The sequence below is a fragment of the Ovis canadensis genome, chromosome 9 (assembly GCF_042477335.2).
Source record: "Ovis canadensis isolate MfBH-ARS-UI-01 breed Bighorn chromosome 9, ARS-UI_OviCan_v2, whole genome shotgun sequence".
NCBI classification, from domain to species: domain Eukaryota; kingdom Metazoa; phylum Chordata; class Mammalia; order Artiodactyla; family Bovidae; genus Ovis; species Ovis canadensis.
This window is the reverse complement of record NC_091253.1, coordinates 59,598,964-59,743,142: the sequence shown is the minus strand read 5'-3', so window position 1 is coordinate 59,743,142 and position 144,179 is coordinate 59,598,964. Positions and strand designations below refer to the sequence as shown.

The 144,179-nt window shown below is 42.7% G+C and overlaps 3 protein-coding genes across 4 annotated transcripts; 2 read left to right on the top strand and 1 right to left on the bottom strand.

The window, feature by feature from the left end:
- Positions 1-34,795: 34,795 nt before the first annotated feature.
- On the bottom strand, positions 34,796-66,400 carry RDH10 (retinol dehydrogenase 10). The gene is made up of 6 exons (XM_069601037.1): positions 64,859-66,400; positions 63,009-63,244; positions 39,606-39,704; positions 38,241-38,386; positions 36,311-36,442; positions 34,796-36,203 (listed from the first exon to the last, which is right to left on the bottom strand). Exons 1-6 carry the CDS (start codon positions 65,145-65,147, stop codon positions 36,080-36,082), a joined length of 1,026 nt encoding a protein of 341 aa, XP_069457138.1. The 5' UTR covers positions 65,148-66,400; the 3' UTR covers positions 34,796-36,079.
- RPL7 (ribosomal protein L7) lies at positions 65,394-71,745 on the top strand. Its single transcript, XM_069601038.1, has 7 exons — positions 65,394-66,825; positions 67,504-67,612; positions 67,880-68,046; positions 68,524-68,661; positions 68,762-68,871; positions 69,195-69,404; positions 69,679-71,745. Exons 1-6 carry the CDS (start codon positions 66,812-66,814, stop codon positions 69,401-69,403), a joined length of 747 nt encoding a protein of 248 aa, XP_069457139.1. The 5' UTR covers positions 65,394-66,811; the 3' UTR covers position 69,404; positions 69,679-71,745.
- Positions 71,746-75,156: 3,411 nt separating this feature from the next.
- C9H8orf89 (chromosome 9 C8orf89 homolog) lies at positions 75,157-104,258 on the top strand. 2 transcript variants are annotated; one of them, XM_069601041.1, is made up of 7 exons: positions 75,157-75,407; positions 86,748-86,911; positions 89,349-89,502; positions 91,653-91,749; positions 93,995-94,049; positions 101,742-101,780; positions 103,962-104,258. In XM_069601041.1, exons 2-7 carry the CDS (start codon positions 86,785-86,787, stop codon positions 104,108-104,110), a joined length of 621 nt encoding a protein of 206 aa, XP_069457142.1. In that variant the 5' UTR covers positions 75,157-75,407; positions 86,748-86,784; the 3' UTR covers positions 104,111-104,258. The 2 variants fall into 2 exon arrangements, with proteins under 2 accessions (XP_069457142.1, XP_069457141.1); XM_069601040.1 differs by lacking the exon at positions 75,157-75,407 and having other exon boundaries at positions 86,704-86,911; positions 89,412-89,502.
- The last annotated feature ends 39,921 nt before the right edge of the window (positions 104,259-144,179 follow it).

Sequence of the window (144,179 nt, the reverse complement as noted above, 5' to 3'; positions counted from 1 at the left end):
TCCCACACTCTCCCTGGGTGTGCTCACAGTTGTTGCAGGGCACAGGCGCTAGGGCAATGGTTTTGGAAGTTGTGGCACGTGGGCTCAGTAGCTGTGGCTCCCAGGCTCTGGAGCACAAGCTCAGTAGTTGTGGTGCATGGGCTTCGTTGCCTTGCAGCATGTGGGATCTTCCTGGGTGAGGGATCCAACCTGTGTCTCCTGCATAGGCAGGCAGATTCTTTACAACTAAGCCACCAGGGAAGCCCTTAGATGTGCTCACGGAATGCAATGGCAGGTGGAATTGCTGGCCTGATGTCACTGCTATTTTTATCATTCTCAGTGTTACTGAGAATTGCTGAACAAACGTAGTTAAAATTATGTAAGTCTACTAAGTTTTCTCATTTGTTTACTTGTTCATATATGGTCTGGTGTCCATCTACTAGAATGGATATTCAATGAGTTTGAAAGTGCGTCTGCCCTGTTCACTATAGACTCTCCTAGCTTCATTTAGTGAGACTTCAGTAAGTACATGTTGAAGGAGTGATCTTATTGCTCCAGACACCTTGCTTGGTACTGAAGGGGTGGGTGTGGAGTGGGTGGAGGGATAGAAAGACCAGTGAAACTGGCCTTTCCCTTGGGGGCATGGTCAATCTAATAAAGTTCATCTGAACTACGAAGTGCCTGAAAAGACATAAAAAGACAATAGTACCGAGCAGGAAGTGTTCACTATCAGTGAATAATAGAAGGAAAAGTTCTGGTGGACTCTTACAGGAAGTAGGACCTATTCTAAGGACTGTCTTCCTGCCTTTCTACTCAACTCCATCCTGTTTGCTTCTCCATTCATCCAGAGAGGTGTCAGCTTTGCATCCTGGAGCAAGTTCAAGCCCAAGGATTTACTTCAAACATACGCTGGTGCTTGGAGCCTGCTCAGGCAGGGAGGAATTTTCACACTGGCTGGTGATCTGTTAATATCAAATATCAGATTTCTCTTATCTGAGTTGACAAAACCTGTCATTGCAAGGACTAGTTGTGATAATGAGGTCTTAACTTGGTGACTTCCTGGGGTAAGGGGGTCTTACCTTCCTCCCCCACCATGGCACATCCCTACTTTGTGAGGAAGAACCTCGGGCTGTCCGACTGCCCGTGTGAGTTTACCACCCCTAATTCCGGAGGAGAGCTTCTGGGAACAGCCCCACCTCTGTCCTCACAAACCTGCCCATCTGCTCACAGATCCTCTTCTGCTTTCAGAGGCAAGACTGCGTGACCCGCTCTGATCTGGGAAGAGGTTCTGTGCTCGTGGCTTTAGACTCATGTCCTGATGGGGACCAAGTAACTGGGATCCTGGGTGAGTACAAGGGTGGCCAGGTGTTCACTCTCTAGAAGGAGGAGTTACTTGCTTTACTCAAGGGCCAGGTCACTTACAGCCCATGTGGAACACAAAATTTATTTTATGTAATTGCAGAAAAATTAGAAAGTATGCATATGTAACCACTGTACACAGGGGCATTTTTTAATTCTTTTAATCTCTGTATATAAATATACAAATACAAAAAATAAGATACTGTCATTCTGTAACCTGCTCTGTTTTTACTTTTACCATATCACAGAATCCTTTGATGTGGAGAAATACAGATTTGCCATGTTATTTTTAACAGTTACATAATATTGTGCCATCATTTAATAGCATCCTATCATTGGGTATTTCACTGTTTGGCACTTGGGGGCTATTATTAATAGGCAGTGCTGTAATAAATCGTTTTGTCCAGGCTATGACATTCTTATTTGATAATTTCCTTAAAAGAAGTTCCTAGAAATAAGATTGTAGAAATAAAGGGTAGGCACATTGTAATGTTGGATCAATTTATATCCTGCCGGGATAGATTACAGGGCCACCAGTGAGGCATACACGTTGTTTCTGTCTTCACTACTCTGAGCTCTTTTGTCTTTTACACATATGTATAGATATGATATATGTATATAATATATAGTATATATTATTGTGTATTATTAATACATATATTGTATGTATGTATTATATAGTATAAAACAAATATTATATATGATTATATATATTTTTGACTGTGCTAGATCTTAGTTGCTGCCAAGGGCTTTCTCTAGTTGCTGCAAGCAGGGGATGCTCTCTAGCTGTGTGTGGGCTTCTCACCGGGGTGGCTTCTCTTGTGTGGAGCGCAGGTTCCAGGGCACGTGGGCTCAGTAGTTGCCGCTCACAGGCTCTCAAGCACAGGCTAGATAGTTGCGGTACGTGGGCTTTGCGGCTCCGTGGCACCCGGGATCTTCCCGTATCAGGGATCGGCCCCGTGTTTCCTGCGCCGGCAGATGGGTTCTTTACCACTGAGCCATCAGGGAAGCGCAGCTCTTGTGTCTTGCATCACTTTTTACTTCTCGTGAGTTTGGCCATTTTTTCATACAATGAATGTTTCTTTAACTCTTCTTTTGGGGATTGCCCATTTGTGGGAGAATTTTTTAATTAATTTGATTTATATCTTTTGTCTTTGTTGCTATGCCCCAGCTTTCTCTGGCCGTGGTGCGTGGAGGCTACTCTCTAGTTGCAGTGCGGGAGTTTCTCATGGCGATGGCTTCTATTGTTGTGGAGCGTGGGTTCAAGGGCATGCGAGCTCAGTAGTGGTGGTGCAAGGGCTTAGCTGCCTCATGGCATGTGGAATTTTCCAGGAATAGGGATCGAACCCGTGTCCCCTGTCCCCTGCATTGGCAAGGTGGATTCTTAACCACTGGACCACCAGGAAGTCCCTGTGAAAGATTTTTAAATGCGAAGCAAAGTGACTCCAATTTATATGGTCAAACAATTTGAAGTATGTTGTTTTACTAATGTCCACCTTTTCCTTTCTGTATTTTTCACCTCTTCTGTCTGATCCTTGTTGTTCCCATCCCCATCCCCCATCACTGCACATTCAGCATTGGGTTCCCATCCCCTGGCCTATGCCTGCTGTGGCCCACGGCCAGAATGACACACCACCCCCGTCTCCATCCCCAAATTGCTTCAGGCATCCCTCAGGACAAGACTTGGTCCATATTTCAGTCTTATTAACGCTGATTAAGCCTGGACTGAGCTGAGCATGAAGGGGCTAAAAATGAATGAAACAGGGACTTCTCTGGCAGTCCCGTGGTTAAGACTCCGTGCTTCCAGTTCTAGAGCTGTGGATTCGATCCCTGGTCAGAAAGCTAAGATCCTACATGCTCCAGGCCAAGAAACCAAAATATAAAAACATTAAAAATATTGTAACAAATTCGATAAAGACTTTACAAAAAAGTGAATGAAACACAATTGTTTTTCTCAGGAGCTGAGCATCTATTAGGAGAGTCAGACAAACCACACATGACTGATACAGGGCAGACTCTGAGAGGTCCACTGATAGCAATGAAACAGATCTGAAAGAGGAGACTGTAATTTCCACTCTCGGATCTCAGATGATTTCTTAAAGAAATTGAGGTTTGAGGGTAAAGGTATTTTCGCAGTACAGTCTAATAACAAGAGCAACCACTTACTAAATAACTGCCATGTGTCAGGTTGGGACATATGTTATCATTAATTCTTTTAACAGCTACACACAGTAAGCATTATTCTATTTTACAGCTGAGAAAGAAGGGCTCAGTGAGATTTAACAACCCACCCAAGGCTGCTGGGTTGTGTTAGAGTGGGGATTTGAACCCAGGTCTGTCAACATTGTTTTGTCCTCTTCCAGTTACTCTTTGAGCAAAAGTTGTAGGATTGAGAGTATGTAGACAGGATTCTTGGGGGATGTTGAGCTGGGCCCTGTCTCTTGTCCCTACTGCCATCAAGGCTCAATTCAGATATCACCTCCTCCAGGAAGCCTTCCCTGATTTCCTCAAGTTACCTAGATGTCACCCATATGCCTCCCCTTCAACACACACATTTGTAGGTGTGACCATGTGTCTTCTTTTCTCATGGATTTACTCGCCAAACATGAATTGCCTACTCATTGGTTTCTGCCCATCGGATGGTAAGCTCCTTGAGGGTGGGGCTGCATCTGGTTGTCTTCACATTTCCAGTTTGTAAGAGAATGACAGAGTCACGGGGCACTGCATGCGGAGAAGAGGGAATGAGTAGGCTTGAGGCATCTTGGCAGGATTTGGCAACAGGTCATGGGTGGGAGATGAGAGCTTCCCTGGTGGCTCAGTGGTAAAGAATCTGCCTGCAATGTAGGAGCCACAGGAAATGCGGGTTCAATCCCTGGGTTGGGAAGATCGCTTGGAGGAGGGCATGGCAACCCCCTCCAGTATTCTTGCCTGGAGAACCCCATGGACAGAGGAGCCTGGCAAGCTACAGTCCATAGGGTCGCAAAGAGTCGGACACGACTGAAGCGACTTGGCGTGCATGCATGCGTGCGTGCACACAGGGATGGAAGAAAGCTCTGAGTTGCAGGGTAATGCTGAAGAGGGATGTGGAAGGAGGAGCGGGATGCCTGCATGGTCCCCAACCCTCCCACAGGGGTAAGGAGTCCAGGATCAGGGAGGTGAAGCCATTGGTTTTATTTGTGTGTGTGTCGCTGCTTGGGGTTTTCTCTAGCTGCAGCGAGTGTGGGCTTCTCTCTAGTTGCCGTGGCTTTTCTTATTGTGGAGCACGGGTTCTAGAGTGCGCGGGCTTCAGTAGTTGCAGCTCCTGGGCTCTCGAGTGTGGGCTCAGTAGTTGCAGCACACCAGCTTACTTGCTCCAAGGCATGTGGGATCTTCCCAGACGAGGGATCGAACTGCGTTTGGCAGGCGGATTCTTTACCACTGAACCACCAGGGAAGATCCTGTTTTGGTTTTATAATTATTTTTTAAATTAAAAAAAAAATTTTGGTAGTGCCCCGAGGCTTGTGGGATCTTAGTTCCCCCACCAGGAATTGAACCTGTGTCCCCTGCAGTGGAAGTCCAGAGTCCTAACCACCAGACCGCTGGGGAAATCAAAGGTGAGGCCATCTGAAGTTCATGAGTCTAATGGCATCGGGGACCCATGATAAAAGTAATGTGGGTCTGTGGGTGAACTCCTTGCCTCTGGTCTGAAACTCTCTGGGTCCAAGTTCCAGCTCCACCACCTGACCCACTTCGTACCCCTGGCAATGTGGAGACCTCTCTGTGTCTCAGTTTTCCTCATTTCTAAACAAGGCTTTAATCCTACTCCGAGGCTGGGGGAAGATGGAGCAGAGGCCGTGTGGGACCAGGGCTCACACCATCGTCCTCCCAGCACCTTGACTTCTGCCTCAGGTGCAGAGTGTAAGCAGAGTGTGCGCTTCTACGGGGCTTGAACCGGCTCAGCTTGAGTCTGTGCTTGTGTTGCTAAAAGGTCTGTAGCCGAGGTATGTGTTTGTTTGTTTAAGGTTTTGGGCTCTGGAATCACAAGTCCTGGGTCACATCTCTGTTCCAAACTTACTCCTGTGGAATCTTGAGTTTGTTAGCTAACCACTCTGAGCTTCAGATTTTTTTTTCCATATGAAACAGGGATGAGAGGTGGGGTGGGAGGTGGGAGGGGAGGTTCAGGATTGGGAACTTATGTACACCCATGGCTGATTCATGTCAATGTATGGCAAAACCAATACAGTATTGTAAAGCAAAATAAAGTAAAAAAAAAAAGAAAGGGAGGATTAAAATTACATGATATAACTATAAATCTCATAAACCCTTAAAAAATAAAGTGTTGAATGAAAGGCAAAAAAAAAAAAAATTAAAACAGGGATGATAATAACAATAGTATGTGCCTCATAAAGCAGGTCTATCCTTGGTGACTCAGATGGTTAAGAATCTGCCTGCAATGTGGGAGATTCAGGTTCAATCCCTGGGTTGGAACGATCCACTGGAGGAGGGCATAGCTACCCACTCCAGTATTCTTGCCTGGAGAATCCCATGGACAGAGGAGCCTGGTGAGCTACAGTCCGTGGGATCGCAAAGAGTCGGACATGAGTGAGAGACTTGCACATTCACATAGTGTTGCTTGTGAGAGTTCGTTGAGATATTAGTAGTATATGACTTCTCATTAAACGTGCACATTTCTCTGTGAGTCCCCTTGTGCTCTGACTTCTGTGCAGGAAACTGATGACTGCTCCCCTCCCCACTGCCCACCCCTCATCCCATGGACACAGATCTCCCTGCTGCTCCTCAAGTTGACTTTCATCTTGGGGCCTGTGCATCTACTGGTCCCTTGCCTGAGTTTTTCTCCCCTGAGGTCTTTGCCAATTTTTTTTTTTTTAATTATCTATTTAGCTGTACTGGGTCTTAGTTGTGGCTCACACTCTTAGTTGTGGCATGTGGGATCTAGTTTCCAAACCAAGGATCAAACCCAGGCCCCTTGCATTTGGGAGCTAGGAGTCTTAGCCACTGGACCGCCAAGGAAGTCCCAGTGTTTGCCAGTCTTTCTCCCTCACTTCATCAAGTCTGCTCAGAGTCATCCCCTTCTCGGAGCAGTTTCCCCGGATCTCCCCACCACACTTGTTTCCCTCCAGCCTACCCTGTCACCCCCTCTCCTTTACTATTTTTCTTTCTTGACTAGCCCTTACTTCATGCAATATTCACATTTATTACTATGTTGTCTCCCTCTCTCCTGGAATGTAAGCTTCACGAGCATAGGGACCTGGTCTGTCTCCTAGAAAAGCAATCGGCACAGAGTAGGTGCTTAATAAATGCTTGTGGAATGGACATGTGAAAAAACAAATTTCTTAGCACCCACTAAGAGTATAACCGATTAAATGTTGGTTATTGTGCCTCTCAACATTGTCGCTACTCCTACAGAAAAGCAGAGTTATTTGGGTTAGGGCAAGAACTCTAGAGGATGGTGCGTGGTTTCAGATCCCAGCTCTGCCTTTTTCTACCCATAGAGCTGACCCTGTGTTCCCTGGCCGTCACCTTCATGGTGTTGTGAGGAGCAGATAGGTCAATGGTGTGAGGCCCTAGGGCAGCTTGTGGGCAGAGAAGGCACGTCAGTCATTGTTATCATGGTGTCCATGGTTCACACTCAGCCACACTCACCCGAACACTCAGGTTTTCAGAAAAACAGATGCCAAACTACGTTTCTCCTCTTTTCTACACTGTACATTTTGGTTTTACTCTTTTTTTTTCAATGGAGGTAGATTCAAATAACATTTGGACATGAATACTTCAGTGGTATTTGGTACATTCATCACATTGTGCAACCATCGACTCGACAGAGTTTCAAAAGGTTTGAGTCATTTCAGGCCTCTCTCCCTCCAGATCCTGGAGGCCACGGATCTATTTTCTGTTTCTATGTGCTTACCTCTTCCGCATAAGATATCATGTAAAAGGAATCATAGACTAGATGACATTTTGTATCTGGCTTCTTTCACTTAGCATAATGTTTCCAAGGTTCACCCACATTGTAGCAGGTACTGATACTTTGTTCCTTTTGATAGCTGAATAATATTCCAGTGAAAGGATATACGACATTTTGTTTCTGCCGTTCTTTCACTGATGGACATTTGGGTTGTTTCTGCTTTTTGGCTATCTATGGACATGTGTACACAATAATCTGTTTGAATCCCTGTTTTCAGTTCTTTGGGGGACTTTATCTAGGAGTGGAATTGCTGGATCATATAGTAACTCTGTATTTAACTTTTTGAGAGCCTGTCAGACCATTTTCCAATGAAGCTGCACCATTTCACATTCCCACCATCAATGGATGAGGGTTCCAGTTTCTCTACCAACACACATCTCACCAACACTCCCCTTCTGACTTTTTGATGATAGCCATCCTAAGGGGTATGGAGTTGTATCTCTCTGTGGCTTTGATTTGTATCTTCCTATTGATGAAAGACACTGAGCATTTTTCCTTCACTTTGTGTTGTTGAACCAGAGGTAGGACTTGACTCAGTTGTCTGGTCTGAGGTTGTGCTTCATTGGAAAATGCACTGGAGACTGTGATTCCCCGCCTTCGTTTCCCCTTCATCATCAGGGTATGAGACTGGTTTTCTGGGTCCTGTTTCACCTTCATGTGTGGCAGAGGAATCGGAGCCCAACCTCCTCTGCTAAACTGGGCCATTAGCCCCTGACTCAAAGTGTGGGCAAGTGAGAAGGAGGAGTAGCTGGGTGCAGACTCTGAAAACAGATTATGGGTGCTCTAAGTCTGGAATATATGGGGAAAGAGGCTGTTGTTAAGTCAGCTTTATCTTATATCCTTTTGAGGATATTGCTAGAGCCTTATTGAGAAGTAAATTAAATTCCACTCTGATACAAGCTGTTTTCCCATTGCCTAATATATCAATAAGGAAATTTCTGGAATTGTGTATGGGTATTCATATTCCTATGGGAAAATCAAGGATCTCAGTACCCCTGATTGTTTATGGAAATGTTTTAAGTTATTTTAATTTTATTACAAGTATTATTGGAATAGTGGTTCTGCTCTAAGATTTCATAAGTGCTTTTAAAAATCATACATGTTTCCACCTCCAAATATATTGTTATTTTGGTGGAGAAAAAATATTATATTCTACATGAGAATTATTAAAGATATTAATTGAGAGAAATGTTCTACTTTACTATCTTAACTTTCAGAGATAATTTTTTGAAAATATATTTAATCATTGAGGAATATTTACAGTATATTATAGAAATCTTCATAGACTCTAAATGGATGTAAGGAAGCTCTATTGATTGATCTTCCTAAGCTTAATGAGACTTCCCTGGTGGCTCAGATGATAAAGTGTCTTTCTACAATGCGGGAGACCGGGGTTTGAGCCCTGGGTTGGAAAGATCCCCTGGAGAATGAAATGGCAACCCACTCCAGTACTATTGCCTGGAAAATCCCATGGACAGAGGAGCCCGGTAGGCTACAGTCTATGGGGTCGCAAAGAGTCGGACACGACTGAGGCTTAATGAGAAATGAGAAAAGCCTGGCTCTACATCATCTCTATGACTTTGGGCTGAATGAGTCACTGCCTGTCTCTGTGCCTTTGTTTTTGCCTGTAACTGGGCTTAATAATAGTAACTGACTCACGGGGTTGTTGTGAAGATTAGATGAGTTACTATATGAAAGCCAGCACTCGGTCAGGGTGTGCAATTATTGTCCCCGGCATTCTGAATTTCAGCTTCAGCTAGCCACGGCCCATCAAGCTCAGGTTTGTCCTGCTCAGCTCCCCAGCCTCCTTCAAGTTCTTTAAGGCCATCTTCCATTGAACTACATAGGGACTCTCTTATCTGTTGTTTGGCTGTCTTCAAAGCAAAAAAAAGAGTGTGGTCTCAGTTCATAGCTCCTACTGTGTCAAAGCAAAACTTTGATGAAACTCTTTGAACAATGTGCAGCTCTGATCATCAGACATGGGGCCAGGAACATGGAATGGGAGAGGTAGAGTGTGAAAGGCCAGTGTAGTCCCCTGGACCACAGCTGCCTGGGCACGATATGCAGAAAGGAAAATCCACTTCACCCTCTATCTCACACCCCCCACACCGTCTCTGAATCCTCCCCTGCCTCTCACTGGACCTCAGTCCCCTTGGCATGAGGGTTGGCCAACCTCACCTCTACCCTCCAGAGATGCTTCTGGGACTCTACCTGGAGCCTGTCCTAACAATGGCTCCCTATGCCGCCCCAAGCTTCCTTCAGCTCCCCTGATTCTCTCACACCCTCCCCTCAAGCCTTAGAAATCCTAGGCAGGAAATCTCTTTGGGGAAGAGAAGAAAGTCCCTTTGAACTTCTGCGTTTGTCATCCATTTCACAGCCTGCTTTGCAGCCCCAGTGAGCAGAAACTGTTTTAGCTGCCGGAGAACATTCTAGCCAGGAGAGGAAGCTGGGCAATGGATGGAGAGTGAAGATGAGGGTGGGGATGCAAACCACAGCAGCATCACCAGTTCTGGTCTCAAGGGCACATCTGGGGTGCTTGGCTAGAGCCATCCATGCTCTGGGTGGGACAGGTCAACCACTTCTGGATAATTCTTTCATCCAGCAGCAGGAGCTCTAAGACTCTGGTCCAAATGCTTGCACCCTTGTAGCCACGTCCTCATCTGAGGAGCAGGTGAATGAATGTATTCTGTGATCAGCACAGTGTCCCGCTGGCTCTGATTAGCTTCATGAGCTCTTCAAGCTCAGACTTTTCCAATGACCCACCCACGAGAGTGCAACCCAGTCTCTTAATTCAGGGGATACCCGTGGAGATCCGGCCTGGAGAACCCCAGCCCAAGGCAGGCAGGAAGATCCATGGCCTTCCCAGGGCAGGCCTGAGACTCATACATGGTTCCTTACTCTATTCTCTGGGCCTCCAGAACTTCTCAGATGCTCAGCTGTGTCCACCCATCTCCACATTGGTAAATCAGGGATGTGGGTTGCAAAGACTGGAAACCTCAGTTTCCTACAGCTTCCAATTCAAGTTCCTCTACTAGACCTCACCTTGAACTATGTATAGATTTATCTATTTAAAAAAATATTTTATTTATTTATTTGGCTGCATCAGGTCTTAGGTATGGGACATGGATGTGCAAACTCTTAGTTGTGACATGTGTAATCTAGTTCCCTGACCAGGGATCAAACTCCAGCCCCCTACATTGAAAGCACAAATTCTTAGTCACTGGACCACCAGGCAGGTCCCCTGGCTGTTTCCTTTGCTTAGAACGCTCTCCCCCAAAATTTCTACATGGCTTATCCTCTCCCCCTCTTATAAGTCTTTGCTCAAAAATCACCTTCTCAGTGAGACCCACCCCATTCCCCTTTATTTTCCTCCAGATCATGTAATATCTTCTGTGAAAGTGTTAGTCACTCAATGGTGTCTGACTCTTTGTGACCCCCTCGACTGTGCCTCTGTCCATGGAATTTTCCAGACCGGAATACCAGAGGGGTAGCCATTTTCTTCTGTAGGAGATCTTCCCAACCCAAGGATTGAATCCAGGTCTCCTGTGTTACAGGCAGATTCTTAACTGTCTGAGCCACCAGGGAAGCCAACATATTCTATAATTTTACTTTTTGTTTGCGTTTACTGTCCATCTCACACCATGACAATGTAAGTTTCCTGTGGACTTGTTTTATCACTGAAGCATCCTATGGACCTGAGACCAGGCCCAAACGGCTCACAGTAAGCTTGCATTAATTATTTGTGAAATGAACTAGTAAATTATTGAATAACTTGTAAGGTACCTTTTAGTTCTGTGGGCTTCCCTTATAGCTCAGTTGGTAAAGAATCTGCCTACAATGCAGGAGACCCTGGTTTGATTCCTGGGTCGAGAAGATACACTGGAGAAGGGATAGGCTACTTACTCCAGTATTCTTGGGCTTCCCTGGTGGCTCAGCTAGTAAAGAATCCTCCTGCAATGTAGGAGACCTGGATTTGATCCCTGGGTTGGGAAGATTCCCTAGAGAAGCGAAAGGCTATCCACTCAGATTTGGACACAATTGAGCAATTTTCACTTTTAATTCTATGAAGATGGGAATTTGGCTAGTGAAGGGAAAGAAGTCTGTATTTGGAATCAGAGGGCCTAGGATTGAGTCCCAGCTTTGCCACTCACAAGGTAAGTTATCTGAAGAAAGTTAGCTGAAAATGTAGGAGTCTCAGTTTCCTCATCTGTAAAATGGGGTTAATAATAGACAACGTTTATTTTGTGTTTGCTGTGTTCCAACACTTAAAAAGCATATTGCCGTCCTTTTAAAAATTATTTATTTATTTTACTATGATTTTTTTCAGCCACACTGGGTCTTTGTTGTGGCATCCAGGCTTGTCTACTTTTGGTGAACTCTTGTGGCCCACGGGCTTATTTGCCTCACAGCCTGTGGGATCTCAGTTACCCAACCAGGGATCAAACTCAAGTCTCCTATGTCGGAAGTCAGATTCTTAACCACTGGACCAGCAGGGAAGTCCTGCACATTGTCATCTTCAGCAAGTTCTACTGGGATGATCCAATATTACGAATCTCCTGATGATATGATATAATATTTAGTACATTATCACCTAGGATGCATTCTTGCCAAAAATATTTAACCTGAACCTAAATGACTCTTTTGGCCTAACTTCAAGTTTACAGGAAAAACAGAGATAGGGGGACATTAAAATAGAGTCAGGCAAAAAAAGACAAATTCATAATTTGGGACATTCTTTAAGACAACTGAACCTGGAAGAACATCAGCTTCATGAAACTAATGATAAAGACGAAGAGTTGTTCCAGATTAAATAATATAAAGAGACATGCATGACTCTTGCTTAGAAAGTAGTTTAAGAAAGCACTGGACTTCTCTGATGGTACAGTGGATAAGAATATGCCTGTCAATGCAGGGAACAGGGGTTCAATCACCAGTCCAGGAGAATTCCACGTGCTGCTGAGCAGTAAGCCCATGCACCACAACTACTGAGCCTGCATGCTGTAACTACTGAAGCCTGTGGGCCCAGAGTCTATGGTCTGCAACAAGGCAAGCCACTGCAATGAGAAGCATGTGCACCTCAGCGAAGAGTAGCTCCCACTCATCGCTATTAAAGAAAGCCTGAGTGCAGCCACAAAGACCCACTGCGGCCAAAAATACTAACAAATTATTAATTAATTTTAAAAAAGAAAACACCATTTACTTAGGCAAAAACTAGAAAAATAATACTCACAACTGGTTGAATGGATATATAAACATATATATTTTATAATAGAATATGATATATCAGTGTAATACATTATACAGCACAATATTCTGGTGTGCAGCCTTAGTTGCTTCATTCGTGTCTGACTCTGCGATCCTATGGACTGTAGCCCACCAGGCTCCTCTGTCCATGACATTCTCCAGGCAAGAATGTTGAAGTGGGTTGCCATGCCTTCCTCCAGGGGATCTTCCTGACTCAGAGATCAAACTCGCATCCCCTGAGTCTCCTGCATCACGGGCAGATTCTTTACACACTGAGCCACCTGGGAAGCCCACACTTTTCTATTTAGGTATATATTAAACAATGTACTGATGCATCACACTACATATATGTATCTCAAAAGCATGTGAATTAAATAAATCAGACCCAAATGAAAAAAAAAATCAGTGGGACATACATTTGAAAACATTTGAATATGGACTAAGAATTTAAATGATTTTAGGAAATCCTTAGATTTTTTGTTTGTTTGCTTTTAATTTGGCTCTGCCTCACAGCTTAATCCCCTTCCAGGTATTGAACCTGCCTCTCGGCAGTGAAAGCACAGAGTCCTAACCACTGGGCCATCAGGGAATTTCAAGAAATCCTTGTTCACATTGTCAGGTGCAACATGGTGGTATGGTTCTATTAGAGAAAAACTTTACTTTTAGGAGATTTCTAGTGAAGCATTTTGAGATGAAGTGTTGTGATATCAGCAAATTGCTTTATGATGGTTCTGTTAGATAGATAAACAGGTGATAGATAGATGACAGAAGAGAAGTGTTAGTTGCTCAGCCATGTCTGACTCTTTGTGACCCCATGGACTGTAGCCCACCTGGTTCCTCTGTCCGTGGGATTTCCCCGACAAGCATACTGAAGTGGGTTGCCATTTCCTTCTCCAGGGGATCTTCTCAACCCAGGAATTGAACCCAAGTCTCCTGCATTGCAGGGAGATTCTTTCCTGTCTAGTCACCAGGGAAGCCCAGATAAATAGATGTAAATAAAACCAGTATGGCATGACGTTTGCAACTTTTGAATCTAGGAATAGGTGTATGGGTGTTTATTGTACTGTATATTTTTCAATTTTTTCTATGTTTGAAAATTTTCATAATTGAACACTGGAAAACGATTCCATGGAGCCTCTGTGTTTACGCAGCAGCAGGAATCGGGGGGAGAAGAACACTTGGCCCCAGACGGCAGCCCGTAGTGGTGCCCAGCTTGTCCTCCCTTCCCACCTGCAAAGCCCTGGGCAGCCCCTCTGCCACTTCTATAAAGTGCAATGATTAGTGACTTGTGTAATGTCCGAGAGGGGAGGTCAACGTGTAAAAGAGACACTACTTGTGTGTATATTAGTCACTCAGTCGTGTCCGACTCTTTGTGACCCCATGGACTGTAGCCCACCAGGCTTCTCTGTCCACGGAATTCTCCAGACAGGAATACTGGAATGGGTTGCCATTTCCTTCTCCAGAGGCTCTTCCTGACCCAAGCATCAAACCCAGGTCTCCTGCGTTGTAGGCCGATTCTTTACCATCTGAGCCACCAGGGAAGCCCAACAATGCTTGTGGTTACTTTTAAAAAATTCTACTCAACTTAATACTTTGAGGAAAACCCCCTAGTTTTCTTTAAGCTTTTAAATTCAACTGACAACTCATTATTTTATTTATAAATCTAGTAAATTTTAACAATCACTCTTAAAGGGGCTTTTCACATTTTATTAATCAAATCCCCTTATATATTTTAAATTGGATTTATAAATGTAACATATTTGGCTTTATTTATAAACACTTCAAATAGCTAACAATCAGAACATTCCTCAAGACTAAAACAATCCTAATAAGTATAATAAATTAAACTTAAAAATCCAATGCATCTCAAGTTCTCATAAACATTCCAATATTGTTTACAAACCTAGTAAAATCACAAATCTAAACAATTACTCAATTACACATTTTAAATTGGAATCATGAGGCTAATATATTAGATTCTTTAATGCCGACGCCTCTTAAACATTACAAACACTCAAAATGCCCAATATACACAAATCATTGCAAATCCTAATAGAGGAGTATTAATACTTAGGTTGAATCCCTTCCAAGGACAAAGACACTTACACATGGAGGAAACAGCAAAATTGAAACTAGCAAGTTGTGGTTCCCATCTCAGTGGACTGAGGAGATTTTACTGTGGACTTAGAGTCCAGTTTTCCTTGTGACTCACAGATGCGTTGACTAGAATTCTTGCTTTGTAGAGGGGTTTGGAATCTCCAGGATTCAAGGTATATGTCACCCGAGTCTCTGTGTGGTCTGAGTCTGAAACTCCCTGCACTAGGGTTGCTTCATCTTTTTTATTTGTTGCTTGATTCTGTTTAGAGGGGCTCCCCGGGTGGCACGAGTGGTAAAGACCCCATCTCCCAATGCAGGAGACGTAAGAGACTCGGGTTTGGTCCCTGAGTTGGGAAGGTCCCCTGGAGAAAGGCATGGCCATCCACTAGAGTATTCTTGCCTAGAGAATCCCATGGACAGAGGAGCCTGGCGGGCTATGGTCCATAGGGTTGCCAAGAGTCAGGCACGACTGTGTGACTTAGTACACACATACAGTCTGCTCAGAATCCCCCCACTCCCATATATTCTTCTTGTCTAGCAGGACCACAACTCTCATAGCTACTTAATGACACACATTTGGATTGTTTGCCATGTGGTTTTGCCTAACTCCAGACTTGAGATCATAAAAGTCAGGCTAGGGCTCTGAACCCACTTACCGCCTCTGTCCCATGCTAAGGCAGCAGCTTGCCCAGCAATGTCCCTGGGGCAGGGCATGGGTCTCTTCCAATGCAGATCCTCCCAGACTATCTTGGCTGCTGCCACCTCCCCATAGTTCTGCATGGGGGCGGGGCAGGAGGCTCTTTACCCTCAGACCCCAGAATCAATATCCTTTCTCGACTTCTTCTCCATCTTCCCGCTGTGAGATCCCCAGCTCTGGGAGTATTTCTGTGGAATAAGGGTGAGTGGGATCACTTTACTCTTCTTAAACCCTCTGATCCCGAATGCTTTGTGTACATTCTTGTTTCCTCTAAGGAATGTTTTAAATTCATACATTTTTAGAAGGCAAATGCAGGAAGATCTCTTTGCTTTTATATCTTCTGACTTTTAGAAAACTAGGAAGTACTCAAACATGCAAAAAAAGAATAAAAGTCAGTATAAAAATGTCAGCATACTCTGTTATTCTACCACCCAGTATATTAGAATTTAATGATTTTCCATTATTTCCTTCAGGTGTATGTGTAAATAGGATTTCCCTGGTGGCTTAGACAGTAAAGAATCTGCCTGCAATGCGGGAGACCTGGGTTCGATCCCTGGGTCGAGAAGACCCCCTGGAGGAGGAAATGGCAACCCACTCCAGTATTCTTGCCCGGAGAAGCCCATGGACAGAGAATCCTGGTGGACTACAGTTCATGGGGTTGCAAAGAATAGGAAACTACTGAAGTGACTTAGCGCAAATGCACATATACATATATATACTAGGAAAAAGACCAAAAACATTCCACAGTTGAAACCCCCGCACACTCAACCCTCATCTGATCCTATTCCTTTCTCTCTCCTGGGGCTAGTACTATCTTGTTTTGGTGCTTAGCATTTTGCGGATGCTTTCATAGTGATTCTTATATTTAATATATGCATCCAAGAATAAGCATAAAATAATTTTGCATATTTTTGAACTGTAAATAAATGACATACTGCATCTCTCTACAATGTCCTTATTGTATTCAATAATACGTTTTGAGACTTACACATGTTGATGCATATAGCCATGGTTCATTCCTTTTTTCAGTGCTTTATAATAATCCATTGAACGAGTATATCACAGTGTGTTTATTCTCCTCTTGATGGACCTTTTGATCATTTCCAGTCTGTTTATACAAGTATATTACAATGGTTGTTCTTGTTTGCATCCTCTTGTACACATATGTGAGGATTTCTCTAGGCTTTTTATCTAGGGTGGGGTTGTAGGGTAATGCTGTGTGTGCTGCTTGAATTTTTCTGGAGATGTCAAAGGTGGTATACTCTCTCCAGCAATTAGGAGAGCTCCTGTTGCTTCACACTCTGGACAAGGTATTGTTAGAGTTGTTTCACTGTTGCCAGTAGTGATAGGCATGAAATGGTATCTCTTTGAGGTTTTCTTTTGGTTTTTAATAAAAAAAAAATTTTTTTTTTAGTTGAAGCATGTGAATTCTTGGACTTCCCTGGTGGCTCAGATGGTAAAGAATCTGCCTGCAATGCAGGAGACCCATGTCAGGAAGATCCCCTGGAGAAGGGAATGGCTACCCACTCCAGTATTCTTGCCTGGAGAATCCCATGGACAGAGGAGCCTGGTGGGCTACAGTGCATGGGGTCACAAAGAGTTGGACATGACTGAGCGACGTTCACTTCCACATGTGAACTCTTAGTTGCGGCATGTGGGATCTAGTTTCCCAACCAAGGGTTGAATCCAGGCCTCCTGCTTTGGGAACTCAGAGTCTCAGCCACTGGACCACCAGGGAAGTCCCTCCTTGTGGTTTAAAATCCCATTTCCCTGATTATCAGTGAGATCTGCTTACAGAGCCTTTGCTGTGAGGTTTTCTTCTCCTGTGGCCAAGAGCAGGGGACAGCCCAGCTGTTTGAAGGTGGGGGGCAGACACAAGAGTTGGAGGGAACTGATAGCTTCAACAACCATACCAGGGATGAATTTTGTTTTGTTATCCTGTAAATATACAGTGGTTGCCTTGGCAGCAGGAGGATCCATTGCCACTCTGTTGCTTGTCGATCTTTTCCTTATCACCCCTGCACTTCCCTCTCCAGCAAAGCTTCACTTTCCTAGTCGTCTATAACTAACCCAGAGTATTAGATGAGGCTCACTTGCCAAGGGCTAGGATATCCTCGACTCTAAAGGTATGGTACCTGCATAGAAAGATCTTTATCTCCAACTAGTGAGCTTTGTTTGGGTATCAGTTCCAGGTTGGAGCCAATTTTGTGGGATAAGCTGGACATTCCGCCTCTAGACTTTTTTAACGGTGTGTAGAATCTCAGTTTCCCTGAACAAGGACTGAATCTGCACCCTCTGCATTTGAAGCACAGAGTCTTAACCACTGGACCACCAGAAGAGTTCCTTAAAAGCTAGGATTCTAAATATACTAGACTCATTGGAAAAGACCCTGATGCTGGGAAAGACAGAAGGCAGAAGGAAAAGGGGACGACAGAGGATGAGATGGTTGGATGGCATCACTGACTCAATGGACATGAGTCAGAGTAAACTCTGGGAGACGGTGAAGGATGAAGAAGCCTGGCATGCTGTAGTCCATGGAGTCACAAAGAGCTGGACACGACTCAGTGACTAACCAACAGCAACAACAGGTAGTCAATATTTCCTGGGGAGATGTGAAGACTTTCATGGAATTCTAACTCTTGGACAGTGTCACTTTCTTATACCTATGGATTTTTAAAATTATTTATTTATTTATTTTAACTGGAGGATAATTGCTTGACAATATTGTGATCATTTTTGCCATACATCGACATGAATCAGCTATAGGCATACATATGTGTCCCCTCCCTCCTGAACCACCCCCTCCTCTTCTCTCCCCACCCCATCCCTCTAGGTTGTCACAGAGTGCTGGCTTGGGGTTCCCTGCTTCATACATCAAACTCTCAGCGGCTATTTTACATATGGTAATGTATATGTTTCAATGCTAGTCTCTCAAATCATCCCACTCTCTCCTTCTCCCACTCTGTCCAAAAGTCAGTTCTTTATGTGTGTCGCCTTTGCTGCCCTGCACGTGGGCTATACCTATTGATTTTATGACTCCCTTCCCTACTGACTGGGGCCATTTCTTTTTCACAGAGAAATAAAACGGTATTAAAATTTCTATCACTTCTTCTCTATCTTAATGTACAAAAGCCATTAATGCCTTGTGAGTATAAAGGAATCCAGCTGGCATCTGGTCTTCTCACTTGGCCCAAGAACTACCTTAAGTATGCCAGTTTCTTGACTTGTGGAATTCAAATTGGGCCCCAGCAAATTTTAAATGATGGCATGTCTTCTTCAGTACGCTGCATGAATATTCAAAAACACGAATGTGAAAACTTGAATGGTAAAAGTTTATTAAGCACATTCATTTATTCTTTTTTTTAAAGAGAACTTCACTGAAATAAAATTTATGTACCATACAAATCACTCATTTAAAGTAGGTAATTCAGGAAATTCCCTGGTAATCTAATGGTTAGAACTTGGTGCTTTCACTGCCAAGGGCTGGGTTCAATCCCTGATTTGGGGACCTAAGATCCCACAAGCTGCACAGTGTGGCCAAAATTCATAAATAAATAAAGTGTACAATTCAGTGATTTTTAGTCCTTACACAGAGTTGTGCAACCAAGATCAAAGTCCATTTTAGAGCATTTTTATCACCCCAAAGAAAAACTCCATGCACTTTGGCCATCACACCCCAGCCTCCATCGCTATTCCTAGTTGTAAGCAACTATTGATCTAATTTCTGTACCTACAGCTTTGCCTGTTCTGGACATTTCATACAAAGGAATGACATGGCAATGTGTCATCTTTTGCACCTGGCTCCTTAGAGTAATGTTTTCAAGGCTCATTCAAGTTGAAGCCTGTAGAGCACGTTCATCTGTTGCTGGAAACCCATATTGTTTCCGCCTTTTGACTATTGTGAATGGTGCTACAATGAACATTCATGTACAAGTTTTCATTTAAATACCTGCTTCTGAGTCTTTGGGGTATACGCCTAGATGTGGAATTGCTAGGTCATGTGGCAGTTCTTGGGCTTCCCAGGTGGCACTAGTGGCAAAGAACCCACCTGTCAATGCAGAAGACACCGGAGACTTGAGCTCGATCTCTGGGCTGGGAAGATCCCTGGAGGAGGGCATGGCAATCCACTCCAGTATTCTTGCCTGGAGAATCCAATGGACAGAGGAGCCTGGCAAGCTACAGTCCATAGGGTCGCAAAGAGTCGGACATGACTGAAGTGACTAAGCACACACACACACACACACACACACACACACACACACACACACAGAGTAATTCTTGGTTTAATTTTTTTAGGAACTACCAAATTGTTTTCTACAGCAGCTGAACCATTTTACATCCCCACCAGCAATGTGCAAGTGTATCAATTCTCCCACATCCTTGCCAACATTTGTTTTCTGTTTTTATTGTTATTTTTATTATGATAGCCACTCTAGTGGATGTGAAGTGCTGTCTTATTACGATCTTGATTGGTGTTTCTCTAATGACTCATGACATTGAACATCTCATGTGCTCATTAGCTGTTTGCAGATCTTTGGAGAAATGTCTATTCAAGTTCTTTGCTCGTGTTTTAACTGGGCTGTTCGGTTTTATACAGTTGAGTTGCATGTATTCTTTCTGTAAACATTTTCTAAGCCTAAATTTTGTGTGAGGCATGGGGGAATGACACGGGAGGAAAAATATAAAGATGGATAAAGTAAGATCCCTACCTTCTAACTGCTTGCAGCAGAGATGTGAACAGGGAGTGCCCCCAGCACAGACCTGGCACTCAGAGAGTTCAGTGGAGGGAAGGAGACTGCACTTCTGGTGGAGCAATTTGGGGGCTCCATGAGGGGAGTGAGCCTGGGACCCCACATTGAAAGTGGGAAAACAGTAGAAATGGCCTGGCGAAAGCTCAAAGATCCCCATGTGGCCCGCATGCTCAGTCATGTCCGACTCTCCCACACTATGGACTGTAGCCTGCCATGCTCCTCTGTCTTTGGGATTCTCCAGGCAAGAATACTGGAGCAAGTTGCCATTTCCTCCTCCAGGGGATTGATCTTCCAGGCCCAGGGATCGAACCTGCATCTCCTGCCCTGGAAGGTGGATTCTTTACCACTGAGCCACCTGGGAAGCCCAAAGACCCCCAGGGAGATAGTAAATCCAGGAGAATGTTGGGGACAGAGGTGGGGGGAAGCATGTAGGGGAGGAGGGATACATGACTGAGATGATGCACAATTAAAAATTGACAAGATGAGGAAAAGGAAATAGCAACTCACTCCAGTATTCTTTCCTGGAAAATTCCATGGACAGAGGAGCCCGGCAGGCTACAGTCCATGGGGTCACATGACTGAGCAGGTACGCATGAGGGAGGGGGGTGGAGGGAGCTGGATTGGTAGCAATAAACAGGTAGAAATAAAACAAGAAAAAAATGGGTAAGATGAAACTACAGAATGCAGAATAACAACAACAACTGGACGGAAGTTTCGTCTAAGGATTTTAAGTGCTCGGAAACTGAGTACCAACCTATCAGGAACTGTCCCCTGGATGCGGCAACAGAGCGGTTGTACCAGTTTGTGGTGGGGCTGCTATGACTCAGGTGTGTGAGTGTGGCTGAGAAAAGGCTGCCTGAAGACCTTGGAGCCCAGAGAAGTCCTGTTTCCTACTGGGGGACTTCTGTGTTAGCACCTGGACCACTCTGCAGAGCCAGGATGACTGGTGGCCTGCCGCCTGCCTCTGGGTCCCACTCTTTGTCTGAGCCCATGGCCTGCTCTGTGAGCTCTCGGGCCCGGCCGGGCCTCAGCTTAGTGGTTTCTGGTGATGCCTCAGGTCACTTCCAACCCAGATGAAGGGCCAGGACTCCTGGGAAAAACCACAGTGGCTGCATTACCTTCCACCCCAGACCAATGAGAGAGCTGGCTCCCAACTAGGAAAACTCTCCTCAGTTTGGGAAGGAAAACAGTGGTACAAAGCAATAGCTCATGTGCCCTGAAGGCCTTCTCGGTGCCAAGCCCTGGGAGGAAACCAAGACTCAACCCTGATTTGCAGAGAGCCCCGGTCAAGCCGGGATCAACCACACAGAGGTGTAAACAGCAGCTGAATTCCCAAGGTAGCTCAGAACCAGCTACCCCTCAGGACTGAGGGGTGTTCCTGATGCACTGGGAATGGTTTCTGGCCGTGAGCACTTTCCTAGGAGTAACTCTGGAGACTCGTGGGGAAAAGGTGCTGTATTTCACATGAGCATGCTTGATGTTGTGAGTGAGGTGCAGTCTGGGAGCTGAAGAAGTCACTGGAAACTGGAGCCGGCAGTGGTGGTGGCTTAGAAAGTACACCTGGCAACAGCCTTTGCAGTGCTCATACAGCAATCATTTCCTCTGAGTGTCCGGCCTTCAGTCCCCTAAGGATGTGTGTCCTGGTCACCTTTGCACCCTCACTGCTCAGCATGGGGCATCAGCTCGTAGTGCTTGCCCTGTGATTTCTTCCTCTCTTGTCACGGGCAAAGATAGCATCCCGTAAGGAGAAAATCTACTATGGTCACTTATGGGTGAAATGTCACCTTCTTCATAGTGGCCCCAAAGGCCGGGCCATCCAGGTGTTTTTTGTTTAAATTGTAGTAAGATACACAAGTGGGCTTCCCCAGTGGCTCAGTGGTAAATAATCCACCTGCAATGCAGGAGACTTGGGTTTGATCCCTGGTTCGGGAAGATCCCCTGGAGGAGAGCATGGAAACCCACTCCAGTAGTCTTGTCTGGAGACTCCCCATGGACACGGGAGCCTGGAGGGATACAGTCCTCAGGATCACAAAAACTCAGATATGACTGAGGTGACTAAGCATGCACACACACACACAGATACACAGTTCAGATCAGTTAAATCACTCACTCGGTTGTGTCTGACTCTTTGCGACCCCATGGACTGCAGCACACTAACTCCATGCAAACTCATGTCCATTGAGTTGGTGACACCATCCAACCATCTCATCCTCTGTCGTCCCCTTCTCCTCCCGCCTTCAATCTTTCTCAGCATCAGGGTCTTTTCAAATAAGTCAGCTCTTTGAATCCGGTAGCCAAAGAATTGGAGTTTCAGCTTTAGCATCAGTCTTTCCAATGAATATTCAGGACGGATTTCTTTTGTTGGCCAAGTAATGTCTCTGCTTTTTAATATGCTGTCTAGGTTGGTCATAGCTTTTCTTCCAAGGAGCAAGCCTCTTTTAATTTCCTGGCTGCACTCAACATCTGCAGTGATTTTGGAGCCCCCCAAAATAAAGTCTGTCACTATTTCCATTGTTTCCCCATCTATTTGCCATGAAGTGATGGGACTGGATGCCATGATCTTAGTTTTTTGAATGTTGATCTTTAAGCCAACTTTTTCACTCTCCTCTTTCACTTTCATCAAGAGATTCTTTCGTTCCTCTTCACTTTCTGCCGTAAGGATGGTATTATCTGCATATCTGAGGTTATTGATATTTCTCCTGGCAATCTTGAATCCAGCTTGTGCTTCATCCAGCCCTGCATTTCTCATGATGTACTCTGCATAGAAGTTAAATAAGAGTGACAATATACAGCCTTGACATACTCCTTTCCCAATTTGGAACCAGTCTGTTGTTCCATGCCTGGTTCTAACTGTTGCTTCCGGACTTGCATACAAATTTCCCAGGGGGCAGGTCAGGTGGTCTGGTATTCCTATCTCTTGAAGAATTTTCCAGTTTGTTGTGATCTACACAGTTAAAGACTTTGGCATAGTCAATAAAGCAGAAGTAGATGTTTTTCTGGAACTCTTTTGCTTTTTCGATGATCCAGTGGATGTTGGCAATTTGATCGCTGGTTCCTCTGCCCTTTCTAAAACCAGCTTGAACATCTGGAAGTTTGCAGTTCGTGTTCTGTTGAAGCCTGGCTTGGAGAATTTTGAGCATTACTTTGCTAGCGTGTGAGGTGAGTGCAATCGTGCGGTGGTTTGAGCATTCTTTGGCATTGCCTTTCTTTGGGATTGGAATGAAAACTGACCTTTTCCAGTCCTGTGGCCACTGCAAATTTTTCGAAATTTGCTAGCATATTGAGTGTAGCACTTTCACAGCATCATCTTTTAGGATACACGAGTATGGTACAATTTACCATCTTGACCATTTTTAAGTTTCAAGTTCAAAAATTTTTTTTTCTGACCGCACTACATGGATTTGTGGGATTTTAGTTTCCTTACTTCCATCTTGGATTGAAACTGGGCCCTGGCAATGGGAGCATGGAGTCCTAACCACTGGACCACCAGGGAATTCCCAAGTTTACAGTTTAATAGCATTACACATATTCACATCGTTGTGCAATCAGTCTCTAGACGTTTTTGTCTTGCAGAACTGAACCTTGTACCCTTTGAACAAATTCCCATTTCCTTTCCCCCCATCCTGGCCTCCTAACCGTCCCCTAACAACCAACATTCTACTTTCTGTTGCCATGAATTTGATTACTCTAGGTACCTCATATGAGTGGACTCATACAGTATTTGTCCTTTTGTGACTTGTCTATTTCACTGAGCATCATGTCGTCAAGGTTCATCCCTGTCGTGGTATGTCTCAGAATTTCTTGTCTTTGTAGGGTGGAATAATATTCCATTGTATATCTATACCGAATTTTGTTTATCCACTCATCTGTCAATGGACATGTGGGTTTCTTTCACTTTTTCAGTCAGTCAGTTCAGTCGCTCAGTCTCTTTGTGACCCCATGGACTGCAGCATGCCAGTCGTCCCTGTCCATCACCAACTCCCAGAGTTTACTCAAACTCATGTCCACTGAGTTGGTGATGCCATCCAACTATCTTATCCTCTGTCATCCCCTTCTCCTCCTGCCTTCAATCTTTCTCAGCATCAGGGTCTTTTCCAATGAGTCAGTTCTTCACATTCGGTGGCCAAAGTATTGGAGTTTCAGCTTCAGCATCAGTCCTTCCAATGAATATTCAGGACTGATTTCCTTTAGGATGGACTGGTTTGATCTCCTTGCTGTCAAAGGGATGCTCAAGAGTCTTCTCCAACACCATAGTTCAAAAGCATCAATTTTTCGGTGCTCAGCTTTCTTTATAGTCCAACTCTCACATCCATACATGACTACTGGGAAAACCATAGCTTTGACTAGACGGACCTTAGTTGGCAAAGTAATGTCTCTGGTTTTCAATATGCTGTCTAGGTTGGTTGTAGCTTTTCTTGTGAACAGTGCTATGAACATAGGTTACAAATACCTCTGAGGCGCTGCTTTATTTTTAAATTTGTATTTATTTTTTTTGTATTTAGTTGTGTTGGGTCTTCATTGTGGTGCTCGAACTTCTCACTGTGGTGACTTCTCTTGCTGCTGGTGGGCTTTAAAGTACGGGCTCAGTAATTGTGGCACAGGGGCTTAGTTGTCCCAAGCCATGTGGGATCTTCCCAGACCAGGGATTGAACCTGTGTCCCCTGCACGGGCAGGCGGATTCTTTACCACCACCAGACCACCAGAGAAGTCCTTGAGACCTGCTTTTCATTCTTTTGGATATATAGAGAAGTAGAATTGCTGGATCATATGAAAATTCTATTTTTAACTTTTTGAGGGACTGCTATACTTTTTCCATAGTGGCTGCAACATTTCACATTCCAGCATGCAGCTGTTTACAATAGCTCGCAGGTGTTCCAGTCTTTGAAATACCTGTTCTTCTAAGACTGAGGTATGCTCTTTAAATAACTTGTTTGAACTTAGAAATACAGAAACATTTTCTTTCTTTTCCTTTTTCATCTTCCCACCTCCCAGATTGTAGCTGGTGTGGTTGCAAATGAATCTGGTTTTTGGAGATCTTATACAATGAGAAAATACTAGAAATCCCAAGGCTGATTAAGGAATCTGCTTCAGGCTACAACACTCCACTGCCTGGGAGGGCCAAGTAGACTGGCCTGGGGAATCCTACAATTGCGTGTATGTTTCTGTAGTCCACCATCTCCTCCTCCCTTCCTCTTAAGCTGACAGTGAACTGATCTGTGAAGTTTTTTTCTCCCTTCCGTAAAGCACTACTTCGTCCCTTCTAAGAGAAATAATTTCAAATGGACAGTTCTTCATTGAGAACCCAGATTGTGCACCCTTTTTATCCTGTGGCTCTCGGAGCTAAAACCTAGAATTGCGAATGAAACTTGTTCCTGAAACCTCCATCCCAGAGAGGGGATCCTGCTGGCCCCTCTCTCCAGAATGCTCTGCGCTGCATCTGGAGCAGGTAAGGAGGGGTGGTTTCTGGCTTTCAGCTGGCCTCGGGAATGTCCTCGGGGACAGACTCCAGGCGGTGGTGGAGCAGGAAGTCTGAGCAGCTGGAGGAACTCTGGTTAGGGAATCTCCCCCGGGGCCACAGCTTTTGCTCCATCTAGTTCCTTCCATGACAGCCAGATTCATTTCTTCACTCCCTGGCCAGGTTCTCTGTTTCCCCGGCTCACGGCTCACAGTCCGGGGTGGGCGGAGGTAGGAGAGTGGGGGGATGGCTTGAGGGGGCAGGGCAGGGGTGGGGGGAATCTCCCTCTGCTGCTTCAGGAATGCTGAGGGCAGCAAGTTGGACTCCAAAGGCTGTCATGAGAAAAGCATCTTCGGTCCCCTCCTGGGAATGTGGCAAAGATCCTCTAGCATCCATCTTGCTGTAGCGCCCAGAAAAGTCTGACAATGCTGTTGCCAAAGTCAGAGCAAAGCCATAGAAAAGATTCTGGACAAGAGAAGCATCTATTTCTTCTTTCTCTTTTTCTTCTTCTCCTGAAAAAGATAAGCTTTCCACTGTCACTTCAAGACAGAAGAAAATGATGTGTTAGAGGTCCGATTCAACTTCTCTGTGTCTGCCTCAGTGCTCATTTTTTACAAAATGTGGTTAACTTTTGTTTTTCTTTCTTGACTTTCCAAGCCTGGTGAGATACTCAGAGGGGCTGGGAGGGCCAGCATTGGTGGAACAGCATCTATAGGTGCCTTACAAATTTTTCTGGTCTTTAGAACGTTATGTACTGGTGAGGTTGATTGGAGTAAAGTCTGCCAAGGGCATGTGAATACAAAATTCCTTTGCACTCATAATTCCTTTAGAAGCAATAGAGCAGGAAAACAACTCCTTTAATGCACACAAGATTTGGGAAAGTTCCTTTTTATTGCATGGATGAGATGGCCACCAGGTAATATGTGAAAAACACAAAGGTCATTCAGTCAACATTAATTGAGCATCTAACTGTGTGCTTGGCTCTATTTGATGTGCTAGGACTAGGACGGTTGAGATGAATAAACAGGATGGTTGACCTCAGATGTACAAATAATTGCAACATAGTAGATTCCATGGGGTTGCAGAGTCAGACAAGACTTTTGCGACTAAAACAAACTAAACAACAACAGATTTTTGTGTTATAATAAAATGACATATATATTTGTTCTTTGCCCCCAGTTCCTGGCATAGAACTCTTAAAACCTTTGGAATTTCAGGAGTGAAGTGTCTTTTGTTATTCATAACAAGCCCCTTTCAACTAAGCCTGAGTTTATGCTAATGAGGTGACTCGAAGTTGGCAGTTAGATGGTTTCAAGGAGGGGGTTGGCCTTGCCTAGAGGGTTGGAAGTTTCAACTGCCATTCATCCCCTCCCACCAGCAACCTCTTGGGTAGGAAGAGGTGATGCAAATTGAGTTCATCAGTGGCAAATGATTTAGTCAATCTTGCCTACATAATAAAACCACCATAAAAGTTCCTTTTCTTTTTGCCATACCATGTGGCTTGGGGGAATCTTAGTTCCTTGACCAGAGATCAAACCCCTCTGTACCGCGTCCTAACCATTGGACTGACAAGGAATAAAAATTCTTTTTTTTTTTTAACTTTTTATTTTGTATGATTTCCCAGGTGGCACTAGTGGTAAAGAACCTGACTGCCAACGCAGAAGACATGGGTTCAATCCCTGGATTGGGAAGATCCTCTGGAGAAGGAAATGGCAACCCACTCCAGTGTTCTTGCCTGGGAAATCCCATGGACAGAGGAGCCTGGTGGGCTACAATCCATGGGGTCGCAAAGAGTTGGACAGGACTGAGCGTCTGAGCAGGTTAGCCAATTAACAGTCTTGTGGGAGTTTCAGGAGAATAGCCAAGGGTGAAAATTTTGGAGCTATGAGATTTGGAGAGCCTTCAGGTGAGCGTATGCCTTGAATGCTGGGAGGGCGGTGTGCCTGGAGAGGTGTGTCCCCTCCGCATCCTTGATCTGTGCAAACTTTTCATCTGGCTGTTGATCTGTATCCTTTATAATAAACTGTTATCTTAAGTACAGTGTTTACCTGCGTTATGAGTTGTTCCAGCGAAGTAGCAAACCCAAGGGGGTGTTGTGGGAACCCGTGACTTTGGAGTCAGCTGGACAGATGTGTGAGTAACCTAGGGCTCCCATTTGCAGCTGGCATCTGAAGTAGGGGCAGTCTCGTGGGACTTAGCCTTTAACCTGTGGGTCTGTGCTCACCTTGAGAGGTGTCAGAATTGAAACTGAACTGTAGGACCCCCAGTTGGGGTCAGAGAGCTGAGAATTGCTATTGGAAAAACCAAACGGTTACAAACAAGGTCTCTGTTCTTAGCACCATGGCTATCATTACTGCTAGGCTGAACCCTATGAAATTGCCTTTTTTGTAAGTCAAAAATAATGGTCACAGCATTTTGATATAATTCAACCTAATGCCTTTTCTTTAGCATTTCTAATTGGTAGCAGGCACAGTACTGAGTGCTTTACATGCGTCTCCTTGAATATTCCTCACAATATTCTTGAGATCGGTACTACTGTTATTCCGTTTATACTTGAGGAGACTGAGACTTCCAGAAGCTAAGGAAAAGGCCGAGGATAAATGGCCAGTGAAGGGCAGACCTGGTTTTAGCACAGGCTGTATGTCAGCAGACTCTGATATGCTCCTTTCCTTGGGCTGCCTTAGCAGAGTGCCACAGACTGGATGCTTTTTTTTTATTTTTGTTTTTTATTTTATTTTTTTACTTCTAAGTGCAGAAGTTTTTATTTTTTTAATTTTTATTTATTTTTTTTCTTTTTACTTTATTTTACTTTTCAATACTGTATTGGTTTTGCCATACATTGACATGAATCCACCATGGGTGTATACAAGCTCCCAATCCTGAATCCCCCTCCCACTTCCCACCCCATATCATCTCTCTGGATCATCCCCATGCACCAGCCCCAAGCATCCTGTATCCTGTATCGAACATAGACTGGCACTTCGTTTCTTACATGATAGTATACATGTTTCAATGCCATTCTCCCAAATCATCCCACCCTCTCCTTCTCCCTCAGAGTCCAAAAGTCTGTTCTACACAAATATTAGGAATGAGAGTAAAGTTTAATAATAGTTCACATGTTAAAAAGAGTAAATCTATGATGAGTACATTTCTTTGTGTACCAAATGAAAAAACACACAGGGACTTCCCTGGTAGTCCAGTGGTAATCCAATCTGAAATGCAGGGGATCGAATGTCTGATCCCTGGTCTGGGAACTAAGATCCCACTTGCCACAGGACAGTTAAACCTGGGAGCATCCAGGAAAGATCCCACATGATGTAACAAAGATTCTGCATGCTGCAACTAAGACCTGACACAGCCAAATAAATAAATACAAATAAATATTAGAAAAAAGAAAACAAATACAATGAAGTGAAACTTAAATACATATACAAGGCAATTTTTTGTGCACTAAATATAACACATTATTTATAAATAAATGTACAGCATGTGGGATCTTAGTTCCCCAACCAGGGGTCAAACCCATGCCCTCTGCAGGGGAAGCACGGAATCTTAACCATTGCACCATCAGGGAAGTTCTTTTTATGTTTCTTTAAAAGCATATTTATTTATTTGGCTGCTCCAGGTCTTAGCTGTGGCATGTGAACTCTTGGTTTTGGCATGTGGGATCAAGTTCCCTGACCAGGAATCGCCCTCAGACCAGTTGGATTGGGAGTGTGGAGTCTTAGCCACCAGGGAAGTCCCCCTTTTATGCATTTTTGACAAAGAGGTTTATATTCTATATTAAATCATAAGATAAAAGAAGTTATAGATGGTTTTTGTTAAATGTATTCTCTCAGAGTTTCAGAGGCTAGCAATCTGAAGTCAGGGTGTTGACAGTGTTGACAGGCTTGATTCCTTTTTGCTGGGCTCTGGGGGGAAACCTGCTGCCCCTTTCTTCCTCGCTGTCCTTGCTGGCCGTCCTTGGCATTCCCTGGCTTGTAGCCGCGTCCCTCCCAGCTTTGCCTTTGTCATCACACAATCTTCTCCCCGTAGGTTTCCATCTTTCTCAGAAGAACTCCAAGTGACTGGACTGAGGGTGTCCCTTCTTGTAATACGAACTCATCATGATTACATTTGCAAAGCCCCTATTTCCAAATATGGTCACATTTACAGGAACTAGGGGGTTGGGGGAGAAGGAAATGACAACCCACTCCCGTATTCTTGCCTAGAGAATTCCATGGACAGAGAAGCCTGGTGGGCTGCTGTCCATGGGGTCTCACAGAGTCGGACATGACTGAAGCGACTTAGCATGCGTGAATGCATTGGAGAAGGAAATGGCAACCCACTCCAGTATTCCTGCCTAGAGAATCCCAGGGACAGGGAAACCTGGTGGGCTGCTGTCTATGGGATCGCACAGAGTTGGACACGACTGAAGTGACTTAGCAGCAGCAGCAGCAGCAGGGGGTTAGGAGTTCAGGACATTATTTTTTGGGGGGGTGGGGGGACACATTTTGATCCACACAACGTTGAGCTTCAGTGGGGAATCTATGGTTTCAGGATGCTGCATGCCTGTGTTGCTTCCAGGATTCCAACCTGCCCATTGGCCTCCTGAATCACGCACGCCCTTTACAGAACCAGGCTAGCTGGGGTGACAGTGTGGGTACAGGCAGAGGGCTGGAAAGGAGGAGCCAGGCTCCTCCTCTGTGGGGGAGGGGAGGCTGTCGAGGAATCCAGGTGGACCACCCAGGACGTGTGGGCAAGGCAAGGGGGCATTTTTCATGGCTGTTGTGAACACACATCTCTCCCTGCAGTATGGTTTAAATCACCTTGACAGGAAAACCTCAAACGGAGAATCTGAGCTGAAGATGCTTTGTTTTTCTTGCTAATCAGTTCTCTTGCTTTCAGTGAGTGGTTAGAAAGATTTCAACATTTGACAGCTGAAAAGCTTGTTGGAAGCTCTTGGAAGACATCTTGGGAATGCTTTACAGAAATGCAGAAAGTTAAATGAGAACGAGAGACCCAGTGAGTAGAATTCATAACTGCATATCCTCAATACTTGTCCAAAGAGACAGGGAAATGTGTTAAGCACTGTTGTATGGTAGAAACTGCAAGGCCCAGGAAGAGTCACGAGAGAGTACCTAGGCCTGTGGTCACAGACAGCTCTGGCCTTGACTCCTGGGAGAACTGGGGAGTCCCCGGATGTTCATCTTGACCTTGGGGACCTGCCTGGAGTAGATCTTGTGTAAGAGTTCAGTACTTGAGGGAACCAGAGAGGAGACTGTCTCATTGAGCAGACTGATAGAAGTTGGTTCTGTCCCATCTTTCTTGGCAAGTCACAAGGAGTTCACTTGAACTAACAAGTATCCATTTGGTGATACTTGGAAAGCACTTTGGTTTTCCCCCGGGTTCTCATGAAACATGGCCTCGCGCACTTAAGCAAGTCATGCTTCTGAGACCAAGCCAACAAAATGGTCAGACCACAGTCTCCAGCCTTCATGTAGAAATTCTCCTCTGGTCATTTCAGCAATGACTCAGTTACTAGGAGCCCAAGTACTCGGGTAGATAGCCACCATGTGCTATCTGTTAACACTGCCCTTCACCTTCTGGGCCTCTGCCCCAGGGCTGGCCACACAGACTCTTTTTCTTGGGCCAGACGGAGGTTTCTTAATGTGACTCAGACTGGAGATTAGGCCCAGGCAGAGGAGATAATTGTTTCTAGTCTGGTTTCTCCTTGGGAGGAGGAAGTTCCCGTCGGAACTTTGCTCAGACGTCACCCCTTATGACTCTCCCCTCAGTTGCTCTCTCACGTTCCCCGGGTTTTGAGCCCTGGACCTTCTCATTCTGTGCTCCCCCACTCCCAGTTTCCGTCCAGAGTCCCAGCACCCACTTCTCTCCTGGGAGCCAGCTCTAATGTCCCCCTTTCTGTTGGGGATGGATTGTCAGCTAGAATGCAGTTTTTCTGAGATTCCCTGCTGGTTCTGCTGTTCCCACTTAGAAAAGGCCTGGCTCTGTCTGACTTACTTCACTTAGTGTGATAATCTCTAGGTCTGATATTCAATGTCTTCTGAGCTTCCCAGGTGGAACAGTGGTAATGAATCCACCTGCCAATGCAGAGATGCTAAAGATGTGGGTTTGGTCCCTGGGTTGGGGAGATCTCCTGGAGTAGGAAATGGTCACCCACTCCAGCATTCTTGTCTGGAAACAGAGGAGCCTTATGGGCTACAGTCCATGGTGTCTCAAGGAGTGGGACATGACTGAACACAGCAGTGTATAATGGAAAATCATAGGAATAACTACATCTAGGCCAGCTAGAAGTCCAATGTGCTATCCATTGTGCCACACAGCCAGTTAAGGAAAAGCATATGAAAAAGAAGATATATAGGTGTGTATAACTGAATCACTGCTATACACCTGCAACTAATGCAACACTGTAAATCAACTAGGCTTCAATTTAAAAAAATTTGTAAGTTAAAAATAAAAACAGGGACTTCCCTGGAGATGCAGTGGTTAAGACTCCGTACTCCCAATGCACAGGGCATGGATTTGATCTCTGGTCAAGGAATTATTAATAGATCCCACATTGCCACACAGTATGGCCCAAAGATTTTTTTTTTTTTACGTAAATTAAAAAGTAAAAACAAAACTAAAAACAACCTGGCTTTTGACTCGAGAGGCTCCAGTCACTTGAGCCTAAGCCAGATCTTGTAGGCAATCAGCTGTTCGGCCTTACAGAGTTCTCCTACCTCCTAAACTCTCACTGTGTTATTTTCCAGTCTCACTGCCAGGCTGGCTCGCAGGCCCGTCACCGCTCAGCATCACAGCTTCCCTCCTGACCGCTCTCCTGGCTCCCAGCAGCTCAAAATTTTTACAACTTGATTGATGCTCTTAACTCCCCAACTCTGCTCCTGTCACTTCCCTGCAAAAAAACCTTCCTGGGCTTCCCTCTTCTCCATCAAATGAAGCATCCCTTCCTCCTCCCAGAATGAAGGCTTCTTTTCAAAATGGGCCTTTTGTCATGGGGTTGCGTGGCACTCCCTTCATATGTTCTGTTTCAGGCATGATGAATATTATATTTGCTTTTCAACCTCTGGGCCTTTCCTGATCATTTATCCCTTGCAGTGTCCACGCTCTCACCCTCATCTGTTGCATCACCAACCTGCAGGGCTTCTCTCAGGTGCCTCCCCACCTCACTAAGACCTTATCACACCTGAGGTTAATCTGTGGTACATGCCCAGAAAGGTACATGTACTTGAACTTGTGTGCAAACTGTATGCTACTTGAGTCCCTGGGCCTAGTAGATGCCTGGTTTATCTGTTAAACTGAGTGTGGACAAATGCTGGCTTGATGCTCCCCACCCCGTCCCAGCCACTTCTGGCCCATTACAGCCTCGCTTTCTCTACTCTTTTTAATCAGACACAGGCAATAAATTTGGCATGGAAAGAACTACCCCCCCACCCCCCGACCAGCCCCCACTGACTTTATATTTTGTTGGAGGCAAAAGCAAATTTCCAAGATTCAGGTCAACACCAATTTCAAATTCTTTCTGCCAGCTGGAAAAGAACACTTTGAAAAAGACATTTGACTTTTTTTCTTCAACTTGGGGAAAAATTTGAAAGCTGTTAGCCTTTCAAGGAAACAGGATACTTAAAAAACAACAACAAAAACCCACCCACCAGCCTGGCTTTATGTAATTCAATCCTGTCAAGCTCATCTAATCTTTTGTGACAGAACAACAGACCTGGTAGATCAAGGGGGGATACAATAGTTGGAATTTATCTTTGCTGCCTTTGAAACTTTTGATTCCTGGGTTCCACTCAATATGATTATCATTAAACTGCTTGAGAGGTTAGAGAGAACCAGTTCTAGCTAGGGGACAGAAGTGGCCTTCCTAGGGGGTCAGCCTTGAGCCCAGTTGCCCTAAACAGTGCCTAAAAGGGCCAGACAACAGAAAAAGGTAACATATTCCAAGTCAGCATTAATCTCAAAGTGGAATTGGGGGTGTCAATGAATAATCAGCCAGAAAAGCAGCCTTGGCAGTTACTTAAATGATCAACAGAAGTGGGCAGGGTTGACTAGAAGAGAGTTCACTTTTGGGGAGAAGAGCATCATTAATGTACCTAATAGCTTAAGAACAGGAGATGGGAGTCAAGCAGTGCAACAGGTAGGACTCCTGCAGCCCTGAGCTTGCACTGACTCAGTCCCCTTCCCAACTTCACAGCTAAAGATGGGAAAGAGAATTTGGATGATATTCAAGGAAGAGGCACAGAGGTAATTCAACTAAGGCTGGGACATGGGAATTGAAGACTTATACCAAAAAGTTAAGTGAATTTTGTTTATTGAATTTAGAGACGGACAGCCTTGTCAGGGCAACAACAAACAGGAATAGAAAAGGGTTTAAATGACAACATATGAGAATAAAATTAAATGTAGGGCAGACTTGCTTTAGTCTTAAGATTGATAAGTGGGTTTTAGAATATTGGAACAGATATCTGTTCCAATAGGATGGTTGGAGGGTGCTGGGAGTTAACTGACAGGCACACCTGGAGAACCACTGAAAATATGGCTCCACCTCATGTTGTTATATGAGGTTTACTTCAAAGCACAGTTGACTCTTGAATAATGTATGTTTGAACTGTGCCAATCTACTTATACACAAATATTTTTTCAGTAGTAAATTCTACAGTACTACACAATCCGTGGTTGGTGGAATCAGTAGATGGGGATTGGGGGAACAGAGGAACCATGGATACAGGGGGCTGATTATAAATTATACATGGATTTTTGACTACATGGAGGGCTGATCCTCTAACCCCCATGATGTTTGAGGGTCAACTATACTTAAAATCCGAAATGGAAAATAAGAGATAGCCAGTGCCTCAGTGGCTTCAAGTTTAGTTATCATTTATAAAAAGAAATTTAAACATGGAATAAAGCTATTGCTTAAGACCAGTGCTGGAACACTAGCGGTGAGGCAGTACTTTCCTATATGTGGATAATGGCAGAACTCATCTGTGGTGCAGCCGGACAACACACAGGCAGTGGGGTTCTTTCTATCTCCCCACCTTTAGTATCAACGAGCCCTTCATAAAGTATCTAATCTGAGAAGATGGTAACATAAGAAACGTGAGTGTAGGGCTCCCTAACCTACCAGTGTCCCTGAACACAAGCCTGTTCAAACGTTTTTCATTAATGAGTGATATGGCAAAGAAAAAAGGACACAGTGTCTGTCCCAACAACACTGCTGATAACTAATGATCACACAGTCATTTGTATGTAAGTTGTCTTTAAATTTAATCACTCCTTTATAAAATCTCCCAATTAATTAGTAAAAGATGGCTTATTTGAATAGCCTAAAACATTGGCCACTATTTAAACAAGACATTCTAAAAAAGAGAGCAATCACATAATAGTTTATAGTAATTTACAAGTGGATGGTATACATTTAGATACAGAGGTAGAAGTTCACTTTTACAATGTTTCACTAATACACATTTACCAAATTCAAGGCACAAAATAGTTTGCTTTACAAAAAAATACTGTAAAAATGTCATTTGCTGTTCTACAATGTGAATAAAACTTTCAAAAGAATCTTTACACCCTTCCATATGTATTCCATAGTGTAAGATTTTTGCCCCCCTGCTAATCATAGTTGGCACAGAAACGGGGACGTTTTTAGGTGCACAAGTTCACACTTTTAGAAACTGTTTCTTTGCAGAGCTGCTATGTATTCTAGATCAAAGTCCAACTGAAGAAATGAAACACAGCAACTTTCTTAGGAAAGGGCACTTTCTGTATGCAGCAAAATTCACAGGTAGAAAATCTATGATTTTTTTTTTTTTTTGATAAATAGGTCTCCAGAGGAATAGATCCTTAAGGAAAGACCTCAGAGATACATTTTAAAATTCGACCAACAATTTGGTCGTTGTGACTTTAACAAAGAGACCTGATCACATGACTTTACTGTAACAATCAGACATCCTCTACTTCCAATTGGTGGAGATTTCAAAATGCCTTTTTTAAAGGGCTGTATATACACACACCATGAAAGAGCCACACAGGCTTTACAGAGCTGAAATTTAGAAAACATGAGAAAATACAGCACTGTCAGTCCTTGAAGTTGCAAGGGTGTCAACTTGCTAGAGATTAATTACAAGAATTAATAAACTCTATGGGAATGAAGGAAAACAAACACATGAAACACACAGTCATTATCATCTTGAGACTTCCTGTTCATTCCAAAAATAATAATAATAATGGTGGCCTGGCGACATCACACAGCGGTTGTCTAAAAGACTGGACTGGTCTTAGGGTTCTGCCTGCAAAGGACCCCGTTGGCAACGACTTAAGCTCACTTTTGCTGATCACGTTTTCCAAGTACTCTAGTCAGTTAATTTACACTTTATTTATTTTTGTAAAAAGCTGATTTGAAAAACAAAAAAAAAAACACAGATGTAGAATCCAGAGAGTATCAGTCAAGCTGATGTGGGTCGGACTAAGATATCCTCCTGATCGTCTTCTGGTAGAAATGATATTTTGTACAAATAAGACCCTCAGATTCCATTTTTTGCTTCGTTGTTGTTTGTGGCTTGTTTCCTTTGAGCGATAAAGGGGTACATACACTTGTCTGCTCCTAGGAACCGATACATGCACACAACTGCTTCAAAAGGGAGGATGCTGGAAAAGGAAGAGTCACAGGTAGCAAACGTGAGATGTGGTGTGTTCGTTAAGTTACAGGGTGGGTGTGGGAAGGCCCGCCAAGGGGGTAGGCCCCTCACACTCACCTCTTCATGAAGGTCACGATGTACATGAGCCGGGGGGTGCAGATCATGGGCTGGTCGGTGAGGATGGCTTTCATGGCCTGCTTCACGCAGTAATCGGGCTTCAGAGGGGGCAGGAAAGGCTCGATTTCTTTCCTGGGAGTTACACATTCAAGATTAAATTAAGAATTCACACAAAATATGGAAGGCTAGAAATACACATCAAAACACGAAGGGTGATGTTATCTGAGCAACAGGATTTGCAATCTGTTTGTTCACTTCATTGTGCTTTCACTGTATTTTCCAAACTTTCCTACTATGAACATATTTTATTTGCATTGTCTGGAAAACAAGTTTTTTTTTTTTTTTTTAAAGAAAAGCAGAATTGGTCTGCTTTTCTGTAAAGTGAGAAAGTTGTGTTTTCAAAATGCCTTGGAATGTATTTCAAATTATTATTATTTTTTTCTTTCAATTGAAAAAAGAGAGGGTGTCTGACGTAACAGTAAACCCAAACAGGATGCCAAACTTAGCATTAAGCGTAGTTCAAATGATGGTGTGTAAACACCGACATAAACCTTCCTGAGTGAAAGAAAATTCAGCTGTGTGCCTCCCTGGATGCCTGGAGAGGAAAAGCCTGGGGCTTTTTTTGGGGGGTGGGGAGAGGAGTGAGGGGGGTGTCTCTGAAATGAAGTGCACATGAGACAGCCTACCTTCAGCCGAATTCATCCAGATACCCGTAGAAGTAACTTAACAGAATTTACCCCCTCACTTTTCATTGCCCACCCCCAAGAGCTTTGGACACCCGTCATGATGCTAAAGAGGAGACAGAGCTCCTCAGACCCTCTGCAACTGGTTCTTAAGTTTATAAGAGGCAAAAGCCAAACCAACACAAACACACACACACAGAAAAAGAGGTGGGGTCCAGTCCACTCCCAGTCTGGACCTGGACTCAGCCTGAGATTGAAATGACTCAAGCCACCTCCACTCACTTCATAGCCGGCCCAGGTTCAGGATGTGTCAAGATTGGCCCTGAGCCACCGGGAACTGGCTCACTTATCTCGCTTTGTCTTTCAAATTCATCTAAGCCAAGATCTTGCAGTGGGCATGTCTCTGCAAGTGTCCTCTTCGTGAGTCATGGCCTTGTTTATTCTGTGTAGCTCGAGTCAGATGTGACTTGACATGGCTATTCCCACGTGCCTCCTTTCAAAGTGTGGGGGTGTTTTATTTCATTTGTAGAAAATCTCAATGTTTCTTCTCATTCTGTCAGAGTAACTCTAGCTACAGACACTCTCTGCAAAAAGGAAGTCCCCAAATGTGGGAAGGGTCTTTTCGGAAGAAAGGCCACCCTCCTCAGTGGCAGTGACACTGTTCTGTATCCAAACCAAAGTCATATTTATGTGCAAACATGGATGTTAAGGGCTTCCCAGGTGATGCAGTGGTAAAGAACCCGCCTGCCAATGCAGGAGGTGCAAGAGATGCGGGTTTGATCCCTGGGTTGGGAAGATCCCCTGGAGGGCACAGTAACCTGCTCCAGTGTTCTTGCCTGGAGGATCCCATGGACAGAGGAGCCTGGCCGGCTACAGTCCACAGGGTTGCAAAGAGTTGGGCATGATTGAGGGACTGTGCACTAACTACACTGATGTTAAAGAAAGAAAATAACTTCCAAAGTAGCTTCTAAGTAAAATCCTAGGTATTTGCTCGGAACAGAGAGGTCATTTCCTACTGACGCTCCTTGCCTTCTGCAAATTAATACCAGCCCTTGCTTGTCAATCACACACGCATCAGCTTGACAAACCTTGACCAATGAAAACTACACGTGAGCTAAAATGTCAGCTGTTGAAGTGCCAGGCTGTTTATGGTTGGAGATTTGACTGATTTCACATAGTCTCCCAAGATGGAAAGATGATCTGTCAGAACTGCTAATCGTCAACATTCAGGCAGGTCCTTTACTGACCTGATTCGGCAGCCCCTGAACATGCCAGTGTCCACCAGGTAAGGGCAGACCAACGTTGTTTTAATTCCATCCTTCTCTGCAGCCTTTAACTCATGGCTCAGGGATTCATGAAAACCCACAACTCCAAATTTACTGGCGCAGTAGTCCTGGGAGCAAAGCAGAGAGGGCAGAGGTACTCAGTATAGTGCACATTCCAGACCAAGCCCCAGGTTGCCCCGTTACTCAGGTTACATGTCTGATACAAAAGGTTACAGGTGACTAAGCAAAAAAAAGGAGAGCATTCTAAAAGACAGGTATCTGATGTGGTTTGGTGCAGAAATAATATTTTCAAAGCAACAGCAGAAACAGATGAACACTTTTTGCCACATCAACGAAGTATCAGATTACTTTGGGGGAAGTTACCACAAAGGAGTCTATGAAAGCTAACAAGCTGGGGCTAAAAATGGAGAGAGGCTCACTTTGAAGTGTCTGGAAAATTTACAAATGGCCTCTTGTTCAGTAAAGGAGACTGAAAAACCAGTTTGTTTAAATTAATGCTAGGAGAACAAAGGAGACTAGAGCTGGAGTTATGAGCTGTTATGATCCAATCTTCTTTCTAAGGGCCAAGTGAAAATGGAAATGATAATTCCACCTTGTAAACTTCAACTAGAATTCAACCTAAGGACTCACGGTATAGAAAGGAAGTTCTTCTCCATTACCCAAATTTAAATTTAGGAATGGAAATGTACAATGTAGAAGCTGTCTCTTGCACATCCTTTCGCATATTTGCATGGGCTGATGTTTCCTATTTTCTGCTACAGGCACCCGTGGGACAAACAGCATGGAACAACAAACACATGCATGCTTTGTAACTTGAAGTTGGTGAAGAACAGCATCTGATTAGGCCCAGTTCCACAGACTTAAACATGCAGACACCTCATACCCACCCTTAACCATCTCATCTGATGAGCTAACACAAGATAGCTCACTTTTGACAAGTTGACCAAAACAGAGTGTCAACCTTTAGCCTCATTTATCTGTTCTCTGGGGCACTGCCAGTGCCCTCCAGTTTCATCCTGACCCTGTCGTCTTTACATCCTGACCCTTTACTTCCCACTGTCGTCAAGTAAAACTGCTAATGAGAATGGGGCCATACTGAAGCCTGGCCCACCTACTTCTGCTGCTGCTGTTGGTGTGTCAAACTAGTGTAAGTTTATGGCAGAATATATAGAGCTGATGGGTGCTGGGCTGCACTCTACAAACAGCACACAGGTAGCTTCCAGAGGCTTGCAGGAATATGAGGGCAGCATGCACGCTTCTAGAACTGTAGTCTATTTGTGACGAGATGAACTGATTGAAAGAAGGAAATGCTTTATAATGACAAACCTCAACTCCAGCAGTGCTGAACAATCCCAAGGAACTCGCAACTGTCACAATATGACCATGATTAATCTCCAGCATGGTAGGAAGAAAAGCCTTAGTGGTCTGAAAGAAAAGGAAGATGTAAGCTTCAGAACTGACCTATGGATTTCACCTAAAAAACAAAAAAACAATGAAACCAAACCAAAACCCCACCAACTCAAGATCATGAAGCAAAGTTTTATTGGTATAATGCTACATTCCCCAATTTGTTTTAAAATATTTCACATTCATCAAAAACAGAAGGTCCCTGAAGCGTCCTGGTTCACTTAGCACCGTGTCATCGGCATGGCAGGCCTATTACAAGCCGTGACCCACAAGACTGTAATACAAACGCTTTCGGGGACCATGTCCAGAGATGAAAAGAAAGCCATTAGGAGAAGGCTCTTTATCACCTTTCAAGTGAGTTATCTGCTAATCTAAACTACTCCTGGGTCAGAGATCTTTTCATGCTTGTGACAGTTGAGTGCAGCATCTCATGGTCTGGGAGGGACCTCCCGCTGCCCACAAATAGGAGGCTCCTGTAATGTTTGCCTCATGACTACGTCTACTCAGCAACAGACCTATGAAGGCTGAGATATTCCAGCAGCATCTTCAAACATCCAAGCTGTATTATCAGTCTACTCACAGGAGGTGAAGTATTTTAGGTGTAAAGAAAGAGGGTAAAAGTACAGAATAGTTTTAATGAAAACTGTGTCCTAATGCTAACTTTACATGACAACAGCTCACGGCATCTGACTGGCCAAGCTCTGCTGTGGGGTTTCTTGGGGAATGTCTTTCCCGTGGAGGCAGGTGACCACCCGCAGGGGGACAGAGCATGTGGCAGAAGCTCCAGGGCAGTGGACCCAGAGGTGGCATCCATTTCTCATTTCACTAAACTTCTCTTTTCCCTCTAGCTTTCATGCCTTCAAGACGCAAAGCTGTAATTTTTCTTTTTTTAAATTACTTCAAATTGCTTAAGATAATCTATTAACTACTCCACTAGGCTTCCAACAGTTTTATAACCTGCTTCCTAAAAGAAAGCAGCAAAGAGCAATCCATCTACTGCTGAGTTATATCCCACTGCCAACACAGCTTCCCATGATTTATGAAGTTAAGAAAAAAAGCCCAACACTACCCAGTGGACTTAAAGAAGTGCTGCATTCCCTCCTCAGAAGATTTCCTGGTTAAGACATCACTGAATTTTTGCAGGCGTATTTGATTTGCTCTGATAACTTTTGTGTGGACAAGATCAAACAGTCAGTCCATTAATTTTGAAGTTTTTTCCATGCTCCAATCCATGATGCATTCAGTTGTCAGATGAAATTTTGTGAAGCAGCCCAAGGTCTTCCCCAGTCTGACTTCTGATCATCATATAACCCCTCAGTCTCCACTTACATCCATTGTGGCTCTGCACTGTTGTTCCCTGAAAGTCGCTCAATCATGTCCAACTCTTTGCAACCCCATGGACTATACAGTCCATGGAATTCTCCAGGCCACAATACCGGAGTGGGTAGCCTTTTCCTTCTCCAGGGGATCTTCCCAACCCAGGAATCGAACCCAGGTCTCCCTCACTGCAGGCGGATTCTTTACCAGCTGAGCCACAAGGGAAGACCAAGAATACTGCGGTGGGTACCCTATTCCTTCTCCAGAGGATCTTCCCAACCCAGGAATCGAAGTGGGGTCTCCTGCATTGCAGGCAGATTCTTTATCAACTGAGCTACTAGGGAAGCCTGGGTCATGCTTATTCTCATCTGTACAGTTTTACCCATGAACTCAACTCTTCTCTGACAATCTGCCCCCAAAGTCTTCTTATAGAACTCAAAGTGTAATATCAATCACATATTTACATAGCCTCTCACACTTTTCAAAGTGCTTTATGTTAATTATGTCACCGGAGCCCCTTAAAAATTCTCTAACACAGGTAGTTAAGAGTGTTAATGTTATTCCATTCACCTTGACTTTGTCCATATAACCAGTATCATTCATTGTGACATATACGTTCTGTGGTAATCTGGGGTTTTTTTGATTGTTTCAGTTTACAGCACCTGCAAACTCTAGGCTTTATAACCTGTATATGAGCACTATATCACAGAATTACAATAACGTAACATCACAGGGAAACTTATCTACATCAATCTAAACTAAAAACATATCCTTCAGTACTCATGCCTATGAGTCTTCTTTTAAATATCTGATTATAATCAATTGTTTCTAGATTAGCTCAAAAGTATAAAATTTAGTCTTGACATTATCTAGAGATCACTTCTGAGTATTAATAGTTTCCCTCGTCTTGGAAGAGGATAGATTTAGCATGAAGGTCCAATTTTTAAGTTAAGAAAATAGAAGGACTTGAGAGTAAATCCTAAGCAATTTCATACAGTACAGAATACTAGCAGGAATTTGCTACGTGGTTACGACAATTCCAAGTTGCTGACCGTGGTCATCCCTAGCCTGCATCCATGCTAACTCTACCAGGTGGCCAGCCCTCCCCAGAAACCCAGATGCCCAGTGGGCTGGCTCTAATGACTCCTCCATGTTTGTGCTCCATGTTGGTGGCTGCAGGTGTTAAAGGACTAATCCATATCCCAGCACATATTAAGGCAGGTAACTGTTTTAAGTTCCTCATGGTTTTTAATTTCTTGCAAGGTTCTAAAATGGATTCATGTCCCCTCTAGCCCTGCTGGAATTAACTTATTCCTTCAACCAGTATTTCTTGAACACCTACTACACGCAGGACCTGATTACAGTCTGGCCAAGCAATGATGGGGAACATGTGAGCAGGTCTCATTCCTGTCTCTAAGCAGACTTTTATACTCAGGTGGTACCAGTAGTAAAGAAGCCGCCTGCCAATGCAAGAGACAGAGGAGATGTGGGTTCGATCCCTGGGTTGGAAAGATCCCCTGGAGAAGGGCATGGCAACTCACTCCACTATTCTTGCCTGGAGAATCCCATGGACAGAGGAGCCTGACGGGTTTCAGTCAATGGGGTTGCAAATAGTCGGACATGACTGAAGCAACTTGGCATACTCACCAGCACCAAACAGTGTTACGTCAGTACAACAAATAGAAAACAGTTCTGGTTTATCCTTCACAAAGACAGCGTGCTGCAGCTGCATATTCTAAAAAGTCTGATTTGAACCTGCTTCCCCTCCCACCCCACAAAGTAGTTTGGAGGGACATTTAAGCTCCTCAGTTTGTGCTTAAAGGAAATAAAGAACAAGAGAAACAAAAGGATCCAAATATAGCTATGTGACTAAAGTCTTTTCCAACTGTGTGTTGTAAACATATTTTTTAGGGAAACTGGCTTCATTTTAAGTAGCTAGTAAAGTGTGACACAGGTTTGTTTGTTTTAGTATGAAGCTTTCTTTAGAGGGAGGGGTTGATTTTTTTTTTTTAAAGGGGTGTGACAAGTCAAAGATTCTTGTAAAATATGTGACTTCTTTTCCCCATCCAGGGACAAATTTGGCCTTCTGTAGAAACAAAACCCAGTGTGTCATTATGCTTCCTACCTTCCAAGGCAAAGGCCTATGTTCATCTAGAAAGGCTCACTACTTACAGGTCTAACACTAGTTACTACAATTCCTAGCAAACCAGGGACAACACACCAGGCGCTGAGGAAACTGGGAGGGGAAGTGAGCCATTCAAGGGCCGGGTGGCCTTGGGACCCCAACTGATTGCTTTCCAAAGCTGGCGGCCACCACTCCGCTCCTTCTGGGTGCCGGGCGGAGGCAAGCCTGGGGGAAAAGCTTTCATACCGGGGCTGCTCAGGTTTCTTTTTAAACCTAAGTTTGCACGGCTCAGGCTGGAGCCTGATCCACGTGACTGAGCACTGAGGCTGTTAATCATTTCCTTTGCTGCCTGAATGGAGGCGAGCAATTACTGCCCAGGCGTTCTTTCCACAACCAAACCCCTGCCTTGTGTCTGGGACGCATTACCACATACGCTTTGATCAACACGAAGCCTGGGCCTTATGTTAGGAATAAAAAAAAAGACTGTAAATGGGTGGCGAGAAAGCATCGTGTTCTCGGGAACTTTCCAGAGTAACCCGACAAGTTTTCCTTTCTAATTACTCTTGCCCTCGACAGTCTGGTGGGTGACATCTGAGATAGCACATCATATTCTGTCCCTGACACGGTTTGACAGCACAAAGAAACCTGGCACTTTGTAATGAATTACTAATGTGCACAAATATCGTAGCACGCGTGAGAGGGGGACCAGCAAGAGGTGAAGTGCTAGTTGCCATGACACCAGTCAGTTCAAGCTCAGGTTCGTGATCTTCAACTTTGTCTCAGACTCGTTAGAAGAACATAAAGAGCAAATCTGCTCACACCGAAAAGGTTTGAGTGTAAATTCACCCACGGGCTGCCGACAGTGAATCTGAGAGGGGCAACTCAGAGAGCCTCCTAAACACCGCTGAAGGACGAATTATCAGGAGTTTATGACTAGTTTATTATGACTAGTTTACCAGCTAGTCAAGCGATCTCTAAAGGAAGTACATTTCATCAGTCACCAGAGTTAGCAGGTCCCAACGGTAGCTGGCCAGGTTAGCTTGAGGCTTAGCCTAAGTCTGACTGTGCTGATGGGGACTTTAGGTCCTATTTGGTGGTGGCGGTATAATCGCTGAGTCTCTTTGCGATCCTATGGACTGTAGCTGGCCAGGCTCTTCTGTCCAAGGGATTTCCCAGGCAAGAACATTGGAGTGGGTTCCTGTTTCTCTTCCCCATTCAGGGACTGAACCTGGGTCTCCTGCACTGCAGACAGATTCTTTACCAACTGAGCCACCAGGGAAGCCTGCACTCCAATATTTGTCCTCTTATTCAAATGTCTGAGACACAGGGGAGGACATCCAGTTTGTCATCAGGAAAACGTGGTTGACTCTTGATGGGGGCAGGGGTGGGGGGCTGAGTCAGCGACCAGTATATACCAATTTGTATGTTCAGTGAGACAATTTAGAGTTGGAAGGGACCCTGTGGGATTAGTTTATCTGCAAAAGAGAAAACTTTTAGTAATGGACTCTGGCTAAAAAGTGTGATAAGAGACTTTTGATGACCTGTGTTGAATTTTATCACAAGACTCCAAAATCATAACCTGCAACTGACTGACAGGGTTGCTATGTGACTAAAAAGAAAAGAAAGAAGAAGGATATTCAAATGGACACTGACATTGCTATGAAAACATGCTTCGCAAGTTTAATATCTCCATAGCTCCTCAGGGTTCCTCTTCAAAGCATTGGGACCTTTGAAAGATAACTGTAAAGGTCATATTTATAATATAAACAAGAACTTCTTAAACAGAAGTGTGACTGGACATAGACATGACATGTCATATCTTAAGAAATCTTTGAGTGTTAGGTTTACGCCAAATTAACTCCCAACAGTTCCAACCCTCCAGACCATTCTTGGTGCTCTTAATGACAGACTGCAATGCAGAGCCTGCAGCTGCACTGTCAGGACAAATTAACCTAAAGTTAAACAAAAGAGAATGTGAAGAAATGCGGTATCCGGCAAAGTCTGACTCGAGAAATTTCGAGATTGATGACATTTTAAAGGTATAGGTAAAACACTCAGAATATGTTTTCCATATTTGCAAGTTTTTCAAGGTTAATGGACACTAAGGAAGGAGCAAAGCTAATTTCTCACAATAGGAAAAGGCTACATCCTCTATTTTTGTGCATTTACCTGACTGTCATGCGGTTAATTCAAGAAAAGTCATCTTAAAAATCATTTTGAAGTATTTCTTTCTCACCCAAATGTCCAAAAATAACACAGAAAACTTTCACTTCTAAGTGAAGTCGCTCAGTCATGTCCTACTCTTTTAGACTTTATGGACTGTGGCTCTCCAGGATCCTCCGTCCACGGGATTTTCCAGGCAAGAGTACTGGAGTGGGTTGCCATTTCCTTCTCCAGAGGATTTTCCCAACCCAGGGACTGAACCCAGGTCTCCTGCATTATAGGCAGATGCTTTACCGTTTAAGCTACCAGGGAAGTTCAGGTCCCCTTCATTCCTAAAGGGGACCAAAAATCATATTATGATGGGAAAAGGCTTAATGCCATTAGCACATGTATTGGACAGTTTTCTGATGTATGTTTAAGGTTTTTCAGAATTTCCAAATAAGAGCAATATGTATGATTTGGAAAAAATGCAATAGAGATTCTATTAAACAAAGAACATTTAACTGACAGGCTTGTGGTATCCCTCCAAACAGCTCAATGACCCTCCTTGGTGTTTTGCTATTTCTGCCTGTGTCGCTATGAGAGTTACTTGTCTTTATCAGAATCACAAAGGGACATACTGTTTATTTACAAGGCTAAAATGACATCTGGTGGCACATTCCTCTGAAAACTCAGTCATTGCTCCTGGAAAGCTATGACTTGACACTACAAACTGCTGAAAATGTAGGGAACTGGGTTTAAAAAGATAGGATAAATCATTAGTGTGTTCAAAGATTAAAAAAGGGTGACATGCTCCCAAGCTAATTTGGGAAAGGAACACATGCCTAAATAAATAATCTTAATCCTTTCGATTTACAGGTATCTGTTTAATCCATGTACTGACCACCAATGTTGTAAACTTCATTTTGGCCACAGAAACTGTAACTTGAGAATTTTCATTACAAAATTATCTTCAATTAGGAAGTCAAACTCAAATCTGTATTTGCTAGCAACACACTGGCTTTCAATACTTCATTTGCAGTTCACAAGGTGCTTGCTGATGTTCAGTTGTGTCTGAATCTCTGAGACCCCATGGACTGCAGCCCATCAGGCTCCTCTGTCCTTGAAATTTTCCAGGCAAGAATACTGGAGTGGGTTGCCATTTCCTTCTCCAGGGAGTCTTTCTGACCCAGGGATCGAACCTGTGTCTCTAGTGTCTCTTGCACTGGTGGGTTCTGTACCACTGCGCCATCTAGGAATCCAACACAAATTCAGAAATTTATGTAATGCGACGACAGCCCTTTTCTCCCTTTCCTGTTCGGGTATGTTTGTAGTGACAAGAAAGATGTCCTGACAAATTGTGCAATAGAGTCTCAAACATACTGAAGGCTGGAATGAGTCTCAGACTTAAGATGTTCATCAAAGTCTCTATGTGCTTGATATAAAATACTCTCTCTTTAGCTGTAGAGAATATGTCATGATCATCAAATTCCTATCAATGTTACAGCTACTGTCCTTTTTCTAATTATTCTGAGCCCACAGGGATTGGTTTAACATTTAGAGGCATCAGCAGTTAATACTTAACACACATGCACGAGTCTACTCCTGCAGTTGCCCTGCAACCGAGAAGCTAATAAAAGAGCTGGGCTTTTCAAAGGAACACCTAGATGATGACACCATTAGTTATTCAGCAAAAATAAATGCTTCATTAACTTGCCTTCCCACTGTTAAAACATAGGATGGATCTAGCTTGAGGCAGGGATTCAGATATCAACATTCCCTGACACTTCAGAGTTCACTGTGCAGAAATGCCAGAAAGGAAAGGACTTAAAAACTCAATGTGTCTGGAAAGTACACTGGTCTTTACTGTACAGAGATCACGTAGTTCTGACTGTCAATCACTTAACCTTCCTTGTTAATTGACCTCTCTTGGCTTAACTCATTTGGGAGATAAAAAGGAGAGAGGCAAGATTTCTTAGCTCAAAAGTGTGACGGCGGCTTATATCCAATCATTCGTTCTTCGATTCCCACTGCGTGCTCAATACACAAGTCTTAACACTGAGGTATTACTTGCCTAAGACTCTCATAAATGACTCAGTAAGGTATCAACTCCATTAGCGCAGTTGCCAATCTGGTGAGCAATAAAAATATCTGTTCGTTAAACATTTATATGCTGTCATGACTGTGCCTTTTACAGTAAGATAATTTGAATCCATGCCTCTTACCTAGTAAAACAAAAATTACAATCATTTTTCTGTCTTTTACTTGAGTCCACAAAAGCCCAGTGTGTTAAAAGAAACGATGAAAAAAAAAAAAAGAGCGAGACAATGAATACTGCCCACTGGTTCCGAAATGCTACATTCCCTGACCCTCCCCCAGCTGAATCCTAGATGATCAAAGGAGTGTGCCATGAGCTCTAGCTCGGGCCCTTTCCCCGATTTAATAACTCTTTATAGAACAGTGAAAATCGCCTGAAAAATTGCAAATAGTCTGCTAACAACAGGTTGTCATTAATCCCTTTGCTTTGCTTTCAAATCACCAAAAGTGTAATAAAGACAGATCTTCCCAAGGGCAGGGGCTTCAGTTCTGCTCCAGAGACTGGTAACCACTTTCAGGAGGCACATCCACAGGCACAAGGGCTCAGCCACTGCCTAGGTGGTAGGTCGCCCCCCACCCCACCCCACCCCCGCCCCCAAACCACAGCCCAGCAAGGCCCCCATGATCACCTTCTGTCATCTCTTGTACTTCATATGTGCCAAATTCTTCTCTACCTTCTAGGGTGCTTCTTGTAGGAGTCTTTATAGAAAATCAAAATCTTTACCTAAACTCAAGGTACATCTCATCATGAGCTTACTCCTAAAAACTTTCTTTATTCTTAGGCATGCACTGTAACAATTTAGAACTCACTCACTGTGTATGAGGGTCTATGAGGCACCTGTATTGTGCTAGGCATCGTTTAAAAACATCTTTGCAATCGCATGGACTGTAACCTGCCAGACTCCTCTGCCCATGGGATTTACTAGGCAAGAATCCTGGAGTGGGTTGCCATCTCCTCCTCCAGGGGATCTTGCTAACCCAGGGATCAAGCCCACCCGTCTTCTGCACTGGCAGGCAGATTCTTTACCACTGAGCCACCTGGGAAGCCCTTCTGAAAGAAACTTATGGATTGTAAAAGCCATGTTTTCTAGAAATCGGTTCTCAAACTACGCTATACATTGGAATCATCTGGGGAAGTTTCTTCTGGTGCCGGGGCACACCCTGGAGCAGTTATACCCCGGAGGGAGTTCAGTACCAAAGCCACCGTTCCCCAGGTGACTCTGTTGTGCAGCTGCATTTGAGACCCTGAGAAGAGAGTCATCTTGCCCTCAGCACCACTGACATTTTGTGCTGGATAATTTTATACTGTGGGAGGGCTGTCTTGTGCATTGTAGGATGTTAAGCAGTATCTCCGGCCTCTACCCACTAGATGCCAGAAATAACCCCACCAGTTCTGACCCAGGAAAATGTCTTTAGATGTGGCCAAATGCCCCTGGGGAGGAAGAGTCCCCATGAGAACCACTCTTTAGAAGGAATATGCACATTAGTAAATTAGGTTCCATGTGGTCCAGTGATGATTTTTTTCTGAGCTCTAATTCTCATATTGTCATCACATTTTCTAGCTTTGGAAGACTTGAAAAAAAAAATCACAACTTAAAATTCACAGCTTACATTCAACCACTTGTTGATTGGGTTAGGCTCAAAAGCCCATTCTTTTTAGTTTACATGTCAAAACCTTCAAACCACCACTCTAGCACTCACTTCAGAAATACTGTTGAAGGTAAATAATGCTGATGATTTGCAGGGACCAGGAGTGGAGGAGGGGGATGCACAAGAGGCAAGGCCTCTGCCCTCCTGCAACTTGTTTTCAGACAGTTGTTTTGGTCCTAGGCAGGAAGAACATAGCTCTTTAGTGCACTGTGTGAACTCCATCCTGGGCACAGCAACCAAGGGGAGGAGTGGGCAAGAGAGCATCTTTTAACAATGGCCTGGAACCACAAAAACAAAACAATCAAAATCCTAGACAAGGATGGACCCCAGAGTCCATGGTCTGGCATTTTTCTAGCCTACAAAAGTCCTAAGTCCTAGCTCTGGGGAAAATACATGCAGAGACTACTGAGAAAGTGGGAATGGAAATACATGCTCGAGAGCAGTTCCTCCACTAACTGTGATGTGCACAAGAACCACTTGGCATCTAAATCAAGTGCAGACCCTGACCCAGGAGGTGTGGGAGAGGCCTAAGTTTCCTAATGTGCAGCCTGGCAGGTAACACTACTGCTCTGGACCACAGGCTGAGTAGAAGGTTACAGTGTGAGCCAGCTAATGTCTACTCCAAACGTCAAGTGGCTTCAAATCGATTTCTCCTAGAAATTCAACAACAAAGGCAGACTAATTTCTCTGCCATCTCTCCTACCTGTGTTCTCTGAACCAGGGTATCTGGGCTTGAGAAGTCCCGTTCTCCACTCCACACATCTTTTCCGCAATAATGTTTTGTCAGACAAACACCAGTTCAAATTGACGTCAAGAGCCCTGGGAGATTTGTATGGCCAACGATGGGAGTTTATAGGCTGACTGTTTATGTACTTGCCTTGGTTCCATTTTAGCACCAGCAAGCCCCTCTGCTGTAGTTTGAATGCTTGTGTGCCCCTCCAAAATTCATGCTGAAACCTAATGCCCAATGTGATGTTACTGGGTCATGAAGGTAGGGCCCTCATGAACAGGGTATGTGCCCTTGTAAAAGAGACCCTTCCCCCTTCCACCATGTGAAGATACAGCAAAGATAGCTGTCTAGAAACCAGGGAATGGGTCCTCACCAGACAACCCATCTCCCAGAGCCTTGACTTTGACTTCGTCCAGCCTCCAGAACTGTAAGCAAAAAATTCCTGTTGTTTATATGCCCCTCAGTCCATGGTTCTTTGCTCAAGCTGCCCAAATGGACTAAGACACCGCCATCCACATTAGAACAAGCTTTCAAAAAGAGATCCAGAAGATTTCAAAATCCTTTCCCTTTATCTACAGAGCTTTGATGGCTTAGTTTTCAAGGCAAGGAATTTAGACCTTTTTAGCCTCAATATTCACCTTTAAAAATTTTCCACATTTATCTTTTGTGGTTTTCATGCTTCAATTAGCCTATGAGAAAACCCTAATAGGAAAAGAACTATTCCTTTAAAAGTCAGATGCTTAGTCCACAAATTGGGACACTATCAGCTGGCCAAAGCTGCACAATTTTGAGAATCCATGATTACGTTTTCTAAGCAAAGCTCGTGGAGTTATCTGGAATTCTGATCTCATAAGATTATTATATAACTGAATAAAGGTTTTACATTTTCCAGGAGATAAGCCTAGAACAAACCAACAGAAACCAAAACTCAAATCACACTGTTATTGACATTTCAGTACCAAGTATTTACAGAACTTTGTTCAGCCGGTCCATCTAGAAGAGCCCTTTTTATTCATTACTTTCTGTGTCTGTCAGTGCTGACCTGCAAATTAGGAAGAGAAGGAAGCTGGGTGGCTAAGGATACTCCACACTCTCCTCAATGAAGTAACCACCTCAGCTACAGACCACAGAAATTTATAGAAAAACACATGACTTGGGCTTTGGTAATAAAACTGTAGTGTGGTACTGGTTCTTTATAATTTTACATGCTTATCTAATTTATGGAGACTTTTGGCGATATTAAGTTAGGGTTAATTAGTCATTGCTAAACTAACCATGCTAATTAAAAAAAAAAAAAGAACATTTGAAGGTGTATTCATACAGTATACCACAGGGCACAAACAAAAGCGACTCATAGGAGAATTCACCTTAGAACATGTGGCCTGGAGAAGTATCTGCAGAGCTTCTACACTAAGGTTCTGGGCTTCCCTAGTGGCTTAGATAGATGGTGAAGAATCTGCTTGCAATGTGGGAAGACCTTGGTTTGACCCCCTGGGTCAGGAAGGATCCCCTGGAGAAGGGAATGGATATACTCCAGTATTCTTGCCTGGAGAATTCCATGGACAGAGAAGTCTGATGCGCTACAGTCCGTGGAGTCACAAAGAGCCCGACATGACTGAGTGCTCACACACAAACTAAGGTCCTAGGCTGAGGGTCTAGCTCCTAGATTCTTCCCTCCCCAGTGGAGCCCTTAGGCAAGTCCCATAGCCTCTTTCGGTTTATCTCCTCATCTATAAAAATGGGGATAATGGCTCCACTTAATTGAGAGTTGCTGTGAGGAGCAAATGAGAGAAGAGCATTCATGAAAGGGCTTTGTAAAATTTAAGCGCTATATAAAAGTACAGTAAATGCACCCAAGGCTAATCAAGCATATATTTATGGGTTACTTGGGTTAGAAGTGCTATCTATTTTTGGTTATGCTGTTTCTTCAAGTTCCTGCCAGTTCCAGGTTCTTACCATGTATGGTTCCCAGGCCCCCTGCCCTCCGGGCAGTGTCAGACCACACTTCCGGCAAAAACCCAGGACTGGACCACCAGAAACGGTCTCACACACCCGGGGCTGACAGCTGCCCGCCCTCTTCCTCCAGAATCCTGGGAGATGCTCAGAAACAACAGACACTTTCCAGTAACACTTCTCTTCCTCCAGAATCCTGGGAGATGCTCAGGAACCACACACACTTTCCAGTAACACCTCTTCTCTTCCTCCAGAATCCTGAGAGATGCTCAGAAACAACAGACACTTTCCAGTAACACCTCTTCTCTAATCCTTTTCTTCAGTTCTGTTCTGGGGGTCAGAGAACCACCGTTTCAAAACACAAATGACACTGCTTGATGAAGGAGAGTCCAGCAAATATAAAAATACTAAAAGTCAGTCCTGAACTATTTAACAATGATTTATCAGACCTGAGGTTTCTCTTTCCAGAGAGATTACAGAACTATCCTCACTTAAAAGACCCTTGAGAAATCAGTAGGGGGCAGTATGTTAATTACAATTTGCAGGTGGGAAAAAATTCAGGCTTTGAATTTGAAGTTTTCACTTGTCCTCAAGCTACCCATGTGCTTACATAAGTTACACCACAAATATTTTCCCAGTTACACTGATTTGGGAAGTGTTATTTTGAGCCTCATTGTTTAGAGTAACACTGAGAAGCTGAACCGTGTTAATATTCAGCAATCTCAGTACTAAGCCATTTGAAGGCAAGGCAGGAAATTCACATTTTTATGCAAGCGGCAAATGAGAGAGAAACACTTTGGTTTCCACAAGCCCCCCCAACAATGCCAGTGTTTCCAATTTTAACATCGCTGCCACCTTTCACACATCTTTGTGGGATCTTTGGAAGTTTCACCGACCAAGTCATGTTGTGTTTCCAAATGTGAATTCACTGTAAGTGGCTTGTCAGTTGGGCTCGTTTGACAGCACTCAAGTTTGCGGCGGTAATTGCCCTTCCTTGTTCAATATTCTAGCAGCATTTGCTGCCGTGTTGGAAGTCTTATCATCATTATGAGAGGATATTCTTTTTTTTTTTTTCCTCCCTGTGGTTCACTTAATTTTAGCTTCAGAGCGTTTAGGAAAATGGTCCCTGACAGGTGTGAACTTGAGTTTTGAGGGACTTGACAAATAAAGTGAAAAGGAAAAAGAAACAGCTCGGGAGCAGGCCATGCTGGATAAGAGCAAGTAAAAGACATTGGCATCCTTTTGTCAGAAGGCATGCCTGCGGTGCCGTGATGTCGTAAGCCTGTGTAAACCCAGAGGTCCAGGCGATGGGAACTGGCTGGCCAGGTGTGGCAGGGTGAACGAGATTAGGTCCTAAGGCCATGCTCTGACAACAATTACTCTAAACAGTGGTGTCTGATCAGGGTTAGACCACAATCTGGGAGGTTCTCTAAGACAGCCCTATCATGGGGCTCAGCTGTATGCTTTACCTGTCTATTGTATATTTTCAAAGAAAGAATTAAAAGATTCCATCCTCTGAGTAACTTTCTGGTTATGCTTACAAGGGGTTTCTGCCTAAGTCAGTTGATAGAACTTTAAGGGGTTAGTTCTTTGAATAGCCAACTACAACAGTAACTTCTGAGATAAGAAATCACTAATTAAACCAAGAGAGATTAACACATTTTAATCCGATCCCTGGAGTTACAGGCTCAAAACACTGGATTTAACCCCTTCAGCTGAGGCAGGGAACAGGTCCCTATTTCTTAAGGACTCTCAAGAGTTTGTCACACTCCAGAGATGAACGACAAAAGCCCTTTATCTTGGAACAACTAGTGGCTCTGTGTGGGGAAGGAAGACATAAATTCACCCTGCCAGGACACCCCCTAGTGGAATTTCAGCATAGTACAATTTGGGGGTCCAAAACCATCCCGGGTGTTTTGGACTTAACACAGCCTCTGGAGCACTTTTCCAAGTCCAGAGGCTGTAGCTGCACCATCCACGGTCAGGAGCCTTCTTCCTCACTGAGCACTCCCACACAAGCGCACAAACCACACACATCATCTCTCCATCCAGTCACATAGGCAGATAGCCGGATTAGGCAGAGACAAGTTGCCTACTTATCATCATTTCAGTTTCTGAAAGAACTAGAACAAGAATTTTAGATGAATCTGCTATTAATATTCCTTAACTCAAGGGAAAAAAAAAAAAACATTTAAAGAAGGGTTTCCTACTTAAAAAAAATTATTCCCCCTCCCTATTGAGGGTATTAAACTGCTTGGAAGGAGTTTTCTGATTGCCACATCTTACGTATGTTCAAATTACTCAAGTCAATTCACTAGAATTTGCCAAAGATCCTGAAAATCTGAAAAATGGTTAAGGTAAAGATAAACATTGCTTTCAAACTGTGGTGCTGGAGAAGACTCTTGAAAGTTCCTCGGACTGCAAGGAGATCAAACCAGTCAACCCTAAAGGAAATCAACCCTGAATAGTCACTGGAAGGACTGATGCTGAAGCTCCAATACTTTGGCCACCTGATATGAAGAGCTGACTCATTGGAAAAGACCCTGAACCCTGATGCTGGGAAAGACTGAAGGCAAGAGGAGAACAGGGTGCAGAGGATGAGACGGTTGGATGGCATCATTGACTCAATGGACATTGAGCAAGCCCAATGTCTGAGCTTGAGTCTGAGCAAGCTGCAGGAAATAGTGAAGGACAGGGAAGCCTGGCATGCTGCAGTCCATGGGGTCCCAAAGAGTCGAAGACAACATAGTGACTGAACAACAAAAGGCAACTGTAGAAGAGAATACACTGAGAATGTGAGCAATGAAGCATTTAAGCACAGGGTCTGTAGCCATCCTCTGGGCCACGGTGACCTGATCCTGCAGCCAATCGGATGGCAGAGGACTCTGCCAGGTGCTCCCCACTCAGCCTTTCTGAAAAAGCTATCTGGCAGTGTCAGCATTAGCGCAGGTTAACGAATGCTGCCACTTTGATGTGCCCTGTTAGTTAATGTCTACTTGGGCAGATACTGGATAAAGCCCTGGATGCAGAAATAATGAAGGAGAAAAGAACATCAATTTTGCTTCCAAAAATCAAGATAAACAGCACATAATCAAACAAGAGAGTGCCATTCCCTGAAGAAGGAACAGGCAACTATTCTGTTCCACAAGGACTGCCCCTTTGGTATATCAAGACACTATGAAGTCAATGTGAAAAGATTTCAAATGTGTTTGTTTTTCTTTCTGAGGAGTAGTAATACATTTTGTCTGAACTATTCAACTTTCGTCCCCCAGGAAGACGGGACCCAAATGGTAGGAGAGGTGAGTGTGCCGGCCCCTTCAGGCCCAGTGAGGCGATGGGCTTGGCAGGCAGGTGGAAATCGGCTTTGGAAGGCTGGAGCTGCCACGCTAACGAGCCTGGACTTCACGCTGTGAACAATATGGTCACGCAAGGGCTTGGGGTAAGGTTCTAGTCAGCATAATCTTTAAGTAGGCATACAACTAATTCAAGTCTGCTTAGGTAACCTGAGGTTGGCCAACAAAGGCTGGAAACAGGGAGAGAAGTTCACAGATTCTTTGCAGAAAGCAGGTAAGAGGTGACGGAAGCACAGAGGAGGATGCGGGAATGGAAAGGAGGGGATCAAAGTACACAGTAGCAACAGAAGAGTCAGGCTTTGGTGACCCACGAGTGTGTGCAGGACGGAGGATTAAAGACATTGCTGATGTTTCCAGGCCTGGCATCTGCTACACACCAGGGGATTCAAGACGGGGCAAAGAGGAATCGCTTTCCGTTTTGAGATTTTCTGGTTTTAGGGAATGCATGGAAGAGCCTAGACAGTTGTATGAACTTGGGAGCTCTCAGAAATCACTGTCAAAGCCACTGAAATAAACAGACTACCCAGGTTGAGGAGCACAGTGAGAAGCGGTCTGAGCATGCCATACTAGACAGCCCTCAGATCTTGCAGGCAAGGAGAAGAGAAAACTGGGAAGACGAGGGGAGAAGCAGGAGAAAGTGGGCTTATCATGGCAGCTAGGGCGCCAGCATCTCAGAGAGATGCTTGACAGGCTCACTTTCTGTAGAAAGGTCATGCCACACACTGGATATGGCCATTTTCTCATATGACATTGGTTACTTGGCAATATGTTCTAAACAACTGAGATAACCAGATTACAACATATATCAAAGGTGCTGGGAAGATTTTTGTAGGATGGTTCCCTGCTCACACCGATTATTTATCATGTCATAGATGTTTATTTCTAGTAGCACCAGATTTGGGTCCAGCATGTAATATATCAAATACAGACACTTGAAGCTCAATGAGCACGTGATCTTATTTTATGTTAGGAAAGAAGACTATGAAATGACCCTGATAGGAATGTAAGAGTTCCAGGTACCCAAGCAGTTGCTATCTAAAGAAACATTTTACTCGGTTTTTAACTGTGACCATGAGCATTAATAACATAAAGTATGCTGACCCTATGTCAGTTTACAATTTGGTCCAAGACACAAAAAGTTTATTGCAGAAGCTCAAAACATTTGATTTTTATGCATATGAATTTATTTAATAACAAAAGCCAGCTTTAGTACAGATCTGAAAATCCATCCTGACTTTCACATTTTTAGTTGCTGTCCTAAGACAGGGAAACAATACTCTATAAAATATTTACCCTAAGAATTCTTAATATTACATTTTAGAGGAGGAAGTATCAGCTACATAGAACGGGAGGAATCAACTTGCCTGACTTCAGGCTCTACTACAAAGCCACAGTCATCAAGACAGTATGGTACTGGCACAAAGACAGACATATAGATCAATGGAACAAAATAGAAAGCCCAGAGATAAATCCACACACATATGGACACCTTATCTTTGACAAAGGAGGCAAGAATATACAATGGAGTAAAGACAATCTCTTTAACAAGTGGTGCTGGGAAAACTGGTCAACCACTTGTAAAAGAATGAAACTAGATCACTTTCTAACTCCGTACACAAAAATAAACTCAAAATGGATTAAAGATCTAAATGTAAGATCAGAAACTATAAAACTCCTAGAGGAGAATATAGGCAAAACACTCTCAGAAATAAATCACAGCAGGATCCTCTATGATCCACCTCCCAGAATTCTGGAAATAAAAGCAAAAATAAACAAATGGGATCTAATTAAAATTAAAAGCTTCTGCACAACAAAGGAAAATATAAGCAAGGTGAAAAGACAGCCTTCGGAATGGGAGAAAATAATAGCAAATGAAGCAACTGACAAACAACTAATCTCAAAAATATACAACCAACTTATGCAGCTCAACTCCAGAAAAATAAACGACCCAATCAAAAAATGGGCCAAAGAACTAAATAGACATTTCTCCAAAGAAGACATACGGATGGCTAACAAACACATGAAAAGATGCTCAACATCACTCATTATTAGAGAAATGCAAATCAAAACCACAATGAGGTACCACTTCACACCAGTCAGAATGGCTGCGATCCAAAAATCTGCAAGCAATAAATGCTGGAGAGGGTGTGGAGAAAAGGGAACCCTCCTACACTGTTGGTGGGAATGCAAACTAGTACAGCCACTATGGAGAACAGTGTGGAGATTCCTTAAAAAATTGCAAATAGAACTCCCTTATGACCCAGCAATCCCACTTCTGGGCATACACACCGAGGAAACCAGAATTGAAAGAGACACATGTACCCCAATGTTCATCGCAGCACTGTTTATAATAGCCAGGACATGGAAACAACCTAGATGTCCATCAGCAGATGAATGGATAAGAAAGCTGTGGTACATATACACAATGGAGTATTACTCAGCCGTTAAAAAGAATTCATTTGAATCAGTTCTGATGAGATGGATGAAACTGGAGCCAATTATACAGAGTGAAGTAAGCCAGAAAGAAAAACACCAATACAGTATACTAACACATATATATGGAATTTAGGAAGATGGCAATGACGACCCTGTATGCAAGTCAGGAAAAAAGACACAGATGGGTATAACGGACTTTTGGTCTCAGAGGGAGAGGGAGAGGGTGGGATGATTTGGGAGAATGGGAATTCTAACATGTATACTATCATGTAAGAAGTGAATCGCCAGTCCATGTCTGACGTAGGGTGCAGCATGCTTGGGGCTGGTACATGGGGATGACCCAGAGAGATGTTGTGGGGAGGGAGGTGGGAGGGGGGGTCATGTTTGGGAACGCATGTAAGAATTAAAGATTTTTAAATTAAAAAAAAAAAAAATAAATAATAATAATAAATCAAAAAATAAAATAAAATAAAATAAAATAAAATCTTCAATCCAAAAAAAAAAAAAGAATACTTTATAAGTGATTAAAAAAAAAAATTCTAAATCCAAGAAGCCACGAACAAAACTAGATTTCTCTAACCAGAGGACAGAGGAATACAGTATTTGAGATTAAAAACCAATAAATCACGTAAGAACTTAAACATTAATGATTAGGGACCATTCATGAGATATTAGGTACAACCACAGCACTAATGTCTTTAAGTGCTACATTACTCAGATCTAGCTGGTGGGCTTTTACTTATCCTGGATGGATTTTAACTAAATAGACTTTAGACACTTGGATATAGATAAATGCCCAATTCAGTAATTAGTATTTTAAAACTGTGAAACCTTTTAAGTTAAGTGGTCTATTAATTAACTACCAATTATCTTGTCTGACTATCATATCAATAGAAGTAAATTACCGACTAGCAATTTGACAGATTTAGCCCTTTACCATGCAAAATTTCTTTAGAACATAAAAAGGCCTGGAGTTAAATGCTTTTGCTTCCCCCTTTTGGTTAATCGGGGATCAATTTGCTGCTCAAGTATAAAAGCCAAATGCAGCTCTTTGGTCAAAAAGGACCTACAGATAAATTCTGTCTTTTAGAAATGACAAGTTATGATTTTTTTTTTCTTTTAAAGATTCCCTTTAAAAATCACAAGTGAAGCAAAGTATTAATGTTTTTTGGGGAAACACGGATTTGTAGCTCCTATGTGGAGGCCAGTTCTCTATATTTCAAAGGATACTAGAGAAGTATTTTCAAGTTTTTGCCTCTTACCCAGATACAGAGTGAGTCTGAATAGATGGCTTCTCTGATTTATGCCAAAAGTCAAGAGAACTGTATGGCACATTCCCACGTTCATGTCCTAACCGAACGTTGCACAACAGGTTATGCTGATTAAAACCTACCCTCAAAATCTATCACTTCTTGACTGGTGACCAAGACAAGGCTCCGAGGAGAGCTGCTGGGCTAGCAGAACCCTGAGTACCATAGCTTTGTGAGCCCATGGACTGTAGCCCACCAGGCTCCTCTGTCCATGGGATTTTTCAGGCAAGAATACTGGAGTGGGTTGCTGTTCCCTTCTCCAGGGGATCTTCCTGACCCAGAGGTCAAATCTGGGTCTCCTGCACTGAAGGTAGATCTTTCACTGTCTAAGCCACCAGGAAAGCCCAGAGCAGACTGGAGGGCTGTGCAAAATAATGCTAAATACTGCAAACACTTCTAATGGGTATGGAAATAGGTCCGAGGACGAGAAGCAAGAAAGGAATTGCATCACAGACTTAAAGAATGAACTTATGGTTGCCAGGGAAGGAGGGAAGGATGGGGCTTTCAGGATAGTTAAGGAGTATGGGACGGACATGTACACACTGCTGTATTTAAAATGCAAAGCCAACATGGACCTACTGTATAGCACACGGAACTCTGCTTAATGTAATGTGGCAGCCTGGATGGGAGGGGGGTTTGGGGGAGAATGGATACATGTACATGTATGGCTGAGTCCCTTTGCAGTCCACGTGAAACGATCACAACCTTGTTAATCGGCTATACTCCAATATAAAAGTTTAAAAAAAAAAATCAAAAGAGAAATGAACCATGGCCAGAATCCTTTCCTTAAGGCTCAGCTAGAAACAGGAATGACTGCCATATATTCAAACTGAGCTCATTTAAACTTATCTATCAACCACCAGCCTTGCACCAATGAGCAGAGTCAATATACTATAGCAAAAAGCAAGCTTACAGGTGGGCACGGAGAATGGAAAAGTTGTGGATGAAAACAAAAGGAGAGACACAAGGTAACAAACATAAGATCCCTCACTTGGAGATCCTGTCAATCTTCCACAGCTTGAATTAGTCCAACATAATGCTTACCTTTTGAAACTTCAGAAGCCAGGCTCATGGGAGCATTCTCTGAGTAGGTGATCTTCTAAATATTTAAGCAGAAGCCTAGCCTCTACTATCAAACATTTACTAAGTGACTAGGAGTAGAGTTCTGTCCCTGGCAGAGGAAAACAAACAGAGGTCCGTAACAAGTTGCCTTCAGACAGCTTGCCATCTACTTGGGGCTCTGGGGACACAATGGATCAGGAAGCACCCCAGAGAGCACATGGCAGGCACAAAGGACCAGGATGACAACAAACACCGTGAGAGAGCAACAGAAAGAAGAGGTCAGTTATTCAACTGCAGCTTCATCAGAAAACAAAGGGTTGGACAAGATGGTCTCTAAGGATCCTTGTGGCTCCAACACATCAAAACATGAGATAAAGGCCAGAGTGAGGATGCAGGTCATAGGAAGCACCTGAGCCAGCTCTGAAAAGACATATGGAGTGGAGCAGAGGGCCTTCTAGGCTGGGGGAGTGGTACAAGGGGTGGTTTGAAATCGAGCACCCACAGTGAACGTCTACGTGGTTTCCAGTTCACTGCCTATGACTGTAGAGCTGGGTCAGGATCAACACACTGCTGATTATGTTATGAACACAGACATCAACTGCTACTTAAAAAGTCTGGCTCAAGGTGACCTGTTCCAATCACTGAACGAGTCTTGGCTCAGATGATCCACTCTTTAAAATGTATGGGGCAACTACTTTTCCCCACCCCGATGCAGTAAAAAGACACTGCGCTAGTTACCTTTTCCTGGAAGGAAAGCAGCACATGGCAGTGCATGTTGGAATAGTTACCATGAACATGTTCACCCAAGGGGACTACTGGAAGGGAAGCTGAATTCAGGTGGTTCTTAGACTACTCGATGCTCTCTCCCAAAGAAATCACTATAAAATTATAGTAAGTCGTCTTTTAAATGTTGGCTTGCTAGATTTCTTCCTAAATGGTTTGTGAGTCTTGGCAAGAAGTCAGAAACTCCAACTCTTAAAAATGAATTTTCTGACTCAATTTTGAAAATAAATTCTGAGGTTTAGATGCTTAAGGGAAAAACAGCTGGAGAATTCAGGAGCCTCCCATAGTTTAATATGAAGTGACGTCATTCCTGTCAAAACGTCCAAGAACTCCCTAAATTGTGCAGTTAAACAACACTGCCAAGCAAAAGAAGCACTCTGGGAAGGTGGTACGTTCCTCATTGGTAGAGAGATTTGGTGCCACAAAAATTTTTCTGTTCAAACTTTAATTTCCTCCCTAGGTTAGAAAGTCTATCAACTGATGTGCATTTTTAAAGCTGAGGCTATGGATGTTTTATGCCTATGACACTTGACTTGGCTCTCTTTTTATACGATGTCTGACAAAAAGAAGCTTTCCTCTTACAAGTACCTAACTTCAGATTGTACAGGGTTTTTCTAAAAATCTGGTTATGTGTGACATTGTACAATTTAACAAAATAATCAAGCAGGGCAATTGGGCAAGGTGGTTAAACTTTAGAGTACTTTGTGAAGGTAAAGGTTCACAGTTTGGAAACCAGCATCATCTCAGTCAGAGGTGACTGGGAAAAAAAAAAAATCCTGCCGTGCATGGTTCATAACTAGTCAACTGATGGTTAGAGCTCTGTTTAAGAATGACAAATGGACTGAAATCAGATGCAGTTGCTAAGGCAGCCTCATCCTCACCAGGCTTTAAATATGAAAACTACAGTCTACCTGCAATTTATGTACATCTTTTACTTCAAGTGGTGGCTCTTTGATTTACTCCAAATTATAAACACACAAGATTCCTGATGAACTGTGTTGCCAAGTTTATTCTCTTGCACTGGCTTTTACCCACCTGATCACCTGCCCCCTGTTTCTGCGGCCCCCACGGCAACAGGATTTTTATTCAGTTTCCCACTCCCACTGCGCACCACACATACCCATCTACGCGTGCACGCACGCACACACAAACACACTTGAAGCCCTCCCAACTGTATTTGGTAACTTTACGCGCTTAAAACATAGGTATGAGTTAGCGTCTGTCATTTATATGTTCAGTTTTAGAGCTTTGGAAATGATTTAAAGCTCACGCTTGAATAGACAACATTAAAATGAGCTTCTGCGGGGGTCAGAGAAGTGGTTTACTGTTCAAGGAGCAACGTTTGAACGAGTACTTCTAAAGCCAGATTAAGTTTTTAAGCAGTTGCTAAAAAATTAATGAGGTTTAATGTGACCTATTTAGGAGAAACAGTTCTTTGTTGTGCTCTGTTAGGAGACTAATCCGCCTATGAGACAACAAATAAACAAAAATCCTATTTCCTTATCCCTGCTTTATTGGCTCCCACCTGCCTACAAAAGTAAAGCGGGGTTAGAAGAGCATAAAGTGGGTCAAGAGTGTACAGTTAAAGGGGAGAGCGTCACGCCTACCGTTAGAAAAGGTCAGCTGGCAAACCGGGATTAGCTTTGCCCCCAGAGCAGAAGGCCCGCTCTCTCATCTATTTAGATGAGGTAATAGTTCTGTGATGACTGGAGGCTGAAATGGTTCAAGTCTCTGTTTTGCCAGGTCTCAACTCTCAACCCCTCTGCCCCCTACAGAGGAACTCTGTGGTCCTTTCAGAGTGACTTCTTAGAGATTTATCTTCTAAGCTGAGAAAGTTCTGAGATATGCCCCAATATGCCACAGACCCTGGGGATAGTCAATGGATGGTAAGTGGCTGCCAGGGTGGCCTGACCACTCCCACTGGACCACAGATGCTGATCTCAGAATCTTTGGCGCTTTCTGAAATGTGGCTCAGCAGTAATTTGGAAGCCTAAACTCTGACTTTAGGAATTCATAAGAACAACTGATGTTTTACAAACTCAACAGAAAGTAAAATAAACAAACCCAGGGTTTTATACTCCCTCTTGTTATTTTTATGGCAATCTTTCAAACTAGTTCAAAATGTTCAGTCCTCTACCCTCTCCAGAAGTTCTGAATTGGGAGTGGGGGGCGGGGGGAGGAAAACAATCATTTAATAGTAACCGGCATATGCTGTAATTCACCAGGGGGGGAAGAGAGAGTTGGAAGGAAGCTTTGTGGGTGAAAGAGTACAGGTGGCTTTCAGGCTGGTACTGAAGTCTCGCTCTTTCCCAACCTTCTTGCTGAGTAGGGCCCAATAATAAAAACAAGGATGTTTATATTTACCCAGAAGTGTGCGTGGCAATTGACCATCATGGTTCTCTCAATGAGCTCATCGGGACATTCCAGGAGGTGATGCCCAGACACCACGCCGGCATTATTGACCAGGACGGAGACCTCGCCAACTTCCTTCCGGACCCTTTCCGCTGTCAGGTAGACGTTCTCCCTCTTTCCCACATCACAGGTGTAGGTAAAAACCTGCAGGTTACAGTGGGGCAGAATTTCTTCCTCACCGTTCCCCGCTGTCCTCAGAAGTCCAGATGAAGGGAAAGAAATAGAACAGAGAAGGGATGGGAGGGGGTGCAAAACGTGAGTCACGTGGCCATCAGTAGGACAAAGATCACACAAAACAAAAATACTACAGTGAGCTTCAAGTTTCTAACACCATAAGGCTTGCCAATGACTGCACTTACAGCTGCCTTCCTCCCTCTAGTCTGGGAATTACAGCAATTTACTGGATAACTTTGCTTAGGGGAAAATCATGTAATTGTGACCAGCCCAATACAAGTCAGACCTCATGGGATTGGCTTTCTGGAGGCTAAAGACACCTGGAATGAACGGATCTCAGCCCAGAGAGTAACAGCTCCTCCTCCCAAACACACACACACACACACACACACACACTTCTCTTTGGGGGGAACAGTGGTCAGAAGCAGCTCTTACTCTATTTAGTCTGTCTGCGAGCCCCGAGGCTCACAAATCAAAACTGTAATTAATAATCTGAATTCAGCCAAAGTCCAGAAATGAACCGAATTTGTTATGACAAAGTGGGGATCACACTGGTTGGTCCTATCTGGAGTAACTAAAACCCCCAAGAAGCAGACTTACATAAACCGAGTTGACAGGTAAATGTGTGATTTTCCTGTAAAAGAACTCAATCTAAAAACCTGATCTCTTCTCTGGAAAACAACCACCTTTCTCTTTTAGGTTTGGGCAGGGAGCACAGAAATCTGTTTGCTACCCTCATACCAATGGAGATGTACCAGTTTTGACCTTCGGTTTTCTGACATAAAAGACAGGTGCCAATAATTTTGGTGACAATCGATATCGGGGAGGGGTGGTGTCCAAGTTAATCCTCCCAATATAATTGGGTGTTTTCTCTGGAAATGAAAAAATTGTCAAAAAGCAAGAGCCATTATCAAATCCAACCGATACTTATGGTCGGTTATGTTTTCCACTTTGGCTTTTTTTTTTAAGTCTCAGACTCAGGTTAGTTAATAAATACCCAGAAATGCAGATTTCCTAAGGTTATCAAAAACATGGAATTAATTTTACAATAAGGCTTAAATCCTTCAAGCGTTTTGCCTTAAGAGGCCGGGTGTCTTTCAGTCGGGCTGAATATGTAACTCAAGCACTGACTTAACATCTCCGGTGCAACAATGTTAATTATTTTCCCGTGGCTAAACTTATAGTGAAATCATCAATGCTGCCCTCTTCTCAGCCCCTCAGACCGCAGTAACTTACACGTATGCATCAATGAGCGAGTCTGAGAACAACTTCCCAAAGACACTAGTTTCTCCTTCCCAAACGAGACTGAGACATCTCTTTAGGATTCAAACCGGGGGTCCCAAGTTCCCTCGCCCTGCTTAGACTCTTAGCCCACAGTCTTCCCCAAAGGGACTGGACCTCCGTTAAGACCGGGCTTTGGCACACTTTCTCCCTTCTGATACAGAAGGGCCCATGCCCCTGATCAGGAGGCAAATTCCACTCGCGGAAGCCTGGGCTGCGGGGGGTAGGGTGCTCTTCCTCGGGAGCAGGACCGGCTGTGACCGTGGGGTTCCGGCGCCCTAGGGGGGAGGGCGCGGGGCTGGGAAGAGGCTTGACCCAACAATGCCGCGGGCGCCGGTCCGAGTTACCTTGCAGCGCCGCGGCGTCGGCCGCCTCCAGGTCGCGGTAGATGTGGCGCACCATGCCCGCCGTCTCCTCGTTGCTCTGGGTGTTGATGTCCCAGAGCACCAGCAGCGCCCGGCGCCGGGCGAACTCCAGCGCGAAGAGGCGGCCCAGGCCGCTGCCGGCGCCCGTAATAAGGCACACCTGGCCGGCCACGCTCTTCTCCTTGGGCCGCACCAACCAGCGCGCTGCGGCCAGCACGAACGCCCAGAGCACTTTGAAAGTGACCACGAAGAACTCCACCACGATGTTCATCGCGACGTCCCGGGGGAGCCCCCGCACAAGCCTAGCGCCTGCGTCCGCCCCCCTCCCCGAGCTGCCCCGGGGGCGCTGGTCAGAGCTGCTGGGACCCGAAGGCTGCGCCCCGCGCCCGCCCTCGAGGTGCCCGCCGGGCTGGAGTGCGCGGCGCCGCTCCCGGCTCGCGCGGGGCCACTCCCGCCCGGGCTCGGCGCGGTGGCCCCAGGCTGTGCCCGGCTCGGCGCCTCCTGCCGGCTGCCGCCCGCCGGTCCCGGAGCGCCCGCCCCGCCGGCCGGTCCCGCTGCAGCGGCGGTGACAGCCGCGAGTTAGGCAGCGCGCGCGGCTCTCATGGCCAAGGCGCCGCCGCGGCTCCCTCTCACTCCGGGCGAGGGGCGCGTGGCGGAGACGGCACGGGGCGGCCGGCCGCCGCGGGAGTTGTCAACTTGACCCAAGTTGCGAGAGGATGGGAGAGTCGGGTGCGGGGCAGCGGGAGCGCCGGGAAGAGGGGACTCGATCGGCGCCGGCGAGCGCTCCCCCACGGCTTGCGGCTGCCTTCGCGGTCTCGTGGACCCTGGCCCTGCGCCCCCCCCGCGGCTGTCACTCGGGCACCGGGTTCCGCAGCGCAGCGCCACTGGCGAGTAACTGAGCCGCCAGCCGCCGCTGAGCGGGCTCCACGCTCCGCGATATATAACCCGCGACCGGGAAGAGCCGGCGGCGGCATCGGCCCTCCCCCAGCTCAGCCCTCCCCGCCCCCCGGGCGCACCCCGCCCCCGGCCCAGCCCCCCGCCCGCCCGCCGTCCGCCGAGCAGCGGCGGGGCAGCCCCTCTCACACGGCCGTGGCCGCAGCCTCCAGCCCTCCTTGCACCTCCCATCGCGGTTCACGCCCCCACCCCCACCCCGCCTTGGGGCGTCCCGACCTCCGCCCGCCAGGCCGGACAGTCGGCAGTGCCCGGGCTGTCCTCCTCCGGCCGTCTGGTCCTCGCTTTTCACCCGCCTAAGTCACTTTCGTTAACCCAGGAGTTCTGGACGGCTCCGCCGGCGATCAGGCGCTGCGGAAGACAGCCCTGCAGTCTGAAGGAACGAAGACAAGGACCTCGGCAGCGCGGCAACGGGCGTGCCGGTCGGCTGCTGGTGTTAGCGAAGGGCCGGGAAGGCGGCCAAAAGCCGAGAGCAGCCTAGAATCGTAGCTGGCCCTTTGGGTCGAAGGCCAAGAGGCTCCCCATTTACCCTGCTGGCACCACCACCGCCGCGCTTCCCTTCAGACACGGACCGGCGTTGCCCTTTCGGCGGGCGGGCCGTGAACGTGATGCATGCCGGGATTTGTAGTTCGCGCCCCGCCGGCGTGTCGTTTGCATATATTACTGGGTAGAATTCGAGCCATATCCTGTCGACGCAGCCTAAAGATTAGGACCCCGAATAGTCAAGGAATCGGCACTCTTTGCTCTCATCGTATCGATTAGAGTCTAGCCAATGTATTCATTTTCCCCATACATATTTTACCCGAAACTTGATCTTAAAGAGGCTGAGTCAGGCATTCTTGGCTCTGCGTCTGCGAGTCGAGTTCTTAGTTCCGAGTTCTTTTCTGGCTTATCTCGAGACACCTATGAATCGTGGGGCTTCATCCTCGCCGTCTTTAAGTGGACAGCGCGCATGCGCCAACTTCCTCTTTCCCGGCTGGAACCATGGAGGGTGCAGAGTAAGTTTCTCCTCGTCGTCTCGAGTATCCTCCTCCATCCCCGAAACCAGAGCCCTCCAGTCCCTGTCTCCCTCTATCCGTCTGTAGCTTGTATCTTTGACAACATATCTGTGTGTTTGTGACGCGCTGTGACACTACTGGTGGTCTTAGGCTAAGATGGGATTCAGGAGGCCTTGGGGAGGAGGTCTTGGAGGTACCGGGAACAAGGTGTGAGAGCTGAATATATGTGGGGTTGGCGGGTTATCCAGTTCCTCGTTCTACGGGGGAGGGTCAGAACCTCCGAATTGGGTTCTTCCTTAGCTGGCTTTTGCCCTAAGCGTCCCTGGTATCAGGCCTTTGCTTAAACATGTGGAACTTGAGGTTTGAATCGGGGTGGTGGTTGGTAGTTTACGAGTCACTCTAATAGTCTAGGGGTCAGTGTCTTGGAGTAGTCTTTGACTCTCTGTGTTTGGCTGTCGCTATTTTTGTTGTCTTGGGACCCCGGGACTGATTGTAGGTTAAATGTGAATTGATTGTCTTTCTGACTCGTTTTAAAGACAGTGGCCCTTGTTAGACATAAAGATCACAGGCATAGCATACTAGAACAGTTAAAGGTACGTTGAGAGCATGCTCAGTACTGAATGGGGAGTGATGTAGTGCTGCGGGCCTTTTAACTCTTTTTCTGTCTGCTGTTGTCAGAGAGAAGAAAAAGAAGGTTCCTGCTGTGCCAGAAACCCTTAAGAAAAAGCGGAAGAATTTCGCAGAGCTTAAGATCAAGCGACTGAGAAAGAAGTTTGCCCAAAAGATGGTAAGTAAACTTTTTGACTCACCAGTAAAGAAGAGGTCCTGTGATTGAAAATCGGTTGGATATTTTTAACAAGGCTTATTTCAGCTACTGTACCAGTGTGGTTAACTTTTAGAATGATCTTTTCTAATGAAATTGGTGTCTTTCTCTTGGAATGTTCATATATATGTGGTGAGAAAGTTTCAAGAGAAGAGTATTCTGTTAACTGGTATTGCTAATTGTGTTTGGGAGCCAAAAAGCAAATGAATAAGAAGAATGTTGGTTTTCCAGCTTCGAAAGGCAAGGAGGAAGCTTATCTATGAAAAAGCTAAGCATTACCACAAGGAATACAGGCAGATGTACAGAACTGAAATTCGAATGGCTAGGATGGCACGAAAAGCCGGCAACTTCTATGTACCCGCGGAACCCAAATTGGCGTTTGTCATCAGGATCAGAGGGTAAGTTCAGTTTTTATTGCATTTTATTTTTAAAGGGAAAACTCCACTCTGCAAAATTTCACTTTTGTGGGGACCTTGGTTCTCATGCACTGGAACAGAAACTTGAATGGTAAGTGGAATGGGGTGGGGGAGTATTTTAGTGATAAGCCCTGTGCCCAAAGCGTGTGTCCATTCTCTGAGCACTTGAGTTCAGTGTCCTGGAGAATGACTTAAAACAGATCTATACAAAAGGAAGTAATAAGAGCATTGGGGAAGTTTTTGAATATGAAAAATAGATACCAAAAGACTGTTTCCTTGCAGGGGAGGCAAGTTGACAGGTGATGGAATACAGCTATAACTAAAGGAAAGAGTGGTCTTGTAACAGGAGATTATTCCTATTTGGGTGTGATGTGTTGCCCCAAAATGTTAGTTCCCTGTCTTTTTATTGTAAAAGGTTTGATGAAAGCTAAAGGAATTTTCTGTGTTTTCTCCTTGCAGTATCAACGGTGTGAGCCCAAAGGTTCGAAAGGTGCTGCAGCTCCTTCGCCTCCGGCAGATCTTCAACGGCACCTTTGTGAAGCTCAACAAGGCATCAATTAATATGCTGAGAATTGTGGAGCCATACATTGCATGGGGGTAGGTGTCTTTGACTTCTTTTTTGGTAAACGAATTATAGAGGTTTTGACAGTGATAGTCTTATTTGGTCATTTATGCCTGTTTTTCTTTTTGTATTTAGATACCCAAATCTGAAGTCTGTAAATGAATTGATCTACAAGCGTGGTTATGGCAAAATCAACAAAAAGCGAATTGCCCTGACAGACAATGCATTGATTGCTCGATCTCTTGGTAGGTTCTGCCTTTTTGGGGAAAGGTAATTATTATAAAATTTATTGTATCAGACAAGCTGTTTTTTGGTGTCTTGAGAATAGCCTGGCTATTCTTACTGTTTAAGAACCTTCCCTATTCCCAATACTGTTTATGAAAAAATGGAAGGTGTGATTTCACTGGCTTGAGCTGTATCTTTGTATGTAAAGCCTCATATTTCCTTGTTAATTTCACTCTTGATTTACCATTAACTCTGTTACAGCCTATACTCTTTAATGCCTTAAAATGTAATAGTCTCAAAATAAACAATTTTAATAACCTTAAATAATCTTGAACACATTCAGGGAAATACGGAATCATCTGCATGGAGGATCTGATTCATGAGATCTATACCGTTGGAAAACGTTTCAAAGAAGCAAACAACTTCCTGTGGCCCTTTAAATTGTCTTCTCCACGAGGTGGAATGAAGAAAAAGACCACCCATTTTGTAGAAGGTGGAGATGCTGGCAACAGGGAAGACCAGATCAACAGGCTTATTAGAAGGATGAACTAAGGTGAGCAACTACATCCAGAAAGTTTACTTAATGCTAGAGTAAATTGATCTAAATGCTGATAAGGGTTTTGCTGAGTTGGCATTTAATGGGGGAAAATCAACCATGTAATATGATCACAGTTGATTTGGTTTTCCCTTTTGAGGACTATATGGAGAGAAGAAAAGGCCTGGTTTTTTTTTCCTACTTAAAAGTGGGAACAATTGGTATTGATAACTCCTGGTATATGTTAATTTTTAATTATTATGTTTAATGGGGTTTTTTTCCTTCCTTTCAGGTATCTACCAGGATTATTTTTGTGTTCTGGTTAATAAACAATTGAAACAAATTGAAATGTACTGTCTTGGTTGACTTTTACCTTTCCTTTGCAAATCTTGGTGCGACAAGATAAAGTCAAATCAACCGCCTGGCCTCTTGGATGCAAAACTTAGGGTTCAGCCTGTGTCTTGTGAAAAACATTCCTTGGGTTTATTGAAGATTTTCCTATACAAAAAACATCCTGATTTTCCATTTTCAGTTGGCCAAACTGGGTCTAATCTAAGAAAGCCTATTTCATAGGCCTTTGTGCATGATGAAAAGTTCAGTTTACAGATTAAAAATGTTGCAGAAATTCAATTTTCTCAGGTCTTGACTTGCTTACAAAATGGTAATCTTAATGTCAATTTTCTTTGCATTTCCTCTTATTTTTGCTTTGCATCTTCTACCCATACTTTAGTGAGTTTTTAATATTACTATGTATTGTAACAAGAAAGAAAATATGTGCCTGTGGATGTAATTTATAAATAACACTCTCTGCATAACATGGAATATACATATAAGTAAAAAGATTCACTATCCTCACTGATTGAGCCAAGGGTATGATGCAGTATGAATTTTGGTAATACTGTACCAGAATCATTACTTTTTAGTATGTGAAAGTTGTTAAGTATATTTAAATACAGTCTTGGGTCTTGAAAGCTGTTTATCTGTGAGTTTAGAGTCAATGAATCCTTGAAGGCAATTAAGAACGTTGTTATAACCAGTGTTACATAATAAGTATCAGGTGTTTTGCCGGAAATTTAATGTCTTGGTAAACAGTTGGTTCTGTGTTTAAAAATCATTAATTTCTTGGTGTAGCCTAAAAGTCTTAAGCTTTGAAATTACCTATTTCATTTTACTGCTTTGATAACCATCCCAGTATCCTGAAAGGTTGAAGGGGCTCAGAAGAAAACGTCTGGTTGCTGTAACGGTGGTTCCAGTGGCGTTCAGCTAACTACCTAGGCATGGGAGGGTGGAGGGAAACAATGTAGGATTTGCAGTAGTAACAGGAATGGTATTATATGTGGGATGGTATTTCAACAATGCCTCTTATAAAACGTTAAGAGCAGTTTGAGGTTCACAGCAAATTTCCCATGTATCTTCCTGTGCCCAGTACCCAGTTTCCCCCACTATCAACACTGAGGGGCACGTGTTACAGTCCTTGGATGTTGACTCATCTCCCAAAGTAGCCAAGTTTTTGAAGCTGGTGAGGATAAGAAGATCCTAGATATATGGAGAGGAAAGAAACTGTTTGGGCTGTACAGGTCTTCTGCAGACAATCAATCCTAGAAATTCAACTCTCCACATAGTTTCCAAATGGGTCCAGAGAATAGGGAAATGTATGAGAATGGGGAGGATACTGTCTGCCTTCACAGGAGTGTAAGGACTAAAAACACATGAGAATATTTTGTGAACTCTTAGAACCTGCTAAAATGCAACTTAATGCCTTATTTTACTTAAACTCACCCCAGATCTTTCACTTACTATAAGAGATCACCAGAAAGCTAACCAGCCTCATTGATGAAACTCTGGGCACCCAGGTTCCACTTATGCAAAGATTGATATCATGTAAGGACATTCCAAGGCTATGGTTTTTCCAGTAGTCATGTATGGATTCGAGAGTTGGACTGTGAAGAAAGTTGAGCGCCGAAGAATTGATGCTTTTGAACTGTGGTGTTGGAGAAGACTCTTGAGAGTCCCTTGGGCTGCAAGCAGATCCAACCAGTCCATTCTAGAGATCATCAGCCCTGGGTGTTCTTTAGAAGGAATGATGCTGAAGCTGAAACTCCAGTACTTTGGCCACCTCATGCGAAGAGTTGACTCATTGGGAAAGACTGATGCTGGGAGGGATTGGGGGCAGGAGGAGAAGGGGACAACAGGATGAGATGGCTAGATGGCATCACGGACTCGATGGACGTCAGTTTGCGTGAACTCCGGGAGATGGTGATGGACAGGGAGGCCTGGCATGCTGCGATTCATGGGGTTGCAAAGAGTAAGACACGACTGAGCAACTGAACTGAAGGACATTACAGTTGTAGCCTTCAAAGCTCCAGCTTTATTATTAGGTCATCCTGGCTACCCTAGCCATAAAGTTTAACTGTCTGTTGCACTCACTGGCTTTTAGCAGTGTTACCCTGGTCTTGGCTTATCTTTGAGGGTTTCTTTGTGGTAAGATGATTTAGAGTGCTGGCTCTGGAGCCAAACTGCTTGAATTCATATCCAGCTTCCACTTAATTGGGCTTCCCTTGTGGCTCAGCTGTAAAGAATCTGCTGGCAATGCGGGAGACCTGGGTTCGATTTCTGGGTTGGGAAGATCCCTGGAGAAGGGAAAGGCTACCTACTCCAGTATTCTGGCCTGGAGAATTCCATGGACTGTAAAGTCCATAGTGTGCAAAGAGTCAGACACCACTGAGCAACTTTTCCACTTAATAGTTTGAGTCGTTAAATTACTTCATCTCTCCTTCCTTAGCAAAATAAAGGAAATAGTGGTGAAGGAACAAAGGAATTTTGGTGAAGATTAAAGTATGACAGGTCGTTAGTACCTGGTCCAAAGTGCTAAGTGAATGCTATTTGCTGTGTAACTTCAGCATTGAGAGGGATGTACAAAGGAAAATAGCTCTGCTTTCAGGTATTAGTCTAATGGGCAAAATAGACTTAAAGATGGTGAGATAAGGCTACACAAGGATGTCCCAAGATGTGACAGATTCTTGTGTCCTGGGAGACCACCTCCTGGGGAAGATTGACAACTTTCTGCCCCTGCTGTTTTCCTTGACAGGTTTGTTAACAGCCAGCCAAAATCTTACTCTCCTTTAAGTCAGTAAACTTTTTAAGGTGGGCCATTTTTTTTTTTTTACTCCTACACAGTGCCTGATGTAGTTTACACTAAGTACTTGTTTTCTGTTACTATAAAAAATGACCACAAACTTAAGTGACTTAAAGCACAAATTGTCAGTAGTTCAAAATCAGTTTCACTGGGCTAAATCAAGTAAACACCCCTTCTACCACCTTAAGGCTCTAGGGGAGAATCTGTTCCAATTTCTGGAAGCTGCTTACAATTCTTGGCTTGTGAGCTCTTCCATCTTCAAAGTATAGTCTGCTTCCGTCATTTCTGGCCCTTAACCTCCTGCCTCCCTCTTCTGTGGACTCTTGTGATGAATGCAGGGCCACCTGGATATCCAGGATAATTCCTGATCTCAAATCCCTTAATAAAAGATAACATCTATAAAGTCTACATAAAGCAGCTTATTCGAAAGTTCTAGAAATTAGGGCAGGGAGATGTTTGAGAGGGCTTCTTGATCCTTAGGCTTCTCTTGATAGCTCAGTCTGCCTGTAATGTGGGAGACCGAGCTTCGATTCCTGGGTCGGGGAGATCTCTGGAGAAGGGAATGGCAATCCACTCCAGTATTCTTGCCTGGAGAATCCCATGGACAGGAGCCTGGTGGAATCGCAGAGTCCGACACAACTGAGTGACTTACATACTCCTTGATCCTTAATTGATGACTTAGCTATATTTTCTTTTGTTCCTCAAATGATAAACTTCTAATGTAGAGTCTTGGCACTTGGAATCTTATGTCTGGAACATTCAGCCACGAGATCTGTATACTTGGCTGCTTTTTCATTTTGGAAAAAGATACCAGACACATCTCTTCATATATAAACTCTTTTGTATTTCATAGCATCTGTCACTATCAGAAATACATTTTCTATTTACTTGTTACCTGTTGCTTAACCCAACCACTTCCATGTTTGAGTAAAATCAGGTTTGAGTCTTAACCTTCTCTGTTCTAGCAGTTAGAACAGTGCCTGATGCCTTGCAGGTGCTTTGCTTTTTAGATTGACTCAAGCCTTTTAAGTAGCCATTTGATGATAGCCAAGGGGGAGGGGGGACAATAGCAGACTCAAAACATACCTTTTAATAGTAAGCATTTGACACATTAAGTATTAGTGTACATTTAATACACTGATACTAATGATATTAACCATCTGAGTGGGTGGTTCTCCACTGTCTGAGTGCAACCCCAGAACTGAATTCTTAATTGATTCAGAGGTAGGTCCAGGGGTTTTTCCCTTCAAAGTCGCCATATGATTTTTAATGTGCAGCCTATTAAGTATACCACTTCTTTGTTCAGTAGCTCAGTTGTGTCCAACTTTGCAACTCCGTGGACTGCAGCATGCCAGGCTTCCCTGTCCTTCACCATCTCTGAGAGTTTGCTCAAACTCACATTGAGTCAATCAGGCCTTTCAACCATCTCATCCTCTAGTCCCCTTCTGCCTTTGTTCTTTCCCAGCATCAGGCGGCCAAAGTATTGGCTTCAGCTTCAGCATCCAATGAATATTCAGGGTTGATTTCCTTTAGGATTGCCTGGTTTGATCTTGCTGTCCAAGGGACTGTGAAGAGTTTTCTCCAGCACTACAGTTCAAAGGCATCAATTTTTCAGCGCCCAGCCTTTTTTATTGTCCAGCTCTCCTATCGGTATATGACTACTGGAAAAATCATAGCTTTGACTATACAGACCTTTGTAGGCCAAGTAACGTCTCTGTTTTTTAATATGCTGTCTAGGTTTGTCATTACCTCATATTTTAGTCAATGGACTAATAACCTTCCTGACCTCTGGGATCACACAACGAAGGGTTTAGGTTCCAGGTGTAATGTGAGTTGGTTTTCTTAATCAGAGGAGCTAGGAAAGATCAGTATCGAGCTTAATGAAAACAGAAAAGTGGTGTGCTGAAAGCAGTTTCAGCGCTTCGGATTTTGTGGAATCCGCAGTCCTTTTACCAGGGCTAAACTTGCAACCCCAGTGGAGAGGTCAAGAAATAGGGTTTACAACAACTCGGCAAGAGCATATACAGGCTGTCAGGCTGCTAGGCTTCCCACCGAACCTTCTACCGAAGAACCTCGACAAAGGAGGCGTAGAACGCAGAATTCTTGAGGGCACGGTGAGGGAAACGGGAACTCGGGACGACTGAGTCACTTAACAGAGATTGACTAGTCAGGTACTGCTGGTCTAGACTCATCAGTACTCTGGAAAGCCTGGTTAGTTTGAATATTAAAATGCAACCCAGAGAGCCTCACCTCACTAATCTTGTGCAAGTGCCCACTACCCACTCCATCTATAGTACGTGGCCCCAGCTTCATGCCGCACTGACCTGCTGTCGGGTCTGAGCCTCGTTTCCGCAGCCTCCTCCCACCCTACCCCCTGCAGCCGTGATCTCGCAGGCGGCGGCACCCTAGAGTAGTTGTCCAGTAAGTCCTGGCTGCTTCCCGCCGCCCATGCCCCATCCTGGCGCGGCACCCTGACCCCCGCGGTACGCCCTCAGGTGACCGCCCGCCGGGAAGCTCCCGGCGCCTAGCAACGGGCGCGCGTAGCGGGCGGGCGGGGCGGCAGCCGTATCACCCGCCTCCGAGCCCAGCAGGGCGGGGCTGAGCGGCGGGCGCGCCGCCCTCCAGAGCGTCGCCGGGCTGCCGGCCGCCGAGCATGTTCGCCCGAAGAGCGGCGCCCGAGCGAGCGCGCGGCCGCCCGCCCCGCCCCGCCGCCGCAGCTCGGCCCATCCCGGCCGGGGGTTCGGCTCGGCGCCGGGCCGCCGCTGGCTCCAGCGCGGTTCGCTGCCCCCGCTGAAGCCGCTGCGGGAATCGCAGACCTGGGCGCCGCAGCCGCGGGCCGGGCCGGCGAAGAAGCCCCTCTCGTCCACGGCCGAGCTGCGGGGACAGTGAGTGCCACCGGTCCTGGTGCCGGGGAGCCCCCACCAGGGACGTCCCGGGGGTAGAGGGGGGCCTAGAGTTAGTCCTGCAAGGGAGCTGGATCGCTGAGGTCAGCTGGTCCGGCCCCCTCCCATCCAGGGGAACCAGTCTCCTGACGCACGTGGATCGCCCCAAGCATCTCCTGATTCTCCTGGCAAGGGGCTGGCCGGGGACCGGGGTTGAGGCTGCGGGCGGGACCGGTGCAGAGACGTGAGAGCAAGATCGGGCGAAGAGGCCTGCCTGCAGCATCGAGGCTTACTGGGCCAGCACACTCAGTGGCCCCTTGAGTGGACACACCCTTACGGGTTTGCCCTCCGACCCTCCTAGGGCTTAAACTGAAGAGGAGGTTGAATGTGTTTCTGTTTTCTTCTTTGATTGCCTTGGCATTTCCCTTCCCCAGCAGCACTTCGGATGCTGACCGTGTTAGTCACATAGCTCTGGCCCTCTTTTCATTGCCATTTTCCCTTTTCCCACTTTTGATTTACCTGTGTAATTTGTGTATTTATTACTTTTTTCTTCGAGAGATTAAAAATGCTAGAAAAGATTTGTGCGATGCAGGTAGTCTGTTCTATTGTATTGATCATCTCATCCTACACCTTCCTAGGGTCATAGACATGGAAACTGTGGAGCTTCTCCATAGATAAATGAAAATTTGCAACCATTTTCAGGCTTCCCTTGTGGCTCAGCTGGTAAAGAATCCGCCTGCAGTGTGGGAGACCTGGGTTCAATCCCTGGGTTGGGCACATCCTCTGGAAAAGGGAAAGGCAACCCACTCCAGTATTCTGGCCTAGAGAATTCCATGAACTGTATAGTCTATGGGGTTGCAAAGAGCTGGACACGACTGGGCAACTTTCACTCACTCAGGGTATTATACTTTCTGAAGTGCAAGAATCCCTGCTTGTTATCTTTATTGACTTTTTATCTACATTGTTTTTGAAATTAATTTTTGTTGGATCATTTGGGCTTCTGTGGTGGATCAGACAGTAATGCATCTGCCTGCAATGCAGGAGACCCAGGTTTGATTCCTGGGTCAGGAAAATACCCTGGAGAAGCGAATGGCTACCCACTCCAGTATTCTTGCCTGGAGAATCGCATGGACAGAGGAGCCTACAATTGCTTACAGTGTTTGTTGTGTTAGTTTCAGCTGTACAGCAAAGTGAATCAGCTATAAGTATACATATATTCCCCCCTTTTTTTTGGACTTCCTTCCCATTTAGGTCACTACAGAGCATTGAGTAGAGTTCCCTGAGCTATACAGTAGGTTCTTATTAGTTATCTATTTCATATATAGTATTAATAGTGTATGTATGTCAATCCTAATCCCACAATTCACCCCATCTACATTTTTAATGGTGAGTTTAAATCTCACATTACATGGCATTTCTTCTAAAATACTTCTGACATTTTTTTTCAAATTCTTATATTTTTGAAATTGCGTTATAATACAGTTGTACTTCTCATTCAAACAGCACAGAAGTATACAGACTTAAAGGTGAAAGTCCTTAGTTTCTACTCCTTTACTTTCCAACACTTCATAGTTAATTTAGTATTTATTTTTTCATTCTTTTTACGTATGTTTTTTAATGTTTAATGAAATCATATGGATTCTTTTGAGAAATTACCTTTTTAAGAAGGTATGGAGAATACCTTTCATATCAGCATGCGTGCATTCTGTTGCTTCCATCATGTCCAACTCTTTGTAACCCCATGGTCTCTAGCCCACCAGGCTCCTCTATCCATGGGGATTCTCCAAGCAAGAATACTAGAGTGGGTTGCCATGCCCTCCTCCAGGGGATCTTCCTGACCCAGGGATCAAACCCACATTACGCCTCTTACATCTTCTGTATTGGCAGGTGGATTCTTTACCACTGGCACCGCCTGGGAAGCCCCTCAGATCAATTTACTTAGAGCTTCATTGAATGTTTCATAGATGTGTCATATAGAAGTATGATCATATGGTATAGATATGTCATAGTTTATGTAAACATCCTTAAGTTTGGTTCCAGTTTTTCTTTATCACAAACAATGCAATAGTGAACACTCTTACACATGGGAACAGTTTCATAAAGTGGATTCCTTGAAGCAGAATTGCTGGGTTAAATGTAATTAAAAAGATGTTGGTGGAATCTTGCTTTCCAAAATGTCTTTACTGATTTACATTTTCATAAACAGGCTGTGGTGAAAAAAAAAACAAAACAAAAACCTGTGTTTATTAGTATTTAAAAAACAATAGCTCCCACTTATTGAGTGTTTATTACATGTCCAGCATGGTGCTGAGCACTTGGCATGCATTTAAAAATTTAATCTTCACTAACTGTGAGAGTCAGAGGCACTATTAATTTTTCCATGACCCCATGATTATTATGCAGCTTTTAAAAAGCAGAGCCAAGATTAGAATACAGGTTCATTTAACTGCAATGCTTGTGGTCTTTGTTGGGTCTGAATGCCTGGTCAGTAGTTGACAGGGAACTGTGTTTCATTGGGTGGTTTGAGGATGCAGTGAGATTATGTGTTTGGTGTTGCAGTATTATTAGTATGTAGTTTCTTGCTCTACTAACTCTTGTAGGATTGGACATGATCCAGTTTTTTTGCACGATTCTGGTTTCCCCTGGATTATTTCCCTCTCTAGTCACTTTTCTGCATTCTCTTTATCTTCCTACCCATCATATATTTAAGGGAGTCTGGCTTTCTTCTCCCTCGAAAATCTCCATTGCAAATCTAGTCCAATCTTGTTCTCAATTCTCACCAGTAAATAAATAATTCTTAAAAACTTCATCTCCAGGACTTATGGTAGTCCAGTGGCTACAGTCCGCCCTCTCAATGCAGAGGGCCCAGGTTTGTTCCCTGGTCAGGGAACTAAATCCCTCATGCTGCAAGTAAAAGATTTCAAATAGTGAGATGACTATGGGAGATCCCTCATGCTGCAACCAAGATCGAAGACCCCACGTGCTGCAACCAAGACCCGGTGCAACCAGACAAGTACATATTAAAAAACAAAGCAGAACTTCATCTCCAAACCAAACCTATAGCCCTCAATTTTAGGGCTCTATTCACATCTTTTTTTTTTTTTTTAATGTGGACCATTTTTAAAGCATGTATTAAATTTGTTACAATATTACTTTTTCTTTTTTTTTTTTAAATGTTTTGATGTTTATGTCCATGAGGCATATCAGATGTTAACTCCCAATTGAACCGTCACCCCTTGCATTAGAAGGTGAAGTCTTAATTAACAAACTGCGAAGAAGTCTCCCTCCTTTCACATCTTCCCCAGCAGGGCCTCTACCTGCATTTCAGCTGATCTAAATTCTATCTAAATGTCATTTTCCAGTTTATTTCAAGTATTTTGTGAACCCCCTCATGAAAATTATATCTCCCTGCTTTGAACTCTTCTAGTGTGAGATAATGTATATCTATCTGTCTAGCTCCCCTAAGACCATAATGTGGCACCTTGCCTTATAGCTAGCTGTGTGCGTGGCTACTGTCTTCCTTTCTGCGCTGGAAATTCTGTGAAGGCAGAATCTCTAGTTCACCTTTGCATTTGTCATGCACGTAGCGCTTTTGTCATGCATAGACTTGCAGATAGTATATGCTTAATGAACATGTTTGAGAGTTAATATATTCACCCTTGGGAATAAAAGATCACAGGCATTTGCGTGAGTGCTAAGACACTTCAGTCCTGTCTGACTCTTTTCGACCACATGGACTATATAGCTCGCCAGGTTCCTCTGTCTGTGAGATTCTCCAGGCAAGAATACTGGATTGGGTTGCCATGCCTTCCTCCAGGGGATCTTCCCAACCTAGGGATCTAACCCAAGTCTCTTATGTCTCCTGTATTGCAGGCAGATCCTTTACCATCTGAGCCACCAGAGAAGCCCTATGTATTAGGGTATTGCTAGCTATAATGACAAATAGTCCCAAACATTTTTGATATAATGTAGAAATTCATTTCTTACAGGACAGTTCCAAGGCAGATGTTCCTGATCAGCAGGCAGCTTTTTTCCTATTGGTACTAGGATCAAGGCTTTTCCATTCATTAGCTTCACTGTTGGTTTAAGTGCAGCCTATGGGAGGGAAAGGAGAAAGTTTGGAGGAAGCAGACCCCCGGGGAATTCCCTGGTGGTCTAGTGGTTAGGGCGCTGCACTCTTGACTGCAGAGGGCTTGGGTTCGGTCCCTGATCAGGGAACTAAAATCCCACAAGCTGAATGGCTTCAAAAAAAAAAAAAAAGGAAAGCCTGCTTCCTGTAAGCTTCTTGTAGAAAGTGCTACACATTGCATTCACCTGGATTCTAATCAAGGGTAGGTGGCCACTTTCTAGGAACAACTCTATTCTCCAGAGGAAAAAAGAACTTGGGGCACCCAGCCTTCTCTGCCACAGTTCATTTCTATTTATCAAAATCTGTAGGGCTTTGCTTGCAGATACCTTGCTCAAAAACAAAACAAAACTTGGGCTTCCCTGCTGGTTCAGTGGTAAAGAATCTGCTTGCCAAATAAGGAGACACAGGTTCAATCCCTGGTCTGAGAAGATCCCACATGCAGCGGAACAACTAAGCCCCTGCGCTGAAACTGCTGGGCCCACGTGCCCCAGAGCCCGTGCTCTGCGACAAGAAGCCGCTACAGAGAAGCCTGTGAGCTGGAACTAGAGAGCAGCCCCCACTCCCCACAACTAGAGAAAGCCCGCACAACAAGGAAGACCCAGCACAGCCAACAATAAATAAATAATTTAAAAAACAAAGGAGAACTCTGCTACTGCCCTAATTTGGTTAGGTCAGCAAAAGCTCTGTTGTCCCACAAAATCTAAGCACAGATTTATCATCAGTGTGTATCATAATGAACTGTAATCGTTCATTTACTGTTCCCCTGAGTAGAGTGTACGCTTTTGCATCATATTCATTTTTGTATTTCAAGTCCTAACACAATGACTGGCATTGTGGATGCATTAACAACTAGCTTTCTCAATGAATCCACAACTTGCCTTTCATTATGTTCATTTGATTATTTTGGTTTAATCAAAGCTAAAAAGTAATATTACCATCTGCTCTTTGATGTTGGGCTGTTTTCAGTCTTTTTGCTTTTCTGTTATAAAAATTGTAGGATTTGACATCCTTGAATGTAAATATTTGGATGCATCATTGATCATTCCTTTAGGATAAACTGGAAGTGGGATTTCTGGGTCCAAAGTATATAAAAAAAAAAAATTGACCCTATGGACTGTAGCCCGCCAGGCTCCTCTGTCCATGGGATTCTCCAGGCAAGAATACTGGAGTGGGTTGCATTTCCTACTCCAGGGGAATCTTCCAACCCAGGGATCGAACCTGGTCTCCAAGAATTGCAGGCAGATTCTTTACCATTTGAGGCTCTTGGGAAGCCCAAAATATATAAAATTATAAAGACATAAGTATTGTTAGGTTGCTCTCTGGATACATCATGCTAACATTTCCAGTGAAATCTTATGAGAGTACCCGCTTCCTTGGATCCCATCTTACACTGTCTTAGTAGTAGAGAAAAAAGTCTTTACTATTTTCAGGACAGAAGTCATAGCTCATTATGTTATTTGGCTTTTGTTTGAATATTAGTGAGGTCAAACCTTTATTGGCCATGTGTGGGTTTTTTTTTCCCCTGTAGCGAGTTATGTTTTTTAATAAACACACTGTCTTGGGCTTCACTTGCCTATTGACTTTTAAGTATCTTTACATACAAAAGAAATTAAATTCTTCAGTTCTTCATGTCATTGTTTGAAACATTTTTCTGGGAACTTCTGGCCAGTGTGGCAGAGGAAGCTGACATGGAAGAGGCTCCACTTGGCTTCCCTGTATTTCAAATGCAGGGTAAAGTGTATTAAGATAATTTATGGGCGTGTGGCTGAGCTAGGAACCAAGAGGAGGAAATCCCCAGGTGGCAGAAATGAAGGAAAGCTCACACAGGAAGGCAGTGCTGAGCATCTGCTGGGAGCTGAGTCACAAAGGAGTACTGTTCCAGTTACCATGACTGCATCACAAACTTCTCCAAAACTTAGTGGTACAAAACAGCCCTTTATTGAGCTCACAGATGCTGTGGGACCGTGCTGGAATTTGGATGTGGCAGCAACAGCGTGCCTCTGCTTCGCCATGTCTGGGGCCTCAGATGGAAGATTTGAAGGCTTAGGTCTGGGAATACCTGCAGGCAGGCTCACTCCTCCATCTGGTGGCTGATCCTGGCTGTGGACTGAGACCTTAGCTGTGGATATCAGATGGAACCTTTCTATGGTGGCCTCTCCCTGTCACTTAGCTTCCTCACAAAATGGTTCAGTCACATTACCACGTGGTTCAGGGACCACAGTTGAAGAAATTGGTGTATTGACTGACCTGATACCTCTGAAACCCAGGGCCAGGCAGAGACCATTTGAGAGCATATGGAGAGATGTGTAGTGGTTTCCACAGCTCAGGGAGCACTGGTGTCCTGTAGATAGCAATCTCTCTAAAGATGAGCTTGTAGGGGCTTCCCTGGTAACCCAGTGGTAAAGAGTCGCCTGCCAATGCAGAAGACTTGTATTCAATCCCTGGTCTGGGAAGATCCCACATGCCCTGGAGCAACTAAGCTAGTGTGCCACATTGAACCTGTGCTCTCGAGCCCAGGGGCCACAACTGCTGAAGCCTGGCAGCTCTGAAGCCCATGCTCCACAACAGCCCACGCACCGCAACTAGAGAGTAACTGCTGCTCGCTGCAACTAGAGAAAAACCCACACAGCTACAAAGACCCAGCACAGCCAAAACAAACAAACCAGAATCCCACCTTCCAATGCAGGAAACTCGGGTTCAATCCCTGGTAGGGGAACAAGGATCCCACAGGCAGCTAAGCCTGCAAACCACAACTAGAGAAACCTACATACCACAATGGAGGCCCAGTGCAGCCCAAAACTTTTAAAAAATAAAAATGAGCTTGCAGTCAAAGGTTATAAATCATACAAGGAAATGGAACCACAAGGAAGGAGACCCAGTGGATGCAGCAAATGGCAGATCTGTGCTGAAAAACAGAAAATAATACACATCTTGGAAAAAATTTTATAGTATTTAAAGAGATGAAGGGATGAAAACCATAAGGCAAGAATGGGACAGTGTGAATAAGAACAGGAGAGGTCTAAGACTGTACTCTTAGCCAAAAGGGTAAAGAGGAAGAGTCACTGAGTCAAGCAGTGCCTCCTGGACTCCAGGTATTAATTGGTTCTTGGCCTATAATAATAATAATCATGATGATTATGATAATAGCAGCTATCATTTGTTTCTATATGTAAAAATACCTTCCTGTAGTCTGTACTGAGATTCTTGTTTGAGAATTAAAGCAGTATACTATTCATATTCTGCTGGACCATTGCTGAATAGTTCCTGTGTTACATTATCAGACTTGCGTGTATGTTAGTTCCCCCATCGTGTCCAGCTCTTTGCAACCCCATGGACTATAGCCCACAAGGCTCCTCTGTCCATGGGATTCTCCAGGGAAGAATACTTGAGTGGGTAGCCATTTCCTTCTCCGGGGGATCTTCCTGACCCAGGGATCGCACCCTGGTCTCACACAGTGCAAACAGGTCCTTTACCATCTGAGCTACCAGGGAAGCCCCATTATATTATCAGACTTGGAGGGAAGTAATGACACGTTCTCATTTTTAGATAGTTACTTTGCCTTAGCCAGTGTGGCAGGCCTGCTAAGGTTTACTCACAGTGCCTATTCCTTCATTTTACACACTACAGCTTTGTGACATCTTTTGAAATCAGGAAGTTTGATGTCTTCAACTTTCATCTTCTTTTTCTGGATTATTTTATATCTTATTTTTCTAGACTGTTTTGGTTATCTGGGGTCCTTTGTGGTTCCATATTAATTTTTATTTATTTAAATTGAACTATAGTTGATTTATAGTATTAGTTTCAAGTGTTCAGCAAAGTAACTCAGTTATACATATATATATATATATCTTTTTTCAGTTCTTTTCCAGTTTAATTTAAGATATTGAATATAGTTCCCTGAACTATACAGTAAATCCTTATTGTTTATCTATTTTATATATGATAGTGTGCATGTGTTAATCCCATATTCCTAATTTTTCCCTCCCTTTTTTCCCCTTTGGTAGCCATGAATTTTTTTTTTTCTATGTCTGTGAGTCTGTTTCTTTTCTGTAACTAAGTTCATCTATACTTTTCTTTTAGATTCCACATACAGTGATATTGCATAATATTTATCTTTGACTTACTTTAACACTTAGTGTGATAATCTCTAGGTCTATCCATGTTGCTGCAAATGGCATTCTTTCATTCTTTTTTATGATTAAATAGTATTCCATTGTATGTATGTTCCACAACTTATTTATCCATTCCTCTTGTTAATGGACGTTTAGTTTGCTTCTGTGTCTTTGCCGTTGTAAATGGTGCTGCTGTGAACACTGAGGTCTTTTCTTTTCAAATTAGAGTTTTCTTTTCGAATTAGAGTTTTCTCCAGATATATGCCCAGGAGTGAGATTGCTAGATCACATGGTAATTCTGTTTTTAATTTTTTAAGGAGCCTGCATAACTGTCTTCCATAGTGACTGCACCAATTTACATTCCCACTAACAGTATCGGAGGGTACCCTTATTTCCACACCCTCTCCAACATTTATTATTTGTATACTTTTTGATGATGGCCACTCTGACCGGTGTGAGGTGATACTTCACAATAAACTGTGGAAAATTCTGAGAGAGATGGAATACCAGACCACCTGACCTGCCTCTTGAGAAATCTGTATCCAGGTCAGGAAGCAACAGTTAGAACTGGACATGGAACAACAGACTGGTTCCAAATAGGAAAAGAAGTACATCAAGGCTGTATATTGTCACCCTGCTTATTTAACTTCTATGCAGAGTACATCATGAGAAACGCTGGACTGGAAGAAGCACAAGCTGGAATCAAGATTGCCGGGAGAAATATCAATAACCTCAGATATGCAGATGACACCACCCTTATGGCAGAGAGTGAAGAGGAACTAAAAAGCCTCTTGATGAAAGTGAAAGAGGAGAGTGAAAAAGTTGGCTTAAAGCTCAACATTCAGAAAAGGAAGATCATGGCATCCGGTCCCATCACTTCACTGGAAATAGATGGGGAAACAGTGGAAAGTGATTTTGGGGCTCCAGAATCACTGCAGATGGTGATTGCAGCCATGAAATTAAAAGACGCTTACTCCTTGGAAGAAAAGTTATGACCAACCTAGATAGCATATTCAAAAGCAGAGACATTGCTTTGCCGACTAAGGTCCGTCTAGTCAAGGCTATGGTTTTTCCAGTAGTCATGTAGGGATGTGAGAGTTGGACTGTGAAGAAGGCTGAGCCCCGAAGAATTGATGCTTTTGAACTGTGGTGCTGGAGAAGACTCTTGAGAGTCCCTTGGACTGCAAGGAGATCCAGCCAGTCCATTCTGAAGGAGATCAGCCCTGGGATTTCTTTGGAAGGAATGATGCTAAAGCTGAAACTCCAGTACTTTGGCCACCTCATGCGAAGAGTTGACTCATTGGAAAAGACCCTGATGCTGGGAGGGATTGGGGGCAGGAGGAGAACGGGATGACAGAGGATGAGATAGCTGGATGGCATCACTGACTCGATGGCCGTGAGTCTGAGTGAACTCCGGGAGTTGGTGATGGACAGGGAGGCCTGGCATGCTGTGATTCATGGGGTCGCAAAGAGTCGGACACGGCTGAATGACTGAACTGAACTGAACTGAATAATTAGAGATACTGGGCATCTTTTCATATGCATTTTGCCCACTTGCATGTCATCTTTGGAAAAACGCATACTTAAGTCTTCTTCCCATTTTATAATTGGATTGTTTGTCTTGTTGATATTGACTTGTATAAGTTGTTTGTATATTTTGGAAATTAAGCCCTGTCAGTTGCATCATTTGCAAATATTTTCTCCCAGTCCATGGATTACCTTTTCATTTTGTTTGTGGTTTCCTTGCTGTATAAAAGCTTATAAGTTTGATTAGGTCCCATTTGTTTACTTTTGCTTTTGTTTCTCTTACCTTGGGAGACCGACTTACACATTGCTACAGGTTATGTCAGAGAATGATTTGTCTACATTCTCTTTTCGGAATTTTACAGTGTCATGTCTTATATTTAAGTCTTTAAGCCATATTTGGTTTATTTTTGTGAATGATGTGAGTGTTCGAACCTCACTGATTTACAATGCATATGAATTTTTGAATTGTTTTTACTACAGTTTTGAATTGTTTTACATTGGAATTTTGATAAGGGTTGCATTGAATCTGCAGATAGTTTGTTGTTAGTATATAGAAATGCAAATGATTTTTGTTTCTTGGTTTCGTATCCTGCAACGTTCCTGAATTCCTTTGTTAGTTCTAAGTTTGTTTGTTTTTTTTTCTGGTAGAGTCTTCAGAGTTGTATATGATCATGCCATCTGAAAACAGGGGCAGTTTTACTTTTTTCTTTCAAATCTGGATGCCTTTTCTTTCTAATTGCTAAGGCTAGGACTGCCAGTACCATGATAAATGGAAGTTGTGAGACTGGGCATCACTACCTTGTTCCTGATCTTAGAGGAAAGCTTTCAATTTTTACCTTTGATTATGATGTTAACTATGGGCTTTTTATGTATAGCCTTTTTTAATGTTGAGATAATTTCTCTCAGTTTCTAGTTTGTTCAAAGTTTTTATCATGAAAAGATGTTGAATTTTATCTAAAGTTTTCATGCATCAACTGAGATGATCGTGTAATCTTTAAAAAAAATCTCTCATTTTGTAATGTGATATATCATTAGTCAATTTTGGTATATCAAACCGTCCTTGCATCTCAGAGACAAACTGCATTTGGTCATGGTGCATACTGGTAATATTTTTGAAGAAATCCTAAATATTACATTGTCTTGTAGATTATTACTTGCTGTTGATGGAGAAGGAAATGGCAACCCACTTCAGTCCTCTTGCTGGGAGATTTCTATGGACAAAGGAGCCTGGTGGGCTACAGTCCATGGGGTCACAAAGAGTTGGGCACGACTGAGTGACAGCACACACTTGCTGTTGGATTTTAAACCGTTTATGTTGCCAAATGCCTATAACCTTGAATTTGAAAGAACTCATTAAAATATTTAGAAGGAAAAAGCCTTACAACTTATTTTAGCTATATTCTTGAAGGCCTCTTGCTTTAAAATCCCAAGGATCTGTATTTACATGTTATAAGTAAACTTTTCATTTAAATCTATATTAATATTTACTTTATATGATGGAAAACAAATTTTAAAAATGTATATCTCTGATTCCTTTTTTTTTCTTTTGTATTTTGTATTGTGAATCTGATGCAGTATCTCACTTTCATCAGCACTGTTGAAAGAAGAAGTAATGCCAGTGCTGTCTCCTGAAATCAAATTTGAGCCTCCTAATGTCACCAGAAATACCCTTGATGGTTGTTTTCTTTTTGAGAGTAGTTGGAGGAAAGCAGTGTTAGAAACACAAAAGATGAGGAAAGGTAACTTCCATATTTACTTATTTTACTTAATAAAGTATAGAAGTTGTGCCTCGAATTTACATATACCTTTTTAAGCAGTCAACAGACGTTAAATTATTTTTGTAACATTTACGTAAGAAGGATAATACCTTAGGCTTATGGAAAAGAGAAATGGAAGCAGATTAGAAATAATTTACTGAAGGTATTTCTGAAAATCACGATAGAAACATTCTGAAGACCTAAGCTTGGTTATTAGTGTAGTACTATCTCTGTTGGATCATACTTCTTTTTATAAGTAGTGTTTATTTTTAAATACCTCATGTGGTTTTTTATATTTTAAGAAACCCAAAATTTTAGCAGAAACTTTTTGTATTAATAATTCTAACCAAAATTTTACTTTTTGAGTGAGTGATATGGAAAGTATCTTATATCTTATAGTTGCTCACTAAAGACTAAACTGAGAACTTTCAACCTGTATACGAATGTAAAGCTTCCCCCTTAATTTCAAATATAATTGTATTCCTATTTATCCTGAATTCTGCCTTCCCCTTTCTTAATGGAGATATAATTCTTGAAAACAGCAAAATTCAGACGTTTTTTGTGTGTTGCTATGTTGTCAGTGTTGCCTCTAGTGTCCCAGTAAAGGTACTCAGAAGACACCAGTTTGTCTGTTCTCCTACCTCCACATCTAATTGCTGAAAAAAAAACTCTACGATTTTTGATGAAGAGAAACTATTTTTTTTCCAAAAGAAAAAAATCAAAGATTGCAAAATGGCATTTTAAGCATATAACTCCAGTCCCATTAAATACTATTTCTATTTCTGTGCTAGATTTACTTAGTAGAGAAAGCTTAAAAAATAATTCTCTATGTTTAAAAGTCATCCAAACCTTTAATCTCTTAATCTGCTTTTTCCACTCACTGTCATCATTTTGAACTTTGCTGTTGTTAACATTTTGACAACCTGTTTTACCAGTGATGCATGAGGTCAGTAGAAGCAGCCGTCTTGATACTTCAGATGTCGCTCTTTATAGGTTTGGTGTGGAATTTTGCAGAGAGAAAATTAAAATCAGTACCTGAAAGGGAATTCTTTTCTCTCTCATTGCTAGCTCAGATAATCCTATATTTGTGCCTCTTGATTATCACACAAAAGTAGGAAGCCAGAAAGATTTAAAGTAGCAGATATTAAAAGACTCTTGAAAGTACTTTTAAATTCTTTTAAAACTAATTTTTATTAAATGAATAAATTTAATAATTTCATAAATTTAAATTAATTTGTTTTATAATTTTGTGTTATTTTCTACTGTACAGCAAAAGGAATCAGCTATACATATCCATACATCTCCTCCCTTTTGGACATCCTTCCCATTCCAGTCACCACAGTGCATTAAGTAGAGTTCCCTGTGCTATGCAGTATGTTTTCATTAGTTGTTCATTCTATACATAGGATCAATAGCGCATATGTGTCGATCCCAATATCCCAACTGCTCCCACCCCCATGTTCTCCCTTGGTATCCATATATTTGTTCTCTGTGTCTGTGTCTCTGTTTTGCAAATAAGATCATCTATACCACTTTTCTAGATTCCACATATATGTGTCAATATATGATATTTTTCTCCTTCTGACTTCACTCTGTATAGAGTCTCTAGGTCCATCCACATCTCTACAAATGACTGTTTTGTTCCTTTTTATGGCTGAGTAATATTCCACTGTATACACATACCACATCTTTAAACATCCCGCTGTTGATGGACATTTAGGTTGCTTTAATGTCCTGACTATATACCGCTATGAATATTGGGGTTCATGTATCTTTTTGAATTATGATTTTCTCTGGTTATGTGCCCAGTAGGGGGATTGCTGGGTCTTTTTTTAAGTTTTTTAAGGAAGCTCCATACTGTTTTCCATAAAGGCTGTATCAGTTTATATTCTCACTAACAGTGTAAGAGAGTTCCCTTTGCTCGATGACTTCTCCAGCACTTTTTGTTTGTAGATTTTTTGATGGCCTTCTGACTGCTGTGAGGTGATTCCTCATTGTGGTTTTGATTTGTATTTCTCTGATAATTGATGGTGTTGAGCATCTCCTCATGTGTTTGATGGCCATCTGTAGGTCTTCTTTGGAGAATAAGCTATTTTTCCATGTGAAGGTATAATGTTCTGGGAATTCTGGTTGACCCAAATAATAAAGGCAGAGGACAGTGATGAGTCTGGGAGATCTGTGAAGCTCTCCTTCCTTCTTCTAGTATTTAGCCCCATAATGAGCTCTTCTCTACTGTCCCTATCCTAGGAATTGAAAGATATTCTCTTGGGAAAGATGTTAGCTCAATTACAGTAGCTTAATTTTATTTTCTTAATGACTGATTTAGTGTATGTATTATGCACTTTCATTTATAGTAAAAGAAGTTATATACATTTAATCAAGAAATAATACAGATGGTTATAATACTATTTTAAATTAGAATACACTGCAGCATTTGGTCTAGAAGAATTCAAAGAATGTGTCAAAATGCCATATTTACCAGGATTGCAAAATTGCCAAAAGAGCGTAAGTTCCACTCCACTAGAGTTTCATAGAAGACTCCTGCATGCTGATACTGAGGTGCCTCCTGTCAGGTAGGTCATTTCTACTTGATTTTCTTTTGTTGACTATTTATTTGAAGTAACACTACTGAATATAGAGATTTTTCTGGCTAGTGAATCTAACTCTTGCCAACTTTTTTTTTTTTTTTTGCATAAAGGATTTAATTTTTTAAAATCTCAATTAGCAATTTTATTCAGTTTGATGAGTAGGTACTTTTTTCTGTTTTCAAGTAACATTGCCAGAAAGAGTTTAAGAACTAACTTATATTGCTCTAGCATAGATTGCTCATGAGAATACTGAAAGTTTTAGCAATATAAATAAACAAGATCTCTACAATAGGAACTGGCTTCTGTACCCTGAATAGAGAACCTTGTTTTATTTCTAGTTTGATTGAAGTGGTGTGAGAGGAAATTCTGAGTGAGAATTCAGTCTAATGAAGACCTTGTATTGCTATCAGATGAAATGAGTTTGTCAACCAGAGAAGTCCCACTGACTTTGAATTCTGGCATTTAAAGACTTTATTTTGAATACCTTTCCTTCTACAAATCAGATAGCATTAAAAGAAAACTTCTTTCTCCCAAAGGGACCTAAAAATTAGTAAGATAGTCTCATACCCCATTTGGTTCCTGCTTTTATTTTTTCATGAAGTATGTGTCGAATGTGTAGTACTCATTCACTTTGCCAGCCTGAAAAAGATGAAGCATTTTCTTTTGTTGAATATTTATTTGTAGTACCACTGCTGAATGTAGAGGTTTTTCTGGCTAATGAATATAATTCTTTCTTGCCAGTTACTCTCTTTAGTGGAAAATGCAGATTTTCATATTTTCTCCTGCTGTAGTGAGCTTTAAAGACATTTAGTTATACATAGCACACACATAATTGGAATTTTAGAATATATATCTCTTGAGTTTTCAACTAGTGTTATTGGTCTTGTTAATTACTCTTGAAGTAAATTTTTGTAATATAAAGAACTAGAATATACTAAAGATGAAAAGTAGATAGTTTATATCTGACTTATGAAAATAATTTGAATTTTGTAGAAAATCTAGAGAAAAAAATAAAAACAATTATTTGATAGCTTACCCATTTTAACATACCCATTTTTATTCTTAGAGCTTCTCTTCTATCATCATCTATTTTCATGGATTTTTATTTGAGTTGTGATTTTAGTATAATTCCAATTTTTTATTCTGACCCTTTTTACTTAATATTACATGTGTACAGTTTTTCTGTATTACTACATAATCTTCAAACAGTCCTTACTGGCCATATAAAATATTTCATTGTTAGATTCATAGTTTATTTAATTTTATTTAATTTTCCTGTCATTGCTTTGACTTTTTTCACTTTGTAAATGACACCATAAATGAACAATAACACACATAAAGCTTTTGCCATTGTTTTTAATATCATCCGAGGACAGACTGTCAAGCTATAAAATATAAAAACCCAAATCATTCTTTCTGAAGTGAGATTATAATGAAATAAGGCAGATAGTGAACGACAGGGAAGCCTGGCATGCTGTAGTCCGTGGGGTCACCAAGAGTTGAATGCAACTTAGCAACTGAACATATGCAGAAGCAGAGATGGTAGAAGAGAGACAGTGAGTTGCTAGTGGAGCAGATGGTAGCAGTTAAAGAGGATGGGTGGCAGGGATGTAGAAAGAAGAGAGACCATTGGAAACATGCATGTGAAAGCTACTTAGGGACAGTGAGTTTCTTTTATTATCAAGATATCTGTTTCCCTGACACTCAGCTCACCCTTTGAGTAAAAGTGTGTAAGGCTGCCTATGGCCTTGGCCTTGTCTCAGTACAGACCAGTCTTCTTTCAATCATATGACCATCTTAAAGAAACTGCAAACCCAGAAAGCATCTCCTGAATTAACCCATTTGATCTTTAGATTTTAAGTCTTCATTTGGCTTCCTACCTTTTTCATCGGATTTCAGTTCATTATTTTTTTCATTTACAATTAGGCTGTATGTGAAATGATTTCTTAATATTTTACATTAACTTGAGTGTGAATTTACTTACTTTAATGAAGAATAATTTGAATTTATTATATTCATGTTATGACAAGTGTTTTTCAGACACAAAACGGAAGAGTAGTGGCTAAGAACCATGCTGTTTACGAAGTGCTTGGTGGACGTAAATATTATTTCTTTTTCCTGTGTCTTTATTTTAGCCATTCTACTGAGAACATATCAAGTTGCCTACAAGTATTTTATTCTCCTCTACATATTGCACAACGCCCTGTGAAAGGACAGTCTTGGCAAAGCAGGAAAGTACTCATTTTTATCTGTCTTGTATATAATCCCATACCCTTAAAAAAAAAAAAAACTCTGTATATATGGATATTTGATTTTATACTCTGATAAAAGTTTAATGTGTTTTTAAGTTTATTTAATGATAAAATTTTTCAGTGAATTGCAAGGTGATGTATTTTGGTAATGTAATTGAAAATAGTCCTAGAGGTGAAGTTCATTTAAAAGTTACAGTTGACTATTCTGCATATGATATGATAAACTGCCACCAGCTGTCATACTAGCAGACCTGAAGCAATGATTTATGAGTTTAATTCCATTAAATTAATATTATGAAACTGACACAATATGACCTCTCAACTCACCAGTGTTATCTTTAGAAGTTCCATGCAGCCAAGCACAAGATATTTGTTCTGATATTGGATACTGTTTTTTTAAAAATGGATGTTCTGTGTTTTTTGAGGACGTGACTCTAGTGGTGAAGAACCCATCTGCCAAGGCAGGAGATGTAGGAGATGCAGGTTCGATCCCTAGGTCAGGAAGATCCCCTGGAGGAGGGCATGGCAACCCACTCCAGTATTCTTGCCTGGAGAATTCCATGGATAGAGAAGCCTGGTGGGCTATAGTCCACAGGGTTGCAAAGAGTCAGACACAACTGAAGCAACTTAGCACAGGCATGCACAAAGCCCTTCACACTAAGAAGATTAATCATAGAATTTCAATTATCTCTCAGTAGGTGCAAGAGAATCTGAGGAGTATCCTTAGGGACCACTAAAAGCTTATTACATAGCAGTCAGTAAGGCTGGTCTTGAGTTCCAACCTCAGTGTAAATACTAGGTATACTTATCTCAACTGTACCCATATTTGATGTCTAGGAGGGGTGCTGTTGCCATGGTAATAAGTTGCTATGATACCTCCAAGCAGCCATGGAAGCTGACCTTGTTTAGTGTATTACATGGATTAAGAATGAATATATGTTTTGATTGGATAGAGGGGAAAAAAAGTTATAGCTGTTTTGTAAGTTTAGTGTACTTACAAGAAATTTGGAATGCTTATGGGTTAGATTACCTAGAGCCAATTTGATCATTATGTATTTCCTCTAATAACTTACTCATTATCTAGGTTTATTCATAGGAACAAGAGTTGATTATGACAAAATTCTGATTGTGGTAATTAATAGGTAAAATGAGCACAAATAACTGATAGTTGGTATCTGGCTTAAAAACAGTGAAAAGGCTGGCTTAAAACTCTACATTCAAAAAACATGGCATCCAGTCCCGTCACTTCATGGCAAATAGATGGGGAAACAATGGAAACAGTGAGAGACTTTATTTTCTTGGGATCCAAAATCACTGCAAATGGTGACTGCAGCCATGTAATTAAAAGATGCTTACTCCTTGGAAGAAAAGCTATGATCAACCTAGACAGCATATTAAAAAGCATATTACTTTGCTGACCAAGGTCTGTCTAGTCAAAGCTGTGGTTTTTCCAGTAATCATGTATGGATGTGAGAGTTGGACCATGAAGTAAGCTGAGGGCTGAAGAACTGATGCTTTTGAACTGTGGTGATGGAGAAGACTTTTGAGAGTCCCTTGGACTGCAAGGAGATCCAACCAGTCCATCCTAAAGGAAATCAGTCCTGAATATTCATTGGAAGAACTGATGCTGGAGCTGAAGCTCCAATCCTTTGACCACCTGATATGAAGAACTGACTCATGGGAAAAGACCCTGATGTGGGAAAGATTGAAGGCAGGAGGAGGAGGGGATGACAGAGGATGAGATGGTTGGATGGCATCACCACTCGATGGACATGAGTTTGAGCAAGCTCCAGGAGTTGATGATGGACAGGGAAGCCTGACATGCTGCAGTCCATGGGGTCTCAAAGACTCAACTGAATTGAACTGAACTGGTATCTGGCATGTCTAAATATTATGCTAATTAATCTTAAGTCCCTTCCTCTAGCATTCCCTGAATCATGATTAGTGATAAGTTCAGATAAAGGTGGGAAAAGGATGACATAGCACTCACCCATTGGTAAAATTTATTAGCAAAAACCGAGATACTGAGTTGGTTCATGTCTGCTTCTGATGGGGTTATTTGTGATGGGAGGAGTTTCCTTCCTTTAAATGTTTATTTAATTTTATATGATGATCTTCAGCAAGTGAATTTCACTGAAAGCAAGCTTCTTGTCTCAATGTATTTTAAAAAATTAATGTACCCTGGATTTATGTAAAGTGAATTTATGATAACATATAATTTTAGGTTAAAGAAGACTAAGCCCACATGCACTGTGACACCACTTCAGGAGAAATCAAAAGGTAAGCTGGGTCATCTTTTTCTCCTACGACTTGTCTTATGAAGGGTGTGAAAATACTTATCTTTTTTAAAACTTCCTTTCTTTCCACTGACTTAATTGTCTTTGTTTTGTTAATTTTTCTTTTAAGCTGTGCTTGTTTTATAAACTTAAGTGCATGTTGTGTTCACTATATACATGTCTTTATCATGTCATGTTGGAAGATGGAGCAAATAAACAGTACCTCTCAAAATGAGAAGGCACCTTGAGACCAAAAACCAAGGCAAACAGTGCCATTTAATCAATGGATCGGCTTATTATATGGTGACTTATTCCCAGGGTGGGAGTTCCAGGCGAACAACGACTTGGAAACATCTGTAGCTGCATTCTGCATTACCGAGTGGCTGTTGGGACAAATTTATAGTTAACCTAGCGTATGGGAGTATATGCTTAGAAATGGGAAGAACATTCCTAAGTCAAGATTTATGAATGGGTAACTATTCTCATGAGTGCCAGGAATATGTCAGGGAAGGTCTTCATCATTGTTTGGAGACCACCTATAACCTCAGATATGCAGATGACACCACCCTTATGGCAGAACGTGAAGACACCCTTATGGCAGAACGTGAAAAGGAACTAAAAAGCCTCTTGATGAAAGTGAAAGCGGAGAGTGAAAATGTTGGCTTAAATTTCAACATTCAGAAAATGAAGATCATGGCATCTGGTCCCATCACTTCATGGCAAATAGATGGGGAAACAGTGTCAGACTTTATTTTGGGGGGGCTCCAAAATCACTGCAGATGGTAGCCGCCGCCATGAAATTAAAAGACACTTACTCCTTGGAAGAAAAGTTATGACCAACCTAGATAGCATATTCAAAAGCAGAGACATTACTTTGCTGACTAAGGTCCGTCTAGTCAAGGCTATGGTTTTTCCTGTGGTCCTGTATGGATGTGAGAATGGAACTGTGAAGAAGGCTGAGCCCCGAAGAATTGATGCTTTTGAACTGTGGTGTTGGAGAAGACTCTTGAGAGTCCCTTGGACTGCAAGGAGATCCAACCAGTCCATTCTGAAGGAGATCAGCCCTGGGATTTCTTTGGAAGGAATAATGCTAAAGCTGAAACTCCAGTACTTTGGCCACCTCATGCGAAGAGTTGACTCATTGGAAAAGACCCTGATGCTGGGAGGGATTGGGGGCAGGAAGAGAAGGGGACAACAGAGGATGAGATGGCTGGATGGCATCACTGACTCGATGGCCGTGAGTCTGAGTGAACTCCAGGAGTTGGTGATGGACAGGGAGGCCTGGCGTGCTGTGATTCATGGGGTCGCAAAGAGTCAGACACGACTGAGCGACTGGACTGAACTGAACTGAACTGGTCCTTATGATTTGTTGTTGTTTAGTCACTAAGTCGTGTCTGATTCTTGCAGCCCCAGGGCCTGTACCTTGCCAGGCAGTATGGAAAACAGTATGGAGGTTCCTCAAAAATATTAAAAATAAAGCTACCATGTAATCCATCAATCTCAGTACTGGATATATTTCCAAAAGAAATGAAATCCATATCTCAAAGAGATCTGAACTCACATATTCACTGCAGCATTATTCACAATAGCCAGGATATGGAAAGAACCCAAGTGTCCATTGACAGATAAATTGATAAAGAAGATGCAGTATATATATACCCAATGGAATATTATTTTGCCATAAAAAATAAGGAAATCCTACCTTTATAACAATGTGGATGAACCCAGAACACTTTATACAAGTGAAATAAGTCAGATAGAGAAAGACAAATACTGCGTGGTATCACTTATATGTAGAGTCTTTTAAAATGTCAAACAGAGACAAGGTAGAATAGTGGTTATCAGTAAATGGGGACTGGGGAAAACAGGGAGATGTTTTGGAGATATAATGTACAGCATGGTGACTGAAGTTAGTAATACTATATGGTGTATTGAAGTTTGCTGAGAGAGTAGAATTTTAAGTGTTCTCATCTCCTTTCCCCCTCAAAAAGGTAAACAAGTAAGATGATTGATGTGTTAATTAACTTAATTGTGATAATCATTTTACGGTGTATATGTATATCAAGTCATCAGTGAGTGAGTGAGTGAGCGTTGCTCAGTCGTATTTGACTCTTTGCGATCCTATGGACCATATGGAGAAGGCAATGGCAACCCACTCCAGTACTCCTGCCTCGAAAATCCCATGGATGGAGGAGCCTGGTAGGCTGCAGTCCATGGGATTGTGAAGAGTCGGACACGACTGAGCGACTTCACTTTCACTTTTCACTTTCATGCATTGGAGAAGGAACTGGCAACCCACTCCCGTGTTCTTGCCTGGAGAATCCCAGGGACGGGGGAGCCTGGTGGGCAGCCATCTATGGGGTCACACAGAGTCGGACACGACTGAAGTGACTTAGCAGTAGCAGGACCATAGTCTGCCAGGTTCCTCTGTTCGTGGAATTCTCCAGGCAAGAATGCTAGAGTGGGTTGCCATTTTCTTCTTCAGGGGATCTTCCCAACACAGGGATCCGAACCCAGGTCTCCAGCATTGTAGGCGATTTCTTTACTGTCTTACCCAGGGAAGCAAGTCATCAGTGGTATATTTTAAACATATACAATTTATATCATATATGCCTCAATAAAATTGGTAAAAGATGAAAAACAATATATCATAGGATTAGTAAAATGAAAGATAGAGCATTATGAAAGTACCCAGTTAAAGTGAAGAGAGAAAGATAATACAGAACAGAATATGCAAAGACAATATGTGATAAGATAAAACTACTTTACACATATATAATTCTAATTCCAGATTAAGAGGAGCAAGAGAAAGTGAGACAAGCAGTATTTACTTACTGGCTGAGAATTTCCCAAGCTGACTAAAAAATACCAAACAGTGGATACAAAAATTCTATGAACCTCCAGCAGAATAGCAACAAAGAAAATCATAGTTAGTCACATCATAGTAAAAAGGCTAAATATTTTTTAAAAAAGAAAAGTTCTCTTCTGGAGAGCAATGGTAAGACATACAACTGAGTGTATGTTGTATGTTGTATTTCCAGTGGAGACAATGGAAGCAAGAAGACAAAGCAGTGGTATTTTCAAGTGCTGAATGACAGTAACTGCCAAACTTGATCTGTATATACAATGAAAATATCCTTAAAAGCAAAAACAAAATAAAGACATTATTATTCAAATAGAAGTTGAAAGATTTAATTGTCAGTAGAGCTACACTAAAAGCATATTAAAGAAATAATATGATACAAGATGAAAGCATGACAACTTGTAAAGGAAAGAGAAGCAGTAGCAGTAGTATTGTCTTATGAAGTTTAAAATATATGTAGAAATAAAACACAATAATACCACAGAAGTGGGATGGGGCACTTTAACTTAAGTTAAAGTAGATTGTAGGGACTTCCCCTTGGTGGTCCAGTGGTTAAGATTCTGTGCTTCCTGATTGGGGAGTTAAGATCCCACACACCACGTAGCACAGCCAAAAAATAAAATTTCTTTTAAAAAGTCAATTGTAATATGTCAAAGAGGTATGATAAAATCTGTATGATAACCACGAAAAGAAAAGGATACAAGTAACAAGATTATAGGGAAATAGAAAAGTAAAAATTATTTAATCATCTCAAAGCAAGAAAAGAGGAAAAAAAGAAATATGAAATAGGACAAATAGAAAACAACTAGTAATATTAAAATTAAACATACAATAAATATATCGGATATAAGTGGACTAAATATTTCAGCTAAAAACAAAACCCATCAGACTAATAAAAATAATTATATGCTGGTTATAAGAAGCATACCTTAAAAATAAGGACAGGAAAGATCAAAAATGAAAGGATAGAAAAATATAAACCATGTAAATGGTAATTGAAAGAAAGCTTGTTATAGCTACACTAACATCAATCAAAATAAACTTCAAAGCAGGAAGTATTATGTGCAATAGAGTGATATTTCGTAGTAACAAAAGGATTAATACAACAGAAAGATTTAACCATCCTAAATTTGTATGCTCTATTAAGATAAAATACACAAAGATCAAAGGAATGTAATGAAAAGGAAAGTAGACATTATAGGAGATTTTTAAACAAATATCAAATAAGTGAAATCATGTAGCACATATTCTCTGACTGCAGTGGAATTAAACTAGAAATCAGTAATTAAAAATAATTATAAAATCCCACAGAGGTTTGGGTATTAAGAAACGTACTTATAAGTAACTTGTGAGTCAAAGGAGAAATACAGTGGAATTTACATATTAGTTTGAACTGAAGGATGATGAAAATATGATACATCGAAACTCCTTGAGTACAGTAAAAACGTAGCTTTTAGGGAAACTTAAAGCATGAAGTACCTGTATTAGAAAAGATGAAAGGCTTAATAAGCAATGATTTTAACATTAATCTCAAGAATTTAACAAAAGAACAGCATATTAAATTCAAAGAAAATAAAAGGAAAAAGTAATCAAGAGCAAAAATCAACAAAGTAGAAAACAAATATTCAATCAGGAAAAATCAACAAGAGCCAAAAGTTAGTTTTTTAAAAACGTGAATAAAATTGATAAATGTCTAGCAAGACTGACAGGAGAGAGAGAGATTATCAGTATCATATTAAAAAAAAAAAGAAACCACAACCTAGCAGAATGACACTGGTAAATTCTTCTGACATTTATATATTTATTTTTAATTGGAGGATAATTGCTTTACAACTCTTGTGTTGATTTCTGCCATGCAACACCACGAATCAGTCATGAGTCTGCACATGTCCCCTCCCTCCGGAGCCCCTCTCCTACCTGCCCCTCACCCCGCCCTTCTAGGTTGTCACAGACACTGTGGTGAGCTTCTGTGCTACGTAGCAGCTTCCCGATGGTTACCTGCTTTACACAAGGTGATGCAGGTATGTCAGTGCTGCTTGCTCAGTCTGTCCCACCCTCTCCTTTCCCCACTGTGTCCACTAGTCCTTCCTCTGCCTCTGCATCTCTATTCCTGCCTGCAAATAGGTTCATCAGTACCCTTCTTCTAGATTCCATATATATTATGTGTTAATATGCAATATTTGTTTTTCTCTTTCTGACTTACTTCACTCTGTATAACAGGCTCTAGGTTCATCCATGTTAGTTCAGCTGACTCACATTCATTCCTTCTTATGGCTGAGAAATATTCCATTGTATATATGTACCACAACTTCTTTATCCAACATTTAATTTCAAAAAGCTGTGTGATATAAATTATTCCAAAAAATAAGAAAAGAAGGAACACTTGAAGATCCATTTTATCAGGTCACTAACCTTGATTCTAAAACCTAGCTTTGACCTTATAAGAAACTTAAAATTATAGACCAGTTTTTCTTTAGAAAATAGAAGTAAAAATTCTGAACAAGACATCAATTCAAATTCAGTGATATATAAGAAGGATAATGCAACACACCATGTCAGATTTATCTAAGAAATATGAGGTTGATTTAACATTAGAAAAGCAATTGATGTCTATCATCTTGTTAATAGAATAAAGGAGAAACTGCACAGGTTCCCTTTAATAATTGTAAAAGATATTTTAATAGGATTCAATATTCATGATTAAAAATAAAAATTAAAATTAATTAAATTAATTAATTAATTTAAATTAATTAATTTAAATTAATTAAAATTAAAAATTTAGCAAACTATGAGTAGAAGGGAACTTTCTTAATTTGATAAAGATGGCCTTTAAAAAACCTACAGTAAACAGTACATTCAAATAACTAATAGGTCAAAGAAGAAATCACAAGGGAATTTTGAAAATATCTGGGGACAAATAAAAATTTAAAAATGCAACGTACCTATAGGTTGCAGCAAAAGCAGTGTGCTAAGAGTGAAATTTATAGTGGCAAACACATTAAAAAAAAACACAGAAAAAGATCTTGAATGAATCACATAAACTTACACCTCAAGGAATTAGAAAAAGAAGAATAAACTAAGCCCAAACTTAGCAGAAGGAAGAAAATAATAAACATTAGAGAAAAGACAGATAAGCTTCCTTGGTGACTCAGTGACAAAGAATCTGCCTGCATTGCAAGAGGTGCAGGTTGGATCTCTGGGTTGGGAAGATCCCCTGGAGAAGGAAGTGGCAACTTACTCTGGTATTCTTGCCTGGGAAATCCCATGAACAGAGCCTGGTGGGCTACAGTCCATGGGGTTGCAACAGAGTGGGACATGACTTAGTGACTAAACAGCAACAACAACAAAATGAAACAGAACAGAAAACAAATCAACAGGACCAAGACTTAATTTTTAGAAAAGATAAACAAAGTTGACGAATCCTTGGTTACACTAGAAAAAAAACAGAGAAGACACAAATAGTTAAAATTAGAAATGAAAGAGGAGACATTATAACTGATTACAGAAATAAAAAGGATTATAAGAAGCTACTGTGAACAATTATGTCAACAAATTGGGGAACCTAGAAAAAAATGGTTAAGTTCATAGAAACATACAACCTACCAAGACTGAATCATGAATAAGGGACAAACTGTGCAGAGCTATAGTAGAACTATTGAGGAGATTGAAGCAGTTATCAAATACATCCCAACAAAAACATTTAAGTCCAGAAATCTAGGATGAGGACTATAATTTTAAAATTTGCACACTTGCTCGTATCTTATTGGTTCACACTCACTAACGAAGCTATACTTAGCTCTAAAGCAAGCTGAGAAAGGTAATCTCTCCCTTTTAGCTGACCTTGTCCTCAGCTAAAATTCTGTTTTGGAAAGAGTAAAAAGTTTTGAAAAGATCATTAGTAGTCTGCCATAATTCTTTTACAATTAAAATTTATAGCTTTCTCTTGCAGATATTTGGAAATGAAGTTAATTTTTTACAATTTAATCTTACAGTCATCCACCTTGATAAAGTCTCGTTATTTCTTGATTTATGTTTTATATTATGTATATATATTAATATAGTATATGAAATATATATAATTGTTCTTTATGTAGATTACCATATATGAATGATGCCAGTTTTATTCTTTCTTTCCAAAGGTTTTTCCTACCCCCCACCCAAGCTTTTATTTTTCTGATTTTACTAAGCTGACTAGAACCACCAATACAGTGGTGAATAGAAATGAAAAATAGGCATTTTTGACTTGTTTCTGATTTTAAAGTAAACTCTCTTAATGTTTTCTCATAAAGAATGATGTGTAGTGTAGGTTTTGCGTGGATATCCTTTATCAAGATAAAGAAATTCTCTTTAATTTGCTTAGAGTTTTTTATTTTAAAAACAAATGAAAGTTTAATTTTTATCAAACATTTTCTTCTGAATTGATTGAAATGATCTTGTGATTTTCTGTTTAGTTTTCTAATGTGAAAAATGACATTTGTAGATTTTTAAAAATGTTCAGCCAGTTTTACATCCCTTGGATACCCACATTTAAGGCATAATTCACTATCATTTTGTGTACTACCATATTTAATATTTTGCTAGGTTTTTAAAATCTATCTTAGTGAGTGAGATTACCACTAATTTTCTCTTTGCCTGAATTCAGTGTCAAGATTATAATGCCTTCATGAAATAAACTGGGGAGTATTCTGCTTTTTCTTTTCTCTGAAGGATATGACCTAAAATTGGAATGATTTCTACCTTGAAAGTCTGATAGAGTTCATTTGTAAAATTATTTGGATCACTTGTTTTCTTTGGAGGAATTTTTTAATATTAATTCAATCATTTTAATTTTAGGACTCTTAAGGCATTGTAATTCTCCTTCCATCAATTTTGGTAAGTTATATTTTCTAGAATTTTGCATTTTGTCTACATTTTCAAATTTATTGGCATGCAGTTTAGTTTTTGTTCCATCTGTACTTTTCCTAATATTAGTTATTTAGGTCTAGCTTTTCTGTTTTGTTTTTTTTTTCTTAATTAATTGAACCAGAGAACTTCCCTTTGTATTAGTTTTTTCAAGGAAGAATTTTTATCTTTTTAAAAATCTTTCTTTTTGTAAGTTTTTTTTTTTTAATTAGGAAAAATTGATAATTGTTGGGGTTTCTTGGCACTGTTGGGTTTTTTTGTTTGTTTTGTTTTGTTTTTTTAATTTTAATATCTTTAATTCTTACATGCGTTCCCAAACATGAACCCCCCTCCCACCTCCCTCCCCATAACATCTCTTTGGGTCATCCCCATGCACCAGCCCCAAGCATGCTGCATCCTGCGTCAGACATAGACTGGCGATTCAATTCTGTAAGTTTGTTTTCTACTTCACTGAATTTTCTTTCCTGTGTTACGTCCTTCTTCCATATTCTTTTGGAGAAGGAAATGGCATCCCACTGCAGTATTCTTGCCTGGAGAATACTCTTGCCATGGCCAGAGGAGCCTGGCGGGCTGCAGTCCAGGGGGTCAAGAAGGGTCACCCGCAACTGAGCGACTGCGCACATCCATGTTCTTTGGGTTGTTCTTTCCCTAACGAATGTCTTATGTTGAGCCTGTTAATTTTCAATCTTCTTTTTTAAAACAGGAATCTTAAGGTGTAAACCTTTCTATGTACAACTTTTGCTACATCACACAAGTTTTGTAATTTTTTATCAGTTATAAGTATTTTTAATGTTTGTTACAATTTATTTTTGATGAATGAATAATTTAGAATGTGTATACATTTCTAAATATTTGAGAATCTTAGAATTACTGTTAGTCTCCAATTCAGTTGCATTGGTCTGTATGATACCAGTTCTCTGAACTGTTTTGAGGTTTGCTTAATACTTGCTCGGTGCTCAGTCTCTCAGTCGTGTCCGACTCTTTTTGACCGCAGGGACTGTAGCCCTGTTTTCTCCTCTGTCCATGGGATTTTCCAGGAAAGAATACTGCAGTGGATTGTCATTTCCTTCTCCAATAATTCTTAGAATCTACCTTTTGCAGCCAGAGACTCTAAGTGTCCAGTTCATTGTACTGCTAAGAACTGGAATCCTGCTCAGCTCTTCCCCTCTACTCTTTCTCTGCAATTTCTACTTCATTACTCACTGAAATAAACAAAAATACCAACCACATTGGAGAACTGAAGACAGTTTTTATCTTTGGCACTTGAAACTGAAGTTAAATAATAGCATTTTAAAGAAATATGGATCAGTCTATTACTATTAAAGCCTTGTATGTTTCTAAGTAGAAGAGTTTATACGTATTACATAGGAACTTTGAATTGATGGATCTTGATTTAAATCCTGCCTCTAACAATTTCTAAACTCTTTTTTAAAGCTGTAATCCAAGATAGTACTAATTACTGACTTCATAGTATTGATGTGTAGATGATATAGATGAAAAATACTTGACATACAAGAGATCATTCAATTAATGTTATCTATTATTATGTTATTACTCTCCTTCTATAATAGAAACTTCATTATTGCTGTTTCAGTTAGTGAGTGACTTATTTTATAACTTTACTGTTTTACTTCACTTAACATTTATGAGAAATGGTTTTATTTAGAGACAATAACAAACTCTGATTTAGTTTTATATCATTAAATACCAGCATTGAGCATTTTTGAGTTAAATATTTTTTGGATGACTTGTCATCCCTGTGGCTCAGACGGTGAAGAATCAGCCTGCAATGCAGGAGACCCAGGTTCGATTCCTGGGTCAGGAAGATCCTCTGGAGAAGGGAATGGCAACCCACTCCAGTATTCTTGCCTGGAGAATCCCCATGGACAGAAGATCCTGGCGGGCTACAGTCCATGGGGTCACAGAGAGTTGGACAGGACTGAACGACTGAATGCTTTCACTTTGCCATTCTACTCACTTAGAAAGTTAAGTGGCTTTCATTTCTACTTCAAAGAATGTGTTATATGAAGAACTAGCGGTGTTTAATGATCATTTGAGGAAAAGATATTTCATTTGTACTCTAAAGAGTATCATTCATGTGTGCTTAATTCAGTTGTAATAAGTGTTTTCTGTTTGTTTGTTTGTTTACAGGTTCTGGCTTCAGCGATCCTCTTGCTGGAGCACCATCTCAGTACTTACAGAGACTTTCCAACATGGCCATTTTGGAGTATGACACTATTCGTCAAGAAACAAGCAAAAAATTTAAAAAGAGCAAGAAACGAGAGCTTCGAGACTGCTGATTATCATACACTGTGATGCTTTCTTCACTGACTTTTAAAGTTTATATTTTTCCTTTCTTTTCTTTTTTGATATGTGATATGATGTGCAATGATTTACATAAAAATGGAAATGTAAATAGGAAATAAATGTTTTCTCTTATATATGAAATATATTGTATTTTGTTAGTCTCACAGAGACACTAAGGTAATTATTTTTATAGTTGATACACATAAGCATAAGAAAAATTTTAGTCTGTCAATTTTATGCACACCAGTTACACCTTTGGATTCTATTTGATAAATGCTTTTTGAGTGTCTGTACGATGAGCTTTGCTAGAAGCTGCAACAGATTCAAGAGTGAGTCTTTAGTTTTGGGATTAGAAAGCATCCAATGAGATCCTCACCTTGTCCCTGCTTGAGTTTGGAAGCAGTTTTGAGGTAAGTATTCAAGCAGATGAAAATGAAAATATTCGCTTTGTTTGCTGGTAAAACTTGGAAAGGAAATGCTGCCTGAGATGTATGGCAGCAGTGGACTTCCAGCGCTGAACATGAGAACTGAGCAAATGCACATCAGGTATCGCTGACAACCTCAGGCTCACCTGCTCAGTCAGGCCTCTACTGCCAGGCAGAACAAGGCATCTGTCCTGCATGCACAAGGCATCCCTGAAGGGAAAGGGGGTGGAAGGGAGACCCGCTGTATCTCTGGGGAGGAGGAAGGTCTAGGTCGAGAGGTAGCCTCAAGATAGCCTGAGGAAGGACTTGCCTGGTAGTGCAGTGGTTAAGACTTGACCTTTCAGTGCAGGGAGTGCTGGTTCAATCCCCTGGCGGAGAGCTAAGATCAATGTGCCTTGCAGCCAAAATATCAAGACATAAAAAAGAGAAATGATACTGTAACAAATTCAATAAAGACTTTGAAAATGGTACACATCGAAAAGAAGAAAAAAAAAACATAAAAAAGAAAGCCTGAGGAGTTGGGGAGAAGTGTTTGTCAATACACCTTCCTGAAAAACAGGGAAAAATCAAGGATACTGATGACTGATCCAGTGGAGAATGAGAAATGGGCCAAAAGAGACCCACGGAGTGTTAACAGAGTTTCAAAAATGAAGCAGTAACTAACATCCAGCAGGGAAGTCAGAGAAAGCTTCATGGAAGATGCAGTGTTAGAAATGGGCCTTAAAGACATGGATGGTGGATGGAGAGGGCATTTCTAGGAAAATGGAATAACCTAACCAAGGACATACTATGCATTTGGGAATAAGGTACTTGGCTGGAGTGTTAGGTAGTACAGGGGAGACTTCATCAGTTCACCTGCCTACAGACACCAAGTCAGTAGCACATTAAACATCACCAATCAGATGAAGGCTGTGGTGAGCTGGGGCGTGTTTTTCTGTTCATAAATGGGCACTCACTGCCTAGCTTCAGTTCTCCTGTCATGTGAGAAGCCAGAATCTGGAGTTTTATGTAAAATTTCCTGGAAGGTAGTATATTCTTTCAAAGCTGCATACTCAATTTTTTCTACATTTTGGGGAAATTTTTTCTTTCATTGCATCTTTGAATATTCACTCTTTCTGTCCCATATTTTTGATTTCTCTACTTCAGGAACACCAAATATGCTTGAGATCATCCTTATCTGTTTTAAATATCTGGAGTACTGGAAACTTAAGATTTGTCAATATTTTTCTCTTTATTTTCTGATTAATCTGTAGGACTTTTTTTCTCACCCAGCTGTGCTGGCCGTTGATTTTAGCGTTTCTTTCAGGTCAACAATTCACTGTGTCCGGCAAGGTGCAGGTATTGTTTTCCCATTTCATAGAGCAATTGTGATTTAATAACTTACCCAAGTTCCCAGAGCTCTCAGGTTCCAGAGCCTGTATTTGAACCTGCACTTTCCTGAATCCCATGTCCCTGCTTTCCATCACAGTACAGCTTCTTTGAAAATGTCATCTTGAATGCCCTTCCAGCTCAAAAAATGCTCGTGGGGAGGTCCATACCTGCCCTACTCAGACTCACCCATCAATAGCACTTACTTGATGGGCCATTTGTGTTGGGCACTTGATGAGAGCTGCGTGGAGGCAGTTGTCCCTAATTCCTCCTTCCTCACTCCATTTAGGACGTGAAGCATCAGGGGAGAGAGAGTCTAGTTTCCCACCTCAGAAAATCAGGAGAAATATAAACCCTAAGGTATAGTTTAAAATTTAAATAATCATTGGCATCTTTGTAGTAATTTGTGGTTTACAAAGCACTTACACTCACATGATCTCATTAGCGCCTTGAAAGATGAGGTTACATGAGGCTGTTATGTATGGACAGTTTCATTGATGATGACAGTAGGGGGTTCCCATCGTGCCACGTGGCTGCTGACAAGCAGCTCCACAGCACCTGGTCATCAAGAACACTTTATAAAGCTCCTTAAGGTCCATTGTAGACCCACATAATCAGTCATATAATTTCAAGTGCTTAACATGTATTTGATTTTTCTATCTGGATTTTTCTCCTTTGAAAATAAGGGTGGACTGCCCATTGGAATTATGAACTAGCTCCTATTGGGATGGGTTTGGGGTGTTGAATAGATGACCACTGTCAGCAGACAGCCCTAACTGAACTAAGGTCTGCTTTAGAATAAATATTTGTGATTCCTCAAGCAGTTTTTACCTCTTAATGTATGGCTTTTTCAGAATGCTTATGGTCTGTATCCTGATTGATGCCTGTGTTCAAAGAAGTCTAGAAATTGCCACCAGAACCTGATGATTCCACCAAACTGTTCAGCTAAACACAGAAAATGTGTGAGTTCACATTTACAGACACAACTCACTTTCCTCAGAATGTAAGTGGACACCTATATAAAATGGACAGATGAGGGGAAGAACAGTTTTGATGCATGGAGTGTTTTTCTTGGATCATTTGTTAATCTGATACTAATGAGATATCAGCCTGTAATTTTTCTACCGCTCCACAAACTTGAGAATAATCCAAGATAACATGCACATGAAGAGAACCAAAAACCTGTCTCCCAGAAACGACCTGGTGAAACAGTGCCATCAAGGGGCTCATCCTAAAGTCGATAACTCTAGGGCTATGCAGACTTGAAGTCCATGCTTATAGAGCATCATTGTGGCAAGAATAAAAAGATGGACAAAAGGCAGGACATTCTGACCCATGACAAGTCAACGTAGTTTAATACAAATGTGTTTTAGCAGATTAGTGAAAGTGAAGTGAAGTCACTCAGTCGTGTCCGACTCTTTGCAACCCGTGAACTGTAGCCCACCAAGCTCCTCCGTCCATGGGATTCTCCAGGCAAGAATAGTGGAGTGGGTTGCCATTTCCTTCTCCAGAGGATCTTCCTGACCCCGATTAAGTGCATTTTAGCAGATTAAGTGCATTCAAAAATTGATTTACATTTTAGATTTGGCACATAAATTTGAAACAATTTCAGATGACTATCCATCCCCTAACTACCAATCCTGTTTGGACTAACCCTCCTGAGATCCAGCCCAGGGTCAGGGAGGTGGTCTTGGGTGCCAGTCTGAAGCCCCACATGGCCAGTTGGTTGCTGGGTGTCACATGTGTTGCCATCAGAGTAGTTGGAGTTGTGGAGTATATCCTGGACTTTAGGTCTTCTAGTCACATAGTGAGTATCTTTGCCCAGCCAGATGGAGTTCTGAGAGTCAGGTTAGAATACAGGCTAACCACTTGGGGTCTGATGTCAGGCTGCGTGCGTACTAAGTTGCTTCAGTTGTGTCTGACTCTTTGCAACCCTATTGACTGTAGCCCACCAGGCTCCTCTCTCTGTGAGATTCTCCAAGCAAGAATACTGGGGTGGGTTGCATGCCCTCCTCGAAGGGATACTCCTGACCCAGGAACTGAATTCACATATCCCGGAAGCCCCTGATATCAGGCTGCCTGGGGTCAAATCTCCACCCTTAATCTTGGTAGCTGTTTAACTGTGATCAGGTTTCTTTGCCTCCCCATGTGTCATCTGGAAAATTGAGATGTTAAAAAAAAAACCCACACAATAATACTAACACCTCCTTCTTGGCAGGTGTTGGGAGTGTTAAGGAAATAATGTGTATAAAGCTCTGAACCCCATGTCTGCCACTTGGAGTTTAATCGTTATTTTAATCCTTGGGGATGGTTCCCATCTTGGCGTGTGTGGAGGCGGGGTGTGGGAAACAGACACCCTACAGAATAGTTCTGTAAGCCGAGAAGGGCTGATCAAACACTCTCCCCAATTTGGAGGGGGTTGAGTGAGATACAGTTACAAATTCCTGATTTTCTTTTCAATCTTGGCAGAAAGGGTATAATTTTAATAAGATGAAAGGGGGCTTGCAGGCTCCTGACAACAAAGAAAATCACTGCTGTGTGTCTGAGCCTTCTCCGAATAGTCTTGAGGAACCTGATTAAGAAATCTGGAGTGAAGGGAGACCCAGTGCTCCCCACTGAGACACGGTTTGCCATCTGGGGTGCAGGGAGCAGGGAGGAACCCAGCTGGAGTCCTCTTTTGATAACTGCTGCAGTTAAGATGGGGATGGTGGTGCAAGTGCGTTAAGACTTTTCCCAGCATTCCTGAGCTCTCCTGCCAGGCTGGCAGCTCTGATGTCTTAAATGACCTGTTCACAATTATGAACTTAGGGAAAAGTGAGTATGTCCCTACTCCGTTTTTGAAAGATAAGTAAATACTCATATCGGAATTCAAATGTTGATACATATTCTCTTCAGTGAACTTTTACATTGGACGTTTTCTTTCCCCTTCACTTTCCAAGTAAAGAACAACAATATCCAACTCATGTTATTTTGGTTCAAGAAAACATCAGAGGGACTTCCCTTGTGGTCCAGTGGTTAAGACTTCACCTTCCAATGCAGGGGGTTCGGGTTAAGATCCCACATGCATTGAGGCCAAAAAAACAAAATATAAAACAGAGGCAATATTGTAAACAAATTCAATAAAGACTATAAATATGGTCCACATCAAAAAAAAAAAAAAAACCAGCAGAGAATCTGATTTCTTCACACACACTCCTGCCAGGCTGTCTCCTCCTTTCAGTGTTTTTCTTTTTTCCTTTATTAACAGCTCTGTTGCCCAGTGTTTAACATGAATGCAAGAAAGACACATATGAACAATGCACTCGAAATTGTCTGTCGTGAGGGACTTAACTATAGTATTCTGCTTCTATCTTGAAAACTGTTGTCTCTGCTCCCCACCCCGACTCCCTTAGTTGCCAAGGAAGTATTAATATTACTAGAAGTCTGAGAACAGTAAACTGTAAAAGTTGTTATCTGCTAAGAGGGAGTATGACATCTCCATGGAGACCTGAGAACTGAGGATGGATACAAAGCAGGCGACATTTAGAGGATGCACAGATTAGTAACAGATGCACAGATTAGTAATTACCTTTGCTGTCTGCCCTTTTGATGTCAGATACCAAACATTTAACCAACATTGTTTCATTTATTCCTCATAGCAGCCCAGTGAGCCAGGTATGATTGTTATCATTATTATTCTCATTTAATGACCTGGTTAACCACGACATCTAAATCAGACATTCTGGAGTGTGAAGTCAAGTGGGCCTTAGGAAGCATTATTGCAAACAAAGTTAGTGGAGGTGAAGGAATTCCAGCTGAACTATTTAAAGTCCTAAAAGATACCTCTTAGGGAAATAATGAAGGACAGGGAAGCCTGGCATGCTACAGTTCATGGGGTCACAAAGTGTCAGACACGACTTAGTGACTAAACAACAACTCGATATGTGGGATCTTACTTCTCCAAGCAGGGACTGAACTTCTGCCCCCTGCATTCGCAGTGCAGAGTCTTACCCACTGGACCACGAGAGAAGTCCCTTTTCCTGTTATAGTTTAAACCCAGCTTCTTATCAATAAAAGTGGGGAAGAAAGCAAGAAGTATGATTTTCATGATCACTCTTTTTAGAAAAAAAGTTATCTTTCCAAATATTCAAAAGCACAATTACTCTGAGTCATGGTGAATTTCTGGGCATTGAGTTCCCCACTAATGAAGGAGAGGAATCCTCTTTTTGTAATTATAGAGGCAACCCTTATAAGAGGTGTCTCTGGCAAGTGGAGGTGGGACTTTTGAATATTTCCTTCATCTTGGGAGGAAAGAAATTTTAAAAACACTTCAAGATAAAATAGATAAGAGAAAGAGTAAATTCACCGAGGTTTGTTTTTTTTTTCTTTACTCTTTATCATTCAAATAACTTCCATGAATTAGTGTGTGCCATGCAAAGAATTCACTGGAAAACTATTTGTGGCTATTTACAAGGTCATTCTATTTCATAATTGTAAGCTTTCAAATGGATGTTAATAATGAACTCCAGATGCCAAATAGAAAACTTACTGCGTGTCATAATTCATAGGGCTTCCAGTGCATTCCAGTCTTTACATCCACTACTCAATTAATGATGCCATTAAGCAAGTTAGAAACTACGGCCAAAAAAAAGGGAAACTTACTTTGAGGATGCTCTTTGGGATAATGCTAGGTCTGCTGAAAATTCCCTGGATGGAAAAAATAGTGGAGGTTCTGAAACCCTCAGGACATCTCCTCACAAAATTTGAGCGATTTGGTGCTTTAATTTTATGTTTGGTTCTCTGAGCCTCTCCCAAAGGATGAGTTCTGTCCAGTCCTGGCTCCTGACCTACTCAGAAAGGTCCTCAGAGAAAGAATAAGTTTCTGGAATGAAAGAAAGACAGTTGCAATTCAACCTTTCTTCTTTGGTGATCAGCATGAGGTAGACCACAATGCACGTGTGCTAAGCTGCTTCAGTCGTGTCCAACTCTTTGTGACCCCATGGCCCGTAGCCCACCAGGCTTCTCTGTCCATGGGATTCTCTGGGCAAGAACACTGGAGTGGGTTGCCATGCCCTTCTTCAGGGGATCTTCCAGACCCAGGGATCAAACCTGTGCCTCGTCCATCTCCTGCACTGGCAGTGCGTTCTTTACCACCACTAGCGCCACCTAGGAAATTCAGTCCACAATACTCCTAACAGAACCATCTCATTTAAGGGACAAGAGGAGATGATGAAACAGAAATACAAAACCATAATTCCAGTTCCAGGGAGAGAAAAAAATTAGCATCAATTTCCCACTTCGAGCCCTTCTGTTTAACAGAGTCTGAACTGCCTGAGGAATCACAGGGCTGCCCATTATCTTGAAAAAGGAATTTATTAGGCGCATAATGATGTGCGTTCTCAACCATTTTGTGGATCTTGGTTTTCAATGCCCCTCTTTCACGTTCTCTCGAGTTTTTCCGGGCCAACATCTCTCCATCCTGCAGCACTACACACGGCCAAATTCATTTGACATTGGATGACAAACTGCATTTGAATTTGCAAGGTTGAAAGGTCAAGGCTGTTCTCTGTGAGTCAACCAGGCTCCCTCCCAGTGTCTCAGTCAAGGGGCTCTGTTGGAATGTTCTCTGAGCTGCTGCCTTCTTCAGTTATCATGAATACCTAATTCAGAACTGACTTAGATTTCTAATTACTGGCTCCATCTGAAGGAAGGGATAAACTAATGCCAGGGGATTGACAAACCTCAGTGCCTGCATGCGTGCTAAGTCACTTTAGTCGTGTCTGACTCTTTGCGACCCCATGGACTGTAGCCTGCCAGGCTCCTCTGTCCATGGGATTCTCTATGCAAGAATACTGGACAGGGTTGCCATTTCCTTCTTCAGGGGATCTTCCCAACCCAGGGATTGAACCCACGTCTCCTGCATCACAGACAGATTCTTTACCATCTGAACCACCAGGGAAGCAATAAAATGAGGTTTTTTGGGAGGGGCAGGGGAAATGGGAGGGAGGTTCAAGAAGCAGAGGACATGTGTGTACATATAGCTGATTAACTTTGTTGTACAGCAGAAACTAATGCAACATTGTGAAGCAATTATACTCCGATAAAAGATTTTAAAAATAAATTTCAAATTTGAATTTTCATAGACCCTTAGTAGTATATCAGAGATTATAAGTAAAATACTCAGGAAATTTTTTTCCAACTACTTATGAGCTCTAGCAGACAGACAAAGAATGGAAATGCTAATTCAAGTGATTTTTACATAGTTATTTAGGGAGAACCTTTCAAGACGCTTACTAGGTTGTACTAAGATCTCTTTCTTCAACTAAATAGTTATTCACGCCTTCTTTTCTTTTTAGCCTATGGCACTGATTGCCCTAAATTAAATAGATTTTCAGAAATGTCTGTGGATAATTTTGTCAAACATTATGATAGTCACCATGTGTAGTTTAGTTATTACATGTATATTAGAGTAATAATTCTATGATAAAAATTCCATAATTCAAACTTTCTCCTTCATTAAGTATTTAATAATTGCTATCATTTATTAAGCCCATAATTTATTAAGATACTAAATGCTTTATATCCATCATTTAAAAAAATTTTTCACCAGCCCTGTGATGTCAGTATAAATATGATATTGCAAAGGGATTCAGAGAAGTTAAGTAACTTGGCTCAGTTCACTCAGCAAGTAAGTGGCAGAGGTGAGATTCAAACACAAGTCCTCCTGATTCCAAAGCCAGGACTTTTAACCACTGTGATGTACCACATTCATGACATGGTTAAACTCGTGTCTGAATGGGTAGAATTTTTACTGACCATGTCTATGCCCTCCAAGGTCTGGTCTCCATTCAGTCCTTCAGCATACACTAACCCTGCCCTCAGGGACATGTTAAAATGAAAGGAGAACCAAGGTTAAAGTCAAAACAAAAGGTATTATAGCTGTGAAAAGAAGGGAAGCAAAAAGCAAAGGAGAAAAGGAAAGATATACCCATTTGAATGCAGAGTTCCAAAGAATAGCAAGAAGAGATAAGAAAGCCTTCCTCAACTATCAATGCAAGGAAATAGAGGAAAACAGTAGAATGGAAGACTAGAGATCTCTTCAAGAAAATTAGAGACACCAAGGGAACATTTCATGCAAAGATGGGCTCAATAAAGGACAGAAATGGTAGGGACCTACCAGAAGCAGAAAATATTAAGAAGAGGTGGCAATAATATACAGAAGAACTGTACAAAAAAGATCTTTGTGATCCAGATAATCATGATGGTGTGATCACTCACCTAGAGCCAGATATCCTGGAATGTGAAGCCAAGTGGGCCTTAGGAAGCATCACTATGAACAAAGCTAGTGGAAGTGATGGAACTCCAGTTGAGCTATTTCAAATTCTAAAAGATGATGCTGTGGAAGTGTTGCACTCAATATGCCAGCAAACTTGGAAAACTCAGCAGTGGCCACAGGACTGGAAAAGGTCCATTTTCATTCCAATCCCAAAGAAAAGCAAAGCCAAAGAATGCTCAAACTACCACACAATTGCACTCATCTCACACACTAGTAAAGTAATGCTCAAAATTCTCCAAGCCAGGCTTCAGCAATGTGTGCACCATGAACTTCCAGATGTTCAAGCTAGTTTTAGAAAAGGCAGAGGAACCAGAGATCAAATTGTCAACATCTGCTGGATCATGGAAAAAGCAAGAGAGTTCCAGAAAAACATCTACTTCTGCTTTATTGACTATGCCAAAGTCTTTGCGTGTACCACAATAAACTGTGGAAAATTCTGAAAGAGATGGGAATACCAGACCACCTAACGTGCCTCTTGAGAAACCTGTATGTGGGTCAGGAATCAACAGTTAGAACTGGACATGGAACAACAGACTGGTTCCAAATAGGAAAAGGAGTACATCAAGGCTGTATATTGTCACCCTGCTTATTTAACTTCTATGCAGAGTATATCATGAGAAACGTTGGGCTGGAAGAAGCACAAGCTGGAATCAAGATTGCCGGGAGAACTATCAATAACCTCAGATATGCAGATGACACCACCCTTATGGCAGAAAGTGAAGAAGAACTAAAGAGCCTCCTGATGAAAGTGAAAGAGGAGAGTGAAAAAGTTGGCTTAAAGCTCAACATTCAGAAAACTAGATCATGGCATCTGGTCCCATCCCTTCATGGCAAATGGATGGGGAAACAGAAGAAACAGTGGCAGGCTTTTTTTGGGAGGGGCTCCAAAATCACTGCAGATGATGACTGCAGCCATGAAATTAAAAGATGCTTACTCCTTGGAAGGAGAGTTATGACCAACCTAGATAGCATATTAAAAAGCAGAGACATTACTTTGTCAAGAACGGTCCATCTAGTCAAGGCTATGGTTTTCCTGGTGGTCACGTATGGATGTGAGTGTTGGACTGTGAAGAAGGCTGCCAAAGAATTGATGCTTTTGAACTGTGGTACTGGAGAAGACTCTTGAGAGTCCCTTGGAAAGCAAGGAGATCCAACCAGTCCATCCTAAAGGAGATCAGTCCTGGGTGTTCATTGGAAGGACTGATGTTGAAACTGAAACTCCATACTTTGGCCACCTGATGCTAAGAGCTGACTCATTTGAAAAGACCCTGATGCTGGGAAAGATTGAGGGCAGGAGGAGAAGAGGATGACAGAGGATGAGATGGTTGGATGGTGTCACTGACTCAATGGACATAGGTTTGGATAGACTCCGGGAGTTGGTGATAGACAGGGAGGCCTGGCGTGCTGCGGTTCATGGGGTCGCAAAGAGTCAGACACGACTGAGCGACTGAACTGAACTGAACCTTAGGAAAGACTTGCTAGCAAGCTTATGAATCAGATTTCGATAGTCAAGTATACAACAAACCCCCAGTTCCTGCCTGCTTTTGTTGGAATGTGAAAGTGCTGACTAAAAGACTCCCCAGCATCAGGGTCTTTTCCAATGAGTCAACTCTTTGCATGGGGTGGCCAAAGTATTGGAGTTTCAGTTTCAACATCAGTCCTTCCAATGAACACCCAGGACTGATCTCCTTTAGGATGGACTGGTTGGATCTCCTTGCAGTCCAAGGGACTCTCAAGAGTCTTCTCCAACACCACAGTTCAAAAGCATCAATTCTTTGGCTCTCAGCTTTCTTCACAGTCCAACTCTCACATCCATATGTGACCACTGGGAAAACCATAGCCTTGACTAGACAGACCTTTGTTGGCAAAGTAATGTCTCTGCTTTTTAACATGCTGTCTAGGTTGGTCATAACTTTCCTTCCAAGGAGTAAGCGTCTTTTAATTTCATGGCTGCAATCACCATCTGCAGTGATTTTGGAGCCCCCCAATATGAAGTCTGCCACTGTTTCCACTGTTTCCCCATCTATTTGTCATGAAGTGATGGGACCAGATGCCATGATCTTCGTTTTCTGAATGTTGAGCTTTAGGCCAAATTTTCACTCTCCTCTTTCACTTTCATTAGCAGTTGTTGTTCATACTTTTGTAGAAGACAGAAGACTTTCATTAAAGTGATAATTATGGTGAATGTGCAAACATCTTATTTTTCATTTTTCCATTACATTTTTATTTTTATTTTTTTATTTTGGCCATGGCACAGGACATGTTGGATCTTAGTTCCCTGACCAGGGTTGGAACCCACACCCTCTGCAGTAGAAGCTTTGGGTCCCAACCACTAGATGGCCAGGAAAGTACCTTATTCATTTTTTTAAATGCACACTTTAGTTCACACTTTAGTCAAAGTGAAAGAACCTAAACCTTTCCTTAGAAGGTTTCAGATTATAGATCCTAATAAATTCATTTTAATTGATCTGAATCTGCTCTTTGGGCGTCCCTCATGGCTCAGATGGTAAGGAATACACCTGCAAAGCGGGAACCCTGGGTTGAGAAGATCTCCTGAAGGAGGGCATGGCAACTCACTCCAGTATTTTTTCCAGGAGAATCTCCATGGACAGGGGAGCCTGGTGGGCTGTTTAGATACATTTCATATATGAAGATGTGGGAAATCAACTCTTCACATATTTCTTGATAGTCCACCTATACCATTTCATGAGATGCACGCTCAAGATGGTTTTCTTTAGGGACTCATAGGTAGCAAATCAGGTACATGCAATGAGTCTGGAATGGAATTTTTTAAAGGATGGTTATGAACATTATGAGTCATATAAAAATGTTGACTTGAGCACCATCATGCCAATATTTGGCACCAACAATGAGAAAATAATAACAAAAACATGAAATACTTTCCTTCCTTCTGCTTGCTTGAGTTTGATTTATTCTTCTTTCTTTAGTTTGTTATGTAGTTGAAAGTTACCTTATTGATTTGAAATCATGTTTTTTTTCCCATTTTAAATTTTCTTATATAAGCATTTTGTGCTATCAGTTTCCCTCTAACAACCACTTTTACTCTGTCCCTCTAGTTTTCGGATGTTACAGTTTCTTTTTCACCTTAATAAAAATATTTTCTGATATGTCTTACTAATTCCTTTTTTTAACCAAGGATTATTTACAAGGAGGTTATTTAAGAAATATTTATTGATGTTTCTGGATGTGATTCTGTTGATTTCTAGTTTTAAACTATTGTGGTCAGAGAACAGACTTTTTGAATAATTTTAATTTTTAAAAAATCATGGAAGCTCTTTTCAGGACATGGAAGCACCTAAATGTCTATCAACAGATGAATGGATAAAGAAGATATGATAATATATACAATGGAATATTACTCAGCCATAAAAAGGAGCGACATTGGGTCATCTGTAGTGAGGTGGATGGACCTAGATTCTGTCCTATAGAGAGAAGTAAGAAAGAGAAAAACAAATATCGTACATGAATGCATATATACAGAATCTAGAAAAATGGTACAGATGAACCTATCTGCAGGGCAGGAATGGAGAAGCAGCATAGAGAACAGACATGTAGACACGGGGGGACGAGGAAGTTAGGACGAACTGAGAGAGTAGGGCTGACATGTATACACTGTCGTGTGTAAAGTAGATAGCCAGCAGGAAGCTGTCAGAGAGCACAGCATGCTCAACTCAGTGCTCTGTGATGGCCTGGAGAAGTGGAGTGAGGGGGTGGGAGGAAGGCTCAAGAGGGAGAGGATACATGTATACATGTAACTGCTTCACTTTGTTGTACAGCAGAACCTAAAACAACACTGTAAAGGGATTATCAGTTCAGCTCAGTTCAGTCGCTCAGTCGTGTCCGACTCTTTGCGACCCCATGAACCGCAGCACGCCAGGCCTCCCTGTCCATCACCAACTCCCGGAGTTCACTCAGATTCATGGCCATCGAGTCAGTGATGCCATCCAGCCATCTCATCCTCTGTCGTCCCCTTCTCCTCCTGCCCCTAATCCCTCCCAGCACCAGAGTCTTTTCCAACGAGTCAACTCTTTGCGTGAGTTGGCCAAAGTACTGGAGTTTCAGCTTTAGCATCATTCCTTCCAAAGAAATCCCAGGGCTGATCTCCTTCAGAATGGACTGGTTGGATCTCCTTGCAGTCCAAGGGACCCTCAAGAGTCTTCTCCAACACCACAGTTCAAAAGCATCAATTCTTCGGGGCTCAGCCTTCTTCACAGTCCAACTCTCACATCCCTACATGACCACAGGAAAAACCATAGCCTTGACTAGACGGACCTTAGTCGGCAAAGTAATATCTCTGCTTTTGAATATGCTATCTAGGTTGGTCATAACTTTTCTTCCAAGGAGTAAGCGTCTTTTAATTTCATGGCTGCAATCACCACCTGCAGTGATTTTGGAGCCCCAAAAAATAAAGTCTGACACTGTTTCCACTGTTTCCCCATCTATTTCCCATGAAGTGATGGGACTAGATGCCATGATCTTCGTTTTCTGAATGTTGAGCTTTAAGCCAACTTTTTCACTCTCCTCTTTCACTTTCATCAAGAGGCTTTTGAGTTCCTCTTCACTTTCTGCCATAAGGGTGGTGTCATCTGCATATCTGAGGTTATTGACATTTCTCCCGGCAATCTTGATTCCAGCTTGTGCTTCTTCCAGCCCAGCATTTCTCATGATGTACTCTGCATAGAAGTTAAATAAGCAGGGTGACAATATACAGCCTTGACGTACTCCTTTTCATATTTGGAACCAGTCTGTTGTTCCATGTCCGGTTCTAACTGTTGCTTCCTGACCTGGATACAGATTTCTCAGGAAGCAGGTTAGGTGGTCTGGTATTCCCATCTCTTTCAGAATTTCCCACAGTTTATTGTGATCCACACAGTCAAAGGCTTTGGTATAGTCAATAAAGCAGAAATAGATGCTTTTCTGGAACTCTCTTGCTTTTTCAATGATCCAGCGGATGTTGGCAATTTGATCTCTGGTTCCTCTGCCTTTTCTAAAACCAGCTTGAACATCAGGAAGTTCACAGTTCACGTACTGCTGAAGCCTGGCTTGGAGAATTTTGAGCATTACTTTACTAGTGTGTGAGATGAGTACAATTGTGCGGTAGTTTGAGCATTCTTTGCTCCAGTAAAAAAATAAAGTGAAAATTACGGAGGCTTTTCTATGACTCAGAATATGGTCTATCTTGGCATATGTTTCATAAGCATGACAGGTGACTATGTATTCAGATGCTGTTGGTTAACATGTTCTCTAAATGTCAGATCAACCTGCTTAATAGTGTTGGTTAATACAGTTTTATTGATTTCCTGTCTATTGTCTATCAATTATTGAGAGAGAAGTTTCAAATTTTTCAATTATAATTGAGTGTGTATATGTATATATATATATATTTTTTTTCCTTTTTGTTCAATCAGTTTATGCTTCAGGTATTTTGAAGCTCTGTTAGGTGCATGCACACAGAGGATCGTAATGCCTTTTTGATGAATTGACCATGTCGTCATGATGCAAGGTCTCCCTTTAACAAGGGCAATATTCCTTTTTTGTGTGTGTCTGAAATCCACATCATCTGATATTAATGCACCCACTTCTGCTTCATTTTGAGTAGCAATTCCATGGCATATCTCTTTTTCTACTCTTTCACTTCAAAATAGTTTGTGTTTTCGTATTTTTCAAGTGGGTTTCTGGGACTTTCCTGGTGGTCCATTGGTTAAGACTTTTCCTTCCAAAGTAGGTTTGATCCCTGGTTGGGGAGCTGAAATCCCACGTGCCTTTCAGCCAAACACACACACGCATACACAAAACAGGAGCAATACTGTAACAAACTCAATAAAGACTAAAAAAAAAAAAATGGCCCACATTTAAAAAAAAAGCTCTAAAAAAATAGCAAAAAATGAGTTCTGATGGAAAGTATTAATATATAGTTGTGTCTTGCTTTTTATCCAATCTGGCAATGTAGGCTTTTACTTTGGCTTTAGTGCTACACCTGTATCACTAAGAGGGCCTCTCTCTGGTCTCTTGCTTTTTCTTCAGTCTTTCTCATCAGCACCAGCTACAGGTCAGTGGTAAAGAACTTGCAAGTACAGAATTCTCCTGTGTCTTGTGGTCCTACCTACTCCAAACTGATCAGCTAGCCCACACTGGCTTTTAAGAATATGTCAAACTGTTAAATAATGTCTTTCTACCCACTTGAATGGCAGCCACCTCTTCCTTCCTTACTTGGAACAATATTTGTGTCTCTACTGTGCCTTGTGACCTCAATTCCTTGATGTGTTCAAGAAAATTTATGATTGTATAGATTATCTGCCATTTTCTCATTGCTGGGGAAGCTATGTTCACTTGCATCCTAAGTGCAAGCCGTATCTTCCTGGAGAGTTTTAAGCAGCAAAGTGATGCTATCTGATTTACATTTTAAAAAGCTCTCTCTGGCTGCTTTGTGGAGAATGCATTGAGGGCAGGTATGAGTGCAAGTGGGGAAACCATTGAGGAAGCAAGCAAAGCAGTTTAGTCATGGGAGTGGTGGCCTGCACAAGGGTGGTGCCAGAGGAGAAAGAGGGATTTGAAACATAGTTGAGAAGTAAGCTGAGAGGATTTGATGATGGACAAAGGGCAGAACTCAAGGATGGCTCCTAGGCTTTGTTTGACCAAAGGAGTAAATGTTGGGGCCACTTATTAATAGGAAGACAGATCTTGGGGTGGCAAGTCAAATTCCATGTTGGAGATGTGAAGTCCTCAGTTAAGGAGAGGGGTCAGGTCAGAAGCTGGATACTCAGTTTCAGAGTGCAGAGGAGAGTTCTGTGTTGACCATGTTCCTGTAAGAGTTACCAGTGTAGAAATGATGATTATAATGTCCGGGGACTGGCTGAGGTTGCTCAGGGAAAGGAGATGACAGAAGATGCAGTCCACTTGGCATAGGATGGAGGAGGGAGCATAAAGGAGATGGAGAAACCGTGGCCAAGGGCACAGAGGGGAATTTCTCATAAAACCCATGGAAGGAAGATTTTAACCTAGGAATCCATAAGTCACAAAAACATTTTTTCATTCAAGAGAAACTTGAGACAGTGAAGCTCTATTCACTCATTTGCTTGTTAGGTAAATAAGACTGCCAATGGCTTTCGGAATCTTGGGCCCAGGCTCTTCCAGTGATCCCAGGCAGGAGTCTGCCACAGCTAGGAGGCATACAGGGTGCTCAATAACAAGGTTTCTTATAGTTTCATTTGTCCCAGGTGGTTCAGTGGTTAAAAACCCTCCTGCCAAAGCAGGAGACACAGAAGATGCGAGTTCGATCTCTGGGTTGGGAAGATCCCCTGGAGAAGGAAATGGCAACCCACTCCAGTATTCTTGCCAGGAGAATTTCACAGAGGAGCCTGGTGGGCTACAGTCCATGGGGGGTTGCAAAGTGTTGGACGTGACTGAGCACACAGCTGCACGCTGGGGTATCTGACCGAAACTCTATTAAATTTTGCAGGTAAGGTACACATGTCAGAGGCTTGATCCTTCTCTTTAAATTTTAGTCTCTCCTTTTTCTCCCTCTGAGGCAGATGCTCCCTGGCTGCATCACAGATTCCTTCCGTGGTCTTTGCATGTGTTATTGTGAAATCTAATGCTTCTTCAGAGGAGACATGCTCTATTAAGTAAGAGAAATGTGGCTAAAGGAACATAATGAGGCTGGTTAGATGTTTTTGTTGGTGGTGACCTTTCTACTTAACCCTGAGAATGTGTTTTTTTGTGTTTTAAAAATAAATCATAACTCTCACATTTCTTTCCTTTGACCTCTGAATCACATGCAGACTTGCACTATGTAACACAGGTTAGAGAGAAAAAAGTGATTGGTATGAATCTGGGTGATTTTTTTCCAGGCAGTGGAGAACAATATTATGCCCCTCTCAAACTTTCTGATTAAGACAATGAGACAAACTGGATGGAGCAGGGTGGGGTTTTTGTCTGAGATAGTAGCAGGATCCAGGTGTGCTCAGTCATGTCCAACTCTTTTGCAACCCCGTGGACTGCAGCCCTCCAGGCTCCTTTGTCCATGAGATTCTCTGGGCAAGAATACTGGAGTGGGTGGCCATTTCTTTCTTCAGGGGATCTTCCCAACCCAGGGATCAAACCCATGTCTTCTGTGTCTCCTGCATTGGTAGATGAGCATTAAACACCATGAATTCTGCTTCTGTTTCCCAACAACTATAAAAGGCCACCATTTCAACACACACCTAGTATACAACAGTCTACTCCAAGCACTTGTCAATAAACACATTAGAAATGAATTCTGTTTGGGTTACCAGGCACTGCTCTATGGTCCAAGTTATCAGTTTTTCCTTCCTGAAGATAGGCATTTGAAACTCAATTTGATCTTTATCCCTTCCCTCAGCACCTAGAAAGTCATTTATTTTCAGACATTATGTTTGGTTAGTTTGAGTATCTGTCATCTTGTGCCATCATAAGGAGCTTGGTTCTCTCTGCTAACTCCAGTGAATGGATCACCATACCAGGCTGGTTACAGGTGGCATCCAGCAATTAATTTCCCAAGATGCTCTTCTTCTCCCCACTCTGTCTTTCCATTTCTGCCCAGGAGAATAATGGGTAATGTGCCCAGCGGGACTGTAACATAGACAGTAGGACCACAAAGAGGGGGGCATTTTTCTCTTCTACAGAATCAAGATGCTTCACTCATTGTTTTGTGTATTGCCTCTCTTAGTGTTTTGTTTTGGTTTATTTGGCGTTTTTCTTTTTTTCTTAATCTCTGAGAAAAGTATGAATAATTAAAAGCAAACTGTGATCACTAGCAAAAGTTTTATCACTTGGCTCTTTTTCTAGGAGCCAAGAAAATTTCTTTTTCAACTTCTTGGCTGAAGTTGGAATTTGAAAGAGAAAGCATTTCAGATTTTATGCAACTCAGATGTCCAGCTTAGTGGGGGTGGGGAAAGGTGGGAAGAGCAATTTCCTGTCCCATCTTTTAAGAGCTCCTTGAGTTTGGCTTGAATGTTATGGAACTCTGTTGCTCTCTCTGACAGTGTGCAAATCCCAGGGAGACAGAAGAAAGGGGGGTCTTCTGGCACCCCATTCTTGCTTCCGAACTGGTTCAGGTTGAAGGTCTGCTTGCCATCTGTGGGTGTTATTTTTGTTTTCTGTTGTGACAACACAGACATGGAACTTTGCCCCTTTCTTTTGTTCACACATATGAGCATGTACACACACACACACACAGCCACTTGAACAAGACAAGTGGGTGAGTTGTAGACTGAACATGTTTGATTGGAGTAGAGATAGACTTCAAGGCAGTACAACTTCACATTTAATATTAAACATCTTGGTTATAACAGTCAGGATTTTCCTAAGAAACAGAACCAATAAGATGTGTGTGTGTGTGTGTGTGTGTGTGAGTATGTGTAGAGAGAGAAGAAGAGAGAGCTTGATCTATATCTGTAATCTATATCTATATCTTAATCTATCTATCTAGAGATTGACTTTAAGGAATTGGCTCATGTGATTATGCAGATTGACAAGTCCTAAGTCTGCAGTTTAAGTCTGAAGGCCAACAGAATGGAAATGGAAGAAAGATCTCGTGTGGGAGTTCAACTGCAAAGGCCACCCACTGGCAGAATTTCCTCTTGTTGGGGTGTGTGTGAGGGTGTGTGTATGTCAGTTGTTTCTTCTAGTCAGATCTTCAACTGATTGAATGAGGCTCACCCACATTATGGTGGGCAATCTGCTTTCCTTAGAGTCCACCAATTTAAATGTTAGTCTATCCAAAACACCATCACAGGAACATCACAGAACAAGGTTTAACCACATATCTGGGAACCTCATGACCCAGACAAATTGACATAAAATTAACAGCCACCCCAGTTTTCAAGTCTTTTCCTACTGCACTGAGTTGGTTAATATCCCAGTCTCTGCTCATCTCCCACCCCAAATGTCTGCTTTTTAACCCTGTGAAGTCTGGCCACATCTCTTGCTTACTTGAATACTCAGGGTCTCATCTTCCATGCCCAAAAGGCTTATCCATGTATTTCCTTGAACAAAAATTGTTTCCTCCCTTAGCTTACTGGGGCCAGATGGCAAGATGACCATTTTCCCCACTCAGTTACATCTATAAAATTACAGTCCATGTAATGGCCATTTAAAAACCTTTCAGGATGTCCTCTTTTAAAGAAACTGAACAGTCATTTGCATTTAATTAAACTGTAATAATTTGTAAGGAGTCTATTAAAAGGAGAATTCCCTTGTGCATTTGAAACATAATAGTGTATAAAGTTTGGTTTCCCTGCAATCTCTCAGAACACACTGATAATTTAAAAACAGTGACAACTAATGTTTGCCTTTTATCAAGCAAGAGTTCAAGGTGTGCAGCCGGAAAGCTCAAGTGCCCTCTTGTGCTTTGCTTCTGCGCTGGGTCAGCTTTGCCCCTTCCCCCAGCTAAAAATACCTCACTCCTGGCCAGCCCTAGAATGGCTGGGGATGTTAACTACTTAGAGGCAAAGATTTTTTTCCCTATGATTTTGCTTTTTTCATTATTACTCACATATATATATATATATATATAAAGATGATAACACTTTTGAGTGCCTGCTGTGGGCCAGGGCCCTACAGTATATGCTTTATCTCACTTGATATTTACAAGTCACTCTTTTCAAAAAAATACATTTTATTAAAGTATGGTTGACTTACAGTGTTGTGCTAATTTCTATTTTTCAGCAAAGTGACTCAGTTATACATATGTATGTTAGTTGCTCAGTCATGTCCAACTCTATGTGACCACATGGACTGTAGCCTGCCAGGCTTCTCTGTCTATGGGATTTTCCAGGCAAGAATTCTGAAGTGGGTAGTTATTCCTTTTTCCAGGGTATCTTCCCGACCCAGGGATTGAACCCGGGCCTCCTGCTCTGCAGGTAGATACTTTACCAGCCAAGCCACCAGGGAAGCCCCATGCGTATATATACTTTTTCATATTCTTTTCTATTATGGTTTATTACAGGATATTGAATATAGTTCCCTGTGCTAAACAGTAAACCTTTTTTTTTTAATCCATTCTGTATATATTGGTTTGCATCTACTATACCCAATCTCCCAGTACTTCCCTTCCCCTTGACAACCGCAGGTCTGTTCTCTATGCCTGTGAATCTCTTTCTGTTTCATACATAAGTTCATTTGTGTCAGGTCTTAGATTCTACGTATAAGTGATATGTAATATTTGTCTTTATCTGACTCACTTCAATTAGTAAGACAATCTCTAGATCCATCCATGTTGCTGCAAATGGCATTATTTCATTTTTTTGTATGACCAGTATTCCATTGTATATATGTACATGTGTGTGCATATATAAAGAAAGGCAATGCCAAAGAATGCTCAAACTACCACACAATTGCACTCATCTCACACACTAGTAAAGTGATGCTCAAAATTCCAAGCCGGGGTTCAATAGTACGTGAACTGTGAAATTCCAGATGTTCAAGCTGGATTTAGAAAAGGCAGAGGAACCAGAGATCAAATTGCCAACATCTGCTGGATCATTGAAAAAGCAAGAGAGTTCCAGAAAAATATCTATTTCTGCTTTATATGCCAAAGCCTTTGACTGTGTGGACCACAACAAACTCTGGAAAATTCTTAAAGAGATTGGAATACCAGACCACCTGACCTGCCTCCTGAGAAATCTGTATGCAGGTCAGGAAGCAACAGTTAGAACTGGACATGGAACAATAGATTGGTTCCAAATCGGGAAAGGAGTACGTCAAGGCTATATATTGTCACCCTGCTTATTTAACTTGTGTGCAGAGTACATCATACAACGCTGGGTTGGAAGAAGCACAAGCTGGAATCAAGATTGTCTGGAGAGATATCAATAACTTAAGATAGGCAGATGACACCACCCTTATGGCAGAAAGCAAAGAACAACTAAAGAATCTCTTGATCAAAGTGAAAGAGGAGAGTGAAAAAGTTGGCTTAAAACTTAACATTCAGAAAATGAAGATCATGGCATCCGGTCCCATCACTTCATGGCAAATAGATGGGGAAACAGCGGAAACAGTGGCTGACTTTATTTTGGGGGGTTCCAAAATCACTGCAGATGGTGACTGTAGCTGTGAAATTAAAAGATACTTACTCCTCAGAAGAAAAGTTATGACCAACCTAGATAGCATATTAAAAAGCAGAGACATTACTTTGCCAACAAAGGTCCATCTAGTCAAAGCTAAGGTTTTTCTAATAGTCATGTATGGATGTGAGAGCTGGACTATAAAGAAAGCTGAGCACTGAAGAACTGATGCTTTTGAATTGGTGTTGGAGAAGACTTTTGATAGTCCCTTGGACAGCAAGGAGATTCAACCAGTCCATTCTAAAGGAAATCAGTCCTGATTATTCATTGGAAGGGCTGATACTGAAGCTGAAACTCCAGTACTTTGGCCACCTGATGTGAAGAACTGACTCATTGGAAAAGACCCCAATGCTGGGAAAGATTGAAGGTGGGAGGAGAAGGGGACGACAGAGGATGAGATGGTTGGATGGCATCACTGACTCAATGGACATGAGTTTGAGTAAACTCTGGGAGTTGGTGATGGACAGGGAGGCCTGGTGTGCTGCGGTCCGTAGGGTGCAAAGAGTCGGACAGTACTGAGCGACTGAACTCACCGAGGTGAACTGATTTATATATACATATACACCACATCCTCTTTATCCGTTCATCTGTCAATGGGCATTTAGGTTACTTCCATTATCTGTCGTGAATAATGCTGCTCTGAACATTGAAGTGCATGTATCTTTTTGAATTAGTTTTGTCTAGATACATATATGCCCAGAAGTGGGATTGCTGGATTGTATGGCAACTCTATTCTCAGTTTTTTGAGGCACCTCATACTGTTCTCCATAGTGGCTACACCAATTTACATTCTCACCAACAGTGTTGTCTCCAACAGGTGGGTCTCCGCACTCTTTCCAGCATTTGTTATTTAGATATTTTCTCTTGTTAGCTACTCTTATCAGCTTCATTTTAAGGATGAGGAAATGGATATTTGACTATTGTTTACAAGGTCACACCACTGTTTGATCTTGAAGCTTGGATTTGCATCCAAAAGGATCTGCCTCTAAATTTAGCCAATATGCCAGGCTCTCTCTTAGCTAATGTGGCTACACTCCAAGCTCTCTCTGATCATATGCTGAGTATTCTGCTGGATTCTGCCTATAGCAAATCTTCTGTTTTTGCAAAACCTTAGCGATTCAATCAAATCACATACTTAGCCACTTTGTAGCAATTGACAATAAAATTAAGATTTTCTTTCTCCTCCTCAATCCCTTTTTGCAAATCAACTTTTAGTGTGTGGGAGGGATCCCCTCAGGAGGACTCAGCTCTTAAGACTCCAGCCTGCAGAGTCTTGTGGAACAAAATTCTGCCTCTTTCAGCAGGTTGGGGCCAGTGTTGGCACTAGCGTGGTGTTGTTAATGGCAAAGGTTGAGGCATTCTCCAGGGCTGCCACCTGCTCTCACGTCTCAGTGGGTGTTATCTGTCTTGTTCTGAGGGACTTTAGAAAAGAAGATTCTTGGACAGCTTCCTCAGAAGTTATTACAGAACCTTAGACTCTTAAGAGTCCTTTGGACTGCAAAGATACCAAACCAATCAATCCTAAAGGAAATCGACCTTGAATATTCACTACAAAGACTGATGCTGAAACTGGAGCTCCAGCAGTTTGGCCACCTGATGCGAAGAGTTGACTCATTGGAAAAGTTCCTGATGTTGGGAAAGATTGAGGGCAAGAGGAGAAAGGGGAAACAGAGGATGAGATGGTTAGATAGCCTTACCAACTCAGTGAACATGAAATTTGAGCAAACTCCAGGAGATAGTGGAGAACAGACAGAGGAGCGTAGAGTGTTGCAGTCTATGGGGTGGCAAAAGGTCAGGCTAGACTTAGCTACTGAACATAGCAAAGTGAACAAGAATTATCAAAGTCAAGACAAATAGAAAAACGTAAGATAGAATGACAAGAAGAACATCCAGAATATCACACCAGAGAGGACTTGTGATGATATCCATGATATCTATAGAGAAGAGAAAAATGAGAATTGTCACTTGGCATTTCTCTTGTTGCTCCCGCAGTAGGGGGCACCCTGTGGTTTACTCGCAATACTACCGAGCTCCTTTGAGTTCTTGGGAGATTGAGAGGAGGCGAATGCATTGCACAGAAAGTATCTAGGCTGGAAGTGAACGATCCCAGTGTTGGGGATAAGAGCAGCCCTCCACTGCCCTGGAGAGAGAATACTGGCCACCATGCAGGTGGCGACCTGGGCCCACTGGACTGAGAAATTCAGCAGCAGCTCCGCAGCATCACAATTCTCTTTCCCACCAAGGAGCATAGGCAACTAGAGATCTGCAGGACACACTGAAGGGCAAGACAGCCTTCTGCTCAGCACTTAGGAGACTAACCAAGAGCAATCAGAGCCCAAGAAAGCTGTAGTGACCACCGCAGCCTAAGGGTGGAGGGAGGCCTGGCTGGACCATGCTCCTCCTTTCTCCATGCAGATGTTGGTGAGGGAGGCTACCAGATGGGCACGGGCAAATTAAATTTAAAAACTTCTCTAAATAGTTTATTTTCCTTGTCATCCAAGTAAAACACAATGATTGCAAAGGAAAGAGTGAAGGAGGGAAGAAAAGGCAGGAAGAAAGAAGGAAGGAACCTAAGGAGTTGGGGGAAGGAAGGAAGACAGGAAGGCAGAAAAAAAAAAAGAAGGAAAGAAAAAAGGGGGTTGCCACTGGGGGAAGCTGGATGAAGGACATATGAGCCATATTTGCACCGTTTTTTACAACTCCTGAATCTATAATCATTTCCAAATAAAAATGAAGAAGGAAATCTCATAATTCCACCCCACAGAAATCACCACCATTACTACCGCAGCATATGTCTTTGGTTACCTGTGCCTGTAAAATGTGTTATAATGAAACAAAGCATGACAAACTGAATGAGAGCTACTTACAGAGCAGGAGTTAAGTCACTTAGCAAATGTTTTGATTCTTTATAAAGTTTCCACTTTTCCTCTATGTAAAATGACATCTAGCTCTGAATTGAGAGGACCCCGCCTGACATTAAAGACTGTGGCTTCAAATGGACAAAACCTCCATAAGCAGCCCCCCTAGGCAATTCTGCCTTAAAATGTGAATTTCTCTCTGGGTATCCTATCCTTCTCAGTTTCCCCCAGAAAATATTGCATTGAGGCTGGGAAAACTTCCCATTTAGGGAGGAAACAGTGCTTATATAAAAGCACCTAGTATAGCCAGTGAAGAATGACATAGCAAGAATAACAGGATTATAGAGATTTAAAAGAAACTCATCTCCTTAAAACAGAAGATAAAAAAGAAGATATGGTGAGGAGTGTGTGGAATAAGCCTAAAAGAAGCCAAGTAGTATGTGCCACCTTAACATCTGAAACCAGAGGGCCTTGACTGGCCTAACCACAAGTTCCTTCCCACTCTGTTCCGTGAATAAAGTGCCTTAGCCAAGCCACCCTCCAGGGAACCAGCCACAGTGCCTGCTTATCCCAGGGTACTGGGCTTCCATTTCCTGGCAGCCCACATAATTATTCAAACAAGTCAATCACATCCTCCCTTGGGAACCAGGGAGGCACCCCATCCTCTTGATGCTACAAAACCTGCCCCCACAGCCCCTGCTAATTCCTTCTGTGAGGGGTTCTGTGTGGCAGAGTCCTCCTCCCCTGGGCTGTGAGTATAGGTGACTAATTAGCCCCTGCCCATCTCCTCTGTCCAGTGTTGCTCTAGAGTGTTTGGCTCTCCCCCAAACCCTATGGCAGACCTGATCCTTCACCAATGGGTCAAAGAACCAGGGATCAAGTCAGGGTGGGATCTCTATCAGTTGTGGGATTCTGACCCATCCAAAGAGTTTCATGGCCTTGGGCAACATGTTCCGTGTATCTGTGTGTGTCCCAATCATAAACCAGAAGCTGTTGGAGATTGTTGAGTCACTTCTGTTTGCTTGATTTACTAACATTTCCTCCCTTTGTGGAGGAAATATCAACAAATCCAGGGTTTGCCTTTCAGGGGCGGCTCTGCCAGGGCGGGGAGAGCCTCTGCGGCAGCCTGCTGGCTGTGTGGGGGGCGGGGGCGGGAACCTCTAAGGGACAGCAGAATGAGCTGGGCTGCAGAGCTGAAAGTGACACATGAATACATCAGGGCCACAAGAGGAAGGCAGCTCATTATCCCTGAGTGTTCCTACTTTCTCATTAGTGAGGTTTTTCCACATTAAATGTGTAAAAGGGCATGATCACAGGCGTGCTTTGGAGTTCTAGGCATAGCTGAGTAATTCAGAACAGGCGTTTTCTATCCGAAGGGGCAAATAAAAGGAAAGGCTAGGAAAACAAGCTGCTGGGGTTATCTTTCCTTCAAGAACCAAAGGAATGAGAGTCAATAACTTCACTAAAGAAGAAAATGTCCTCAGTTATGTTTGGGGATCATTAGTCTCATCCATCCTTGCAAAGGCCTTCCTGTGTTTTTTTTGTGGGGGCGGAGTGTCTCCCTTTGATCGTTTACAATAACCCTACAAAGTGTGCGTGCCCAGTTGCTCAGTCATGTCCGACTCATTGTGACCCCATGGACTGTAGTCTGCCAGGCTCCTCTGTCCATGGAATTTTCTAGGCAAGAATACTGGAGTGGGTTGCCATTTCCTTCTCCAGGGGAGATCTTCCCGACCCAGGGATCAAACTTGTATCTCCTGCATCTCCTGTACTGGCAGGCAGATTCTTTACCACAGTGCCACCTAGGAAGCCAAAGACATTTTCCTAACTGGGACTTGAACCCAGGCCATGGCGGTGAGAGCACCGAATTCCAACTACTGGACGACAAGGTGTAGCAGCAACTTAATATTTGTTGGGGGCAGTAGGAAGCAGCACAGACATTGTTCTTCTCAGATACCAGATAAGTTAACGGTATAAGCACAAGTAGGGGACCTCCAGTTCCCTGCCGCCATCTTACTACAAGGAACGCAGGTGGTGCAGATTCCTCTGTGGACAGTGCCAGTCACCACTGCGTCAGCGACACAGGAAGAGATGTCACTGGGAGAAGAGGAAGGCTGGTCCTCAGGCAGGGTCTCACGGACTGGTGGTGCCTTGGGGTCACATGGGCCAAGAGGTTCAGATGTGCAGTTTCAGAAACTGTTCAGGCCAAGGAGCATACCTCCTACTCACCAAACTTATAAAGACTGACACGTCAACCAGATTTCCAACTGGATAGTTCACGAGGCAGTCCGTGGCTGCAAAGTGGTGTGGATGTGTTTGTCAATTGTCCAGTTTTAAGATGCATTTCCCTCCTTGTGTTTTAACATTACTGACAGGTTTCATTCTACAAGCACTGTCAGCCGACAGCAGCTCCAACATAGTTGCCGTTGCCTGCAAGGAGATGAATTTGGTTATTATTTCTTGTGATGTGCCTGGAAAACTGCAGCCATTCATACTTCAGCCAGCAAACCAGTGAGGACCTCTTAGGAGAAGGAATATGAGTCATGATTCTTTTGTTGTTATTGTCGTTTGGGGTTTTTCCCCTTTCTTTTAAAATTTATTTTTTATTTTATTTTTTATTTTTTTGAGTCATGCTTCTTGTCTGAAAACTTCTACTGACATCCATCTGGTAAGATCTAGAAAGCACTGGAACCCAAATCCTCCAAATTGACAGCTTGAGAAAACTGGAAGAAAATCTGAGTGGATTTCTTAGTAGAACACATTTTTTTCTTTCTCATAACACTTTATTTTGAAAATTTTTAAACTTATGAAAAAATTTAAAAAATTATTTGGTGAATACACAGATACTTTCCCCCAGATTTTCTTATTGATATAATTTAGAGACATTTGCCTTGCCTATCTGTTTTGGGGGGTGTTTTTGTTTGTTTAATTGCTTGCTGGATCATTTTGAAAGCATGTATCTTTTAGGAACAAGGACATTCCTCTAGATAACCATAAACTATTATCATATTCAAGAAATTTAACACTGATATCTTAATATTATCTGATATACAGCCCATGTTCACATTTCTAGTGGAACAAATAGGTTTATCAGTTTTATTCTCTTTTAAGAAATGCTACGTCACCTACATTGTTGAAAGGTAGAGGATGACTGTGTAGGAAATACTGGAGACATCAAAGACTTTGAATCTAAAAATGATCCAGAGAATTAGACAGCAAATACAAAGAAGTCTTAGGAGGCCATTTTGGCCATGTTATTTCCCTTCCATTTTTTTCTCCTCATGGATGCACAAGACTTGATGTATAGAAAAATCTGTATCCTAGTAAGTCAGAAATCCTCTAAGTGATTACATGCTGAAGTAATATGAAAACATCACATTAGAGTATAATTGGCAAAATTGTTTTTTCTTTGCAGTAAAGCCCTGATGATGAGAAAGATTGAAGGCAAGAGGAAAAGGGGATGACAGAGAATGAGATGGTGGGATGGCATCACTGACTCAATGGACATGAGTTTGAGCAAGCTCGGGGAGACAGTGAAGGACAGGGAAGCCTGGCTTGCTGCAGTCCATGGGGTCGCAAAGAGTCACACTTGACTGGGAGACTAAGCAACAACAACAACAAAAAGAGGATGTGGCAGACAGCCTCTCGACTGTCTCCCCCAACTCCACCATCCCTGGCCATAAAGATGTGGGTGCCTAGCCTGGGCTGAGGCAATGGGAGAAGTCCAGGTTCTTGGATCCTGACCCAACTGGGGTTATTCAGAATCCTCCTGCAAAAATCAGTCATGTTCTCAAGGTTGGGGAAGAGAGAAGCTCTCCAAAGAGAAGCTCTTTCAAAGGGGTTTATTAGTTGGATTATGTAGATCAGGAGAGACCAGTATCATTTGACTTTGCCCAGAGAGAGAGGGTGATATTTCTTCAAAATAAAGGCAAGGATGGAGAGACAGAAGGAAACGGGTAGAGATGAGAAACAGGAAAAGAGAAGTCTGGTGGTGCCGGATCCTCTGTTCCTGAAGGTCTTCTGTCCCTGGTTTCTACAGAAACTCTTCCTTTGATATTATGAGGTAGATCCCATCCGTCTTTAAAAATCTAGCTTTAGTTGGTTTCTGCCACTTGCATCCAAAAGCATCTTGACTAATGCAGCCATGGTAACTACTCTGTAGTTTCCCACTAATAGTTTTTGCCCACAAAGTATATTTATTTTTAAACAACTGAAAAGACAAACAGAAACTTTGCTCCTAGCCGATATTCTTTTTATTTCACCAGAAATTTACACTGGGGTCTTCATTTACACACACAGAGGCCACACACACAGCACACAGATACAACATGTTATTAGGTCTAGATCACAGGTTTCAAGCTCAAATAATTACAGGGGTGAAGCGTGTAATGTCAAATGAATGAGGAGAGGCAGATGGACAGTCTGGTAATACAAGGGGTGGTGGAAAGGCAGCAGCAAACTGAAAGGAGGGCGCCCTGTCTAAAGGCAGCTAAATTCACAAGGAAACAGCAGCAGCAGCACGCGGGTCAAAGCAACCATGCCTGTGATTCGGGCTGCAGGCCGCCCTCTCGCCACTCCCAGTCTACACTGCAATTACTCACCTCCCTCTCTTAGAGGGCATTTGGTCATAAAGAACAGAGTTTCACTCAAGGTAGCTCTTGTAAATGGCCATTGCTTAGAAGAGTGGAGCAGATAATTGATTGGACACAAGATCCAAATTATTACCCAGCCTCATGGGAACAGGAGTGGGCACTGTTTTGTGCCAGGGTTTTTCTCTGTTTCTGATTACTGTTTCCATAGGGTCTTCAAAGCCTCGAGGGAGAGTTGACTGGCTGCCGGTAATGGACCAGACGTCCATCCCTTGTCTGATAGGCGTATGTTGGGGAGGAGGTCATGTACAATCTTGCGCACCTAAGCTCTGTCTTCAGCAGAGGCTCTGGATGGGGGTTGAGCTGGGGCTGGGCTGGGGCAGGCGGTTAAACCTGCCTCATACAGTGGCTTTGTTGCTTCAAGCAGCAGCTCCAAAATAAGTTCAGATGCAGGGCATTTGCTAACTTTGCATATTTTCTTAAAAATTTTTTCCAATCTGATAGAACATGTGGGACTCTTAAAAAAATTTTTTTGGGGCCACGCCTTGTAGCATGTGGAATCTTATTTCCCCAACCAGGGATTGAATCTATACCTCCTGAATTGGAAGCACAGAATCTTAACCCCTGGACCACCAAGGAAGTCCCCATGTGGGACTTTTAATAGGGAGTATGTATGTATATGTACCTTCTATTAGTCATCAGTGAACATTCTTCTGGACTTACACTGGGTCGTCTCTTACAGCCTCTTTTCTCTGTCCCCTTGGTGATCATACATCCCTCTTCTGCTTATCCCCACAACAGTCCTGCCTCATATTCTGCACAGATTAGTATAAAATGTCTAGTTTCTTCTACCTTAGGATAAACCTGAATATCATCTCTTAATTAATCTTTTCAAAAAGCCACTGCAATTATATCACTCTTCTCCTGGGCATGGACTATGGTTCCCTACTGGGTTTTGGTCCTAGAAAAGTGAATTAACATCTCTGGGTTTTGTACTTTATTATAAAATGGTACAATAATAGCAGTCTAGCAGAGCTATGGTCAGGGCTAGAGACAATGTCCCGTATGCCCGGGGCAGCGCTGGGCAGAGTACAGATGTTCAGTCAATGTTCGTTCATACTTCACATTTTGGTTCCATTTCCTGAGTTCACATCATTTCCACAAAGACCTCAAGCTCCTCTAGAACATTCTCTTGCTTTCTTCCCCTTTATTACCTAAAGCCTTGGAGCCTCTAGATGGAACAGTCTGGCCCCCGGTACACACTCAATGTGGCTCAGGCGATGAAGCTAAAAAGTGAAAAATGAAAGTGTTAGTCATTCAGTTGTGTCCAACTTTTTGCAACCCCAAGGACTGTGGCCCACCAGGCTCCTCCAAAATGTGGTGAGACCAACGTTTATAGAAGTGGGAGGGAGTGGGGCCCCGTGGCCAGGAAGCAGGTCACCGTCGTGTTTGGTCCAACCCAATGCTGGTGCGGAGTGGGGGGCGAGGGAGAAGCTTATCGTTTCTGAGCCTGCAGGTTGACTCCTAGGCTCTGGTAACGTGCCCCCTGGTTTCCTGACCCTGATCAAGGTCACACACACGTGTGACACCTTCTGTAGACGCGTCACCCCAGGATGAGGACTTTGGACTCTAATACCTCAACCTGGGTTTGATCCTTGAGTTAAGAAGACCCCCTGCAGAAGGGAATGGCCACCCACTCCAGTTTTCTTGCCTGGAGAATTCCATGGACAGAAGGAGTGGGACATGACTGAGCAACTGACATACACACTTCTCCTCCCAAGACAGGACGAGGAAACTGCATGGTGGAAGATGAAAGAGCAGTCAGTAAACTGCCGACAAGTCTGGGTTTGCACTGACAAATCGCCACTGCGGTTTGGCTCCCTGGATACCTGCGTGTGTTCATTGTCCTTCCTGGGTTACTCACTAGACTTCAAGGGCACTGTTGTAGGGACACCATGGAAATAAGGACAAAGGAACCTCTGCCACAGGGCTCAGCCTTCTGGACACCACAAAGAGCTGGGGCTCACCCAGGATGGATGTGGTTTGGGAATGGAAAGGTCTGGGTTATTTCTGGTGCCCTGCTAGTGGTATGAGTACCCCTTACCATGCCCAGATTGTTCTGTCTTCGTTTTTTCAAATAGTTTTTTCAACTTCCGCTCCTTCCTTCACTGTTCAAGCCTTTTTTATGTCTCCTGCTTCAACTCCTCAGATAAGAAGATTTGAGTAATTTACAAGGTCATTTTCTTTCCTATGGCAGTTTTGCCCCAAACCACATCATAGGCGGCCCCTAGGTCCTAAAAGGGTTGCCCCAGATCGAGTGCCTACCTGATCCAATAAGCTGTGGCCAGGGTGGAGGGGTCCCAGGCAGCACGAAGGCACCCATGGGGACCACAGAGAGGGAGTGGGTTTGTGACTCAGGACTCCCTATTTCTACCCTTGTCCCACAAAAGACGTCAAAAAAAGTCAATACTTACGGAATCTTGACTTCCCTGGTGGCTCAGACGGTAAAAGCGTCTGCCTACAAAGAGGGAGACCTGGGTTCGATCCCTGGGTCGGGAAGATCCCCTGGAGAAGGAAATGGCAACCCACTCCAGTATTCTTGCCTGGAAAATCCCATGGATGGAGGATTTTACTGCTTCCATCTTTCAATTCAAGCTCCACAGTACTGCTAAAATGCTCTTTGTATATGCAGATTAAACCCCATCAAGAAGAAAACCTTGCATTGGTTTTCCATTACCTTCAAGCTGAAATCTTAACTCCTTGGCATGGCATTCAAGAGCTTTATGATCTGCTTACAACCTTTCTCACTGGTCTCATCTTGAGACCACTTGTATTCTCCACTCCCCACAGTACACACCTACACACACACACACACACACACACACACACACACACACGCCATGCATATAAACATCTTTTGCTCTAACCATGTCCAAATTTTGCACGCCCCTGAATGTATGATATCCTTCCATATCTGGAGGCCTTTCTAGAATCCTTTGCCCTCTGTCTCTCTGGTTTAACTCCTATTCACACTTTGGGATTCAAGTTTCTCTCTCTTTTATAAAACAATTTTCTTTACCTATTTATTTATTTAGCTGCCTTGGGTCTTAGCTGCAGCACAAGGAATCTTGGTTTTCTCATTGGGGGCCTTTTGTTGCGGTGCAGGGACTCCCTAGATGTGGCCTGTGGGCTCTGGAGCATGCAGGCTCAGTAGCTGGAGCACATGGGGTTAGCTGCCTTGTGACACGTGGGATGTTAATTCCCTGACCAGGGATCAAACCTGCGTCCCCTGCATTGCAAAGTGGATTCTTAACCATTGGACCATCAGGCAAGTCCCAGGGTTTAAGTCTCTTAACAAAATCTTCCCCTACAGTCCAGAGTTGACTGGGACGCCTTCAGTCGTGGACCCATAGTCTATGACCCCACCTGGAAAAACTCACCATACTTGTTTGCAACCATTGATGTACTTTTTATATTCTCTACTGAATTACAGATTCACTGGGGTCAGGAGCTATATTTTATTCACCATGATATCGTCCCATTTTGTGGGAGCTCAAAATTTTTTTGAATGAATGAATTTCCTCCAAAATAGGTCCCTGTCACAAAAGCAATGACATGAAATTGAGAACAAAATCTTTGGAGTCTTGAGTCCCATCTCTTCTAGTCTCTAGCCCTTGACCTCTGTGGGTCCTGCATTGCTTGTTGGGTAGAGTGAAGGGTTAGGGGTTGCAGGTGTGGCCTGAAGTCCTAGTCTCTGGGTTCTAGACTTCCAAGGACCTGTGTCCATGTAGGGCCAATCATCAGAGCCTAAACAGACCTTCCTGGCTCAGGGCAGCTAGTCACCAGAGACAGGACAAGACGTTACTCCTTCCTCTCGGTATGAATGACATCACCCAGTACTGCTTCTCTTTGGCATTTTTATGAAATAGTGCCTTGACTCAGTTTGATTTCTGTAGTTGGCCTTTAAAAACGACAACCTTTGAACTTGGCAACTTTGGCAACTAGCAAAAAGGGAAAGAAATGGGACTCTGTCTACCCATCTATACTTTCTCCTTGTACCATGACTCTCACTACTGATTCCCTTTTCTTTTGAAATATTTTTAGATTTCTTCCACTTGAATCCTCTCTTTGATTTGGAATTTTTCTGGGCCCAATAGTGTCCCAAGCGCCTTCTTTTTCATGATGGTATGAAATTTCTGAAGGACCGTGAAATAAATGGATGGTCCAAAGCACATGTGTTCTAGACAAGGAGCAGTTAAAGCCACCCGCTGCTACGTCTGTTACCCAGAAAATGTTGAACTGAAGCCCAAGCAAGTGATTTCAGTTAGTTGTTGACTTCAAACCCATTGTCTTTCAAGTTTAATATTGGTCCGCCCGGTCAGGTGGCCAACAATCCTGAAGAGAAAATGAAGACAAGGTGGATTACTGGTCTCCAAGTGCCCCTTAAAGGCAAACGTTGCCTTTGATTTGTGTTTTTATGTGGCTATTCTCTGCCATTACAGTGTTCAATACCCCTTGCCCTGCTTGCTAGAGCTGTTATTGGTGGGGGAGTGTTCACTCCCCTTCTGGGGATAAGCTTTTAATCACCTACAAAGAGCAGTTGGCTGCCTCTAAAAACACTTCAATAAAGTGGGATTCAGCCGTTGGCCGGCTCAGCCCTTGTCGGCCCCAGGCTGCCTTGTGCCAAGATGCATCGAAGCCAGAAACGAAGGTCAAAAAGTTACTAAGGGTTGGCACGTTTTGCTGACTGGCTTGTTTGCTAGATCCTTATTAAAGCATAGGTGAAGGTTGGCTGGCTTCTTTATCGCTTTTATAAATACTGTCCTGTCCATTTCCATTCCTTTCTTCTCTGCCCACTTTTGCCGAGATGGTTGTGACGGGGGATGGACGAGCTGAATGCATCGGTACAAATATCAGCTTAGAACAGGGATTCCGGGCGTCCCACACGATTAGTGCTGATGGTGCACATCAAGGGGGTGGTGTTATGAGATCACCTGGAAGCTGGCCAGATGGACCAGAACAGTTCTGGCTAAACCCTTCCCTGGAATCCCGCGCTTCTGGAGGGCTCGAAGAACAGCGGCTAAACTCTGCGTCCACTAGATGGCGCACTGATACTGGGCTCGCGCATCCGGGAGCGTCTCTGGGTCGCCTACACGTACTGTTCCCGGCTTGATCTCAAAGTTGGAGATCAGTTACGGCAGGGATCTGGGGACAAACTTCATGAAGTTCTATATCTTGGACCCATTTCTTCATATACCCATTGTGAAAACTGTGTGGATTTCGTGAAACTCTGGACAATAATTAATGATGAAAGTGTAAGTCACTCAGTCCTGTCCAGCTCTTTGAGCTCCCATGCACTATACAGTCCATGGAATTCTCTAGACAGAATACTGGAGTGGGCAGCCTTTCCCTTCTGCAGGGGATCTTCCTAACCCAGGGATCAAACCCAGGTCTCCCACATTGCAGGCGGATTCTTTACCAGCTGAGCCACTGGGGTAGCCTCTTCCTTCTCCAGCAGATCTTCCCTACCAGGAATCCAACTGGGGTCTCCTGCATTGCAGGCAGATTCTTTACCATCTGAGCTACCAGGGAAGCTCTAATTAATGATGAGGAATCACAATATCTAAAATGCTTGATTGTGTAGGAGAAATGCCATATAAACGGGATCTAGCCATCTCTGATACTTAGAAAATGCATTCTAATCGTTTTTGGGGAAATACGTGGCTTTGCTAACTCTTGTGTTATCCCAGGTAGTAAGTGCTTTATTGGCATTCATTCTGTTAATCTTTATAATAATTTATGTGTGTGCATGTGTGTGTGTGTGTGTGCTCGGTCATTTTGGACTCTTTGTGACCCCATAGACTGTAGCCTGCCAGGTTCCTCTGTGCAAGGAATTTTCCAGACAAGAATACTGGAGCAGGTTGCCATTTCCTACTCCAAGAAATCTTCCTGACCCGGGGATCAGATGCAAATCCCTTTGTGTCTCCTGCCTTGGTAGGTGGCTTCTTTACCACTGCACCACCTGGGAAGCCTATAGTAACTTTATGAGGGAAGCGCTATTAACATACTCATTTTACAGACTGGAAAATTGAGGCATAGAGGGGTTATGTTACTTGCGTAAAGTCACAGAGCTAATAAGTGATGAAGCTGAGACCCAAACCTTGAGAGTTTCAGCTCCAAAGTTCATGCTCTTAGAGACTAGACTTCACAAAAGAGAATTCTAGGGAGCTCCGCCAAATAAGCTTTTATGCTGTCTCATGACAAAGGAAAAAGCTTAGGTTCTCAGCACCTTCCTCCCTATATCTTCTTTTTAACATTACTGCCCTTGGACATCAATGCTATGTGTCAGTGTATCTGTATTTTCATGTTCTGATTCTACAGCCAATGTTATTGTCCTTATACAAATTGTGCTGCAATAACATAATTTTTTTGGCTTTCTATTTGGAACGTTGCTTTACAAAAATCTTACTGATTTTCATTCTGACTTTCAGTTTCAGACAGGAAAATTAACATGCAAAGGCATTTCTCCACGAAAGGATGCTTAGGCTACGAGTAGGGAATTTACTCCTCTGTTCATTCCTCCATTTATCCTGCGATGTTGACAGAACGTGTGCAGTGTGCTTGGCCTGAGTTTAGAGCAATAACTCAGGCAAGTTTGCCACCTCCACAGCACTCATAGTTTGATACGGGGGACTGTAACAGAGCTTTGAACAGTTAAGGGGTGGGGGGCTGCCTAAGTCTTTGGGGCAGTAGGTTAGCTTTCACAGAGGACAGGATACTTGGGTGGAGGCATGAAGGAACAGCAGGGATCCTCTAGGTAAAAACACAGCATCCCTAGGGAGAAGGAACACGTCCCCAGTGCTTAAACACTGGAAGAGATGAGCCTGATAAATTCCCAGAGTCTAGTCACCAAAGTTCCCCATGAACCAGTCAAAGATGGAACGATGGAAAGCCACAGTGAGCTCTCCAGGAAGGAAATGATACCATTAGATTTGTGTTTTGGGCAGAAGACTGGTCTGAAGGATGGACTACAGGTTAGAGGGACAGCAGCCACAGGACTTGATAGTGAGATGAATGCAGGGGCTGGGGGAGAGGAAAGCATCCAACAAGAGGATAAGTGGGTGGGACTCCCATGGTGGTCCAGTGGTTAAGAATCCACCTGCCAATGCAGGGGACACATGTTCGATCCTTGGTCTGGGAAGATTCCACATGCCACGGGGTAACTAAGCCTGTGCGCCACAACTATTGAAGCCCCTGTGCTTCCCTCACACTGCAGTGAAGACCCAGCACAGCCTAAAGAAATAAATGAAAAAAAAAATTTAAAAAAAAGAGGACAGTGGGTGAGTGGGGTGCCAGTAATCAATATGGAAACTGAAGGGCAAGAAGCGCATGCTCAAGAGGATACCTAAGTTTCATTTCAAATGTATTGCAATTGAAGTGGACAGTTAAGTGTCTCTAAGGATCTGCACCCTGTGGGGAAAGTCAGGGATGGAATGGTAGAATTTGGAGTTATCTGCACTTTGGTGGGGGTTTCCCAGGTGGCATTCATGGTAAAGAACCCGCCTGCCAATGCAGGTTAGACCAAAGAGACACGGGTTTGACCCTTGGGTTAAGAAGATCCCCTGGAGGAGGGTATGGCAACCCACTCCAGTGCTCTTGCCTGGAGAATCCCATGGACAAAGGAGCCTGGCAGGCTGCAATCCACAGGATCACAAAGAGCTGGATACGACTGAAGCAGTTTAGCACATAGCACGCACAGTGGTGGAGGCTGAAACCAGGGGTGGGGGGAGGGGTAGGGACAGTGGGGGAATAGATGTCTATTATAGCATCTGATAAAAAGTATGAACCATTTCATTCAGTTTCCCAGTGATTAAGTATTTAATATCTCATAGATCTCTGTGTGTTTTTTTTTTTTTCACCTCTCATCACAGCGGCTCCAGGAGGTAATCAGAGAACGGAGCAGAGCACAGTGTCTCCAGGATTTCTTTGGGCTTGCCTTTCTTTCCACACAAAGCCTGTGCACACTGCACATTCCAAGTTCTTCCCAAGATATATCAGAATCCGGTGCAGAGGGAGAAGACGCCGAGCTTTCAATCACATCACTTACAGACAACACTCCACCTCCAGTCCCTGAGTGAGACTCCGGCTTTTTGAGGAACTGGAAAGAACATGCTTCATTGGCAGGTGAAGAAAGGGAGGGAGCTGGAGCCAGCTTCAGGCTTGTTTTATTTTAAAACTGCATAAATGTTTAAAATGTGATGCGTAAACTTGCTTTCAGGCCACTTTTCGCGGTAAGCAGCCTTGACAGTTAACTGTTAGGCTTCTCTGGGATGCTGGAAACGTGTTCTTTTGGAGAGCACAGCAGAAAGTTGCTTGCTAGAGAGCACAAGGGGCAAGGCTGGTGGGTTTGCCATCTGCTCTCATCTTTGGAAAATGGAGGAATTGAAGGCAACTGTGCTAGCACGTGGGAGAAATTAAACAGGATATACTTTATTCCCCCAATCTCAGGGGTTTGTCATGGTTTTTGTTTTAGTAGCTAAGTTGTGCCTGACTCTTTGCAACCCCATGGACTGCAGCCTGCCAAGGCTCCTTTGTCTATGGAATTTCCCGGACAACAATACTGGAGTGGGTTGCCATTTCCTTCTCCAGGGGATCTTCCCAGCCCAGGGACTGAACATACGTCCCGTGCATTGACAGTCAGGCTCTTCTCCACTGAGCCGCCAGGAAAGCCCAAGTACAGTGACTTATAAACACTGACTTCTCCATCATATACTGTGGAATGGACACAGCTCTGTGCTAAGCTGTGGACTCACTATGGGTTGACTTCTAGAATCTTCCTGTTCTGGGACCTGGGCTGCAGGAGCAACTCCCAACTGCAACATGCTGTCTTGTGGCAGAGAACAGAAACACGAGAGCCAAGCCATGAACTCTTCTTCAGTCCACTCCTTGGAAATGGTGTGCATTGGGCCCCACTTGAATTTTATTGGACAAAGCAAGTCACATGGCCACACCCAAAGGGTTGTGTCATAAGAAAGGAGGAAGTGAATGCTTGTGCACAGTAATGATAGCTGCCAAAGGTATTCATTCTTTCACCAAATATTTACTGAGTGCCAGCATTGTGCTGGAAATTGATCTGTGGAAATAGATCTGTTCCCTGCCCTCATGGAGATTACAATCTCACTTGGGACATAAATGATGAGAACAGAAATTACAATAAAGGTAGAGCCCAGTCCCAGATTTCAGACCCCTCACAAGGGAGTGGAGGCTGCAGAGAGCACAGGATGACAGCCGTAGGATGAATTACTCCAGAGTGTCATCTCTAACAAGGCCTAAACCATATTTCTCCCTGGACAGGGTAGGGAGAGGCTGAGAGATTCTGTTCCTGAAAATTCAACTCAGGTCACCAGCCTTCTGAGACCGCGTAAGGCCTTCTTTGCTGAGATAGTGTCGCAGGTTACCTGCCTTGACATCCTTTGTCCCACTTGCCACCTGTAAACCCAGCCCCACCTCCCTTCCCAATCTGGCCAGGTCCTGAGTCAGTAAACACTTAAACAGATCCAGCTTTGTGTTTGGGTGCTGAGGACCAAGTTGTTGTTCAGTCACTCAGTTGTGTCCGACTCTGCAACCCCATGGACTGCAGCATGCCAGGCTTCCCTGTTCTTCACAATCTCCGGGAGTTTGTTCATGCTCATGTCCATTGAATCAGTGATGCCATCCAAACATATCATCCCCTGTCACCCCTTTCTCCTGCCCTCAGTATTTCCCAGCATCAGGCTCTTTGCATCAGGTGACCAAAGGTTTGGAACTTCAGCTCCAGCATCAGTCCTTCCAATGAATGTTCAGGGTTGATTTCCTTTGGGATCGACTGGTTTGATTGCCGTGTTTCTAAGCTTTCTCTATAACCTTCCAGATTCATCCATACCATCATGCCCATACTCCTCTGACCCAACAACCCAAGATTCCAGCCCAGTGAGTCCCTTCATACCTGTTGGGCCCTGAGTTCCAGGGTTCATAAACACCATCATCCCCTCAACACCTTCACAGAGGCTGTCTCTCTGAAGACTCTTCCTGGGGGTGCCGCTTCTGCAGGACTGGGAGACCGGGAAATGTTCTCCTTGCTCCCCAGTGTGGCTTCCTGTACTCTGGTGTGGCACCTGATGCTCCTTTGAAATGAGAGATTCTTGATTGTACACATGTATATGGCCCCACTGGGATCTAGGGAAGACCCTGGCAGAGGCTGACTGCTACTTTTCTTCATATTCGCTACTTAGTGTGACCAAAATGTTGTGCAAGGGACTTTGTTGGCGGCCCAGTTTAAGAATCCACCTGTCAATGCAGGGGACATGGGTTTGATCCCTGGTCCAGGAAGATTCCACATGCCACGGAGCAACTAAGCCTATGCACCACAGCTGCTGAGCCCCTGCGCTCCAGAGTCTGGAACCGCAAGAGACGCCACCAAGATGCGAAGCCCATGCGCTGCAGCTAGAGTAGCTCCTGCTCAGCGCAATTAGAGAAAGCCCATGCACAGCAATGGAAACCCAGCACAGTCAAAAATGAAAATAAAGTAATAAATTTAAAAAATACCGTGCAAGTATCAAGAAGTGGGTTCATGCACACAGCACACAGGTGAAGACCCAGCGAGGGGATAGTTTTGAAATCTCATAGTTCAAGAGTTTCCACCAATGACTGGTTCAGATTTACCTTTCATATGAGTTCTTGGCATCAAGAACAATAAGCCTGAGTGTTGGGATCCAAGGTCACACGTGAATATAAATATATTCTAGAGAAATTACACAGGTCTAGTTAAGCTGAAATTAAGCCCTCCAAGTGGGGAAGTAGCTCAAGCACCCTTCTGCAAAGCTTTACTAAGATTTATTTGGAAAGTTATGGTCTCTCCTGAAATGAATCCACAGATTGGCTTGCTCTGATTACAAGAAGAACATTGAGGTCTTTATGAACAGTCATCATTGGATTCCTGCCCTCCTTAAGGAGATTAATTAGGTAAATTTCATTACGGTAACACCAACTTTCTTGGAAAGAAACCATCCAACTTTAGAATGACTCTGAGTTTATATCTGGAAACTAAGCAATGTTAATGTTTACAGTTGAGAATGTGAAACATTAGGTTTTAATAGATGTTGATGTCATTCTTGGCATCCCGCGATGATATAAACTACTCCGCGAAGAGGTAACACATTGTTAAATATAACCAAAATGCAAAGAAAGAAGTTGAAATGTACACACACAAGGTTCAGCTCTGCCTCCCACTTTCTTACCCTGCAGCTGCCATCTGAGCTGAACCAGAAAGTGGCAGTTGGCACGCTCCATCTATCACAGATGTGTAGATAGAGAGATGAAGGAATCTCTCCCATTCTGTTTAGTGATTTGCTACTCTAGTAT

Bases quoted from the DNA above. Each gene is read 5' to 3' on its own strand.
- RPL7 (XM_069601038.1), top strand. The intron at 67,613-67,879 runs GTAAGTAAACTT...TTGGTTTTCCAG, and splicing joins AGAAGTTTGCCCAAAAGATG to CTTCGAAAGGCAAGGAGGAA. The intron at 68,047-68,523 runs GTAAGTTCAGTT...TTCTCCTTGCAG, and splicing joins TTTGTCATCAGGATCAGAGG to TATCAACGGTGTGAGCCCAA.
- C9H8orf89 (XM_069601041.1), top strand. From the start codon at position 86,785: ATGCCAGTGCTGTCTCCTGAAATCAAATTTGAGCCTCCTAATGTCACC. The intron at 89,503-91,652 runs GTAGGTCATTTC...TCTTTATTTTAG, and splicing joins ACTGAGGTGCCTCCTGTCAG to CCATTCTACTGAGAACATAT. The intron at 94,050-101,741 runs GTAAGCTGGGTC...TTTTAATTTTAG, and splicing joins ACTTCAGGAGAAATCAAAAG to GACTCTTAAGGCATTGTAAT.
- RDH10 (XM_069601037.1), bottom strand. From the start codon at position 65,147: ATGAACATCGTGGTGGAGTTCTTCGTGGTCACTTTCAAAGTGCTCTGG. The intron at 38,387-39,605 runs GTTTGTCATTAT...CTTTGCTCCCAG, and splicing joins TCAGCACTGCTGGAGTTGAG to GACTACTGCGCCAGTAAATT. The intron at 36,204-36,310 runs GTGAGTGTGAGG...TTCCTTTTCCAG, and splicing joins ATCGTGACCTTCATGAAGAG to CATCCTCCCTTTTGAAGCAG.